Source organism: Oncorhynchus mykiss, chromosome 15 (genome assembly GCF_013265735.2).
Source record: "Oncorhynchus mykiss isolate Arlee chromosome 15, USDA_OmykA_1.1, whole genome shotgun sequence".
In the NCBI taxonomy this organism is placed as follows: Eukaryota; Metazoa; Chordata; class Actinopteri; order Salmoniformes; family Salmonidae; genus Oncorhynchus; species Oncorhynchus mykiss.
Window position 1 is genome coordinate 4,720,561 of NC_048579.1, and position 144,179 is coordinate 4,864,739.

The following is a 144,179-nucleotide window of genomic DNA, read 5'->3' on the forward strand; positions in this document are numbered from 1 at the left end:
TCAGCTTTGTTCAATTGTGTTCTTCATACTGTACAATAATATTAAATAATTCCACGGAATCATAAGCATATATTGTCTGCTAAATGAACTAGTGTAGCCCACAGCCATTTGGCATGGCCACATCAGGACTTAACATGAGGACAACGCAGAGTATGCTGTTCTATTCTTCTGAAATAGACTACGTACATTTTCTTCACATCATGCTTCTTTAGACATGTCTAAAAATAAATCATTGATTTATTGTGAAGGTGTCAGCTATATTATTATACTTTTTAAAATGTAGAGGTTCCAAAGGTCTGCATCAGTGGCTTGTTCGCTGTGTGTGGAAAGCCAAGAGATGCTAAATGTGTTTATGGTAATTAACGGTCAAATTACCATGAGACCGACAGTTATTTGCTTGACAATCACCAGCTGACAAAAATATGTGACCGCAACATCCCTAGTTCTGACTGTTTTATTTATTTAACAATCCCTTGAAAACGGCACTTAGTTGTCAATGGTTTTTAGCGCTCCTTATTGTGAAGGTGTCAGCTATATTATTATACTTTTTAAAATGTAGAGGTTCCAAAGGTCTGCATCAGTGGCTTGTTCGCTGTGTGTGGAAAGCCAAGAGATGCTAAATGTGTTTATGGTAATTAACGGTCAAATTACCATGAGACCGACAGTTATTTGCTTGACAATCACCAGCTGACAAAAATATGTGACCGCAACATCCCTAGTTCTGACTGTTTTATTTATTTAACAATCCCTTGAAAACGGCACTTAGTTGTCAATGGTTTTTAGCGCTCCTTGTTGCCCCCCCCCCCCCCCCCCCCCCCCCCCCCCCCCCCCCCCCCCCCCCCCCCCCAGCAGCCAAATCGAACACTGTTTCCCAACTGCCTTTCCCAGTGATGATGGTAGTGTAGGTATGAGGTAATTTGGGGGTAGGGTTAAGGTAGTTTAGGGGTGGTTTTGTGGCGGGGGATTGGATCTAGAGTTGGGGTGGGGGTAGTTTGGGGGGGGAACAATGGGACCTGGGTGTGTCATCTCAGCTGATTTATATCGTCCCTCTCCACCTCACTCTCTTTCCTCCTAGGAGAGAGGAGGAGGGGACACATCTGGACATTGTCTCAACCAAAGAGTCTGTCAGTGATCAGCAGCATGGTAGGATCAGATCAGCAGCATGGTAGGATCAGATCAGCAGCATGGTAGGATCAGATCAGCAGCATGGTAGGATCAGATCAGCAGCATGGTAGGATCAGATCAGCAGCATTGTAGGATCAGATCAGTCCAGTTTGGCCTGGTTAAACTCAGCTCAGTCCAGTCCAGTTTGGCCTGGTTAAACTGAGCTCAGTCCAGTCCAGTTTGGCCTGGTTAAACTCAGCTCAGCTCAGTCCAGTTTGGCCTGGTTAAACTCAGCTTAGTCCAGTCCAGTTTGGCCTGGTTAAACTCAGCTCAGCTCAGTCCAGTTTGGCCTGGTTAAACTCAGCTCAGTCCAGTCTAGTTTGGCCTGGTTAAACTCAGCTCTCATGTATTGTACTAAACAACAGTGTATTTTATAATCTATTTATTACACACAAAAAATGACTAAAAAGTGTAGTGTGTGTCTGTGTGTGTCTGTGTGTGTCTGTGTGTGTCTGTGTGTGTCTGTGTGTGTCCTGATGGGGTTTATTCTAACACAGCGGATGACAACAGTACATCATGATGTCATACGGTGCGTGTATGTCAATTCCTCTTCAATCAATCAGTCAATCAATTAGTCAATCAATCAATCAATCAGTCAATCAATCAATCAATCCCAGTTTATTATTACAGAGCCTCTTCTTTTCGTGATGCACTTCGGGACAGTTCAAGATCCGTTTAATTAAATTGAACTGAATGAAAGAGATTTTCACAAACGCATTTGTCCTAAGGTCCTTAAGAGCACCCCATCGTCCTGTGTTGTTGTGTTACTAAGCCAGTGTGTTGTTGTGTTACTAAGCCAGTGTGTTGTAGTGTTACTAAGCCAGTGTGTTGCGTTACTAAGCCAGTGTGTTGTAGTGTTACTAAGCCAGTGTGTTGTAGTGTTACTAAGCCAGTGTGTTGTTGTGTTACTAAGCCAGTGTGTTGTGTTACTAAGCCAGTGTGTTGTTGTGTTACTAAGCCAGTGTGTTGTAGTGTTACTAAGCCAGTGTGTTGTAGTGTTACTAAGCCAGTGTGTTGTTGTGTTACTAAGCCAGTGTGTTGTAGTGTTACTAAGCCAGTGTGTTGTTGTGTTACTAAGCCAGTGTGTTGTGTTACTAAGCCAGTGTGTTGTTGTGTTACTAAGCCAGTGTGTTGTTGTGTTACTAAGCCAGTGTATTGTTGTGTTACTAAGCCAGTGTGTTGTTGTGTTACTAAGCCAGTGTGTTGTTGTGTTACTAAGCCAGTGTATTGTTGTGTTACTAAGCCAGTGTGTTGTAGTGTTACTAAGCCAGTGTGTTGTGTTACTAAGCCAGTGTGTTGTAGTGTTACTAAGCCAGTGTGTTGTTGTGTTACTAAGCCAGTGTGTTGTGTTACTAAGCCAGTGTGTTGTTGTGTTACTAAGCCAGTGTGTTGTTGTGTTACTAAGCCAGTGTGTTGTTGTGTTACTAAGCCAGTGTGTTGTTGTGTTACTAAGCCAGTGTGTTGTGTTACTAAGCCAGTGTGTTGTTGTGTTACTAAGCCAGTGTGTTGTTGTGTTACTAAGCCGGCAGTGTTGTTGTGTTACTAAGCCAGTGTGTTGTTGTGTTACTAAGCCAGTGTGTTGTGTTACTAAGCCAGTGTGTTGTTGTGTTACTAAGCCAGTGTGTTGTTGTGTTACTAAGCCAGTGTGTTGTGTTACTAAGGCAGTGTGTTGTGTTACTAAGCCAGTGTGTTGTTGTGTTACTAAGGCAGTGTGTTGTGTTACTAAGGCAGTGTGTTGTGTTACTAAGCCAGTGTGTTGTTGTGTTACTAAGCCAGTGTGTTGTTGTGTTACTAAGGCAGTGTGTTGTGTTACTAAGCCAGTGTGTTGTTGTGTTACTAAGCCAGTGTGTTGTTGTGTTACTAAGCCAGTGTGTTGTTGTGTTACTAAGCCAGTGTGTTGTGTTACTAAGCCAGTGTGTTTTGTTACTAAGCCAGTGTGTTGTTGTGTTACTAAGCCAGTGTGTTGTTGTGTTACTAAGCCAGTGTGTTGTTGTGTTACTAAGCCAGTGTGTTGTTGTGTTACTAAGCCAGTGTGTTGTGTTACTAAGCCAGTGTGTTGTTGTGTTACTAAGCCAGTGTGTTGTTGTGTTACTAAGCCGGCGTGTTGTTGTGTTACTAAGCCAGTGTGTTGTTGTGTTACTAAGCCAGTGTGTTGTGTTACTAAGCCAGTGTGTTGTTGTGTTACTAAGCCAGTGTGTTGTTGTGTTACTAAGCCAGTGTGTTGTTGTGTTACTAAGCCAGTGTGTTGTTGTGTTACTAAGCCAGTGTGTTGTGTTACTAAGCCAGTGTGTTGTTGTGTTACTAAGCCAGTGTGTTGTTGTGTTACTAAGGCAGTGTGTTGTGTTACTAAGCCAGTGTGTTGTTGTGTTACTAAGGCAGTGCGTTGTGTTACTAAGGCAGTGTGTTGTGTTACTAAGCCAGTGTGTTGTTGTGTTACTAAGCCAGTGTGTTGTTGTGTTACGAAGGCAGTGTGTTGTGTTACTAAGCCAGTGTGTTGTTGTGTTACTAAGCCAGTGTGTTGTTGTGTTACTAAGCCAGTGTGTTGTTGTGTTACTAAGCCAGTGTGTTGTGTTACTAAGCCAGTGTGTTGTTGTGTTACTAAGCCAGTGTGTTGTTGTGTTACTAAGCCAGTGAGTTGTTGTGTTACTAGGCCAGTGTGTTGTGTTACTAAGCCAGTGTGTTGTTGTGTTACTAAGACAGGGTGATTGATAGGTATTGTAGACCTGTAGCTGTGTTGTGTTACTAAGCCAGTGTGTTGTGTTACTAAGCCAGTGTGTTGTGTTACTAAGCCAGTGTGTTGTGTTACTAAGCCAGTGTGTTGTGTTACTAAGGCAGTGTGTTGTTGTGTTACTAAGCCAGTGTGTTGTTGTGTTACTAAGCCAGTGTGTTGTGTTACTAAGCCAGTGTGTTGTTGTGTTACTAAGCCAGTGTGTTGTGTTACTAAGCCAGTGTGTTGTGTTACTAGGCCAGTGTGTTGTTGTGTTACTAAGCCAGTGTGTTGTGTTACTAAGCCAGTGTGTTGTTGTGTTACTAAGCCAGTGTGTTGTTGTGTTACTAAGCCAGTGTGTTGTGTTACTAAGGCAGTGTGTTGTGTTACTAAGCCAGTGTGTTGTTGTGTTACTAAGGCAGTGTGTTGTGTTACTAAGGCAGTGTGTTGTGTTACTAAGCCAGTGTGTTGTTGTGTTACTAAGCCAGTGTGTTGTTGTGTTACTAAGGCAGTGTGTTGTGTTACTAAGCCAGTGTGTTGTTGTGTTACTAAGCCAGTGTGTTGTTGTGTTACTAAGCCAGTGTGTTGTTGTGTTACTAAGCCAGTGTGTTGTGTTACTAAGCCAGTGTGTTTTGTTACTAAGCCAGTGTGTTGTTGTGTTACTAAGCCAGTGTGTTGTTGTGTTACTAAGCCAGTGTGTTGTTGTGTTACTAAGCCAGTGTGTTGTTGTGTTACTAAGCCAGTGTGTTGTGTTACTAAGCCAGTGTGTTGTTGTGTTACTAAGCCAGTGTGTTGTTGTGTTACTAAGCCGGCGTGTTGTTGTGTTACTAAGCCAGTGTGTTGTTGTGTTACTAAGCCAGTGTGTTGTGTTACTAAGCCAGTGTGTTGTTGTGTTACTAAGCCAGTGTGTTGTTGTGTTACTAAGCCAGTGTGTTGTTGTGTTACTAAGCCAGTGTGTTGTTGTGTTACTAAGCCAGTGTGTTGTGTTACTAAGCCAGTGTGTTGTTGTGTTACTAAGCCAGTGTGTTGTTGTGTTACTAAGGCAGTGTGTTGTGTTACTAAGCCAGTGTGTTGTTGTGTTACTAAGGCAGTGTGTTGTGTTACTAAGGCAGTGTGTTGTGTTACTAAGCCAGTGTGTTGTTGTGTTACTAAGCCAGTGTGTTGTTGTGTTACGAAGGCAGTGTGTTGTGTTACTAAGCCAGTGTGTTGTTGTGTTACTAAGCCAGTGTGTTGTTGTGTTACTAAGCCAGTGTGTTGTTGTGTTACTAAGCCAGTGTGTTGTGTTACTAAGCCAGTGTGTTGTTGTGTTACTAAGCCAGTGTGTTGTTGTGTTACTAAGCCAGTGAGTTGTTGTGTTACTAGGCCAGTGTGTTGTGTTACTAAGCCAGTGTGTTGTTGTGTTACTAAGACAGGGTGATTGATAGGTATTGTAGACCTGTAGCTGTGTTGTGTTACTAAGCCAGTGTGTTGTGTTACTAAGCCAGTGTGTTGTGTTACTAAGCCAGTGTGTTGTGTTACTAAGCCAGTGTGTTGTGTTACTAAGGCAGTGTGTTGTTGTGTTACTAAGCCAGTGTGTTGTTGTGTTACTAAGCCAGTGTGTTGTGTTACTAAGCCAGTGTGTTGTTGTGTTACTAAGCCAGTGTGTTGTGTTACTAAGCCAGTGTGTTGTGTTACTAGGCCAGTGTGTTGTTGTGTTACTAAGCCAGTGTGTTGTGTTACTAGGCCAGTGTGTTGTGTTACTAAGGCAGGGTGATTGATAGGTATTGTAGACCTGTAGCTGTGTTGTGTTACTAAGCCAGTGTGTTGTGTTACTAAGCCAGTGTGTTGTTGTGTTACTAAGCCAGTGTGTTGTGTTACTAAGCCAGTGTGTTGTGTTACTAGGCCAGTGTGTTGTTGTGTTACTAAGCCAGTGTGTTGTGTTACTAGGCCAGTGTGTTGTGTTACTAAGGCAGGGTGATTGATAGGTATTGTAGACCTGTAGCTGTGTTGTTTTACTAAGCCAGTGTGTTGTTGTGTTACTAAGCCAGTGTGTTGTGTTACTAAGCCAGTGTGTTGTTGTGTTACTAAGCCAGTGTTGTTGTGTTACTAAGCCAGTGTGTTGTTGTGTTACTAGGCCAGTGTGATTGATAGGTATTGTAGACCTGTAGCTGTTTTGTGTTAGTGGTCAGGAATGCAGACAGTGATTGACTTGCGGGCAGCCGAACACAGAGTGTAAATGATAACCCAGTAACATTAGATAAACACAGCCAAGAGGAAACACTCACTCACATATAGTACACACACACACACGCACGCACGCACACACGCACGCACACACACACACACACACACAGTCACACACACAGTCACACACACAGTCACACAGTCACTCACACACACACACACACACACACACACACACACACACACACACACACACACACACACACACACACAGACTCACACACACACACACACACACACACACACACACACACACACACACACACACACACAGAGACACACACACACAGACACACACACACACACACACACACACACACACACACACACACACACACACACACACACACACACACAATAACTGCTAGATAAACATTTAGGGGAACGGAGCTAAAGACAACGAAGGGAGAAGAGAGGAGGGTCCTGTTGGCATTTGGTTTCCTCAAAGTAAATGTTCATGTTATTTTTTATCTTTATTTAACTAGGCAAGTCAGTTAAAGAACAAACTCTTACTTACAATGACGGCCTACCCCGGCCAAACCGTAAACCCGGATGACGCTGGGCCAATTGTGCGCTGCCCTACGGGACTCCCAATGACGGTAGCCTGGAATCAAACCTCTATCACTGAGATGAAGTGTCTTAAACTGCTGTGCCACTCGGAAGTGTTAGAAGGGAGAAGGGTTAGTGTCCTGTTGGCATTGGGTTACTCAGAGTAAATGTTAGTGTTAGAAGGGAGAAGGGTTAGTGTCCTGTTGGCATTGGGTTACTCAGAGTAAATGTTAGTGTTAGAAGGGAGAAGGGTTAGTGTCCCGTTGGCATTGGGTTACTCAGAGTAAATGTTAGTGTTAGAAGGGAGAAGGGTTAGTGTCCTGTTGGCATTGGGTTTCTCAGAGTAAATGTTAGTGTTAGAAGGGAGAAGGGTTAGTGTCCTGTTGGCATTGGGTTTCTCAGAGTAAATGTTAGTGTTAGAAGGGAGAAGGGTTAGTGTCCCGTTGGCATTGGGTTACTCAGAGTAAATGTTAGTGTTAGAAGGGAGAAGGGTTAGTGTCCCGTTGGCATTGGGTTACTCAGAGTAAATGTTAGTGTTAGAAGGGAGAAGGGTTAGTGTCCTGTTGGCATTGGGTTTCTCAGAGTAAATGTTAGTGTTAGGAGGGAGAAGGGTTAGTGTCCTGTTGGCATTGGGTTACTCAGAGTAAATGTTAGTGTTAGAAGGGAGAAGGGTTAGTGTCCTGTTGGCATTGGGTTTCTCAGAGTAAATGTTAGTGTTAGGAGGGAGAAGGGTTAGTGTCCTGTTGGCATTGGGTTACTCAGAGTAAATGTTAGTGTTAGGAGGGAGAAGGGTTAGTGTCCTGTTGGCATTGGGTTTCTCAGAGTAAGTGTTATTTGAAAAGCAGCTGAAGGGTGACATACTGTCCCTCCCTCCCTGTCTCATTGGGCCATCTGTTCTCCGTCTCTCTGCAGCTCTAAGTGCCTTGAAACAGCTGTTGGAGCAGGGACGGGGTGGATGGGGTGGATGGACGGGGTGGACGGGGTGGACGGGGTGGACGTGGTGGACGGACGGGGTGGATGGGGTGGACGGGGTGGATGGACGGGGTGGATGGACGGGGTGGATGGACGGGGTGGACGGGGTGGATGGGGTGGACGGGGTGGATGGACGGGGTGGATGGACGGGGTGGACGGGGTGGATGGACGGGGTGGATGGACGGGGTGGATGTACGGGGTGCTGTTAGGAGAGATACTACATGCTGCTGTTAGGAGAGCTACTACATGCTGCTGTTAGGAGAGATACTACATGCTGCTGTTAGGAGAGCTACTACATGCTGCTGTTAGGAGAGATACTACATGCTGCTGTTAGGAGAGATACTACATGCTGCTGTTAGGAGAGCTACTACATGCTGCTGTTAGGAGAGATACTACATGCTGCTGTTAGGAGAGATACTACATGCTGCTGTTAGGAGAGATACTACATGCTGCTGTTAGGAGAGCTACTACATGCTGCTGTTAGGAGAGATACTTCATGCTGTTGTTAGGAGAGATACTTCATGCTGTTGTTAGGAGAGATACCACATGCTGCTGGTCGGAGAGATACTACATGCTGCTGTTAGGAGAGATACTACATGCTGCTGTTAGGAGAGATACTACATGCTGCTGTTAGGGGAGATACTTCATGCTGTTGTTAGGAGAGATACTACATGCTGCTGTTAGGAGAGATACTACATGCTGCTGTTAGGAGAGATACCACATGCTGCTGTTAGGAGAGATACCACATGCTGTTGTTAGGAGAGATACTACATGCTGCTGTTAGGAGAGCTACTACATGCTGCTGTTAGGAGAGATACTTCATGCTGTTGTTAGGAGAGATACGTCATGCTGCTGTTAGGAGAGATACTACATGCTGCTGGTCGGAGAGATACTACATGCTGCTGTTAGGAGAGATACTACATGCTGCTGTTAGGAGAGATACTACATGCTGCTGTTAGGAGAGATACTACATGCTGCTGTTAGGAGAGATACTACATGCTGCTGTTAGGAGAGATACTACATGCTGCTGTTAGGAGAGATACTACATGCTGCTGTTAGGAGAGATACTACATGCTGCTGTTAGGAGAGATACTACATGCTGCTGGTCGGAGAGATACTACATGCTGCTGTTAGGAGAGATACTACATGCTGCTGTTAGGAGAGATACTACATGCTGCTGTTAGGAGAGATACTACATGCTGCTGTTAGGAGAGATACTACATGCTGCTGGTAGGAGAGATACTACATGCTGCTGTTAGGAGAGATACTACATGCTGCTGTTAGGAGAGATACTACATGCTGTTGGTAGGAGAGATACTACATGCTGCTGGTAGGAGAGAAACTACTCTTTACCATGACATTTAGGATACATCATATGTATCTATCAGATAATATTCACACTGCGGGTTCTGCTTTGTTTGGTAGGAGATGGCCAGACCATTGCTAGTCATATTATTATTATATTGGGCAGCCTTGTAAAACACACATAATCATATAGCAACTGACCTCTGACCAGTGTTTTCATATAGCAACTGACCTCCGACCAGTGTTGTCATATAGCAACTGACCTCTGACCAGTGTTGTCATATAGCAACTGACCTCCGACCAGTGTTGTCATATAGCAACTGACCTCCGACCAGTCTTGTCATATAGCAACTGACCTCCGACCAGTCTTGTCATATAGCAACTGACCTCTGACCAGTGTTGTCATATAGCAACTGACCTCTGACCAGTGTTGTCATATAGCAACTGACCTCCGACCAGTGTTGTCATATAGCAACTGACCTCAGACCAGTGTTGTCATATAGCAACTGACCTCTGACCAGTGTTGTCACATAGCAACTGACCTCTGACCAGTGTTGTCATATAGCAACTGACCTCTGACCAGTGTTTTCATATAGCAACTGACCTCTGACCAGTGTTTTCATATAGCAACTGACCTCCGACCAGTGTTGTCATATAGCAACTGACCTCTGACCAGTGTTGTCATATAGCAACTGACCTCTGACCAGTGTTATCATATAGCAACTGACCTCTGACCAGTGTTGTCATATAGCAACTGACCTCTGACCAGTGTTTTCATATATCAACTGACCTCTGACCAGTGTTGTCATATAGCAACTGACCTCCGACCAGTGTAATCAAATAGCAATTGACCTCTGACCAAAGTTATCATATAGCAACTGACCTCTGACCAGTGTTGTCATATAGCAACTGACCTCTGACCAGTGTTATACTATAGCAACTGACCTCCGACCAGTGTAATCATATAGCAACTGACCTCTGACCAGTGTAATCATATTGCAACTGACCTCTGACCAGTGTTGTCATATAGACTAAGAAAAGGTTGGTGACCACTGATCTAGTCTATATGGACCATATCTGTCTATTGTGATTAGTGCTGTTATACCAGGACATTGTGCTCTAGTCTCATAGTCTATCAATATAGGCCTATGGGTTATTAGATCAATGTGAAGGTCTATGTGTAGGTCTATGTGTAGGTCTATGTGAGGTCTATGTGTAGGTCTATGTGTAGGTCTATGTGAGGTCTATGTGTAGGTCTATCTGTAGGTCTATGTGAGGTCTATGTGAGGAGGTCTATCTGTAGGTCTATGTGTAGGTCTATGTGAGGTCTGTGTGAGGTCTATGTGAGGTCTATGTGAGGTCTATGTGAGGTCTACGTGAGGTCTATGTGTAGTCTATGATTAGGTCTATGTGTAGGTCTATGTGAGGTCTATGTGTAGGTCTATGTTTAGGTCTATGATTAGGTTTATGTGAGGTCTATGTGTAGGTCTATGTGTAGGTCTATGTGAGGTCTGTGTGAGGTCTGTGTGAGGTCTATGTGAGGTCTATGTGAGGTCTATGTGAGGTCTACGTGAGGTCTATGTTTAGGTATATGTGAGGTATTTGTGAGGTCTATGTGCAGGTCTTATGTGTAGGTCTATGTGTAGGTCTATGTGAGGTCTGTGTGAGGTCTATGTGAGGTCTATGTGAGGTCTACGTGAGGTCTATGTGTAGTCTATGATTAGGTCTATGTGTAGGTCTATGTGTAGGTCTATGTGTAGGTCTACGTGAGGTCTACGTGAGGTCCACGTGAGGTCCACGTGAGGTCTACGTGAGGTCTATGTGTAGTCTATGATTAGGTCTATGTGTAGGTCTATGTGAGGTCTATGTGTAGGTCTATGTTTAGGTCTATGATTAGGTTTATGTGAGGTCTATGTGAGGTCTATGTGTAGGTCTATGTGTAGGTCTATGTGTAGGTTTATGTTTAGGTCTATGTGAGGTCTATGTTTAGGTCTATGATTAGGTTTATGTTTAGGTCTATGATTAGGTTTATGTGAGGTCTATGTGAGGTCTACGTGAGGTCTATATGTGGTCTATGATTAGGTCTATGATTAGGTTTATGTTTAGGTCTATGATTAGGTTTATGTGAGGTCTATGTGAGGTCTACGTGAGGTCTATGTGTGGTCTATGATTAGGTCTATGATTAGGTTTATGTGAGGTCTATGTGAGGTCTACGTGAGGTCCACGTGAGGTCTACGTGAGGTCTATGTGTAGTCTATGATTAGGTCTATGTGTAGGTCTATGTGAGGTCTATGTGAGGTCTATGTTTAGGTCTATGATTAGGTTTATGTTTAGGTCTATGATTAGGTTTATGTGAGGTCTATGTGAGGTCTACGTGAGGTCTATGTGTGGTCTATGATTAGGTCTGTGATTAGGTTTATGTTTAGGTCTATGATTAGGTTTATGTGAGGTCTATGTGAGGTCTACGTGAGGTCTATGTGTGGTCTATGATTAGGTCTATGATTAGGTCTATGTTTAGGTCTATGATTAGGTTTATGTGAGGTCTACGTGAGGTCTACGTGAGGTCTATGTGTAGGTCTATGTGTAGGTCTATGTGTAGGTTTATGTTTAGGTCTATGTGAGGTCTATGTTTAGGTCTATGATTAGGTTTATGTTTAGGTCTATGATTAGGTTTATGTGAGGTCTATGTGAGGTCTACGTGAGGTCTATGTGTGGTCTATGATTAGGTCTATGATTAGGTTTATGTTTAGGTCTATGATTAGGTTTATGTGAGGTCTATGTGAGGTCTACGTGAGGTCTATGTGTGGTCTATGATTAGGTCTATGATTAGGTTTATGTTTAGGTCTATGTGTAGGTCTATGTGTAGGTTTATGTGAGGTCTATGTGTAGGTCTATGTGTAGGTCTATGTGAGGTCTATGTGAGTCGCATGTTAAACGCAAGCTTCATTGATTTACATAGGCCTCCACGACTATTTGTTCTGTAATGTGATCACAGTAGGTTATAGGGTAGGCTACACCTTTACGATAATTTAATAATGATTTTAGTCCTGAACATTTGGCACAATTTAAATCTTTGCTGGCCCTGTCATTAATGGGTTAATGATTAATGATTCACCCCGGGCTGTGCTTACTTAACCAGTGACAGCCCGTCACATGACCCCTGAGTGGACACGCCCCCGTTATGAGAGTCACAAGTGTGAATCTGGCACTGAAGAAGGCAGTGTCACGGTGCGTTCGTAACCAAGTGGGAAGTGGGGATTTACCACTTGAATGGCCCTCCAACTAGTGGGAAACTAGTCTATCATCCAGTGCACCCACTTCTCCCACATGGTGACCTCTGACATCACCTACCAAGGAAATGGCCCCTATAACAGTATTTTCAGAAGCTAAATGCAACAACAAAATATTATTTACAAAAAGCAATATTTGTTTTTTACTGATCATTTATATGAGGAATTAAAATAAACAAATTAAGAACAATATATGAAGAACTAGCACTGATATAGGTGTGGCAGCGTAGCCTAGTGGTTAGAGTGTTTTTACTAGTAACCCAAAGGTTGCAAGATCATATCCCTGAGCTGACAAGATACACATCAGTTGTTCTGCCCCTGAACAAGGCAGTTAACCTGCTGTCAATGAAAATAAGAATTTGTTCTTAACTGACTTGCCTAGTTAAGTAAAGGTATAAATATATATTAAAATCTGTGAAAAATAAATTGAATGTGTTGTTTCACATTAAGGGAAGATGTGTTATGGTGTGGGTCAATCCCAATATGTTGGAGATATGGATCAATCCCAATATGTTGGATAGATGTGTTAATATATGGGTCAATCCCAATATGTTGGATAGATGTGTTAATATATGGGTCAATCCCAATATGTTGGATAAATGTGTTAATATATGGGTCAATCCCAATATGTTGGATAAATGTGTTAATATATGGGTCAATCCCAATAGGTTGGATAAATGTGTTAATATATGGGTCAATCCCAATATGTTGGATAGATGTGTTAATATATGGGTCAATCCCAATATGTTGGATAGATGTGTTAATATATGGGTCAATCCCAATATGTTGGATAAATGTGTTATGATATGGGTCAATCCCAATATGTTGGATAAATGTGTTATGATATGGATCAATCCCAATAGGTTGGATAGATGTGTTAATGTATGGGTCAATCCTAATAGGTTGGATAGATGTGTTAATATATGGGTCAATCCCAATAGGTTGGATAGATGTGTTGTCACAACCTGATCTGTTTCATCTGTCTTTGTGATTTGTCTCCACCCCTCTCCAGGTGTCACCCATTATCCCCTGTCCTCTTATAACAACACCTGACCCACTTCACCACAGACATACAGTAGCATCACTAGAATGGATTCTTCTCAACAGAGAGGTAGAGGAGAGTTTGGCAGCCATGTTGGTAAAGGACCTAAAAGCATAAGAGCCCCCCCCCCCCCTAAGTGTGTACTGTAACAACCATAGAGGCCTGCCATAGAGGCTGCCCACCGTTCTAGAATGTATAGTAGCGGAGTATTCTGGAATGGACGAGGTGTTCTAGAATACACCTACTGTAATCTAGAATGGACAGGATGTTGGTGATGATTGTTGATGATGTCATAGCATTTAGTGACTAGAACTGTCTACTAGTTCAGTGGAATCTGTTAATGAAAATATATCACCACCACCACAGTTTAGTCAATCACATCGGCACCCTTTGTGTGTGTGTGTGTGTTGTATTGAACCGCCCCGCAAAGGCATCAACCAGGTGCTTTTAATCTCTGCATTGTGAAGCATCTCTAAATGGGAGAAACCATTCAGCCGTTGATTAGCCCGGGTTTCACCCTTTTCAGAGATCGCTTGGATCTAGGGTTGCAAAATTTCCTCAAAATGTCCAGGTTTTCCTGAAAAGATTCCTGGAATTACAAGGGTGTTAATAGGGAGATCCAGAACCGAACAATCAAGATTTCTGGAAAATGTGGGATTTTTTGGGAAGAAAGCTACTGTACTTGTGCCACCCTACTTGTATCAGTTATTCACAGACATAATCCTATAACCCGCGATCAGATTGAATCTCGGGCCAAACACAATATTCTCTCAATTTTTAAAGGTTAAAGCTTCCTTTCTTGCCGCAACAGTTAAAATTGTAACATTAATGTGGACATTTAAAAAATTAAAAAATCTGGAATATATACTGTATATTTTTTTGTTTTAAACTGGCAGGTGCCATAAGGAACATATGCTGAGGATGTAATCTGATATTCCCAGCACACATTGACTACATCAAATTTGTGACTCTACAAACGTGTCGGATGCATTTGCATCTTTGTTTTTGGTTGTGTTTCAGATTATTTTGTGCCCAATAGAAATTAAATGTTAATGATGTATTGTGTCATTTTGGAGTCACTTTTATCTTAAATAAGAACAGAACATGTTTCTTAACACTTCTACATTCACATGGATGCTACCATGATTATGTATAATCACAAATGAATCGTGAATAATGATGAGTGAGAAAGAAGCACAAAACGACCCCCGCAAAACGCTAACCTTCCCTGTTATTGGTAATGGTGAGAGGTTAGCAACATTTGATCTCAAATCCAAAATGCTGGAGTATTGAGCCAAATGCAAAAGATTTTGCTTCACTGTCCAGATAACTATGTCAGGGACTGTATGTTCCACTCATAGAACTAGAATGATTGATCATAGTATTTACGGATCCACCCCCATATCTAAATACAGAACCTTATGTGGAAATCTCCACCCCCCCCCCAGAGCTATTTAAAGAATCTCATTGGTGAATCATTAATGAAGAGGTGAGTGTACATTCTGAAGTTCAGGGAACTCAAAAGGCAGTGAGACTAAATGATTTGCATATTATCTAGCATGGCATTCCTAAAGGGTTTCCTTTTCCTCAATGGGAATGTTCCCAGTTTGGGAAGGAAACTCAGTCTCCCTGCAATACAAGTCCCACATCCCAAATGGAACCCTATTCCCTATATAGTGCACTACTTTAGACCAGAGCCCTATGGCACCCTATTCCCTATATAATGTACTACTTTAGACCAGAGCCCTATGGCACCCTATTCCCTATATAATGTACTACTTTAGACCAGAGCCCTATGGCACCCTATTCCCTATATAGTGCACTACTTGAGACCAGAGCCCTATGGCACCCTATTCCCTATAAAGTGCACTACTTTAGACCAGAACCCTATGGCACCCTATTCCCTATATAGTGCACTACTATAGACCAGAGCCCTATGGGGCCCTATTCCCTATATAGTGCACTACTTTAGACCAGAGCCCTATGGCACCCTATTCCCTATATAATGTACTACTTTAGACCAGAGCCCTATGGCACCCTATTCCCTATATAGTGCACTACTTGAGACCAGAGCCCTATGGCACCCTATTCCCTATATAATGTACTACTTTAGACCAGAGCCCTATTCCCTATGTAGAGCACTACTTTAGACCAGAGCCCTATTCCCTATATAGTGTACTACTATAGACCAGAGCCCTATTCCCTATATAGTGTACTACTTTAGACCAGAGCCCTATTCCCTATATAGAGCACTACTTTAGACCAGAGCCCTATTCCCTATATAGTGTACTACTTTAGACCAGAGCCCTATTCCCTATATAGAGCACTACTTTAGACCAGAGCCCTATTCCCTATATAGTGTACTACTATAGACCAGAGCCCTATTCCCTATATAGAGCACTACTTTAGACCAGAGCCCTATTCCCTATATAGTGTGCTACTATAGACCAGAGCCCTATTCCCTAATAGTGCACTACTTTAGACCAGAGCCCTATGGCACCCTATTCCCTATATAGTACACTACTTTAGACCAGAGCCCTATGGCACCCTATTCCCTATATAGTACACTACTTTAGACCAGAGCCCTATGGCACCCTATTCCCTATAAAGTGCACTACTTTAGACCAGAACCCTATGGCACCCTATTCCCTATATAGTGCACTACTATAGACCAGAGCCCTATGGGGCCCTATTCCCTATATAGTGCACTACTTTAGACCAGAGCCCTATGACACCCTATTCCCTATATGTAGTGTACTACTTTTGAGGAGAGCCCATATGGAATAGGGTGCCATTTGCTGTGCCCTATTCATTCATGGTCATCAGATTCTCCTGCTGGGGTTTTGGAACAGCCTCTAGTCTGGTAGTTCAGTGTTTGACTCAGTACTAACAACCCCATATCACCAGGTCTGGTGACTCACTGTAAATGTGTCCCAAATGGCACCCTATTCCCTATTATCTAGTGCACTATCAAACATGTCTACGTTGATTAAAGTATCGGTTCACTGTGGCCCAGTGGGAGTTGTGATATCTGCCTGTCTCTTGTCTAGTAACATGGGAAAACTGTCATTGTGTGATTTAAATGCTAGGTTGGAGGAATGTTAGAGGAAGTTGTTTCTTCTTCTGGTTTTCATGTAGTGCAACACTCCACATGATGTGGGTCTACTTCCTGTCTAGTAACATGGGAAAACTGTCATTGTGTGATTTAAATGCTAGGTTGGAGGAATGTTAGAGGAAGTTGTTTCTTCTTCTGGTTTTCATGTAGTGTAACACTCCACATGATGTGGGTCTACTTCCTGTGTTTTTTTTATTTTACCTTTATTTAACTAGGCAAGTCTGTTAAGAACAAATTCCTATTTTCAATGAGGGCCTAGGAACAGTGGGTTAACTGCCTGTTCAGGGGCAGAACAACAGATTTGTACCTTGTCAGCTCGGGGGATTTGAACTTGCAATCTCTCCTCTCCTGTTCTCACACATTAGAGCCATCTAGTCCCATCTCTCCTCTCCTGTTCTCACACATTAGAGCCATCTAGTTCCATCTCTCCTCTCCTGTTCTCACAGAAGAGCCATCTTCTCTCTTCTATCTTTTCTCCCGTTTCTCCTCTTCTCGAGGGCCAGGGTAGTGAGTAGTGACAGCCAGAGTTAAAGGCCGACTCCTAGGACGAATTGCCCCGCTCCGTCCCTCCAACATGGGAAGCCAAGTAGGGAACATCCCCTGACGTAAATAGAATCAAATCATCGATACTGTTTGAGCCTGTCCGTGGCCATGTGGAAACAAATGCCAGCGCCATTGATTTTTCCATTTGAATGATGTGTTATCAACCTGCTCAATTAAAACCATCTAAATGACTTCCACGCTAACGGGGGTTAAAGATAGAAAAAGGAATCCTACAGACGTTGATGAATGAACGATTAGAGATTAGAATAGATATCAAGCCAATAGTTTGTTTAGGTTTTTTTTTAGTCCATGTGAATTCTCAGCAGATCTGTAACTTCCTCTCCTGGCCAGATAGTTTTGGCTCCAGGCGAGGGAGGAAGAACTTCCATTTGAAGTTTTAATCAAGTGTGTTAGTGCTGGGATGGAACAAAAGGCTGCGGTCACTGTGCTCCCGTTTTGCCCAGGTTTGTCTTTGGGCTGACTCTTTATTCACAGACCACAAACACACAGTAGTTAGCTAGGTGGAGATGGTGCAGGAGAAAGCTAGGTGGAGGTGGTGGAGGTGGTGCAGTAGCTAGCTAGGTGGAGGTGGTGCTGTAGCTAGCTAGGGGGAAGTGGTGCAGTAGCTAGCTAGGGGGAGGTGGTGCTGTAGCTAGCTAGGTGGAGGTGGTGCAGTAGCCAGCTAGGTGGAGATGGTGCAGGAGCTAGCTAGGTGGAGGTGGTGCAGTAGCTAGCTACGTGGAGGTGGTGGAGGTGGTGCAGTAGCTAGCTAGATGGTGGTGGTGCAGTAGCTAGCTAGGTGGTGGTGCTGCAGTAGCTAGCTAGGTGGTGGTGCTGTAGTAGCTAGCTAGGGGGTGCTGCTGCAGTAGCCAGCTAGATGGTGGTGCTGCAGTAGCTAGCTAGATGGTGGTGCTGCAGTAGTTAGCTAGGTGGAGGTGGTGCTGTAGATAGATGGTGGTGGTGCTGTAGTAGCTAGGTGGTGGTGGTGCTGTAGTAGCTAGCTAGGTGGTGCTGCTGCAGTAGCCAGCTAGATGGTGGTGCTGTAGTAGCTAGCTAGGTGGTGCTGCTGCAGTAGCCAGCTAGATGGTGGTGCTGCAGTAGCTAGCTAGATGGTGGTGCTGCAGTAGTTAGCTAGGTGGAGGTGGTGCTGTAGATAGATGGTGGTGGTGCTGTAGTAGCTAGGTGGTGGTGATGCTGCAGTAGCTAGCTACTAACCGCTACAGTACAGCTCTGAGGGAGGGGATGTCACGGCCGTTGAAAGAACTGGACCAAAGCTTAGCGTGGTGAGCGTACATATTCCTTTTATTTATTATGATGAGGGCAACAAAACAATAAATGATACACCACAACCGTGATGCTTAAGGGCTATGTGCATTAAACAAAAGTTAACTTTCCACACAGAGAGGAGGGGAAAAGGGCTACCTAAGTATGGTTCCCAATCAGAGACAACGATAGACAGCTGTCCCTGATTGAGAACCATACCAGGTCAAAACATAGAAATACAAAATCAAAGAAAAACAAAACATAGAATGCCCACCCCAAATCACACCCTGACCAAAGCAAATAGAGACATAAAAAGGCTCTCTGAGGTCAGGGCGTGACAGGGGATGAATAGGAAGGAGGGGAGAAAGAACAGAAGAATAGGAGTGGAGGACAGAAGAGGGGATGAATAGGAGGGTGCTAGTAAGAATGGAAGGAGTGTGTGAGTGAGTACATCAACAGTTTGAAAGGGATGCTTTGAATCAATAACGACATGGGGCTGGATCAGATCAGTCAGCAGTCACTCTGACTCACCCGAGGAGTAGGACTTGATTGTCTCGTACAGTCACATATACTGTATGGGGATGGGAGGTTACTGTATTAGGACACAAAGACACAACAGCGGATCGCGGCTCCTGTAGCCAACACCCATATCTATGTGTATGAGTCACGTGATGTGGCAACAACATGGGAGGACAATGACATCCATGAACACAACGGCCTTATGGAAGGAAGAGGGGATGGATACGAAGAAGGACCAGGGGAGTGATAGGGAGGGGAGGAAGAATAGGAGGGGAGATAGGAGAAGGGGAGGAAGGAGGAGGGGAGATAGGAGAAGGGGAGGAAGGAGGAGGGGAGATAGGAGAAGGGTATGAAGGAGGAGGGGAGGTAGGAGAAGGGTATGAAGGAGGAGGGGAGGTAGGAGAAGGGTATGAAGGAGGAGGGGAGGTAGGAGAAGGGGAGGAAGGAGGAGGGGAGGTAGAAGAAGGGTATGAAGGAGGAGGGGAGATAGGAGAAGGGTATGAAGGAGGAGGGGAGGTAGGAGAAGGGTATGAAGGAGGAGGGGAGGTAGGAGAAGGGGAGGAAGGAGGAGGGGAGGTAGAAGAAGGGTATGAAGGAGGAGGGGAGATAGGAGAAGGGTATGAAGGAGGAGGGGAGGTAGGAGAAGGGGAGGAAGGAGGAGGGGAGATAGGAGAAGGGTATGAAGGAGGAGGGGAGGTAGGAGAAGGGGAGGAAGAAGGAGGGGAGGTAGAAGAAGGGGAGGAAGAAGGAGGGGAGGTAGGAGAAGGGAGGAAGGAGGGGAGGTAGGAGAAGGGGAGGAAGGAGAAGGGGAGGAAGGAGGAGGGGAGATAGTAGAAGGGGAGGGAGGAGGTGGGGAGGTAGGAGAAGGGAGGAAGGAGGGGAGGTAGGAGAAGGGGAGGAAGGAGAAGGGGAGGAAGGAGGAGGGGAGATAGTAGAAGGGGAGGGAGGAGGTGGGGAGGTAGGAGAAGGGGAGGAATACGAGGGTGGTACATACTAAGAAAAGAAGAAGTGAGTGACAGTTTGAAAGGGAAACTTCCCCCTCAGTTTTTAGAAGCTACAATTTGTTAAGGCAGAGCTCCCTAATGCATGTAACGTCTGATACAGATGTTTTGATTATTAATGTAGGTTTTATTACACATTGTTTGCATCCCAACTGACACACTATTCCCTAATAGCGCACCTCCTTTGACCAGGTAGTGCACATTATAAGGAATAGAGCACAAATTGAGACACTACCATCATCTGCACTAATTTGTCAGAGCAGTTGACCTGCTGTTGTGTTCTGACATGTGGTGATATTCTATTGGTGGGGTCAGTAGATGGTGATATTCTATTGGTGGGTAGATGGTGATATTCTATTGGTGGGTAGATGGTGATATTCTATTGGTGGGTAGATGGTGATATTCTATTGGTGGGGTCAGTAGATGGTGATATTCTATTGGTGGGGTCAGTAGATGGTGATATTCTATTGGTGGGTAGATGGTGATATTCTATTGGTGGGTTGTTGACAGCTCGTGGTAACATTCTGAGTGATGTAATGGAATCAGGGTGAGACCCATGAGATCTGACAATACACACATCCATCCTGCAACGTATTGACAGTACACACACACACACACACACACACACACACACACACACACACACACACACACACACACACATTATGTTCAATCACATCCTTCTGGGCTTCATCACATCTCCCTTTTTGACCTGCTCTATCAGTCATTATGGAAGCAGACAGTGCTTTACAGCACAAGGTAATGTCATGTGAACTATCAATAGTATCTTGTGTGTGTGTAGAATCCATTGTGTTCACTGTCCCAGCTAAGAAATCAGGACAGGGCCTGTTTCAGTCTAGGAGTGCTTATCAGTCCTCGCCATCCCATGTTATATGTTATGATCTGAAAGACACAACTGATCCTAGATCAGCACTGTTTCAGTCTAGGAGTGCTTATCAGTCCCCGCCATCCCATGTTATATGTTGTGTTATGATCTGAAAGACACAACTGATCCTAGATCAGCACTGTTTCAGTCTAGGAGTGCTTATCAGTCCTCGCCATCCCATGTTATATGTTATGATCTGAAAGACACAACTGATCCTAGATCAGCACTGTTTCAGTCTAGGAGTGCTTATCAGTCCCCACCATCCCATGTTATATGTTGTGTTATGATCTGAAAGACACAACTGATCCTAGATCAGCACTGTTTCAGTCTAGGAGTGCTTATCAGTCCTCGCCATCCCATGTTATATGTTATGATCTGAAAGACACAACTGATCCTAGATCAGCACTGTTTCAGTCTAGGAGTGCTTATCAGTGCTTATGTTATATGTTGTGTTATGATCTGAAAGACACAACTGATCCTAGATCAGCACTCTGAGTCTCTTTTTGAATACCGGCTTAAAGAGGAGACAGACACGCCACGTAATAATCAAATAATCTAAAATCACTTTATTCATTTTTAAGTTAGTTAAAAGACAACAACAACAAAAAAAAACATCAGAACCACAATCTGCTTAAAAAAAAAAGAGCAGTTTTTTAAGAAAGAATTACAAAATGAGGCTTGTGTCATACCGTCAATGAATGGCAAATGAAGAGGTAGAGAATTTAGGCTCATCACTGGAGGACTGACGCCTATTGGAATGTATTTCAACGAGTCATAAAACTCTGCAGTCCTGCTCCTCCCGCCTAAAGTTTATCAAATATACAAGCAGCAAAACAAGTTGGACGATTCTGGTTTACCGTCTTTTTAAATCCGAAAATCTTTTAAAAACCAGAATTTCTTGAAACTCTTGGGATTTTAGGGAAAGTTACCAGAAATTTGCAAACCTGGCGGCAGTCAACGTTTTCCACGAAGGGCAACGTGGTACTCTATTCGCAAAACAGATCAACCAATGTTTTCATTTTCACTGTCACTTTATGCAAATGGTGGAGGACATTGGAGAGAGAGAGAGAGAGAGAGAGAGAGAGACAGAGAGAGAGACAGAGAGAGACAGAGAGAGAGACAGAGAGAGAGACAGAGAGAGAGACAGAGAGAGAGACAGAGAGAGAGACAGAGAGAGAGACAGAGAGAGAGACAGAGAGAGAGACAGAGAGAGACAGAGAGAGAGACAGAGAGAGACAGAGAGAGAGAGAGAGAGAGACACTACTGAACGTACTGAGCTAAGACGTGAAAACAGACCAGACATAGTTCCTCCTCACACACGTCACACACTGATAGATAAAAGGGCTGTTCATTGGTTTCATTCTACCGTTCAAAGGTTTGAGGTCACTGAGAAATGTCCTTGTTTTTGAAAGAAACACTTTTTTTCGTCCATTAAAATATCATCAAATTGATAAGAAATACAGTGTAGACATTGTTAATGTTGTAAATGACTATTGTAGCTGGAAACTGCTGATTTTTAATGGAATATCTACATAGGCGTACAGAGGCCCATTATCAGCAACCATCACTCCTATGTTCCAATGGCACATTGTGTTAGCTAAACCAAGTTTATCATTTTAAAAGGATAATTGATCATTAGAAATACATTAGAAATACCTAGATTAGTTGAGTATCTGGAGCATCAGCATTTGTGGGTTCGATTACAGGCTCAAAATGGCCAGAAACAAATAACTTTCTTCTGAATTTTTTTGTCTATTCTTGTTCTGTGAAATGAAGGCTATTCCATGTGAGAAATTGCCAAGAAACTGAAGATCTCGTACAACACTGTGTACTACTCCCTTCACAGAACTGTCTCTAACCAGAATAGAAAGAGGAGTGGGAGGCCCCGGTGCACAACTGAGCAAGAGGACAAGTACATTAGAGTGTCTAGTTTGAGAAACAGACGCCTCACAAGTCCTCAACTGGCAGCTTCATTAAATATTACCCACAAAACACTGCACCGCGACAGTGAAGAGGCGACTCTGGGATGCTGGCCTTCTAGGCAGAGTTGCAAAGAAAAAGCCATATCTCAGACTGGCCAATAAAAATAAAATATTAAGATGGGAAAAAGAACACAGACATTGGGCAGAGAAAGATTGGGGAGAAAAGTCTAAGTTATGTTATGGACAGACGAGTCTAAGTTTGAGGTGTTCGCTTCATAAAGAAGAACATTTATGAGATGGAGAAAAAATGAAAAGATGCTGGAGGAGTGCTTGACGCCATCTGTCAAGCATGGTGGAGGCAATGTGATGGTCTCGGGGTGCTTTGGTGGCGGTAAAGTGGGAGATTTGTCCAGAGTAAAGAAGATCTTGAAGAAGGAAGGATATCACTCCATTTTGCAACGCCATACCCTGTGGACGGCGCTTAAATGGAGCCAATTCCCTTCTACAACAGGACAATGACCCAAAGCACAGCGCCAAACTATGCAATAACTATTTAGGGAAGAAGCAGTCAGAATACCAGCTGTCTCTAATGGAGTGGCCAGCACAGTCACTGGATCTCAACCCTATTGAGCTGTTGTGGGAGCAGCTTGACCGTATGGTACGTAAGAAGTGCCCATCAAGCCAATCCAACTTGCTTCAGGAAGCATGGGGTGAAATCTCTTCAGATTACCTCAAAAAACTAGAGTGCCAAAAGTCTGCGAGGCTATAATTGCTGCAAACGGATGATTCTTCTGACAAAAGCAAAGTTTGTCAAAGAGGACACAATTATTATTTCAAGGAAAAAATACATTATTTATAACCTTGTTAACATTTTGACTATTTTTCCTATTTAATTTTTTTGCAACTCATTTCATGTATGTTTTTATGGAAAACAAGGACCTTTCTAAGTTAACCCTTTTGAACGGCGTTGTACGCCTTACGATGTGGTGATTGATACGGCCATCAATAAGTCAGAAGTGTGATAAAGATCGTAAGTCGACTGCTGAAAGCCAAGTCACATTAAATTAACGAGACATTTGGCTGATAGATTTACCCAAATCAATGGCCGGTAGGTACAACTAATATGAACTGTTTGAAATAGATGGAATAAATCGGAAGATCTTCATATGATCAGAAGGAATTAAAATACATAAACGCAAGCTCTGATCGCTACAGCATGATTGAATAACCATTTGGAGCATCATGGCATGATTGGTTAGACTGAGCCGCAGGGGTTGCTGGGTAGTGTTTCCCCAAAATCCCCAGGTTGTCCAGAAATTCTGGTTGGAGGGGACAGGATTTCCTGTCTCCCCCCCCCCCCCCCCCCCCCCCCATCTTGATTCTGGGAATCTTTTAACCAGAATTTTCTGAAAATTACCAGAAATATGCAACCCTAACATGTTGACCAGACTGCTTGCGTGCATGCTGACTTTGTCCACCCACACCTGACCAGTGAAAATATCAAAACAAACTCTGAACCAACTATATTAATTTGTGGACAGGTCAAAATCATTAAACATTTATGTCAATTTAGCTAGCTCGCTTTCTGTTGCTAGCTAATTTGTCCAGGGATATAAACATTGGGTTGTTGTTTTACCTGAAATGCAACAAGGTCCTTCTACTCCTACAATGAATCCACAGATAAAAGGGTTTGTTTCTAGTAATCTCTCCTCCTTCAGGCTTCTTCTTCTGTGGAGTTTACATGGGCGGATGGCAACCAACTTTAAGGTGCATTACCACCACCAACTGGACTGGAGTGTGTGCACCTCAGTTCATCTTTCAATCACCCATGTGGGTATATGCTCCTAACAACCAATGAGGAGATGGGAGAGGCGGGACTTGCAGTTCTAATTTCAGCACCTGGCTACCCAGACGCTCGCCGAGAAACGTGAGCTGTGTTGCGGCAATGATTGAATAACACGTACGTGTTTAAATTTATTTTGCATGTCGGTCCTGGTGATAAAATGCCTATTTTGAACCGTTTCTAACAGAGACTTGGCCGTGTAGAGAATTATTAATTAATATTACAGTGCATGTCTACAAATAAAAGAGAAAGTGAAAGTGATAAGATTTGACTGTACAGTAACATACTGTATATTTCCACAAAGATACTAAATAGAGAGTTGGTGACTACATTACGTAAATAGTTAATACCTTTTTTTCATATGATTTAAAAAAAAAACAAAAAAAAAAACAACTATTGACACAGTATATAGATGGTTGGTTTCTTTAAACAAACCTTAGAAGAAGAAAAACATTAAAAAAATAAAAAGACAATATGAAAAAAAAAAACTAAGAGAAATAAAATCCTTTGTTTAGTACACAGCTGGTATCGTTTCAGAGGACCTTTGTATCTGCTCAATGCAAGTTCACCAGTCTAGATTCAGTCTTTTTAAATCCTCCTCCTCCTCCTCCTCCTCCATGCACCCTCAGTGGTCTTATCCTTGTGCCTCTAGGGTTATGGGCCCCACCCCACCATGCGGCAACAGCGCCCCCTAGACGTCCCCCTTAGCCTCGTTGTTGTTCATCAGCTCCTTCCTCTGGGCAAGGAAGGGGTACATACACTTATCAGCACCGAGGAACCTGTACATACAAACGATGGCCTCGAAGGGCAGGAAGCTGTAGAGAGGAGAGAGAAAACAGAGGTCAGATACACAAAGCTCTTCATTTAGAGACATGAATTCATTCACAACACACTGTAGAAAGGAGAGAGGAGAGGTATGTGGAAAGAGAAGAGAGGCATGTGGAAAGAGAGGAGAGGGATGTGGAAAGAGAGGAGAGGGATGTGGAAAGAGAGGAGAGGGATGTGGAAAGAGAGGAGAGGGATGTGGAAAGAGAGGAGAGGGATGTGGAAAGAGAGGAGAGGGATGTGGAAAGAGAGGAGAGGGATGTGGAAAGAGAGGAGAGGGATGTGGAAAGAGAAGAGAGGAATGTGGAAGGAGAAGAGAGGGATGTGGAAAGAGAAGAGAGGAATGTGGAAAGAGAAGAGAGTAGAGTAGAGATGGCAACCACCCATTCATGCCAATAAAGCATGTATTTATTAATTGAATTGAGAGAGAGAAAGACAGAGAGAGAAAGACTGGACTGACCTTTTCATGAAGTTAACCATATACACTATGCGTGGGGTGCAGATCATAGCCTGATCGGTGAGAATGGCCCTCATAGACTGTGTTACACAGAACTCTGGCTTCAGGGGAGGCAGGAATGGCTCGATTTCTTTCCTGTACAGACAGGAAGTGTCATAACAGTTAGAGACAGCCAGAACGAGGGCAGAACACACACATAAACACAAGGGGAAAGTGCCCAGGGTGCTATTCAGCAACGTAGTGTTAGAGTCTGTACACAACAGACAACCAAGTCTGATCTTATCTAAACCATGTCTATCGATATCCACACCTAGAACAGGCCAGTTCAGATACAGAAACCCTTCCACTTCCACAGCGGGGGGGGAACCATTGTCACTAAAGAGGGGAACAGTATTCACGGTACACCTGTCAGGGGAGGTAGAGAGGGTGTCCCTTGGTTTGGTAGAGCTCTAGGTGAAACACTGACATCGACATACAGGTTAAGGCACTAGTCAACTCCGTAGAACAGTGCAGTACACTGAGTGTACAAAACATTAAGAACACCTTCCTAATATTGAGTTGCGCTCCCTTTTGCCCCACGGAACAGCCTCAATTTGTCGGGGCACGGACTCTACAAGGTGTGGAAAGGATGCTGGCCCTTGTAGACTCCAATGCTTCCCATAGTTGTGACAACTTGGCTGGATGACCTTTGGGTGGTGGACCGTTCTTGATGCACACAGGGAAACTGTTGAGCCTGAAAAACCCAGCAGCGTTGCAGTTCTTGACACACTCAAACCCATGCGCCTGGCACCTACTACCATACCCCGTTCAAAGGCACTTAAATATTTTGTCTTGCCCATTCACCCTCTGAATGGCCCACATACACAATCCATGTCTCAATTGTCTCAAGGCTTAAAAATCCTCCTTTAACCACCTGTCTCCTCCCCTTCATCTACACTGATTGGAGTGGATTTAACCATGTCTCCTCCCCTTCATCTACACTGATTGGAGTGGATTTAACCATGTCTCCTCCCCTTCATCTACACTGATTGGAGTGGATTTAACCATGTCTCCTCCCCTTCATCAACACTGATTGGAGTGGATTTAACCATGTCTCCTCCCCTTCATCTACACTGATTGGAGTGGATTTAACCATGTCTCCTCCCCTTCATCTACACTGATTGGAGTGGATTTAACCATGTCTCCTCCCCTTCATCTACACTGATTGGAGTGGATTTAACCATGTCTCCTCCCCTTCATCTACACTGATTGGAGTGGATTTAACCATGTCTCCTCCCCTTCATCTACACTGATTGGAGTGGATTTAACCATGTCTCCTCCCCTTCATCTACACTGATTGGAGTGGATTTAACCATGTCTCCTCCCCTTCATCTACACTGATTTGAAGTGGATTTAACAGGTGACATCAATAAGGGAACATAGATTTCACCTGGATTGACCTGGTCAGTCTACGTCATGGAAAGATCAGGTGTTCGTAATGTTTTGTACACTCAGTGTATAGTACAATACAGTACAGTGCATTGCAGTACATCACTAGCCCATTGCATGTAGCCATGTGTGTATATTTGTACATAATCTTTCTAGTTAGCGAGTTATTAGCCAAGTTATAGCTAATTTATAGTCAGCAATGGGGGAAGTGATTGCTTCCTACAAGAGCACATAAACCTGTATATTTCCAGACATCTCTGAAAAGCCAGTCAGGTAACGGAGAGCTTTTGTTCTGTCTTAAAGGGGCAGTGTTGTATTTTAAGAGAGGTTTGAATAAGATAAGTAGCCAATAGGCAGAGGGGTAGCATCATTTGACTGATTCTCCTGTAATAATGGTTTGGGAATAATTATGCATTTTATTTTGTAAAGTGGTTTCTTGCATTAAACACAAAATATTCAGTCACCTCCTTGTCTGAAGGACCAAGTGGATCAACAGGTTAAAGGTCAAGCCCTGGCGTGTGTTTTTATTCCAAAGTCTGATGGAATGTAGGTCTACATTGAACACCACACATTGTCTGCTCCTGTAGTCTGAATGACAGAACAGCTATTTCCATGTTAAAATATTATGGGATGCATTTTCTCCATAGTTTTTGATGGTAGGATATTATTATGGGATGCATTTTCTCCATAGTTTTTGATGATCGGGCACTCTGATAGATCTACATTATGATAAAATAGCCACAGTGACCTACTGGTCCAATGTTAAAACTGTAACTCAAAGTGGGTAGTGTCTCAGTGGTCACAATAAACGCGCGTCATAAGTAGAATTTTCACAACGTTGAAGTTTGCGTGCGCTCTCAGTAGACGGGAAATTTGCTCCGTGACTGAATTTGTTTTTAAGGAACATTGCTGTTAGCAGTAGGCTCCCTGGTTTCGTTTAATTTAATAATTTAAATAATTTAATTTAATTATTAACCTCCAACGTATATTTAAATAGCCATTTAAATGCTAAGTGACAAAGCACTACGAAAATGTTATGAATCACCTCATGATTAATTGATTTGAGTGGAATGACTGATTATTTGATTAATTGATTATTTGATTATTTGATTGATTGATTATTTGATTGATTATTTGATTTAATGATTGATTATTTGATTATTTGATTGATTATTTGATTTAATGATTGATTGATTATTTGATTATTTGATTGATTATTTGATTATTTGATTGATTGATTGATTGATTATTTGATTATTTGATTGATTGATTGATTGATTATTTGATTATTTGATTGATTATTTGATTTAATGATTGATTGATTATTTGATTGATTGATTGATTGATTATTTGATTATTTGATTGATTATTTGATTTAATGATTGATTGATTATTTGATTGATTGATTGATTGATTGATTATTTGATTGATTGATTGATTATTTGATTATTTGATTGAGTGATTGATTGATTGATTGATTGATTGATGGATGTCTCACCTTATCCTGCAGCCTTTGAACATGCCCGTGTCCACCAGGTAGGGACACACCAGGGTCATCTTAATGCCGTCCTTATCCGAAGCCTTGATCTCGTGGCTCAGCGACTCGTGGAAGCCGATGGCCCCGAACTTACTGGCGCAGTAATCCTATAGGGGGTCATGAGAGGAAAAGGTGTCCCTGTTAAATCCTGTGTAGCTATCACACCGGAGTAAAGACACAGTCGTAGAATTACACTGGAATAGAATGGGCGTTGGGATTGGGTTATGGGCTGGGATTGGGTTGGGGATGGGTTGGGTTATGGGTTGGGATTGGGTTATGGGCTGGGATTGGGTTATGGGCTGGGATTGGGTTATGGGCTGGGATTGGATTGGGTTATGGGCTGGGATTGGGTTGGGTTATGGGCTGGGATTGGATTGGGTTATGGGCTGGGATTGGGTTGGGGATGGGTTGGGTTATGGGTTGGGATTGGGTTATGGGCTGGGATTGGGTTGGGTTGGGGATGGGTTGGGTTATGGGTTGGGATTCGATTGGGTTATGGGCTGGGATTGGGTTGGGGATGGGTTGGGTTATGGGTTGGGGTTGGATAATGGGTTGGGATTGGGTTGGGGATGGGCTGGGATTGGATTGGGTTATGGGCTGGGATTGGGTTGGGTTGGGGTTGGATTGATTTATGGGGCGGGGAGGGTTTGATGGTTTGCCGGGGGCCTAATCTTCAAAAGCAGCTTGGGCAAACCCAGAGAGGATAAAGGAGATGAGACTGTGCCCACGTGACATGCCTGCCAAACTATGGTTCCTAAAATGAATAGTCCCTCCTGCCTTAAAATCACATTCAATTTCTATGAAGTATTATAGGTTAAAACCTTGACTGTGCTCCAGTCCCTTTGAAGAGAGACTTAATGGTTATGGATGAGTTCCCGCCTGTGCAACAACAGCTAGGAAAACAAAAGGCAATGGGGTAGCGGTGCCTAAAGACAGAATGAAAATGACACCACTCTGGAATGGAGAGAGGGAGTGAAAGGGAGTCCATGTGTGTTCTAGAATATTAAAGAAGCATTCTAGAAGGCTTCTCTGGAACACACAACAGAGAGTGACAGCTACAGCCACTCTTCTTATTGTCCCCGGGACAAATGACCACATCAAATCCTTTTAACACTGACTCAGATAACACACAAAAAGACACAGTGAGGGGCCTGGACGAAAGATGACCCCCCCCCCACACACAAAAAAAATGTGAAAACAAAGTCCCCTCCATTTAGAGTGAATTGGCTGTGATGTGAATACTGAGAGAGCTGCGATGGTTTCACAAAGAACCTGATGAAGATGTCTCCCTCCCACGGAGACATGTCAGCCTGTTCTTCACTCAGGGCCAAGGGCCCTATGGGCCCAGCCCCAGACCCCCCCCAGCTGCAAACAGAGGGGCCCGTAAGAGGACCCCCCCCCCCCCAGCTACAGACAGAGGGCCTTGTAACCCGCAAGAGGGCCCCGTAACAGGCGCCCACGCCCAGACCCCCCCCCAAGCTATAGACAGAGGGCGCCGTAACAGGCCCCCCAGACCCCCCCCAAGCTATAGACAGAGGGCCCCGTAACAGGCCCCCTAGACCCCCCGAACTACAGACAGAGGGCCCCGTAACAGGCCCCCCAGACCCCCCCCCCCTACTATAGACAGAGGGCCCCGTAACAGGCCCCCCAGACCCCCCCAAGCTATAGACAGAGGGCCCCGTAACAGGCCCCCTAGACCCCCGAACTACAGACAGAGGGCCCCGTAACAGGCCCCCCAGACCCCCCCAAGCTATAGACAGAGGGCCCCGTAACAGGCCCCCTAGACCCCCCGAACTACAGACAGAGGGCCCCGTAACAGGCCCCCAGACCCCAACCCTACTATAGACAGAGGGCCCCGTAACAAGCCCCCAGATCCCCGAACTACAGACAGAGGGCCCCGTAACAGGCGCCCACGCCCAGACCCCCCCAAGCTATAGACAGAGGACCCCGTAACAGGCCCCCAGACCCCCCTACAATAGACAGAGGGCCCCGTAACAGGCCCCCAGACCCCCCTACAATAGACAGAGGGCCCCGTAACAGGCCCCCAGACCCCCCCTACAATAGACAGAGGGCCCCGTAACAGACCCCCAGACCCCCCCCCCCCCCCCCCCATACTATAGACAGAGGACCCCGTAACAGGCCCCCAGACCCCCCCTACAATAGACAGAGGGCCCCATAACAGGCCCCCAGACCCCCCCTACAATAGACAGAGGGCCCCGTAACAGGCCCCCAGACCCCCCCTACTATAGACAGAGGGCCCCGTAACAGACCCCCAGACCCCCCCCCCCCCCTACAATAGACAGAGGGCCCCGTAACAGACCCCCAGACCCCCCCTACAATAGACAGAGGGCCCCGTAACAGGCCCCCAGACCCCCCCCCCCACCCTACAATAGACAGAGGGCCCCGTAACAGACCCCCAGACCCCCCCTACAATAGACAGAGGGCCCCGTAACAGACCCCCAGACCCCCCCTACTATAGACAGAGGGCCCACAAAGCTCATCTCTGTTCTTTAAATTTCCAGAGTTGGGGGGAATAATATGAGAAAGGCGAATATCTGTCTCTGTGTCGCTGTCTCTGTGTCGCTGTCTCTGTGTCGCTGTCTCTGTGTCGCTGTCTCTGTGTCGCTGTCTCTGTGTCGCTGTCTCTGTGTCGCTGTCTCTGTGTCGCTGTCTCTGTGTCGCTGTCTCTGTGTCTGTGTCTGTGTGTACTACATAGTACTTACTACTAACTAACCAACCGCAGAGAGAGAGTGTCTCATTCATGTGAAGTAACTCACCTCCACACCAGCTGTGCTGAATAGCCCCAGAGAGCTGGCAACCGTCACAATGTGGCCGTGGTTCAGCTCCAACATCTTGGGAAGGAATGCCTTGGTGGTCTATAGGAAAGAGAGAAGAGGGGGAAGGAGGGAAAAAAAGAGAGGAAGGTTAGTTTACTGGTGCAGTTTGTCTCTGCCAAAACCCTTTGATCCTCTTTCTGTTTCTCTCTCTCCCTCCCGCTCTCTCCCTCCCTTTCTCTACATCACCATGGAGAAGAGAGGGAGACTTTTTGACAGACAAACAGAGGGAAAAACAGGAGAGAACGAGGGAGAGAGAGCACACCACAGAGAAGAGAGATGGTTTACTGTATGAGTCTGTTCTTTCCCACACAGATCCAGTACCCAGCGCTGTGCCCAGCTCTAAAGACCCGCTGACAGAACCAATCACAGGTCCCCGTTCACTCACCATGGACCACAATGCAATTCAACCGCTGTCCACTGACTGCCCTCTGTGCTGCCCAAGTGGAACAATACTCAAAGTGATAGGAGAGAGAGAGTGAGAGAGAGAAAGTGATAGGAGAGAGAGAGAATGAGAGAGAGAGAGAGGGAGAAAGAGAGAGAGATAGTGATAGGAGAGAGAAAGAGTGAGAGGTTGTGTATCCCAAATTGCACATTATTTCCTACATAGTGCCCTACTTTTGACCAGAGCCCTTTGGCCTTCCCTCTAATGGTTAACATAAAAATGTAAGAAGGATTAAGCTGATTCTAGATCTGTGCCTTACTGAAACTTCTATTTACCGGGATCGGTGAGAAACATAACACTGAGGGAGATGGAAGACCAACACTGGGGGAGATTGAAGACTAACACTGGGGGAGATTGAAGACCAACACTGAGGGAGACTGAAGACTAACACTGAGGGAGATGGAAGACTAACACTGAGGGAGATGGAAGACCAACACTGGGGGAGATGGAAGACCAACACTGGGGGAGATTGAAGACCAACACTGAGGGAGATTGAAGACCAACACTGGGGGAGATTGAAGACCAACACTGAGGGAGATGGAAGACCAACACTGGGGGAGATTGAAGACCAACACTGAGGGAGATTGAAGACTAACACTGAGGGAGATGGAAGACTAACACTGGGGGAGATTGAAGACCAACACTGGGGGAGATTGAAGACTAACACTGAGGGAGATGGAAGACCAACACTGGGGGAGATTGAAGACCAACACTGGGGGAGATTGAAGACCAACACTGAGGGAGATTGAAGACTAACACTGAGGGAGATGGAAGACTAACACTGAGGGAGATTGAAGACCAACAATGAGGGAGATTGAAGACCAACACTGAGGGAGATTGAAGACCAACACTGAGGGAGATTGAAGACCAACACTGAGGGAGATTGAAGACCAACACTGAGGGAGAATGAAGACTAACACTGAGGGAGATTGAAGACTAACACTGAGGGAGAATGAAGACTAGGGAGGGCCTAACAGTGCTAACTTCACTTAGACCTGAGGTGTTGGTGTCGAGGAGGAATAACAACAACAGAACAACTTTCTGCTATGCTTTATCTTTGCCAGGTCGCAGTTGTAAATGAGAACTTGTTCTCAACTGGCCTCACCTGGTGAAATAAAGGTGTTCTCAACTGGCCTCACCTGGTTAAATAAAGGTGAAACATTTTTTAAAAAAATAACGTGTTATGGTGTTAAATTGCATCTGCCCCATTTATAAATATATTTATAAATATATATATAAATATATATATTTATATATATATATATATATATATATATATATATATATGTTTTATTATCACATTAGGTGTTGTATTACAGAGTCAACCATAGTAGTACTTTGTTGGTTGAGGATTGTCCATACTGTAGAACTTGATGAAACAGAGAAGCCAAGAGAAACACACAGAGTTCTAGATTATATCACTGAGTTCTAAACATACCCTGAAGGAGTTCAGTTCACAGAGCCAGAGAGAGCCAGAGCCAGAGAGAGCCAGGGAGAGCCAGGGAGAGCCAGGGAGAGCCAGGGAAGGACAGGGAGAGACAGAGAAAAGAGAGAGAGACAGGGAGAGACAGGGAGAGACAGAGAAAAGAGAGAGACAGAGAGAGCCAGAGAAAAGAGAGAGACAGAGAGAGCCAGAGCCAGAGAGAGCCAGGGAGAGCCAGGGAGAGCCAGGGAGAGCCAGGGAGAGACAGGGAGAGACAGGGAGAGACAGGGAGAGACAGAGAAAAGAGAGAGAGACAGGGAGAGACAGAGAAAGGAGAGAGACAGAGAGAGCCAGAGAAAAGAGAGAGACAGAGAGAGCCAGAGAGCGAGACAGAGAAAAGAGAGAGAGAGAGAGAGTCAGAGAAAAAAGAGAGATGGCACCCTATGGCCTATATAGAGCACTACCCTCTGGACAAATGTAGTGCACTATATATAGGGAATAGGGTGCCATAGGGCTCTGGTCTAAAGTAGTGCACTATATAGGGAATAGGGCCCCATAGGACTCTGGTCTAAAGTAGTGCAGTATATAGGGAATAGGGTGCCAAGGCCCTGGTCTAAAGTAGTGCACTATATAGGGAATAGGGTGCCATAGGACTCTGGTCTAAAGTAGTGCACTATAATAGGGAATAGGGTGCCATTTGGGACACAGGCACACACTTTTATGGTACCGTGATCTCTCTGTGTCTGTCTGATAACCAGACTGGTGTAGATATCTCTCTGTGTCTGTCTGATAACCAGACTGGTGTAGGTATCTCTCTGTGTCTGTCGGATAACCAGACTGGTGTAGATATCGCTCTGTGTCTGTCTGATAACCAGACTGGTGTAGATATCTCTCTGTGTCTGTCTGATAACCAGACTGGTGTAGATATCGCTCTGTGTCTGTCTGATAACCAGACTGGTGTAGGTATCTCTCTGTGTCTGTCGGATAACCAGACTGGTGTAGATATCTCTTCTCTCTCTGTCTGTTATGTGTGAAGCTAGAAGGCGCATTAATCACTTCCAGACAATCTTCCTTTATGATCTACGGAATAGCGGGATTTAAAGAGCTGGCAGGCAGATCATGGTAATGTAAGGTGGTGGTGTACTCTGTTCTGCAACAGTAAGCTAGGTAGATTACTGCAATAAGATCTGACGCAGAACCAAACATCACTTTTCCAGGACATTAAAATCTGAAATTGCTGCAATATTGAATTTATTGAGGGATGGGGCATTGGGTGAGAGGAGGGGAAAAGAGCAGAGACAGGCTTCTCCGTGCCAAGATGGAGGTGGGTGTGTGGGGTCGTGTGTGCAAACGGAGCATTAGCAGAGATATGCCCGTACCTGGTCCAGCCAACTCACTCAACCCGGAACCCACTCCCACACTGCATCATTATGTACAGGGGGAAAGGAGGGAGGGAGGGAGGCTTGGTTGTGATTTGATCCAGCAGCACAATGACTGGGCCTGCCTGCCATCAGGACAGGAAAACAATTCATTTCTGTGAGGTCAGAGATTGAGGGAAGACAGAGTTTCTGTCTCTAGTTAGGTCACCTCCGCCTACATATAGCAAGCGAACAGGGACCACTCCGCTCTCTGCCCAAACCCCCAGGCCTCCCATGATTCCCTGCTTCTCGTGGCATCTCTGGCGTGTCGGCCGGTAACCTCTGGCGACCTCTCAGACACGAAACCTGTGAAAATCGACCAGGGGTTCATGTCTTACATCAGAACGGTCCGTAATTGGGCCTCAAGGATCCCAGTTCCGCTGAATTACACCCCCCCACCCACCCACCCCCCCAACGAAAGCCGCCCTGCCCCCACGGGCCCCCCGCCGGGATGTCCTACCCGCTGCTTGCCTCTAATTGCTGCAAGAGAATCTGGCCCACACAAAGCTGCTCACAGCTGGGGTGTCAGAGCATATTACTGCCTGTGTCTGACCAACAGGAGCAGTATAATAATATATATATATATAAATATAATATAACAATATGACCAAATATGAACAAATACTGGAGACACAGAAGGACCAGATGGTAATTTAATTAGAACAAACCCAACACTGACCGGAGGCCGGAGAGAGAGAGAGAACTGACACTGACTGGAGGCCGGAGAGAGAGAGAGAACTGACACTGACTGGAGGCCGGAGAGAGAGAGAGAGAGAGAACTGACACTGACTGGAGGCCGGAGAGAGAGAGAGATAGAGAGAACTGACACTGACTGGAGGCCGGAGAGAGAGAGAGAGAGAGAACTGACACTGACTGGAGGCCGGAGAGAGAGAGAGAACTGACACTGACTGGAGGCTGGAGAGAGAGAGAGAGAGAGAGAGAGAGAGAAAGAGAGAGAGAGAGAGAACTGACACTGACTGGAGGCCAGAGAGAGAGAGAGAGAGAACTGACACTGACTGGAGGCCGGAGAGAGAGAGAGAGAGAGAGAGAGAGAGAGAGAACTGACACTGACCGGAGGCCGGAGAGAGAGAGAGAGAGAGAACTGACACTGACTGGAGGCCGGAGAGAGAGAGAGAGAGAACTGACACTGACTGGAGGCCGGAGAGAGAGAGAGAGAGAGAGGACTGACACTGAGTGGAGGCCGGAGAGAGAGAGAGAGAGAGAGAGAGAGAGAGAGAGAACTGACACTGACTGGAGGCCGGAGAGAGAGAGAGAACTGACACTGACTGGAGGCCGGAGAGAGAGAGAGAGAGAGAGAGAGAGAGAGAGAGAGAGAGAGAGAGAGAGTGTGTCGTCATAGCGACATAAGGGAATCGTTGTGGTGGAGAGAGTGGAGAGAGTCAGGTGTGTGATTGTAAATGATCGAAAGGTTAATCCTTTCATTTGCAACAAAGCAAAAACACTTGATGCATAGAAAACATTCTAGTACTGAACTCAAACATCCATACTATTCTGAAATCTCTTTCCTCTGAGACCTCAAGACTACCTTCCTTCAGGTTTACACACGCACGCACGCACACACACACACGCACACACACACACAGGCCATCAAGGGCAACAGTGGTCAGACATTTCCCAGACTCATTAAAGAGAAAGACTTGGTTGTGAGTAGCAGCAGTGCTCACACAGACACCCCCCTACTCTGTCACACAGACACCCCCCTACTCTGTCACACAGACACCCTCTACTCTGTCACACAGACACCCTCTACTCTGTCACACAGACACCCTCTACTCTGTCACACAGACACCCTCTACTTTGTCACACAGACACCCTCTACTCTGTCACACAGACACCCCCCTACTCTGTCACACAGACACCCTCTACTCTGTCACACAGACACCCTCTACTCTGTCACACAGACACCCTGTACTCTGTCACACAGACACCCTGTACTCTGTCACACAGACACCCTGTACTCTGTCACACAGACACCATCTACTCTGTCACACAGACACCCTCTACTCTGTCACACGCAGACTCGCACACACACACACAATACCCTAATCGCTAACTCCCTCCAACCACATCCAGCCAGCCCAGCCCAGCCAGCCCAGCCCAGCCAGCCCAGACTAGTCCAGCTCAGCCCAGTCCAGTCAGCCCAGTCCAGCCCAGCTCAGCCCAATCCAGCCTAGCCAGCCCAGTCCAGCCCAGCTCAGCCCAGTCCAGCCCAGCTCAGCCCAGTCCAGCCTAGCCAGCCCAGACTAGCCCAGTCAAGACTAGCCCAGTCCAGCCCAGTCCAGCCCAGCTCAGCCCAGTCCAGCCCAGGTCAGCCCAGTCCAGCCTAGCCAGCCCAGACTAGCCCAGCCCAGACTAGCCCAGTCCAGCCAGCCTACAGGTGCACTGAGTCCAAGGGGGGCTCATATAAAACCAGTCAAGTACGACCCTTCTGCCTGGCTGCCTCCTTTCTCTGGGCCGGGCAGGAATGCAGGGAGGGGAACTTATCTCCTGTCGCTTGGCATCACGTCAAGCCCAAGATCCGCAGACAAGAAACCAATTGTCACATAAGTGGGTCAGACAGCAACTCACCATGACCCTTTCGTCTAATCTAGCCTGTAGGGAGTGACAGGACAGGAAGTGACGGGACAGGAAGTGACGGGACAGGAAGTGAAGGGACTGGAAGTGACAGGACAGGAAGTGACGGCCTTCCTTCTTTTCCTCTCTCTCTCTCTCTCTCTCTCTCTCTCTCTCTCTCTCTCTCTCTTTTCTTGCCACCCTCCAGATGAACTTCCACTACATGAGCACGGTGAGATCGAGGGACACTGCATCTCTCTCCTGTTGAATACCCTATCCATGGTTATCTCCACTACTTAAAACCACAATTCAGAAGAGGGACTCTGTAAATGCCTCTTAAATTGTAAACTGTGAATGAGTCACGGCTGAAACCACTGTACCTCCTCTCTGTACACCAGACAGAACTTCCCATGTCCATTATCCTGATGCTCACAACCAGGCCAATACCGGGCTCATCAGGACAGCTGACTGATCCGAATCCATTAGTTTCCACATTCTACTCTCAGCTGTGCGACACACGTCGTCCATTCGGGCACCAGGCGTGTCCGTATATAGCCCCTCCTCTTCCTCAAACGCAAGAATAAAGGGAAGTGACGTCTGATCCGTGACGCGGGACCAGCTGGGCGGGGTGGTTCCCATACAGCTGCATCCATGCTGGGCCGGGCCGGGCCCTCTGAATCAGGCCTTGGGACCATCAGGGACCAATCAGGAACCCATGCTGGGCCGGGCTGGGACCTCTGAATCAGGCCTTGGGACCATCAGGGACCAATCAGAGACCCATGATGGAGACAGGGGAGGGCACTGTATGTATGTGTGTGTGTGTGTGTGTGTTGCCTGGCAGAATCATGCTTAGATAACCACCTACTTCCTGCTCACATCTCCATCGTGGCTCCATTCAAACCGTGCTATCCAAAAACACGTGCACCACACACACACACTCTCCATCTCTCTCAGCCCCCCTCTCTCCTCCTCCCATCTGGACTCTGCCCTTCCCGTCTCTCCCTTCGTCGTGTTTCCACACTCGTTGGACCATTTCAGATGGAGTCAGTGCAGTGAACCCACTGCCAGGTCACGTTGGAGCAGAGAGGAGGAGGGGAAGAGAGGAGGAGAAGAAGAGAAGGGAGGGGAGGAAGACAGGAGGAGAAGAAGAGAAGGGAGGGGAGGAAGAGAGGAGGAGAAGAAGAGAAGGGAGGGGAGGAAGAGAGGAGGAGAAGAAGAGAGGGAGGGGAGGAAGAGAGGAGGAGAAGAAGAGAAGGGAGGGGAGGAAACGTCTGGTGTTGCTGGAGAGGCCAGAGAGGGAAGGGGAACACTTCAAACTTCACTGTAAAAGGTCCAGACTTGTAGACGCGATAGTCTGGCCTCCCAATGGTATGCGGCTCTGAGATCACCGTCCGTGGGGGGGAGCTCAGCCCGAACGTGCACCTCCCCAAAATTCCCAACCACCCCCCCTGCTCCGCGTACGCATCCTCTACTCATTTGAATGTGTTGACAGTTGGAGAAATTAGTTTTGAGCCGTGCTGAGAATTAGAAAAGGTATGAAAATCAACGGTCCCAAGAATCTGCTGCACGTACACGTTGTGGACTCTGATAGACTTTTTAGAGGAGGAAAGGAGGAGTTTATGATAATTATCTGTAACTGTTACCCTGGGTAACAGCCGAGCTGCGGCCAGCCTGCAGGATAGTCGTTGGTTACGGGACAGTCTTGGTTACGGGACAGTCGTTGGTTACGGGACAGTCGTTGGTTACGGGACAGTCGTTGGTTACGGGACAGTCGATGGTTACGGGACAGTCGTTGGTTACGGGATAGTCGTTGGTTACGGGATAGTCGTTGGTTACGGGATAGTCGTTGGTTACAGGATAGTTGTTGGTTACGGGATAGTTGTTGGTTACAGGATAGTCGTTGGTTACGGGATAGTCGTTGGTTACAGGATAGTCATTGGTTACAGGATAGTTGTTGGTTACGGGATAGTTGTTGGTTACAGGATAGTCGTTGGTTACGGGATAGTCGTTGGTTACAGGATAGTCATTGGTTACAGGATAGTTGTTGGTTACGGGATAGTTGTTGGTTACAGGATAGTCGTTGGTTACGGGATAGTCATTGGTTACAGGATAGTCGTTGGTTACGGGATAGTCATTGGTTACGGGATAGTCATTGGTTACAGGATAGTTGTTGGTTACGGGATAGTCGTAGGTTACGGGATAGTCGTTGGTTACAGGATAGTCATTGGTTACAGGATAGTTGTTGGTTACGGGATAGTTGTTGGTTACAGGATAGTCGTTGGTTACGGGATAGTCGTTGGTTACAGGATAGTCATTGGTTACAGGATAGTTGTTGGTTACGGGATAGTTGTTGGTTACGGGATAGTTGTTGGTTATGGGAGTCGTTGGTTACGGGATAGTTGTTGGTTACAGGATAGTCGTTGATTATGGGATACGGGATAGTTGTTGGTTACGGGATAGTCATTGGTTACGGGATAGTCATTGGTTACGGGATAGTCGTTGGTTACGGGATAGTCGTTGGTTACAGGATAGTCGTTGGTTATGGGATACGGGATAGTCGTTGGTTACGGGATAGTCGTTGGTTACGGGATAGTCGTTGGTTACAGGATAGTCGTTGGTTATGGGATACGGGATAGTCATTGGTTACGGGATAGTCGTTGATTACGGGATAGTCGTTGGTTACGGGATAGTCGTTGGTTACGGGATAGTCGTTGGTTACGGGATAGTCATTGGTTACGGGATAGTCGTTGGTTACGGGATAGTCGTTGGTTGCAGGATAGTCGTTGATTACGGGATAGTCATTGGTTATGGGATACGGGATAGTCATTGGTTACGGGATAGTCGTTGGTTACGGGATAGTCGTTGATTACGGGATAGTCATTGGAATAATAATCTGTAAATGCTAGACATACAAAGAAAACCGAATTAAGGTTTAATTAAGGTTAATATAATATATATTCTTACTTTTCCCTCATTAAAAATGAACCTCGAACAGACATGGAGGAGAAATGTGCTTTAGGCTGTTTATGTCCAAACAGAGAGATGACAGGCTTGAGAAAGCAGCAGAGCTGGGAAGGAACCACCTCCCTCCCTTCCTGTATAAACTAAAACAGAAGAACAGGACCACTCTCTCCCCCTGATTTTAATCCCTTCTTTTGGCAAATAAAAATGTCCTGTTTAGTAATACCCACAAAAGCTGTTTTAAAGCTTTAAAAAGCATCATTTCCTCTAAACTTGTTTGAATGTCCCAATCAATTATATATATATATATATATCCCATATGTGGTTAGTTGTTGAGTCATAATATGGAATTGTAGTTGTGTACGACCTGCTATGGCCTACCGGCACAACACATATCAAAGCTCTGTGTGATAGGACCATCTGCATGTAGTGAGCTACGACACCGGCTTGCATGTGTTTGTGTAAGAGCAAAGAGGAAGTCCCAAGTGGCACCCTATTCCCTACATAGTGCACTACTTTTAACCAGAGCCCTATGGCACCCTATTCCCTATATAGTGCACTACTTTTAGCCAGAGCCTTACGTGGGCATACATTACCATATTATTAGCTAAGGCAACAACAAACCCCCCCCCAAAAAAATCCCAAAACCGCAGCAAACTCTGGTGTCTTTAATGGACCACAATCCTCCATTCTGACATGCTGGTCTGTCCCCATTCATTAGAACCTGCTTTCATCTACCCACACTTCCCTCCCTCCCTCCCTCCGTCCGTCCCCTCCCTGCCTCCCTCTCTCCGTCCCCTCCCTGCCTCCCTCTCTCCGTCCCCTCCCTGCCTCCCTCTCTCCGTCCCCTCCCTCTCTCCGTCTCCTCCCTGCCTCCGTCCCCTCCCTGCCTCCCTCTCTCCGTCCCCTCCCTGCCTCCCTCTCTCTTTCCGTCCCCTCCCTGCCTCCCTCTCTCCATCCCCTCCCTCTCTCCGTCTCCTCCCTGCCTCCGTCCCCTCCCTGCCTCCCTCTCTCCGTCCCCTCCCTGCCTCCCTCTCTCCGTCCGTCCCCTCCCTGCCTCTCTCCGTCCCCTCCCTGCCTCCCTCTCTCTGTCCCCTCCCTGCCTCCCTCTCTCCGTCCCCTCCCTGCCTCCCTCTCTCCGTCCCCTCCCTCTCTCCGTCCCCTCCCTGCCTCCCTCTCTCCGTCCCCTCCCTGCCTCCCTCTCTCCGTCCGTCCCCTCCCTGCCTCCCTCTCTCCATCCGTCCCCTCCCTGCCTCTCTCCGTCCCCTCCCTGCCTCCCTCTCTCTGTCCCCTCCCTCCCTGCCTCCCTCCGTCCCCTCCCTCCCTGCCTCCCTCCGTCCATCCCCTCCCTGCCTCCCTCCGTCCGTCCCCTCCCTGCCTCCGTCCGTCCCCTCCCTGCCTCCCTCCGTCCGTCCCCTCCCTGCCTCCCTCCGTCCGTCCCCTCCCTGCCTCCCTTCCCTGCCTCCCTACGTCCGTCCCTTCGCAAAGAACAAGACAGAAAAAAAAAATCAGGAGCAGCCCTAATGAGAATCCAGACTACTGCTGTATCACTGACTAAGGGGGCGTTCCAAATGGCTCCCTATTACAAAATATAGCGCACTATTTTAAACTACTCCTAAGGGAACTGGGGACCGTTAAAAATCTATTACAGATAGGAAATAGGCTGCAATTAATAAATCCTACACGGTCGAGGGAATCGTCACTAAGTCGAGGGAATCTTCGCTAAGTCGAGGGAATCTTCACTAAGTCGAGGGAATCTTCACTAAGACGAGGGAATCTTCACTAAGACGAGGGAATCTTCGCTAAGTTTGAGGGAATCTTCGCTAAGTCGAGGGAATCTTTACTAACTTAATAGATCAGTCATATATAACCTGTCTCCTACACGGCCCATTGAACTGACAAGAGATTGCGCAAGCTCATTTTCAAGAATCAATTCACAGCCTCTCCACTCAAATCCCTGAGAATGAAACAGACAGCTTCTCCACTCAAATCCCTGCGGCATCAGAGAAAGGCAAACAAACACGCACTCCGATCAATCAACGCATCATTCATCACCACCACATGTAAACAAAAACTAATAAATATGTCCGATTGTAAAGCAACCTGTGTTATAAAAATCCCCCTGGTTCTTCAGAGCTAGTCGGCTCTCACTGCAGGTTTCTAAACAAAGTGCCCCCCCCCCCCCCCCCCCCCCCCCCACCCCGTCACAACTGCCTCACCACAGGGGGGGGGGGGGGTAAATCTCCTGAACAATGCTCTAAGCAGCCCTCAGAATGGACTCGTTTACTAACACCCCCCCCCCCCCAGACAGGATGTGCACTTTCAATGGGCTTTTAATTAACTACTCTGGCCAAGCAGATTGAGTCTGTCTGTCTGACTCTCTGACTGTCTGACTGCCTGCCTGCCTGCCTGCCTGTCTGTCTGTCTGCGTCTGTCTGTCTGTCTGTCTGTCTGCCTGCCTGCCTGCCTGTCTGTCGGCAAGCAAGAAAGGGGTAAAACAAATAGAGAACACAAACCTGTCCCAAATTATACGTTATTCCCTATATAGTGTACCACTGTTGACCAGGGCCCTATAGAACCCTATTCCCTATATAGTGCACTACTGTTGACCAGGGCCCTATGGCACCCTATTCCCTATATAGTGCACTACTGTTGACCAGGGCCCTATGGCACCCTATTCCCTATATAGTGCACTACTATCACTCTCTCGCTGGGCTTCACGCCCATCACTCTCTCGCTGTGTGTCATGGCGGAAGTGGGGGATATGTTAGTGGGCTCAGGGCAGTGCAGAGGGGATTGACATACCAATGGGATCATCAGTCTATGTCTGCCTCCCAAATGGCACTCTATTCCCTATGCAGTGCACTACTTTTGACCCATACCCACAGGGAATAGGGTGCCATTTGGGAGGCAATTTATCTTTGCCTGCCTGCCTGCCAAACAGCTGGCTTCAGTTGTTACAACATTCAACCCAGCACACCCCTCTCTCTTTCTGAGGCTGGTAGGAGAGGAGAGGAGAGGAGAGGAGCGTATGTTGACTGGATGAGACTACAGATGCAGCCAGGGAAACTATTTATGGTCAGCATTTACTTTCCAGACACAGAGAAAGGCACACATACAGACATGCACACACACACAAACCAAAATAAACCATAGTTTGGCACACACATAGAGTAGGATGAGAGAGAGAGAGACAGAGCGAGCGAGAGAGCGAGCGAGAGAGCGAGCGAGAGAGCGAGCGAGAGAGAGACAGAGAGAGAGAGACAGAGACAGAGAGAGACAGAGAGAGACAGAGACAGAGAGAGACAAAGAGAGAGACAGAGAGAGACAGACAGAGACAGAGAGACAGAGAGACCGAGAGACCAGGACATTCAGCAATGATGTGTTAAGATGTGCTGCTGAGAGAGCAGATACTGTAGGATACAGTAAACACCAGACCAGTATCAGGATGGACAGTAAACACCAGACCAGTATCAGGATGGACAGTAAACACCAGACCAGTATCAGGATGGACTGTAAACACCAGACCAGTATCAGGATGGACTGTAAACACCAGATCAGTATCAGGATGGACAGTAAACACCAGACCAGTATCAGGATGGACTGTAAACACCAGACCAGTATCAGGATGGACAGTAAACACCAGACCAGTATCAGGAGGTGATGTAAACACCGGACCAGTATCAGGATGGACAGTAAACACCAGACCAGTATCAGGATGGACTGTAAACACCAGACCAGTATCAGGATGGACAGTAAACACCAGACCAGTATCAGGAGGTGATGTAAACACCGGACCAGTATCAAGATGGACTGTAAACACCAGACCAGTATCAGGATGGACAGTAAACACCAGACCAGTATCAGGATGGACTGTAAACACCAGACCAGTATCAGGATGGACAGTAAACACCAGACCAGTATCAGGATGGACTGTAAACACCAGACCAGTATCAGGATGGACTGTAAACACCAGACCAGTATCAGGAGGTGATGTAAACACCAGACCAGTATCAGGATGGACAGTAAACACCAGACCAGTATCAGGATGGACTGTAAACACCGGACCAGTATCAGGATGGACAGTAAACACCAGACCAGTATCAGGATGGACAGTAAACACCAGACCAGTATCAGCATGGACTGTAAACACCAGACCAGTATCAGGAGGTGATGTAAACACCAGACCAGTATCAAGATGGACTGTAAACACCAGACCAGTATCAGGAGGTGATGTAAACACCAGACCAGTATCAGGATGGACAGTAAACACCAGACCAGTATCAGGAGGTGATGTAAACACCAGACCAGTATCAGGATGGACTGTAAACACCAGACCAGTATCAGGATGGACAGTAAACACCAGACCAGTATCAGGATGGACTGTAAACACCAGACCAGTATCAGGAGGTGATGTAAACACCAGACCAGTATCAGGATGGACAGTAAACACCAGACCAGTATCAGGAGGTGATGTAAACACCGGACCAGTATCAGGATGGACAGTAAACACCAGACCAGTATCAGGATGGACTGTAAACACCAGACCAGTATCAGGATGGACAGTAAACACCAGACCAGTATCAGGATGGACAGTAAACACCGGACCAGTATCAGGATGGACAGTAAACACCAGACCAGTATCAGGATGGACAGTAAACACCAGACCAGTATCAGGATGGACAGTAAACACCAGACCAGTATCAGGATGAGCTGTAAACACCAGACCAGTATCAGGATGGACTGTAAACACCAGACTAGTATCAGGATGGACTGTAAACATTTACTGTATATAGATTTTTTTCTACTGTATTATTGACTGTGTGTTTGTTTTACTCCATGTGTAACTCTGTGTCGAACTGCTTTGCTTTATCTTGGTCAGGGTCGCAGTTATAAATGAGAACTTGTTCTCAACTATCCTACCTGGTTAAATAAAGGTGTTCTCTACTAGCCTACCTGGTTAAATAAAGGTGAAATTAAATAAAAAATAAAAATGACAGGGGACAGGGATAGGGGACAGGGATAGGTGAATAAAGGTGATTTAGATGATAGTAGGTATGGGAGACAGGGATGCCAGTACAGTAGGGGTGGGGGACAGGGGACAGAGATGACAGTGCAGTAGGCGTGGGGGACAGGGGACAGGGATGACTGTGCAGTAGGCATGGGGGACAAGGAACAGGGATGACAGTGCAGTAGGCGTGGGGGACAGGGATGACAGTGCAGTAGGCGTGGGGGACAGGGATGACAGTGCAGTAGGCGTGGGGGACAGGAGACAGGGATGTCAGTACAGTAGGCGTGGGGGACAGGGGACAGGGATGACAGTACAGTAGGTGTGGGGGCCAGGGGACAGGGATGACAGTACAGTAGGCGTGGGGGACAGGGGACAGGGATGACAGTACAGTAGGTGTGGGGGACAGGGATGATACTACAGTAGGAGTGGGGTACAGGGCTGACAGTGCAGTAGGCGTGGGGGACAGGGGACAGGGATGACAGTACAGTAGAGATGGAAGACAGGGATGACAGTGCAGTAGGCGTGGGGGACAGGGATGACAGTACAGTAGGCATGGAGGACAGGGGTGACAGTGCAGTAGGCGTGGGGGACAGGGATGACACTACAGTAGGCATGGGGGAAAGGGATGACATGGACTGTCATGGGGGACAGGGGACAGGGATGACAGTGCAATAGGCATGGGGGACAGGGGACAGGGATGACAGTGCAATAGGCGTGGGGGACAGGGATGACACTACAGTAGGCATGGGGGACAGGGGACAGGGATGACACTACAGTAGGCGTGGGGGACAGGGGACAGGGATGACAGTAAGCATGGGGGACAGGGGACAGGGATGACACTACAGTAGGCGTGGGGGACAGGGGACAGGGATGGCACTACAGTAGGCACAGGGGACAGGGATGACAGTGCAGTAGGCATGGGGGACAGGGATGACACTACAGTAGGCATGGGGACAGGGGACAGGGATGACAGTACAGTAGGCATGGGGGACAGGGGACAGGGATGACAGTGCAGTAGGCGTGGGGGACAGGGGACAGGGATGACAGTACAGTAGGGATGGGGACAGGGGACAGGGATGACACTACAGTAGGCACAGGGGACAGGGATGACAGTGCAGTAGGCATGGGGGACAGGGATGACACTACAGTAGGCATGGGGACAGGGGACAGGGATGACAGTACAGTAGGCATGGGGGACAGGGGACAGGGATGACAGTGCAGTAGGCGTGGGGGACAGGGGACAGGGATGGCACTACAGTAGGGATGGGGGACAGGGGACAGGGATGACACTACAGTAGGCACAGGGGACAGGGATGACAGTGCAGTAGGCATGGGGGACAGGGATGACACTACAGTAGGCATGGGGACAGGGGACAGGGATGACAGTACAGTAGGCATGGGGGACAGGGGACAGGGATGACAGTGCAGTAGGCGTGGGGGACAGGGGACAGGGATGACAGTACAGTAGGCGTGGGGGACAGGGGACAGGGATGACACTACAGTAGGCATGGGGGACAGGGGACAGGGATGACAGTAAGCGTGGGGGACAGGGGACAGGGATGACAGTAGGCATGGGGGACAGGGGACAGGGATGACAGTAGGCGTGGGGGACAGGGGACAGGGATGACAGTAGGCGTGGGGGACAGGGGACAGGGATGACACTACAGTAGGCATGGGGGACAGGGGACAGGGATGACAGTAGGCCTGGGGGAAAGGGGGCAGGGATGACAGTAGGCATGGGGGACAGGGGACAGGGATGACAGTAGGCGTGGGGGACAGGGGACAGAGATGACAGTAGGCGTGGGGGACAGGGGACAGGGATGACAGTAGGCGTGGGGGACTCACCCAGAAGTGTGCGTGGCAGTTGACCACCATGGTGCGTTCGATCAGCTCGTCAGGACACTCCAGGAGATGGTGACCAGAGACCACGCCAGCGTTGTTTATCAACATGTCCACGTTGCCCACCTCCCGACGCACCTTCTCCGCCGTGGAGTACACACTCTCCCGCTTGCCCACGTCACAAACGTACGTGTACACCTGAGGCTTGAACGGAAGCACCTCCTCTAGCCCTCCTATTGCTCCTGGATAGAGGGAGGGAGGAAGAGACAGGGAGTGAGAATAAACCACAGTACATCACTGGAAGCCAAGACAGTCAAATCATAAATAGACAGTCCAAATCAGAATAAGGTAATAACACATTTAAAATTCAAGCCATGGAATAAATAACTTTTCTTTTCAAGTTTATGGACAAGTCAGACCCTTTAACTGCCATGCAACAGTTCTGAAACATTATTTTATAGCTCGTGAGCACTTTGTGTGTGTGGTGGTGGCGGGTCAAACATGAGCCTGTACACTTTCGCCCCTATAGGCAATGACCGGGTAGGCTACTAGCACAGACAAACCGCGAAGGGACCGAGAGTGAGGACTTTAACAGGGAGCTGCCCCGAGGCGAGCGCACCGTACCCACGCCTAGTTTACCGACTGAAGTTCTCCTCGGAATGATGCTCATCGAGGCTGCAGCAAATGTGCTCTTATATTCTAATACACGGAGTCGACAGTAGATAGGCTAGTTGGCTTTTTAAAAAAACACCCTCATTATTAAAAAAGCTTGTTATTACGATTTTGCGATCAATAGAATAACACCTAGGTTGACCCGTCTGACCAGACAATATTTGATCGTATATTTGATCAAGTATAATGAGCCTAAAGAATCGCGTTGCAAAAAAAAATCGGATGAGAGATATTTTCAGGCAACTCACCTTCTTTGGCCATCGGAGATTCACTGTCCAGCTCCCGGTAGATTTCCCTCACCAACTCCGCGGTCTCCTCGTTGCTTTTGCTGTTGATGTCCCATAGCACCAGTACAGCCCGTCTTCTAGCGAACTCCTTGGCGAACAGCCGACCCAGACCGCTTCCAGCCCCGGTGATCACACACACCTGTCCCGCTACACTCTTCTCCTTCGGCCGCACCACCCATTTCGCCCCGGCGGTAACAAAAGCCCAGAGCACTTTCAAGATGACCACGAAAAATTCCGCAAAAATGACCATAGTGTTCATCATCTTGAACGCGATGGCAATGAGCAAGATAATGAGAGAACCGAGATAATATTGTATAGAAAGCGCACACCGTTGTGCTTTACTGTGGTTTAAATTAGTTATTGCAGCCAAAGTTGTGATAAATAAGTAAACTAATATTGTTCGTGTTGTTTATGAAACAAACGGTCTGAATAGAATAGAGGTCTACTAGACTGATTTCCTTATTTTTTAAAAATAAATTACTCTACTCCAAGACAGCAAAAGAATGCAGAAATTGACTGAATCAATGAATGCTAGGCTCAACAAATGATTTTTTTTAAACTTGTTGCTGATTTTGTCAAGTTGCTTCCCGATTCTCGCAAACAGTCCCAGTTGTCGCAAGTGCGCATAGAAATAAGTAAGTACGGAGTTGCGTGTAGACACTGCCACTGTGTTGCGCCCTTCCGTCCGTTGCAGTGACAGTCCTGCAGTGCTCTCATAACAGAACAGCGGCTCGTGCGCTTTTTAACCACTGCCTATCAATGGACCCCAATAGGACGAGGGCGGCTGCGCCTGACAGAAATAGAAGAGTGGCTTATCTTTAGTAAAATGAAAGGCGCGTAGTGGAAACCGGAGACTGAATGGAACAGTAGCTCTCTTGTGCCACCTGTAGGACTTTAGGAAGTGTTGTCAGAGGAATTAAAACCGAGGGAAAATGTATTACGAAATTGTCTTCCTTTTTCTTTAGTAATTAAATAAAACAACATTCCGACTTTGGAAAGATAACCGAACTGTAAACGTCACACCTTTACAAAAGAGGTTATCACTGATGACGATTTTCCGTTTTTTTGTTTATTACATGAGTAGATTTAAAGTTATGAAACTTTATACATTAAATTAACATGTCATCCAATGTCTTGTAAAACCAGTCAACGTGTACATATCAATTGTAATTATATTCAATAAACATAGCCTATATATTTAAAAAAAATATAGCTACAGTATATACAGGGTCAGTAGTTATATACAGGGTCAGTAGTTATATACAGGGTCAGTAGTTATATACAGTGTCAGTAGCTATATACAGGGACAGTTCCAGGATCAGTAGTTATATACAGGGTCAGTAGTTATATACAGGGTCAGTAGTTATATACAGGGACAGTAGTTATATACAGGGACAGTAGTTATATACAGGGTCAGTAGTTATATACAGGGTCGTAGTTATATACAGGGTCAGTAGTTATATACAGGGTCAGTAGTTATATACAGGGTCTGTAGTTATATACAGGGTCAGTAGTTATATACAGGGTCAGTAGTTATATACAGGGTCAGTAGTTATATACAGGGTCAGTAGTTATATACAGGGACAGTTCCAGGGTCAGTAGTTATATACAGGGTCAGTAGTTATATACAGGGTCAGTAGTTATATACAGGGACAGTAGTTATATACAGGGTCAGTAGTTATATACAGGGTCAATAGTTATATACAGGGTCAGTAGTTATATACAGGGTCAGTAGTTATATACAGGGACAGTTCCAGGGTCAGTAGTTATATACAGGGTCAGTAGTTATATACAGGGTCAGTAGTTATATACAGGGTCAGTAGTTATATACAGGGTCAGTAGTTATATACAGGGTCAGTAGTTATATACAGGGACAGTTCCAGGGTCAGTAGTTATATACAGGGTCAGTAGTTATATACAGGGTCAGTAGTTATATACAGGGTCAGTTGCTATATACAGGGTCAGTAGCTATATACAGGGACAGTTCCAGGGTCAGTTGCTATATACAGGGTCAGTAGCTATATACAGGGTCTGTAGTTATATACAGGGACAGTTCCAGGGTCAGTTGTTATATACAGGGACAGTTCCAGGGTCAGTAGCGATATACAGGGTCAGTAGTTATATACAGGGTCAGTAGCTATATACAGGGACAGTTCCAGGGTCAGTTGTTATATACAGGGTCAGTAGTTATATACAGGGTCTGTAGTTATATACAGGGACAGTTCCAGGGTCAGTAGTTATATACAGGGACAGTTCCAGGGTCAGTAGTTATATACAGGGACAGTTCCAGGGTCAGTAGTTATATGCAGGGACAGTTCCAGGGTCAGTAGTTATATACAGGGACAGTTCCAGGGTCAGTAGTTATATACAGGGACAGTTCCAGGGTCTGTAGTTATATACAGGGACAGTTCCAGGGTCAGTAGTTATATACAGGGACAGTTCCAGGGACAGTAGTTATATACAGGGACAGTAGTTATATACAGGGTCAGTAGTTATATACAGGGTCGTAGTTATATACAGGGTCAGTAGTTATATACAGGGTCAGTAGTTATATACAGGGTCTGTAGTTATATACAGGGTCAGTAGTTATATACAGGGTCAGTAGTTATATACAGGGTCAGTAGTTATATACAGGGTCAGTAGTTATATACAGGGACAGTTCCAGGGTCAGTAGTTATATACAGGGTCAGTAGTTATATACAGGGTCAGTAGTTATATACAGGGACAGTAGTTATATACAGGGTCAGTAGTTATATACAGGGTCAATAGTTATATACAGGGTCAGTAGTTATATACAGGGTCAGTAGTTATATACAGGGACAGTTCCAGGGTCAGTAGTTATATACAGGGTCAGTAGTTATATACAGGGTCAGTAGTTATATACAGGGTCAGTAGTTATATACAGGGTCAGTAGTTATATACAGGGTCAGTAGTTATATACAGGGACAGTTCCAGGGTCAGTAGTTATATACAGGGTCAGTAGTTATATACAGGGTCAGTAGTTATATACAGGGTCAGTTGCTATATACAGGGTCAGTAGCTATATACAGGGACAGTTCCAGGGTCAGTTGCTATATACAGGGTCAGTAGCTATATACAGGGTCTGTAGTTATATACAGGGACAGTTCCAGGGTCAGTTGTTATATACAGGGACAGTTCCAGGGTCAGTAGCGATATACAGGGTCAGTAGTTATATACAGGGTCAGTAGCTATATACAGGGACAGTTCCAGGGTCAGTTGTTATATACAGGGTCAGTAGTTATATACAGGGTCTGTAGTTATATACAGGGACAGTTCCAGGGTCAGTAGTTATATACAGGGACAGTTCCAGGGTCAGTAGTTATATACAGGGACAGTTCCAGGGTCAGTAGTTATATGCAGGGACAGTTCCAGGGTCAGTAGTTATATACAGGGACAGTTCCAGGGTCAGTAGTTATATACAGGGACAGTTCCAGGGTCTGTAGTTATATACAGGGACAGTTCCAGGGTCAGTAGTTATATACAGGGACAGTTCCAGGGTCAGTAGTTATATACAGGGACAGTTCCAGGGTCTGTAGTTATATACAGGGACAGTTCCAGGGTCTGTAGATATATACAGGGACAGTTCCAGGGTCAGTAGTTATATACAGGGACAGTTCCAGGGTCTGTAGTTATATACAGGGACAGTTCCAGGGTCTGTAGTTATATACAGGGACAGTTCCAGGGTCTGTAGATATATACAGGGACAGTTCCAGGGTCTGTAGTTATATACAGGGACAGTTCCAGGGTCAGTAGTTATATACAGGGACAGTTCCAGGGTCTGTAGATATATACAGGGACAGTTCCAGGGTCAGTAGTTATATACAAGGACAGTTCCAGGGTCTGTAGTTATATACAGGGACAGTTCCAGGGTCAGTAGCTCTTATTTATTTATTTATTTTTATTCTTGGGCCTCTATAACTATATCTATTGTTTTTATTTTTGTTGTTGTTGTGTGATTTGGATTCATCCCCTCTACCACACGGAAACCCACTAATCTACTGACGGAACGCAAGAGTTGGCTAATAACAGACCTCCATCCTATGCTAGCTTGCTCCTATGCTAGCTTGCTCCCGATTTAGCTGTCTAAATCGCTGTGACCCCCAACCAACCTCTCCACTCACTGGACCCTTTTGATCACTCAACTGAGCATGCCTCTCCTTAATGTCAATATGCCTTGTCCATTGCTGTTCTGGTTAGTGTTTATTGGCTTATTTCACTGTAGAGCCTCTAGTCCTGCTCATTATACCTTATCCAACCTATTAGTTCCACCACCCACACATGCAATGACATCTCCTGGTTTCAATGATGTTTCTAGAGACAATATCTCTCTCTTCATCACTCAATACCTAGGTTTACCTCCACTGTATTCACATCCTACCTTACCTTTGTCTGTACATTATACCTTGATGCTATTTTATCGCCCCCAGAAACCTCCTTTTACTCTCTGTTCCAGACGTTCTAAACAACCAATTCTTATTGCTTTTAGCCGCACCCTAATTCTACTCCTACTCTGTTCCTCTGGCGATGTAGAGGTGAATCCAGGCCCTGCAGTGCCTAGCTCCACTCCTATTCCCCAGGCGCTCTCTTTTGACGACTTCTGTAACCGTAATAGCCTTGGTTTCATGCATGTTAACATTAGAAGCCTCCTCCCTAAGTTTGTTCTATTCACTGCTTTAGCACACTCTGCCAACCCGGATGTTCTAGCTGTGTCTGAATCCTGGCTTAGGAAGACCACCAAAAATTCAGACATTTTAATTCCAAACTACAACATTTTCAGACAAGATAGAACTGCCAAAGGGGGCGGTGTTGCAATCTACTGCAAAGATAGCCTGCAGAGTTCTGTCCTACTATCCAGGTCTGTACCCAAACAATTTGAACTTCTACTTTTAAAAATCCACCTCTCTAAAAACAAGTCTCTCACCGTTGCCGCCTGCTATAGACCACCCTCTGCCCCCAGCTGTGCTCTGGACACCATATGTGAACTGATTACCCCCCATCTATCTTCAGAGCTCGTGCTGCTAGGCGACCTAAACTGGAACATGCTTAACACCCCAGCCATCCTACAATCTAAACTTGATGCCCTCAATCTCACACAAATTATCAATGAACCTACCAGGTACCTCCCCAAAGCCTTAAACATGGGCACCCTCATAGATATCATCCTAACCAACTTCCCCTCTAAATACACCTCTGCTGTCTTCAACCAAGATCTCAGCGATTCACTGCCTCATTGCCTGCATCCGTAATAGGTCAGCGGTCAAACAACCTCCTCTCATCACTGTAAAACGCTCCCTGAAACACTTCAGCGAGCAGGCCTTTCTAATCGACCTGGCCGGGGTATCCTGGAAGGATATTGATCTCATCCCGTCAGTAGAGGATGCCTGGATATTTTTTTTAAATGCCTTCCTAACCATCTTCAATAAACATGCCCCATTCAAGAAATTTAGAACCAGGAACAGATATAGCCCTTGGTTCTCCCCAGACCTGACTGCCCTTAACCAACACAAAAACATCCTATGGCGTTCTGCATTAGCATCGAACAGCCCCCGTGATATGCAGCTGTTCAGGGAAGCTAGAAACCATTATACACAGGCAGTTAGAAAAGCCAAGGCTAGCTTTTTCAAGCAGAAATTTGCTTCTTGCAACACTAACTCAAAAAAGTTCTGGGACACTGTAAAGTCCATGGAGAATAAGAACACCTCCTCCCAGCTGCCCACTGCACTGAAGATAGGAAACACTGTCACCACTGATAAATCCACCATAATTGAGAATTTCAATAAGCATTTTTCTACGGCTGGCCATGCTTTCCACCTGGCCACTCCTACCCCGGTCAACAGGACTGCACCCCCCACAAAAAAAATAAAAAATAAAATAAATAAATACAGGGACAGTTCCAGGGTCAGTAGCTATATACAGGGTCAGTAGTTATATACAGGGTCAGTAGTTATATACAGGGTCAGTAGTTATATACAGGGTCAGTAGTTATATACAGGGTCACTAGCTATATACAGGGTCAGTAGTTATATACAGGGTCAGTAGTTATATACAGGGTCAGTAGCTATATACAGGGTCAGTAGTTATATACAGGGTCAGTAGTTATATACAGGGTCAGTAGCTATATACAGGGAGAGTAGTTATATACAGGGACAGTAGTTATATACAGGGACAGTAGTTATATACAGGGACAGTTCCAGGGTCAGTAGTTATATACAGGGACAGTTCCAGGGTCAGTAGTTATATACAGGGTCAGTAGCTATATACAGGGTCAGTAGCTATATACAGGGTCAGTAGTTATATACAGGGTCAGTAGCTATATACAGGGTCAGTAGTTATATACAGAGTCAGTAGTTATATACAGGGTCAGTAGTTATATACAGGGTCAGTAGTTATATACAGGGTCAGTAGCTATATACAGGGTCAGTAGCTATATACAGTGTAAGTAGTTATATACAGGGACAGTTCCAGGGTCAGTAGTTATATACAGGGTCTGTAGTTATATACAGGGTCAGTAGTTATATACAGGGTCAGTAGTTATATACAGGGTCAGTAGTTATATACAGGGTCAGTAGCTATATACAGGGTCAGTAGCTATATACAGGGTCAGTAGTTATATACAGGGACAGTTCCAGGGTCAGTAGTTATATACAGGGTCAGTAGCTATATACAGGGTCAGTAGCTATATACAGGGTCAGTAGTTATATACAGGGTCAGTAGTTATATACAGGGTCAGTAGCTATATACAGGGTCAGTAGTTATATACAGGGTCAGTAGTTATATACAGGGTCTGTAGTTATATACAGGGTCAGTAGTTATATACAGGGTCAGTAGTTATATACAGGGTCAGTAGTTATATACAGGGTCTGTAGTTATATACAGGGTCAGTAGTTATATACAGGGACAGTTCCAGGGTCTGTAGTTATATACAGGGTCAGTAGTTATATACAGGGTCAGTACTTATATACAGGGTCAGTAGTTATATACAGGGACAGTTCCAGGGTCTGTAGTTATATACAGGGTCAGTAGTTATATACAGGGTCAGTAGTTATATACAGGGTCAGTAGTTATATACAGGGTCAGTAGTTATATACAGGGACAGTTCCAGGGTCTGTAGTTATATACAGGGACAGTTCCAGGGTCAGTTGTTATATACAGGGTCAGTTCCAGGGTCAGTAGCTATATACAGGGTCAGTAGCTATATACAGGGTCAGTAGCTATATACAGGGTCTGTTGTTATATACAGGGTCAGTAGTTATATACAGGGACATTACCAGGGTCAGTAGCTGTATACAGGGTCAGTAGTTATATACAGGGTCAGTAGTTATATACAGGGACAGTTCCAGGGTCAGTAGTTATATACAGGGTCAGTAGTTATATACAGGGTCAGTAGTTATATACAGGGTCAGTAGTTATATACAGGGTCAGTAGTTATATACAGGGTCTGTAGTTATATACAGGGACAGTTCCAGGGTCAGTTCCAGGGTCAGTTGTTATATACAGGGACAGTTCCAGGGTCAGTAGCTATATACAGGGTCAGTAGTTATATACAGGATCTGTAGTTATTTACAGGGTCAGTAGCTATATAGAGGGTCAGTAGTTATATACAGGGTCAGTAGTTATATACAGGGTCTGTGGTTATTTTCAGGGTCAGTAGTTATATACAGGGTCAGTAGATATATACAGGGTCAGTAGCTATATACAGGTACTGTAGTTATTTACAGGGTCAGTAGTTATATACAGGGTCAGTAGTTATATACAGGGTCTGTAGTTATTTACAGGGTCAGTAGTTATATACAGGGTCTGTAGTTATATACAGGGACAGTTCCAGGGTCAGTTGTTATATACAGGGACAGTTCCAGGGTCAGTAGCTATATACAGGGTCAGTAGTTATATACATGGTCAGTAGTTATATACAGGGTATGTGGTTATTTTCAGGGTCAGTAGTTATATACAGGGTCAGTAGCTATATACAGGGTCAGTAGCTATATACAGTGTCAGTAGTTATATACAGGGTCAGTAGCTATATACAGGTACTGTAGTTATTTACAGGGTCAGTAATTATATACAGGGTCAGTAGTTATATACAGGGTCAGTTCCAGGGTCTGTAGTTATATACAGGGTCAGTAGTTATATACAGGGACAGTTCCAGGGTCAGTAGCTATGTACAGGGTCAGTAGTTATATACAGGGTCAGTTCCAGGGTCTGTAGTTATATACAGGGTCAGTAGTTATATACAGGGTCAGTAGTTATATACAGGGTCAGTAGTTATATACAGGGTCAGTAGTTATATACAGGGTCAGTAGTTATATACAGGGTCAGTAGTTATATACAGGGTCAGTTCCAGGGTCTGTAGTTATATACAGGGTCAGTAGTTATATACAGGGTCAGTTCCAGGGTCTGTATTTATATACAGGGTCAGTAGTTATATACAGGGTCAGTAGTTATATACAGGGTCAGTAGTTATATACAGGGTCAGTAGTTATATACAGGGTCAGTAGTTATATACAGGGTCAGTTCCAGGGTCTGTAGTTATATACAGGGTCAGTAGTTATATACAGGGTCAGTTCCAGGGTCTGTATTTATATACAGGGTCAGTAGTTATATACAGGGTCAGTAGTTATATACAGGGTCAGTAGTTATATACAGGGTCAGTAGCTATATACAGGGTCAGTAGTTATATCCAGGGTCAGTAGTTATATACAGGGTCAGTAGCTATATACAGGGTCAGTAGTTATATCCAGGGTCAGTAGTTATATACAGGGTCCGTAGTTATATACAGGGACAGTAGTTATATACAGGGTCAGTAGTTATATACAGGGACAGTTCCAGGGTCAGTAGTTATATACAGGGACAGCTCCAGGGTCAGTAGCTTTATACAGGGTCAGTAGCTATATACAGGGTCAGTAGTTATATACAGGGTCAGTTCCAGGGTCTGTAGTTATATACAGGGTCAGTAGTTATATACAGGGTCAGTAGTTATATACAGGGTCAGTAGTTATATACAGGGTCAGTAGTTATATACAGGGTCTGTAGTTATATACAGGGTCAGTAGTTATATACAGGGTCAGTAGTTATATACAGGGTCTGTGGTTATTTTCAGGGTCAGTAGTTATATACAGGGTCAGTAGCTATATACAGGGTCAGTAGCTATATACAGTGTCAGTAGTTATATACAGGGTCAGTAGCTATATACAGGTACTGTAGTTATTTACAGGGTCAGTAGTTATATACAGGGTCAGTAGTTATATACAGGGTCAGTAGTTATATACAGGGTCAGTTCCAGGGTCTGTAGTTATATACAGGGTCAGTAGTTATATACAGGGACAGTTCCAGGGTCAGTAGCTATATACAGGGTCAGTAGTTATATACAGGGTCAGTTCCAGGGTCTGTATTTATATACAGGGTCAGTAGTTATATACAGGGTCAGTAGTTATATACAGGGTCAGTAGCTATATACAGGGTCAGTAGTTATATCCAGGGTCAGTAGTTATATACAGGGTCAGTAGTTATATACAGGGACAGTAGTTATATACAGGGTCAGTAGTTATATACAGGGACAGTTCCAGGGTCAGTAGTTATATACAGGGACAGCTCCAGGGTCAGTAGCTTTATACAGGGTCAGTAGCTATATACAGGGTCAGTAGTTATATACAGGGTCAGTTCCAGGGTCTGTAGTTATATACAGGGTCAGTAGTTATATACAGGGTCAGTAGTTATATACAGGGTCATATACAGGGTCAGTAGTTATATACAGGGTCAGTAGTTATATACAGGGTCAGTAGTTATATACAGGGTCTGTAGTTATACACAGGGTCAGTAGTTATATACAGGGTCAGTAGTTATATACAGGGACAGTTCCAGGGTCAGTAGCTATATACAGGGTCAGTAGTTATATACAGGGTCAGTTGTTATATACAGGGTCAGTAGTTATATACAGGGACAGTTCCAGGGTCAGTAGTTATATACAGGGTCAGTAGTTATATACAGGGTCAGTAGCTATATACAGGGTCAGTAGTTATATACAGGGTCTGTAGTTATATACAGGGTCAGTAGTTATATACAGGGTCAGTAGTTATATACAGGGTCAGTAGTTATATACAGGGTCTGTAGTTATATACAGGGTCAGTAGTTATATACAGGGTCAGTAGTTATATACAGGGACAGTTCCAAGGTCAGTAGCTATATACAGGGTCAGTAGTTATATACAGGGTCAGTAGTTATATACAGGGTCAGTAGTTATATACAGGGACAGTTCCAGGGTCAGTAGTTATATACAGGGTCAGTAGTTATATACAGGGTCAGTAGCTATATACAGGGTCAGTAGTTATATACAGGGTCAGTAGTTATATACAGGGTCAGTAGTTATATACAGGGTCAGTAGTTATATACAGGGTCAGTAGTTATATACAGGGTCAGTAGTTATATACAGGGTCAGTAGTTATATACAGGGACAGTTCCAGGGTCTGTAGTTATATACAGGGTCAGTAGTTATATACAGGGTCAGTAGTTATATACAGGGTCAGTAGTTATATACAGTGTCAGTAGTTATATACAGTGTCAGTAGTTATATACAGGGTCAGTTCCAGGGTACAGTAGCTAAATACAGGGACAGTTCCCGGGTCAGTGTCAATACTATATTTACAATGAGCAGGGATACTGGAGTGGTAGGGGTAGATCTGTAAAGGCAAAACGTGACTATGCATCAGGATGTATAATCAACGGAGTAGCAGCAGTTTATTCAATGATTGTATGTGAGTGTAAATGTATAGAAATGTCAATGCAGATAGTCTGTGTAGCCATTTTGTCATCTATTTAGCAGTCTTATGACTTGGGGGTAGAAGCTGTTCAGGAGACTGTTGGTGTCAGTCTTGTTGCTCCGGTACCACTTTCCGTGCAAAAAGCAGAGAGAACAGTCTGTGGCATGGAAGGCTGGAGTCTTTAATGATTTTCCGGGCCTTTCCTTTCACGTCTCCTGGTATAGAGGTCCTGGATGGCCGGGAGCTCGTTCCCCAGCGGTGTGCTGGGCTGTTCGCACCACCCTCTGTAGTGTCATGCGATTGGTTGCCCTCAATGTTTTTTTGTACGGAAAAAAAAAAAAGAATGTTTCGGTAATGTAACTTTTTTGTTGTACTGTCAAATCTCAGAAACACAGCGAAACATCAAAGATACGTTTAACGTAGAAGGGGGGGGGGGGGGGGTTCACAGTTGAAGTGTACCTATGGTAAAAATTACAGACCTCTACATGCTTTGTAAGTAGGAAAACCTGCAAAATCGGCAGTGTATCAAATACTTGTTCTCCCCACTGTATATATAGTGGTGGAAAAACTACCCAATTGTCATTATTTGAGTACAATTAAAGAAATAGAAAATGACTTATGTGAAAGTCACCCAGTAAAATACTACTTGAGTAAAAGTCTGAATGTATTTGGTTTGAAATACACGTAAGTATCAGTAGTAAAAGTAAACATTTTTTAGGTTACCAGGGGCCACTTCCACACTCGTACTCATTTAGGCTTGCCAAAACAAAGTGGGTGGATTACTTATTGACTCAAGACATTTTTTTTTTTTTTTTTTTACATTTCTACAAACAAAATTCCACTTCGACATTATGGACTATTATGCGTAGATCAGTGACACACAATCTACGTTTAATCAATTTAAGCCGTAACACAAGAAAATGTGGAAAAAGTAAAGGGGTTTGAATACTTTCTGAAGGCACTGTAGCTCGCTAGCTCCCAGACTGAAATGAGATAAATATCTGTTTTCGAGTGCACTTGAAATACGCAGCAAAATAGCACCACCCAATGGTGGGCATGTGTAATGTGGATGCATTGGGATATCAGATATGGAGAATGATAAATAGCCCGTAGAATTATAGAAAACTGTGTAGGGAAATCGTTTGAGTTTCGAATACTAAATGTTTAGTGCATGTGCGTATATTTAGGTGGTTTAAACTTTCCCACTAACCTTCTACAAGTTGACGGTGCCAAAATATTGCCAATCCGTTCAAGAACACCCATCACAAATTGACTGCGGTCAAGTGAGCCAAACACTCGCAAAACGCGGTCAAGCCATCCGCTCTTCAGGGTCCTCCTGATTTTTTTTTTTTTTTGCGCGAATACACAGCACTTTACGGTATTGGTTGTTTTCTGGTCGGAAAATGGATACACGCAAACGCACTGACAGAGAAATCATTCGAAACAGTTTGAAGCACACTAATGTAATATTCCGTAATCAAAATTATACCAAATCGTTAATTTTTATTTTATGTGCGGGGTACAGTGATGGATTGTTTATGTGATGGATTGTTAGTACTACATTGATATTGATTACTGCAGTACAAAAAATAATGAAATAACTATATTTGGGGGGGGGGGGGGGGGGGGGGGGGGGGGGGCGATCTATCCACACATTCTTTATCTTTAATTATTATTTTTTAAAGATGTTATATAACAGTGAACTTTGAGGACCACTATGTAAAAAAAAAAAGAAGAAAGAAGAAAAAAGAACTGGACAAATGTGTAAGTATTTTGTTTGTTATATATATATGTGCAGCTAGTGGATCATGAATCCAGTGTGATGGTCATTGTTTACCATGCGATGTCCATATTATGCCAGCTCCATAATGGGGAAAGTAATTGTTCTGCTAGAGGCGTCACTACAGACCCTGGTTTGATTCCAGGCTGTATCACAGCGGTCTAAGGCTCTGCATCTCAGTTCTAGAGGCGTCACTACAGTTGCCAAACGGACCCTGATTCAGATGACCATCCTACCATGCTAGATTACAGAGACGTAATTTATAGATCGGCAGGTCAGGGTGCTCTCGAGTGGATAGATGTTCTTTACCATTCGGACATCAGATTTGCCACCAATGCTCCTTATAGGACACATCACTGCACTCTGTATTCTTCTGTAAACTGGTCATCTCTGTTTACCCGTCACAAGACCCACTGGTTGATGCTTATTTATGAAACCCTCTTAGGCCTCACTCTCCCCTATCTGAGATACCTACTGCAGCCCTCATCCTCCACATACAACACCTGTTCACTCCCCCTTAATGAGATACCTACTGCAGCCCTCATCCTCCACATACAACACCTGTTCACTCCCCCCTATCTGAGATACCTACTGCAGCCCTCATCCTCCACATACAACACCCCTTCACTCCCCCCTATCTGAGATACCTACTGCTGCCCTCATCCTCCACATACAACACCTGTTCACTCCCCCCTATCTGAGGTACCTACTGCAGCCCTCATCCTCCACATACAACACCCCTTCTGCCAGTCACATTCTGTTAAAGATCCCCAAAGCACAAACATCCCTGGGTCGCTCCTCTTTTCAGTTCACTGCAGCTAGCGACTGGAACAAGCTGCAACAAACACTCAAACTGGACAGTTTTTATCTCAATCTCTTCCTTCAAAGACTCGATCACTCTTGCTGACAGTTGTGGCGGCTGCTTTGCGTGATGTATTGTTGTCTCTACCTTCTTGACCTTTGTGCTGTTGTCTGTGCCCATTAATGTTTGTACCCTGATTTGTGCTTCTACCATGTTGTGCTGCTGGCATGTTGTGTTGCTACCATGCTGTGTTGTCATGTGTTGCTGCCATGCTATGTTGTCGTTGTCTCTCTTGTCGTGATGTGTGTTTTGTCCTATATTTTTATTTTATTGATTTGTATTTTTAATCCTAGCCCCCACAGGAGGCCTTTTGCATTTCGGTAGACCGTCATTGTAAATAAGAATTTGTTCTTAACTAACTTGTCAAGTTAAATAAAGGTAAAATAAAAAATATATATTTTAAAAAATGAAGGCCCTAACAGTTCGTATGCACCGTTTCTCATGTTGAGTTTGCCCCACCAAGATTTACGTGCTAAAATCGCCACTTTATGGTAGACACTGTGAGATTAGCTGCAAAAGCAAATTCTTCTCAGGCAGTTTAATAGACAGCGACTGGGGTCCTACAAGCTTTTAACTCACGCATGCGCATGAAAGAAAGTCTCTTTCTCGGTGGACACAATGGCGGACGCAGAGTAAGTGATTTCTGCTCTGCAAGAATCTATGTCCATCTACTAATTTCACAAATATCCAACGTTATTTGACATTTAGTTAGTTATCGTCAACTATAGAACATATTTGTCGTGTCGGTAGTGTGGAGTGGCGTTTTTTACTTTACGATATTTTTGTTGATTTTGTTGACTCGGGACTGGATGCGGTCAGAAACATGCCCGTCTTGCGAATCGATGTGCGCATGTTTTTACTTCTATGCGATGCGTGGCTCGTAGTATTACTTGCATATTGCCAATGAGGTACATAGTATATTTTCTGAGTATTTCGCAGTTTGAGCTCCACAATATCACAAAGTAGACTTTGCGTCTGTCTTCGCCCGGCGAAGACAAACAGGCCAGTTTCGCAACAATGTTTGGTCCGTTAAATTACTATTCCTCAGTCAGTCACTTCCATTCATCTTAAACTATTTTCTCCCTTACTCTAAACAAAGTGTCGCATCTGTTGCAGAAAGAAGGTTCCGGCGGTCCCTGAGAGCCTTTTGAAAAGGCGGAAGGCCTTCGCCACCATGAAGACCATGCGCATCAAGAAGATGCTTGCCGAAAAAAAAGTAAGTTTGAACTAACCAAAGTACTAACCTAACTAGCAGGCTTCCCTGTTTAATTTTACAATGCATATAATCTCCCCTTAAAATGTAGTTGATGTACTGCTAAGAACTGTCTGGTTGTTGGGGGGGGGGGGGGGGTGTATAATATCCACCCATTGTCATTCAAACCGTATAACTGCAACGTGGTTAATGATGCTCAATTTTTTCCCCATCTTATCGACTCTGGTGAAACCAGTCTGAAAAATAAGCCAATTTGTCTGAAACCACATAGAAATGTCCTAAATAATCATTGCCGGCTGTAACATTGAAACTGCATTGTTGGTTAACGGCTTGTAAATATACATTCCACTGTAAAGTCTCCTCCTGTTGTATTTGATGCATGTGACAAATAAAATGTATTTGATCTGTTTTAAACATAGCATCCTTATGTACAGTGCTGGGTGAATGCCCTACAACCAGCTAAAAAAATGTTTTTGTTCATACTGTGAAGTTAACTAGAGGTGTTCCCCAGCTGTGATGTTCTGCTCTGAATCATAGTTGATGCTTTGTATCTATCCCCAGACTCGTAAGGTGACCAGGAAACTGATCTACAAGAGGGCTGAGAAGTACCACAAGGAGTACAGGGAGATGTACCGTCGTGAGATCCGCATGGGGCGGACAGCCCGCAAGGTCGGGAACTTCTACGTCCCAGCTGAGCCCAAGTTGGCCTTCGTCATCAGGATCAGGGGGTATGTTTCCGTGGATTAGACTGCTAAATGTGTATTTTATCCCTGTTTTTGTCCGATTTCCATGTCTGTCTCGTACACCGTTACTCGGGTGCTGGGTAAAACATGGATGTGTTTAAGTCGTTACCTGGACATTGATTTTATTTGTTACATGGTGACCATGTCTTCTTCCTGTCATTTGAACTTCTACACCATGTGGTTAATGATGCTGATTTTTTTCCCCATCTTATCGACTCTGGTGAAACCAGTCTGAAAAAATAAGCCAATTTGTCTGAAACCACATTGAATGTAAACTAAAAGCTAACTGGAAAATTAAGACAAGTGATGTTGTGCTGAACATGCCTAACACCGTACCCCCTCGACTCTTTTCTTACCCCCCCCCCCCCCCCCCCCCCCCTTTAGTATCAACGGTGTCAGCCCCAAGGTGCGCAAGGTCCTCCAGCTCATGCGTCTGCGTCAGATCTTCAACGGAGTGTTCGTCAAACTGAACAAGGCTTCCATCAACATGCTGAGGATCGCCGAGCCCTACATCGCTTGGGGGTAAGACTGACATCACTACCACAGTGTGTGTATTCACTAGGAAGCCAACGATCCGATGTAGGGAAGAGACTAGTCTGAATTGGCCAACAAGAAATGCTCGTTTTCGTAGCAGAACTTTTTGTGTTGCAAACAGGTTTGTACTAATGAATACACCCCGTGCTTTGATGTGGACAGCCCTGTTGAATTGGACAGTTGTGGTTTTGTGTTACTTGGCATTGATTTACGGTAGTGGTACAACCTGAATTCTGCTGCAGTGATTGTCTGGTATTTTTTTTTACACAATGTGGTTAATGATGCTCAACGTTTTTTCCCCATCTTATCGACTCTGGTGAATCCAGTCTGAAAAAATAAGCCAATTTTTATCTGAAACCACATTGATATTACTAAAGACGTGCCCAGTATGAAATGAACCAAATGCATTTGTTTTGGTTGGGTGCAGTAATTCTCACTGTTTCGTTGCCTGTTTCCCAGGTACCCCAACCTGAAGTCTGTGCGCGAGCTGATCTACAAGCGTGGCCATGGCAGGATGACCAAGCAGCGCATCGCCCTCACGGACAACGCCCTGGTCGAGAAGGCCCTGGGTACGCATTTAATTATATGGGACTGAATCGCTTCATAATGTTGAAAGTCAAAAGCCTTTCCCACATGTATTCTTTTAACGTAGACTAGATAGTTAAAGACAATCCCTTTTTTGATGGGACAAATCTGCACTGTAATGATTGTCCTGTCGTTTCAAACGTCACAATGTGGTTAATGATGCTCAATTTTTTTCCCCATCTTATCGACTCTGGTGAATCCAGTCTGAAAAAGTATAAGCCAATTTGTCTGAAACCACATTGAGAAAACGACTGCGATCTGAAATGGCAGAATAGGCGACCGCATTTCGTGATTTGGGACATGGATTTTCCATTACTGTACACGAACCTGTTAGCCGTACACTTTTCTCTACAATAATATCTGCTAAATTCACTGCATTTGGCAAGTATTCAGACCTCTTGACGTTTCCTTATTTTGTTACTTTACAGCCTTATTCTAAAATTGATTAAATATTTTTTTCCCTTGGCAATCTACACACACTACACCACAATGAGAAAGTTTACAATTTTTTTTTATTGAAATTGCATTTTACGTAAGTATTCAGACCCTTTACTCAGTACTTTGTTGAAGCACCTTTGGCCTAGATTACAGCCTCAAGTCGTCTTGGGTATGACGCTACAATCTTGGCACACCTGTATTTGGGGAGTTTCTCTAATTTTTCTCTGCAGATCCTCTCAAGCTCTGTCAGGTTGGATGGGGAGCGTCACTGCTCAGCTATTTTCAGGTCTCTCCAGAGATGTTAATCTGTGTTCAAATCCTGGTTTTGGATGGGGCTCTCAAAGATATTCAGAGGCATGTCCCAAAGCCACTACTACGTTGTCTTGGCTGTGTGCTTAGGGTCGTTGTCCTGTTGGAAGGTGAACCTTCACCTCAGTCTGAGGTCCTGAGCGCTCTGGAGCAGGTTTTCCATTAAGGATCTCTCTGTACTTTGCTCCGTTCATCTTTCTCTCCATCCTGACTAGTCTCCCCAGTCCCCATCGCTGAAAAACATCCCCACATCATAATTGTACCACCACTATTGGTGGTAGAATTACATGGGATGGTGCCAGGTTTCCTCCAGACGCGATGCTTGGCATTCAGGCCGAAGAGTTCAATCTTGCTTTCATCACACCAGAGAATCTTGTTTCTCATGGTCTGAGTCCTTCAGATGACTTTTGGGAAACTCCCAAGTAGGCTGTCGTGTGCCTCTTACTGAGGAGTGGCTTCCGTCTGGCCACTCTACCATAAAGGCCTGATTCCTGGAGTACTTCAGAGATGGTTGTCCTTCTGGAAGTTTCTCCTATCCCTACAGAGAAGCTATGTCGGGTTCTAGCTCTTCTCTTTGACGAAGGCCCTTCTCCCCCGATTGCTCCGCTTGGTCGGACGGCCAGCCCTAGTTAGTCTGGTTCGATGATTTTTTTTTCTCCCATTTCCCAGTTATGCCTGTACTCTTAAACATTCAACACTCTAGAAAGAGTTGCGATGAACAAAACTACTTCTCGGAGACCTACAGACAGATGATCTGACATGCACTGTCAACTGTGGGACCTTTTTTATAGACTGGTGTGGCCTTTTCCAAATCATGTCCAGTAAATAACTTTTACCACAGGTGGACTGGGAGGAAGTTATAGAAAATGTCTTCAGGGTGATCAATGGAAACAGGATGCACTTGAGCTCATAGCAAAGGTTCTGAATACTTATGAAAATAAGCTTATTTATTTTGTATTAAAATTGCGAATTTGCTTAACCTGTTTTCGCTTTGTCATTATGGGGCATTGTGTGTGTAGATTGCTGAGGATTTAAAAAAAAATCTAAATGTTTTTATCCATTTTAGAATAAGGCTGTAATGTAACACAATGTGGAATAAGTCAAGAGGTCTGAATACTTTCCGGAGCCACTGAATGTGATTTAATGGATAATCTCCTCACTCGAAAGGAAAGGGTTGGTCCATTATGTCTTTATCAATTTGAGTTTTTTGTTGTCATCCCTCAGCTCTTTGAATTGCAGATTGCCCTTTTAAACACACGTCCTCACTCTGTCCTCTGTCCTTGTCCCTCAGGTAAATACAGCATCATCTGTGTGGAAGACCTGATCCACGAGATCTACACAGTCGGGAAGAACTTCAAGCCTGCCAACAACTTCCTGTGGCCCTTCAAACTGTCCACACCCCGCGGCGGCATGAACAAGAAGACGACTCACTTTGTGGAGGGAGGCGACGCTGGAAACAGGGAGGACCAGATCAACAGACTCGTCAGGAGGATGAACTAGAGGTGACTCGTGATTTTTTTTTTTAAAGCAGTGTTTCCAACACTCGGTCCTCAGGGAACCCAGCCCCCATAGCGCTACACAGCTGATTCAAATAATCAACAAGCTTTGTATTGTCGGGGCTAACACCCAAAATGTTCACACGTTGGGAGTCCCAAGGACTGAGTTTGGGGGAAACGCCGGGGGACAGGGGTAGAGTTAAGGTGAGATGGGGAAACCTGTAGGTTTGTATCCCCCTATTCCTTATATAGTGCACTAGTTCAACCCATAAATAGTTCACTATATAGGGAATTGGAGTGCCATTTGGGACTTCTGGGGATGTGTGTGTCAGAGTAGGTGTGCTGATCTAGGATCGGTTGTCACTTTTACATGACGACCTGGTATTCGATCAATTCCTTCCACAAATATATAAGCATTGGATTGGAGGCTGTGGGTTAGATTAACGGCCATTTTTCCTTTCGCGTGAGGAGGGGAAGTGAACGTGGGTGCACTTTGGGACGAAGGAAAGATTATTGGGGCATACGACTGATGTCTGACAGGTGTTTTGGGATTTTGTTTGTGCCTTTTCGGTCCCTGATCTTGATTAGATGAAATGGTGCTGTCAAGGTTGGTGGTGACCACGGCCTTATCGGGTTTATGCCGGGGTTTTGTTCTCGATCACAACAATCTGAACGTTGTTTATGGGTATCTTTTTCAAGTCCCTAAGTGTCCAGTTTCTGTTTTTACACAACGTGGTTAATGATGCTGAACTTTTTTTTCCCCGTCTTATCGACTCTGGTGAAACCAGTCTGAAAAATGTAAGCCAATTTGTCTGAAACCACATTAAACTACTGGCACTTCGAGGATGTTCTCCCATCCACTTACTGAAATAAATGATTTTTTTTTTTTTAGATGCTCAGTTCTAGTTTTGCTCAGTGCTGGAAAACATTAAAACATTGGTGACAATGGATCTCAAACTAAACCTTGGAAATGTGTTCGCTGTGAGGAAGAAATGTGTTTTCTGATATTCAAATTTCTTGTCTTCCAGGTTTTTCCCCAGAGGATGCTGTTGTCTGTTCAATAAACGTCAAAAGGAATTTATTGGTGTTGTCTCATTACTCTGGTGTCTATAATCTGTTTTTGTGTCGTATGTTGAACCTTCCCAAGTGGTTTCCTATTTTTTTTTTTTAAACACTGAACTCTACAGCAGTGCTCTCCAAGCTTGTTGCTGGAGAGCTACGGTCCTATGTGGTTTTTACTCCATCCCCATTTGTACCTAACCTGAACCTGTAGGGCGCTAGGAACAAGCTTTGGAGAGCTTTGCTTCTGGTCCACACTAATTTTGTCACATCAGTAATGACTTGAGTCACTTCTTTGAGGCATTTTTAACAACAAATAAATGTATCTTCTATACAAGCACTTCATTAACTAAGCAATGCAATGCTGTCACAAACTTGTGCGCATATCACTTTATATTATATGAACTTGTTTGGTTAGGCGAGTTGTAGTATATGAGGTGTATGTTACTATGTAAATTATTTGGACTGGGGCATGGTGATTGGGGCGACAGCATTGGGCCAGTAACCAAAATGTTGCCAGTTCAAACCCCCGAGCTGACAAGGTACAAATCTGTCGTTCTGCCCCTGAACAGGCAGTTAACCCACTGTTCCTAGGCCGTCATTGAAAATAAGGATTTGTTCTTAACTGACTTGCCTAGTTAAATAAAGGTCAAATAAAATGTCGGGGCTTGCTGCTTGGCCATCCACAGCCCGTAGCCATGGAAACCACATGATTCAATACGCCACGTAGCCTCTAGTGGGCTTTCTCAAGCTCTCCGCTGCTTAGTTTTTAATTCGTCTTTTTTGTTAACATGGCTAATTATTTAGTTGGTTTATGAGTTTGGGATATCGGTGCGTCGTATTAGCGTGATGCACCCCACAGCCAGCCCGAAGGTGATAACACTAGCGGCTTCTCTCAGCACCGCCGGGGACTTGACGCAGTTGGGCCAAGGCCGCTGTGGACCGCTCTCACAAATACCAGGAGGAAGGCTGGCCGGAGTCAAGCCGATTCATGTCCATACATTAAGGAGAAAATGCCCTCTGAGCGGTAAGGAGGAATGCTTGTTTTTTACAGAACGCATTAAATCTGTTTCTGGTTTGGGTGCTGTGAATAAACTGGCGTCGGATTTGTATATGTCTAAAGTGGATGCAAGTAGAGTATACAAGTGGTTAGGTGTTTAAAGCAAATATTTCTTAGACTATACAAGTAGTCCATTTCTTCTCAATCCTGACATTGTCATGCATGCTGTTCATGATCCGTGTGCAGTTTAAATTTAATAATCATCCAAATTCCTTTTTGTAACGCATGTGTCAGGAAGCAATTTATGATAATTTACCGAGTTCAAATCGACTACAAAACCCACAATGCAATGCGACCGCTAGAAAAATGACAGTCGATATCCGAATGAGAAGTAGTTTTAATGCAGTTTGTTTCGGGGATTATTTTACAACTAGCTATCGATGTAAACGTTGCATTCTCAACATATTGAACCTGGTAGAAATCGCGTTTCTAGCGCAAAACTACAGGAGTCGGGTTGCTATGGCAACGCGCAGTGGCCTCTTTGGCCTGCAGGGAGACTAGGAAAACCGCTTTGCGCGATGGGAGTTGTAGTCAAAAATAAGGATATTAATCTGACGACGCATTGAGGATTTTTATTTTTTATCTGAAATAATAATACTTTGTCGTGAGGATATAGACAGTTGTGTATGTTCTAGACAACTATAACTTTATCATGATCACATTTCAACTATAGGGTGGCATATCCCGTTAAGGGCAAGGCATGCTTATTTTGAGCCCTCTAACCGGTGTACTTTCTGACTGTCCATTATACATATGGGACGAAGTGATATAACCCGGCTCTGGACAATGTTCCCCTTTCCCAGTGTGGTGCCAATAGAGAGCATACCACTGCTGGCTTGCTTCTGAAGCTAAGCAGGGTTGGTCCTGGTCAGTCCCTGGATGGGAGACCAGATGCTGCTGGAAGTGTTGGTGGCCCAGTAGGAGGCACTCTTTCCTCTGGTCTAAAAAAAATATCCCAATGCCCCAGGGCGGTGATTGGGGACACTGCCCTGTGTAGGGTGCCGTCTTTCGGATGGGACATTAAACGGGTGTCCTGACTCTGAGGTCATTAAAGATCCCATGGCACTTATTGTAAGAGTAGGGGTGTTTAACCCCGGTGTCCTGGCTAAATTCCAAATCTGGCCCTCAAACCATCACAGTCACCTAATCCCCAGTTTACAATTGTCTCATTCGTCTCCTCTCCCCTGTAACTATTCCCCAGGTTGTTGCTGTAAATGAGAACGTGTTTTCAGTCAATTTACCTGGTAAAATAACGGATAAATAAAATAAATAGGCTTCTGATGATAGGTTTCCCTGTATAGTGCACTAATCACTCATGAACAGGATCTTGTTGCCCCTTGGAGTCTCCTGTAGAGCGCTGACCTCCTTTCATTAGCCAGCAGCTAGATAGCCAGCCTACCCATTACACACCGGTAATGTTACACGGTGAGACTGGGTACACAGCACTTTAATGCTTGGCCTCAGCTGACTGAGCCGTGCATCTTGGAATGTTCAGCCACCTGACAAAAAAAAGTTTAGCCTTAAAAAACAAATAGAAAGACATATCACAGCGGCAGGGTAGCCTAGTGGTTAGAGCGTTGGACTAGTAACCGGAAGGTTGCAAGTTCAAATCCCCGAGCTGACAAGGTACAAATCTGTCATTCTGCCCCTGAACAGGCAGTTAACCCACTGTTCCTAGGCCGTCATTGAAAATAAGATTTTGTTCTTAACTGACTTGCCTGGTTAAATAAAGGTAAAAAAAAAAAAATATGAATAGTGTGTAAATAGTATTTTTGTCGTCTATCCAGTAACACTTATTTTTTATTTTATTAATGTAATCTAATGTTCTTACTTTCGTGTATTTGTACGTTTTAATGTGGACCCCAGTGTAACCGATTTTTGAAATGGTTAGCTAGTTAGCGGGGTGCGCACTAATAGCGTTCCAATTTGGTGACGTCACTCGTGCTGACACCTTGAGGTAGTTGTTCCCCCCGACGCTTAGAGGGTGGCTGTTGTCTGTGTGTGCAGAGGGTCCCTGTTTCAAGCCCAGGTAGGGGCGAGGCGGAAGTTAAACTTTTAATTTTTTTTATAATTTTTTATTTCACCTTTATTTAACCAAGTAGGCCAGTTGAGAACAAGTTCTCATTTACAACTGCGACCTGGAAAAGATAAAGCAAAGCAGTACGACAGAAACAGAGTTACACATGGAATAAACAAGCATACAGTCAATAACACAATAGAAAAAATAAAGTCTCTATACAGTGTGTGCAAATGGAGTGAGGAGGTAAGGCAATAAATAGGCCATACTAGCGATGTAATTACAATTTAGCAGATTAACACTGGAGTGATAGATGAGCAGATGATGATGTGCAAGTAGAGATACTGGTGTGCAAAAGAGCAGCGAAGTAAATAAATATAAACAGTATGGGGATGAGGTAGGTAGATTGGGTAGGCTATTTACAGATGGACTATGTACGGCTGCAGTGATTGGTTAGCTGCTCAGATAGCTGATGTTTAAAGTTAGTGAGGGAAATGTAAGTCTCCAACTTCAGTGATTTTTGAAATTCGTTCCAGTCACTGGCAGCAGAGAACTGGAAGGAAAGGCGGCCAAAGGAGGTGTTGGCTTTGGGGATGATCAGTGAGATATACCTGTTGGAGCACGTGCTACGGGTGGGTGTTGTTATGGTGACCAGTGAACTGAGAAGGCGGAGCTTTACATAGAATAGATGACCTGGAGCCAGTGGGTCTGGCGACATATGTAGCAAGGGCCAGCCGACTAGAGCATACAGGATGCAGTGGTGGGTGGTATAAGGCGCTTTGGTAACAAAACGGATGCCACTGTGATAGACTACATCCAATTTGCTTGAGTAGAGTATTGGAAGCTATTTTGTAGATGACATCATCGAGGATCGATAGGATAGTCAGTTTTACTAGGGTAAGTTTGGTGGCGTGAGTGAAGGAGGCTTTGTTGGGCAATAGAACGCCGATTCTAGATTTGATTGGAGATGTTTGATATGATGGTTACACCAGGAAGAGTAGCTGCTGCATGTGCAGTATCTAATCCTAATATATTAGATTATAGTGTGACTGATTCTACTATGCTGGTTCCACTTCCTTCACATTTTATAGCTGAATACCACAACATGTTTTTTTTTATTTTGTTTTTCTAGACTCCAGGGACCGAAAGGATTCCACCTGGAATGTAGAGGGGTAAGTAACGTTAAGTGTACAAGAGAATTTCTATGTCCCAAATGGCACCCTATCCCCTATATAGTGCACTACATTTGATGGGCCCTGGTCGAAAGTTTAAGGTGTTAATTTCATATGCACAAGTACAGTGAAATGCCTTTCTTGCAAACTCAACCAACAATGCAATAATTAATGCAATGTGAACGCAGCAAAAAAAAGAAACAGCCCTTTTTCAGGACTCTGCCTTTCAAAGATAATTTGTAAAAATCAAAACAACTTCACAGATCTACATTGTAAAGGATTTAAACACTGTTTCCTATGCTTGTTCAATGAAACATACACAATAATGAACATGCACCTGTGGGACAGTCGTTAAGACACTAACAGCTTACAGACGGTAGGCAATTAAGGTCACAGTTATGAAAACTTAGTACACTAAAGAGGCCTTTCTACTGACTCTGGAAAAACACCGAAAGAAAGATGCCCAGGGTCTCCTTCTCATCTGTGTGAACATGCCTTAGGCATGCTGCAAGGAGGCATGAGGACTGCAGATGTGGCCAGGGCAATAAATTGCAATGTCCGTACTGTGAGACGCCTAAGACGGCGCTACAGGGAGACAGGATGGACAGCTGATCGTCCTCGCAGTGGCAGAACACGTGTAACAACATCTGCACAGGATCGGTACATCCCAACATCACACCTGCGGGACAGGTACAGGATGGCAACAACAACTGCCCGAGTTACACCAGGAACGCACGATCCCTCCATCAGTGTTCAGACTGCCCGCAATAGGATGAGAGAGGCTGGACTGAGTGCTTGTTGGCCTGTTGGAAGGCAGGTCCTCACCAGACATCACCGGCAACAACGTCGCCTATGGGCACAAACCCACCGTCGCTGGACCAGACAGGACTGGCAAAAAATGCTCTTCAATGACGAGTTGCGGTTTTGTCTCACCAGGGGTGATGGTTGGATTCGTGTTTATCGTCGAAGTCGTGTTTATCGTCATGGTTTGAGGCGGTGTGTCACAGCATCATCGGACTGAGCTTGTCATTGTGCAGGCAATCTCAACGCTGTGCGTTACAGGGAAGATATCCTCCGTCGTGGTATCCTTCCTGCAGGCTCATCCTGACATCACCCTCCAGCATGACAATGCCAACAGCCATACTGGTCGTTCTGTGTGTGATTTCCTGCAAGACAGGAATGTCAAGTGTTCTGCCATGGCCAGCAAAGAGCCCGGATCTCAACGTGCTCCCATTGAGCACGTCTGGGACCTGTTGGATCGGAGTGTCTGGGAACTGTGGGATAACCTCTCACAGCAAGAACTGGCAAATCTGGTGCAGTCCATGAGGAGGAGATGCACTGCAGTACTTAATGCAGCTGGTGGCCACACCAGATACTGACTGTTACTGAACCCCCCTTTGTTCAGGGACACATTATTCAATTTCTGTTAGTCACATGTCTGTGGAACTTGTTCAGTTTGGGGTGTAGGGTACCATTTGAGATGCTGAGTCAGGTTAGCTATATTATTAATATATTATAATTATTATTAGACACTACTCCATTCAGTTGAATGGATTTTTAATATGTGGCCTACTATTGAAATGTTATTTTCGTGTTCAGGTCTACTTCCTCCTTCCTGGGCAGAGAGGTGTCTCCGTTGTCCCGGCTGGGCACCTCGGATAATAACTACCCAGAGAAAGACATCTCTGAGAGACACTTTCCGTTTGATAAGACATGGAAGAATGACAGCAGGATGTATCCCAAGTATGATTTCCCAGGTATTCGTTTCATTTTTTTCCCCCCAGGTGATTATTACTGTAACATCCACAGCCTTTTCTCCCACAGCCACGTGACGGGGCGGCAGGTAGGTTAGTGTTGGGCCAGTAACCAGAAGGTTTGCTAGATCGAATCCCAGAGCTGACGAGGTAAAAATCTGTTCTGCCCCCTGAACAAGGCTGTTAACTTAATGTTCCTAGGCCGTCATTGTAAATAGGAATGTGTTCTTAACTGACTTGCCTGGTTAAATAAAGAGATGTCCTTATCGTGAGAGTAGGGTTGTTTAACCCCGGTGTCCTGGCTAAAGTCTCAATCTGACCCTCAAACCATCACGGTCACCTAATAATCCCCAGTTTACAATGCACTCATTCATCCCCCTCTCTTCTCCCCTGTAACTCTTCCCCAGGTCGTTGCTGTAAATGAGAATCTGTTCTCAGTCAACTAACCTGGTTAAATAACAGATAAAATAAAAAAAAAGGCTCAGTTTGATTGACGTTGGACATGTGTGTCTCCAGACTCACCAGTAGATGGCGACCTCAGCATTTGTATTTTCCAATGGTCCAAGCTATTGACATTGTCAGGCTTGGTTGCAGCAGTCCTTTGTGTCTGTGTGTGTGTGTGTGTGTGTGTGTGTGTGTGTGTGTGTGGTGTCTGTGTGGTGTGTGTGTGTGTGGTGTCTGTGTGGTGTGTGTGTGTGTGGTGTCTGTGTGTGTGTGTGTGTGTGTGTGTGTGAACCCTTCTAGGCAGGTTTTGGACCAGCGACATCCACGTCAAACTGTGGCTTCACCTTCTATTTGAGCCAATGTTGTTTTTCCCCATTTCCACTCTATCTTGTTGACATTCTCTTAGTAAAGCTTATTTTAGAATGAATTTTCCCCACTCAGATGAGCGTCCCATGAAGCCTAGCGGCTCCATCCCTCCCCTGCCCAGAGACTACCAGATCCACCGGTCGGGCCACCTCCACCACTATACCCTCCACAAGGAGCTTTCCCAGGCCCCTGCTCGCCCCTGCGCCTTTGGGTAAGCAGACCCCGCTTGGCCTTCGGGGTAACTAAGCAGCCCATCCGGAATAAATTAATCCATCACTGTGCTCTGTGTCTCTACTGTCTGTAAATGCCAGTCTGACTCAGCCATGTTTCAAATGAAACAGGCCCCAGCTGCCCCGTGGGGGGGGTGGGGTATATTTTGAACGCTTAGCAGGTCAGGATAATAGTCAAATTCACGCACTTATCAAGAGAACGCGTGCTCATCCATGCTGCCTCTGGCTTGGCGGACTCACTAAGCACAAACACATCTTCTGTAAATAATCTGAGTGTTGGAGCGTTCCCCTGGCTATCTGTAAATAATCTGAGTGTTGGAGCGTTCCCCTGGCTATCTGTAAATAATCTGAGTGTTGGAGCGTTCCCCTGGCTATCTGTAAATAATCTGAGTGTTGGAGCGTTCCCCTGGCTATCTGTAAATAATCTGAGTGTTGGAGCGTACCCCTGGCTATCTGTAAATAATCTGAGTGTTGGAGCGTACCCCTGGCTATCTGTAAATAATCTGAGTGTTGGAGCGTACCCCTGGCTATCTGTAAATAATCTGAGTGTTGGAGCGTTCCCCTGGCTATCTGTAAATAATCTGAGTGTTGGAGCGTTCCCCTGGCTATCTGTAAATAATCTGAGTGTTGGAGCGTTCCCCTGGCTATCTGTAAATAATCTGAGTGTTGGAGCGTTCCCCTGGCTATCTGTAAATAATCTGAGTGTTGGAGTGTACCCCTGGCTATCTGTAAATAATCTGAGTGTTGGAGCGTTCCCCTGGCTATCTGTAAATAATCTGAGTGTTGGAGCGTTCCCCTGGCTATCTGTAAATAATCTGAGTGTTGGAGCGTACCCCTGGCTATCTGTAAATAATCTGAGTGTTGGAGCGTACCCCTGGCTATCTGTAAATAATCTGAGTGTTGGAGTGTTCCCCTGGCTATCTGTAAATGTTAACAACAAAAAAATGGTGCCATCTGCTTTGCATAATATAAAGACATTTTAAGTGATTTTATATATTTGTAATTTTACTTTTGATACTTAAGTATATTTTAGCAATTACATGTTATTTTAATACTTAAGTATATTTAAAAACCAAATACTTTTACTCAAGTAGTATTTTACTGGCTTTCACTTTTACTTGAGTAACTTCCTATTAAGGTATCTGTACTTTCACTCAAGTATGACAATTGGGTGCTTTTTCCACCGCTGTTACACTGAGGGCTGGTAGGTTACAATGTGTCAGACAGTAGAGAGGAGCCGGCCAAACCCCTTCTGATTCAAAGTCATAGTCTGTTGACTCTAATCTGACAGTCATTGGAGTTTAAACAATAAAATAAAAAACTTTATTAGTGTGTGTTGGGGTTGACGGTGTGCTAGGGTGTTGATGCTGTGCACCTCCGCCCTCCAGCTCTTATGACCTGACGTCAGTTCCTGCCATCCTGCTGCCAGCTGCAGCCTCGCTCAATGGAAGAAACCCCTTCTCTACAGAAGGCTACAAGAACAGGTACCAGAGTGTTATTAAAGTACCATTACAGTATTAAATATACAGTACGTCTACATCCCATCCCTATGACCTATGACCTACAGCAAGTAGTAGTATTGAGATTTTGTGTCACTGGCCTACACACAATAGCCCATAATGTGGGGGCGGCAGGTAGCCTAGTGGTTAGAGCGTTGGACTTGTAACCGAAAGGTTGCAAGATCGAATCCTCCGAGCTGCCCCTGAACAAGGCCCACTGTTCCCTGGTAGGCCGTCATTGAAAATAAGAATTTGTTCTTAACTGACTTTCCTAGTTATATAATAAAATTAAAAAAAATTAAAATTAAAAAATGAGATTTTGAGAAATAATAAAAATTAAAAAAAATTACTTAACAAAAATATAAACACAACATGTACAGTTTTGGTCCCATGTTTCATGAGCTGAAATAAATGATCCCAGAAATGTCCCATTACAAAAAGCTTTTTTCTCTACAAATGTTAATGCTACAAATGCACAAATTTGTTGACATCCCTGTTAGTGAGCATTTCTCCTTTGCCAAGATAATCCATCCACATGACAGGTGTGGCATGTCAACAATCTGATTCAACAGCATGATCATTACACAGGTGCACCTTGTGCTGGGGGGGGGCAATAAAAGACCATTCTAAAACGTGCAGTTTTGTCACACTACACAAAACCACAGATGTCTCAAGTTTTGAGGGAACGTGGATTTGAAATGCTGACTGCAGGAATGTCCCGCAGAACTGAGAATTTAAAGTATAAGCCGCCTCCAATGTAATTTTAGAGAATTTGGCAGTATATCCAGCCGGCCTCAAAACCGCAGACCAGGACCTCCACATCCGACCTCACCTGCGGGATCGTCTGAGACCAGCCACCCGAACAACTGATGAATCTGAGGATAGTTTTCTTTCTAATAAAGCCCTTTTGTGGGGCTAAACTCATTCTGATTGGCTGGGCCTGGCTCCTATTCCCTCCCAGGTCCACCCATGGTTTCGCCTCTGCCCAGTCATGTACAAGCCATAGATTCGGGCCTAATTTATTTATTTAAATTGTCTGATGTCCTTATCAAATCAAATGCATTTGTCACATATACGTGTTTAGCAGATGTTATTGCAGGAGTAGCGAAATGCTTGTGTTTTTAGCTCCAACAGTGCAGTAGTAATATCTAACAATCCCCATCTAAACTAAAGGAATGGAATTCAGAGTATATAAATATTAGGACGAGCGATGTCAGAGCTGCATAGATATAGTAGAATAGTATAGAATACAGTAGTATAGTATAGAATACAGTAGTATAGTATAGAATACAGTAGTATAGTATAGAATACAGTAGTATAGTATAGAATACAGTAGTATAGTATAGAATACAGTAGTATAGTATAGAATACAGTAGTATAGAATACAGTAGTATAGAATACAGTAGTATAGTATAGAATACAGTAGTATAGTATAGAATACAGTAGTATAGTATAGAATACAGTAGTATAGTATAGAATACAGTAGTATAGTATAGAATACAGTAGTATAGTATAGAATACAGTAGTATAGTATAGAATACAGTAGTATAGTATAGAATACAGTAGTATAGTATAGAATACAGTAGTATAGTATAGAATACAGTAGTATAGTATAGAATACAGTAGTATAGTATAGAATACAGTAGTATAGTATAGAATACAGTATATACATATGAGATGAGTAATACATAGACTAAGATACAGTAGAATAGTATAGAATACAGTATATACATATGAGATGAGTAATACATAGACTAAGATACAGTAGAATAGTATAGAATACAGTATATACATATGAGATCAGTAATACATAGACTAAGATACAGTAGTATAGTATAGAATACAGTATATACATATGAGATGAGTAATACATAGACTGAGATACAGTAGAATAGTATAGAATACAGTTTATACATATGAGATGAGTAATACATAGACTAAGATACAGTAGTATAGTATAGAATACAGTATATACATATGAGATGAGTAATACATAGACTAAGATACAGTAGAATAGTATAGAATACAGTATATACATATGAGATGAGTAATACATAGACTAAGATACAGTAGAATAGTATAGAATACAGTATATACATAGATGAGTAATGCAAAATATGTAAACATTATTAGTGACATTATTAAAATGACTAGTGTTCCATTATTAAAGTGGCCAGTGATTTCAAGTCTATGTACAGTGCCTTGCGAAAGTATTCGGCCCCCTTGAACTCTGCGACCTTTTGCCACATTTCAGGCTTCAAACATAAAGATATAAAACTGTATTTTTTTGTGAAGAATCAACAACAAGTGGGACACAATCATGAAGTGGAACGACATTTATTGGATATTTCAAACTTTTTTAACAAATCAAAAACTGAAAAATTGGGCGTGCAAAATTATTCAGCCCCTTTACTTTCAGTGCAGCAAACTCTCTCCAGAAGTTCAGTGAGGATCTCTGAATGATCCAAAGTTGACCTAAATGACTAATGATGATAAATACAATCCACCTGTGTGTAATCAAGTCTCCGTATAAATGCACCTGCACTGTGATAGTCTCAGAGGTCCGTTAAAAGCGCAGAGAGCATCATGAAGAACAAGGAACACACCAGGCAGGTCCGAGATACTGTTATGAAGAAGTTTAAAGCCGGATTTGGATACAAAAATATTTCCCAAGCTTTAAACATCCCAAGGAGCACTGTGCAAGCGATAATATTGAAATGGAAGGAGTATCAGACCACTGCAAATCTACCAAGACCTGGCCGTCCCTCTAAACTTTCAGCTCATACAAGGAGAAGACTGATCAGAGATGCAGCCACGAGGCCCATGATCACTCTGGATGAACTGCAGAGATCTACAGCTGAGGTGGGAGACTCTGTCCATAGGACAACAATCAGTTGTGTATTGCACAAATCTGGCCTTTATGGAAGAGTGGCAAGAAGAAAGCCATTTCTTAAAGATATCCATAAAAAGTGTTGTTTAAAGTTTGCCACAAGCCACCTGGGAGACGCACCAAACATGTGGAAGAAGGTGCTCTGGTCAGATGAAACCAAAATGTAACTTTTTGGCAACAATGCAAGACGTTATGTTTGGCGTAAAAGCAACACAGCCCATCACCCTGAACACACCATCCCCACTGTCAAACATGGTGGTGGCAGCATTATGGTTTGGGCCTGCTTTTCTTCAGCAGGGACAGGGAAGATGGTTAAAATTGATGGGAAGATGGATGGAGCCAAATACAGGACCATTCTGGAAGAAAACCTGATGGAGTCTGCAAAAGACCTGAGACTGGGACGGAGATTTGTCTTCCAACAAGACAATGATCCAAAACATAAAGCAAAATCTACAATGGAATGGTTCAAAAATAAACATATCCAGGTGTTAGAATGGCCAAGTCAAAGTCCAGACCTGAATCCAATCGAGAATCTGTGGAAAGAACTGAAAACTGCTGTTCACAAATGCTCTCCATCCAACCTCACTGAGCTCGAGCTGTTTTGCAAGGAGGAATGGGAAAAAATGTCAGTCTCTCGATGTGCAAAACTGATAGAGACATACCCCAAGCGACTTACAGCTGTAATCGCAGCAAAAGGTGGCGCTACAAAGTATTAACTTAAGGGGGCTGAATAATTTTGCACGCCCAATATTTCAGTTTTTGATTTGTTAAAAAAGTTTGAAATATCCAATAAATGTCGTTCCACTTCATGATTGTGTCCCACCTGTTGTTGATTCTTCACAAAAAAATACAGTTTTATATCTTTATGTTTGAAGCCTGAAATGTGGCAAAAGGTCGCAAAGTTCAAGGGGGGCGAATACTTTCGCAAGGCACTGTATATACGGTAGCAGCATCTAATGTGCTAGTGATGGCTATTTAACAGTTTGATGGCCTTGGGATAGAAGCTGTTTTTCAGTCTCTGAGGCCAATGTAACTGTTTTAAAAGTTCCCCTTTAGTTGAATTAGATATTTTGGTGTTTAATTTTCAATACATTTGCAAACATAAAAAAAAAAAAAAAAATCACTGTCATTATGGGGTATTGTGTGTAGATGGATGACATTTAAAAAAAATATATATATATATATTTTAAATTCATTTTGAATTTAATACAACAAGAATAAGTCAAAGGGGATGAACACTTCTTAAAGGCCCATAGGGTCAAACGGCACTCCATAGGGTATTGGTCAAATGTGCTGCACGATATAGGGCCCTCCTACTCAAATCTGGACCTCGAAGCCAGTTCCACTGTTCCCCCTCTAATCAGGGACTGATTTAGACCTGGGACACCAGGTGGGTGATTCCCCCTCTGATCAGGGACTGATTTAGACCTGGGACACCAGGTGGGTGATTCCCCTCTAATCAGGGACTGATTTAGACCTGGGACACCAGGGGTGTTTCCCCTCTAATCAGGGACTAAGTCAGACCTGGGACACCAGGTGGGTGATTCCCCTCTAATCAGGGACTGATTTAGACCTGGGACACCAGGTGGGTGATTCCCCTCTAATCAGGGACTGAGTTAGACCTGGGACACCAGGTGGGTGATTCCCCTCTAATCAGGGACTGATTTAGACCTGGGACACCAGGTGGGTGATTCCCCTCTAATCAGGGACTGATTTAGACCTGGGACACCAGGTGGGTGATTCCCCTCTAATCAGGGACTGATTTAGACCTGGGACACCAGGTGGGTGTAATTATCAGTTAGAACAGAAAACCGTCTGGTTCTGGTCTTCGTAGGGAAAGAGTTGAATTACTCTGACATATAGAGAATAGGTTGCCGTTTGGGATGCATATCTACACTATATAGAGTATGCTAGGACCATATGTAGCATGACATCACAAGTTTTGGTGGTAACTTGTCTTGTTGCCCATTCTGTTCTCAGACCAAGAGTAAATAACAGAACCTGCAGTCTTTTCACAATAGGAGCTAATCAGAAATGTAAGTATGATTCAAATCTAAAAACGAAGTATTAAAGTGAGAAGTAGGTATTGGTCTGAAGCGGACAAAGAAAGTGAATTCACATGAGCACCACAATGCTTATTTCACCCATGCTATACCAAGGTTTTCCAGCACACGGCTTTGTCCTACTACAGTAGCAATGTTTGTCTATTGTACTTCAATGTGAATGCAGGTTTCTTAGGATTACAACCTTCTCAAACAGCCTATTTCATACCCTTAAGAGGTTCTTCCACAATAATGTGATTAGTACGGCATAAAAGTTCAAGTATTGGATTCTTCACTCACCACACTAATCCCATTCCACTGTTTTCAAGCGTTTTTGTATTATATGAAAACAAGCTTTTGCTTTTAAACTTACAAGATCACCTTGATTGAGCAAACTGTTTTGTCTTGTAGTTATGTGGTGCCTGTCTGTATTTCCTTGTACTGCTAAATATAAAGGTTTATGTCAGTATATATCATAAAATATTTTGGGGGGTCAGTAGATGCCCAACATAAAACCTGATTGTGTGTAGTACACAGTCACTCATATACAGGGCCTTCAGAATGTATTCATACCTCTTGACCTTTACACATTTTGTTGTTAGAGCATTTTGTTGTTATTTAAAAAAAAATTGATGAAATATATATATTTCTCTCACACTCTTACACAATACTCCATAAGGACAAATTGAAAACATGTTTTATTTATTTTTATTTTTAGCAAATGTATTGAAAATACAGAAAGACCTCATTTTAAATAAGTATTCACTCCCCTGAGTCAATACTTAGTTAGAAGCAACTTTTGGTGATGATTACAACTTTGAGTCGTTTTGGATATGTCTGTATCAGCTTTGAGTCATCATGGATGTGTCTGTCAGCTTTGCACATCTGGATTTGGGGATTTTCTCCCATTCTTCCTTGCAGATTTTTTTTTAAAGCTCTCTTAAGTTAGATGGATGAGTGGTGGTGAACAACAATCTTCAAGTCTTTCCACAGATTTTCAACGGGATTCAAGTCTGGGCTTTGGCTGGGCCACTCAAGGACTTTAAGATTCTTGTTCTGAAACCAATCCAGTCTTACTTTGGCTGTATACTTTGGGCCATTGTCCTGTTGGAACATAAATCTTTGCCCCCAGTCTAAGGTCATTTGAAGCAGGTTCTCATCAAGGATTTGTATGTGTTTGGCGCTATTCATTTTTCACTCTATCCTTACCAGTTTCCCAGTCCCTACGCTGTAAAGCATCCCCATATGCTGCCACCGCCATGCTTCACGGTAGGTGTTAGACGGGTGATGAGCTGTGCCTGGTTTTCTCCAGACATAGCGTTTTGCATTCAGGCTAAAGAGTTACATTTTTGTCTCATTATACCATAGAATCGTTTGCCTTTATGATGTGGCTTTTTCCAAACTCCAGGCGTGCTGTCATGTGCCTGTTTCTCAGGAGTGGCATCCGTCTGGCCACTCTCTCATCAAGCCCAGATTGGTGAAGCACCGTACAGAATGTTGTCCATCTGGCAGTTTCTCCCATCTCAGCCAAGGGAACTCTGTAGTTCTGTCAGAGTGGTCAATGGAAGAGTAGCTGCTGATTTGGCAGCAGCTAATGGGAATCCATAATAAATACAAAATGGGTTCTTGGTTTTCTTTCTGACCAAGATCCTTCTGGCCCGGTTGTTCAGTTTGGTCGGACGGCTCTAAGCAGTCTGTGTAGTGTCATGTTTTTTCCATTTCCCCTAATTATGGCTGTGCTCTTAGAAACATTCAACACTCTAGAAATATAATTTTGATGAGGTGAATAAAACTATCTATGGTTTAGTTCCTGCTCTGACATGTCGACTGTGGCACCTTATATATATATAGACAGGTGTTTCTTTCCAAATCATGTCCAATCAACTGAATTGGCCACAGGTGAACTCCAATCGAGTCGTAATGACATCTCAAGGATGATCAAAGGGTTATTTGGATTGTCAATAGCAAAGTGGTGTGAATACTTGCTGTATGTAAATGAGATTTCTGTATTACATTTTCCAAACATTTGCAAAAAATGTTTAAAAAAAAAAAATGTTTTCACTTTGTCATTATGTTGTATTGTGTGTAGATGGGGTGGGGGAAAAAAAACATCTATTGAATGCATTTGGCATTCAGGCTGTAACACAGCAAAATGTGGAATAAGGTGGACATTCTGAAGGTCTATAGAAGCCTGTCTGCGTTCCTGATGACCTGTGTCAAGCTCAGAAACACTTGTTTTGCAAACATGATCCTGTTTTATCATTTACTGTATACCGTGGCCAGTTTTATGACCTTTTGTCAAATTAATATGTAGCTTAAAGTTGCGTCTATTTGTATTCATTTTTTGCAATAAAGATGGAAACTCTACAATAGTAAAAACGTACAATAGGCCTAGTAAAAGCTAAACCGTTAACCAGAGGGTACAATATATTTTTTTTGAATTGGCTAACTAGTTATTATTCTGTTCTCTATCATGTTTTATAGGCCTACCTGCTACCTGCAATGTCCGACTGTCGATAGCCCACTCATCTCAAACACACGCAGGTGATGCTCGTTCAAAGTGTCATTCTCATCCTGGCTGATATGTTGATTTTTTTTATTTGATTCCAATATTTTTTTTAATTAAAACTGTGCCTCAATAAATAACATAAATTATGAAATGAATTTCCATCTCCGTTGTCAGTTAGCATTGATGCTACCAAAAGGTAGCACATCGTTGGTTCTTAACGGACGGAAATGAACGAGAGTGATTCAATTATACATGTAATAAAAACTGTTGCACCTACAAGCCTATTCAGTCCAAATTGATCCAAAGTATAATTGTCTTGCGGTGTCCTTGTTTTCATTCAACGTCTCGGTATGGGCAAAATAATTCTCTGATGATAAAATCCAGTTTACTTGGATTTGAGAATTTTCCTCAACATTGGTGTCATATTGGCTTAGATATGTTGGTAGGGCGATTTGAATTTAACGTAGTTACATACACTTATGTTGGAGTCATTTAAAACTTGTTCTTCAACCCCCCCCCCTCCCCCAAATTTATTGATAACTAACTATAGTTTTGGCAAGTCAGTTAGGACATCTACTTTGTGCATGACACACGTAATTTTTCCAACAATTGTTTACAGACAGATTATTTCACTTATAATTCACTGTATCACAATTCCAGTGGGTCAGAAGTTTACATACTCTAAGTTGATGGTGCCTTTAAACAGCTTGGAAAATGCCAGAAAATGTTGTCATGGCTTTAGAAGCTTCTGATAGGCTAATTGACATCATTTGAGTAAATTGGAGGTTCACCTGTGGATGTATGTCAAGGCCTACCTTCAAACTCAGTGCCTCTTTGCTTGACATCATGGGAAAATCAAAAGACATCAGCCAAGACCTCAGAAAAAAAATGTGTAGACCTTCACAAGTCTGGTTCATCCTTGGGAGCATTTTCCAAACGCCTGAAGGTACCACATTCATCTGTACAAACAATAGTATGCAAGTATAAACACCATGGGACCACTCAGCCGGCATACCGCTCAGGAAGGAGACGCGTTCTGTCTCCTAGAGATGAACGTACTTTGGTGCGAAAAGTGCAAATCAATCCCAGAACAACAGCAAAGAACCCTGTGAAGATGCTGGAGGAAACAGGTACACAAATGTCTATATCCACAGTAAAACGAGTCCTATATCGGCATAACCTGAAAGGCCGCTCAGCAAGGAAGAAGCCACTGCTCCAAAACCACCATAAAAAAGCCAGATTACGGTTTGCAAGTGCACATAAGGATAAAGATCGTACTTTTTGGAGAAATGTCCTCTGGTATGATGAAACAAAAATAGAACTGTTTGGCCATAATGAGGAATGAGGAAAAAGGGAGAGGCTTGCAAGCTAAGGAACACCATCCCAACCATGAAGCAAGGGGGTGGCAGCGTCATGTTTGGGTTTGCTTTGCTGCAGGAGGGATTGGTGCACTTCACAAAAGAGTATCAAGAGAGAGGAAAATTATGTTGCTTCAATATATACACATCTCAAGACATCAATCAGGAAGTTAAAGCTTGGTCGCAAATGGGTCTTCCAAATGGACAATGACCCCAAGCATACTTCCAATGTTGTGACAAAATGGCTTAACTTCTTTGGGGGCAGTATTTTCACGTCCGAATGAAAAGCGTGCCCAGAGTAAACTGACTGCTATCAGGCCCAGATGCTAGGATATGCATATTATTAGTAGATGTGGATAGAAAACACTCTGACGTTTCTAAAACTGTTTGAATGATGTCTGTGAGTATAACAGAACTCAAATGGCAGAAGAAAATCCAACCAGGAAGTGGGAAATCTGAGGTTTGTAGGTTTTTAAGTCTTAGCCTATCCAATATACAGTGTCTGTGGGGTCATATTATACTTCATAAGGCTTCCACTAGATGTCAACAGTCTTTAGAACCTTGTGTCCGGCTTCTACTGTGAAGTGGGAGAGAATGAGAGCTGATTGAGTCATGGGTCTGCCAGAAGGCCATGTGCTCAGTCAGGGCGTGCGCCCGTAAGAGTTAGCTCCGTTCCCTTTTATTTCTAAAGACAAAGGAATTCTCAGATTTAAATTTTTTTGAAAATTTATAATAAAAACATCGTAAAGATCGTTTGACATGTTTCTATGAACTGTAATGTGACTTTCGTCTGAACTTTCGCCTGGACTTGCCCGCGCTTCGTGTGTTTGGATTGTGAACTATGTTTCTATGAACTGTAATGTAACTTTTTTGATTTTGTCTGGACCTAGTGCCTGTGCATTTGGATTACTGTACTAAATGCGTGAACAAAAAGGAGGTATTTGGACATAAATGATGCACTTTATCGAACAAAACTAACAGTTTTGTGGAACTGGGATTCCTGGGAGTGCATTCCAATGAAGATCATCAAAGGTAAGTGAATATTTATAATGTTATTTCTGACTTTTGTTGACTCCATAACATGGCGGGTATCTGTATTGCTTGTTTTGGTCTCTGAGCGCTGTACTCAGATTATTCCATGGTGTGCTTTTTTGAAATCTGCGGTTGCAGAACACAGCGGTTGCATTAAGGATAAGTATTTATTTAATTCCATGCATAACAGTTGTATTTTCATCAACATTTATGATGAGTATTTCTGTAAATTGACGTGGATCTGCACTTTCACCGGATGTTTTGGAGGCAAAACAACGCGCCAATGTAAACAGAGATTTTTGGCTATAAATATGAACTTTATCGAACAAAACATACATGTATTGTGTAACATGAAGTCCTATGAGTGTCATCTGATGAAGATCATCAAAGGTTAGTGATTCATTTGATCTCTATTTCTGCTTTTTGTGACTCCTCTCTTTGGCTGGAAAAATGGCTGTTTTTGTGACTAGGTGCAGACCTAACATAATCGCATGGTGTGCTTTTGTCGTAAAGCCTTTTTGAAATCGGACACTGTGGTGGGATTAACAAGAAGTTTATCTTTATGTTCATAGACCGTCCGCTCTGTTCCTCCTCCTTTAGACTGTCCTCTCTGTTCCTCCCTCCTTTAGACTGTCCTCTCTGTACCTCCCCCTTTAGACTGTCCTCTCTGTTCCTCCTCCTTTAGACTGTCCTCTCTGTTCCTCCTCCTTTAGACTGTCCTCTCTGTTCCCCCCCCTTTAGACTGTCCTCTCTGTTCCTCCTCTTTTAGACTGTCCTCTCTGTTCCTCCCTCCTTTAGACTGTCCTCTCTCTTCCTCCTCCTTTAGACTGTCCTCTCTGTTCCTCCTCCTTTAGACTGTCCTCTCTCTTCCTCCTCCTTTAGACTGTCCTCTCTGTTCCTCCTTGTTCATAGACCGTCCTCTCTGTTCCTCCTCCTTTAGACTGTCCTCTCTGTTCCTCCTCCTTTAGACTGTCCTCTCTGTTCCTCCTCCTTTAGACTGTCCTCTCTGTTCCTCCTCCTTTACTGTCCTCTCTGTTCCTCCTCCTTTAGACTGTCCTCTCTCTTCCTCCTCCTTTAGACTGTCCTCTCTGTTCCTCCTCCTTTAGACTGTCCTCTCTGTTCCTCCTCCAGGACAGTCGGATCCTGATGCTTGGATCAGACACTGTTTTGTTTCTAGTCCAGTGTTCCCCATATCACACATGACCTGCTCAATATTTTAGCCCTCTCATCCACGAAGGAGTCTTTGGAGTGTACATACCACTCTCCTCTCTGCTCCTCCTCCAGCCCAGTCGTACCCAGACCCGGTAAGCGGAGCCCCGTCAGCCTCAATCATCCAGAGGCTGTCTGAGATCGCTTCTCTGGAGGGAGAGACGGTCAGGCAGGAGAAGATCAAGAAGATTAAGAAGAACAGGAGACAGGACTCCTGACACAACCTGTCTATCAGCCAATCAGAGAGCAGAGGTCACAGTTTAAGGCTGTGACCCCATACGCTGTGCCAATGCCGCCCGAACAAATAAAACATTTAGGGAAATATAAACCTTTTTCTTGTTTAAATATAATCTAACTTTGTAAAAGCTTGTTGGTGCTATGTAATAGCAAAGTGTAATTCAATCCTGTGACTTATACTACTGTTCAAAATTTGGAGGTCACTTTAGACTTGTCCTTGTTTTTGAAATTATTATTTTTTTTAAAATTTTGTCCATTTAAAATAACATCGTATTGATCAGAAATACGGTTTAGACGTTGTTAATGTTGTAAATGACTATTGTAGATGGAAACGGCTGATTTTTTAAAATGGAAAATCTACAGAACCACATTATCAGCAACCATCACTCCTGTGTTCCAATGGCACGCTGTGTTAGCCTTCTAAAATTATAAACTTGGATTAGCTAACTGATAATTACATATATATAGAGCACTACTTTAGACCAGAGCCCTATTCCCTATATAATGTGCTACTATAGACCAGGGCCCTATTCCCTATATAGTGCACTACTTTAGACCAGAGCCCTATTCCCTATATAATGAGAGCCCTATTCCCTAGACCAAGGCCCTATTCCCTATATAGAGCACTACTTTAGACCAGGGCCCTATTCCCTATATAATGTGCTACTATAGACCAGGGCCCTATTCCCTATATAGTGCACTACTTTAGACCAGAGCCTTATTCCCTATATAATGTGCTACTATAGACCAGGGCCCTATTCCCTATATAGTGCACTACTTTAGACCAGAGCCCTATTCCCTATATAATGTGCTACTATAGACCAGGGCCCTATTCCCTATATAGTGCACTACTTTAGACCAGAGCCCTATTCCCAAAATAGTCCACTACTTTTTGACCAAGGCCCTATTCCCTATATAGTGCACCACTGTTGACCAAGGTCCATAGGGACACTATATAGTGAAAAGTGTGCAAATTGGGACATAGACAGAGTGCATTCCATATCACCAATATAGAGACCAAGTCAGTCCCACAGGACTGGGGAATGTGGCCTTTCTTCACTAAAGTAGGCTTCATTGTGGCGCTGCAGTACTGTACAGACACCAACTTTACCGGTGAATAGACCTCATTGTGTTCAATAACGAGGCCCCTCACACACACACGTCTATTGTGTCTTGTTTTGTGTCAGGGTGAGATGAGGAGAGAATCGGTTGCGTGGAGGGAGATTCGACGAGCAGTTGCATTGACCAGGGAGGGACACGACAGGGCTGAAACGGCCTCGAGAAGGCGTTAATGCGCACATGTACGAAACGGATAGCAGGAACCGCTACCCCTCCATTACCCCAGTGAATTGACTCGCTGCAGGGAGAGTGTGCGCAGTAAAACTCCATTTGATCACAAACGTTGTGCTAACGACTGACGACACAGAGCCTGGAGGAGAGAAGCCAATGTCTGACAACACACTGACAACACAGAGACAACTTACTGACAACACACTGATAATACACTGACAACACAGAGACAACTTACTGACAACACACTGACAACACAGAGACAACTTACTGACAACATACTGACAACACAGAGACAACTTACTGATAATACACTGACAACACGCTGACAACACAGAGACAACTTACTGATAATACACTGACAACACGCTGACAACACACTGATAACATACTGCCAACACAGAGACAACTTACTGCCAACACAGAGACAACTTACTGCCAACACAGAGACAACTTACTGCCAACACAGAGACAACTTACTGCCAACACAGAGACAACTTACTGCCAACACAGAGACAACTTACTGCCAACACAGAGACAACTTACTGCCAACACAGAGACAACTTACTGCCAACACAGAGACAACTTACTGCCAACACAGAGACAACTTACTGCCAACACAGAGACAACTTACTGCCAATACACTGACAACATGCTGCCAACACAGAGACAACTTACTGCCAACACACTGACAACATGCTGCCAACACAGAGACAACTTACTGCCAACTTACTGACAACACACTGACAACACAGAGACAACTTACTGACAATACGCTGACAACTTACTGACAATTTACTGACAACTTACTGACAACACACTGACAACACACTGACAACTTACTGACAACATACTGATAACATACTGACAACACACTGATAACACGCTGACAACTTACTGAAAACATGCTTACCAAACACTCAACACAACCATGGAGGGGCTTTTGGAGAGAAGCTAACGACTGACAACACGCTGACAACTCACGGCAGGCATGCAGGCGCGCGCGCGCACACAAGCCCTGTTTATACCTGATTCCAACATGCGTCCTTTGTCCTGATCTTGTCCTCATTATTATTAAGACGTGTTGGGATCTGACTGTGATCAGATCCTACGTGTAAACAGACAACATCAGGACAGAACCAATAGGGAAGGAGTCTGTTAGAAAACAGTGATCTCTGGGGTCAGAGGTGATTCACTAATGAGAACATCAGATTCATGATAATCTAATGAAAAGATCAGATTCATGAAAATGTAGTTGAAAACATCAGATTCAAGACAATGTCATTGAAAACATCAGATGTATGATAATGTACTGAAAATAGGATACGATCTTCGTTGCAGTAAGTGATTCCATTGACATCATCCTCTTCTTGTAGAATCTGTCCCAAATGGAACCATATTCCCTTTATAGTGCACTTCCTTTAACCAGGGTCCATAGCGCTTCTTGTCAAAAGTAGTGCGCGATGTAGGGAATAGGGTGCCATTTGGGACTCAAGCTCTATTGTCCTAGTGTGAAGTAGAATCTGAAGTCCGAATGGCTGAATAGCATCCAATGACAGCGTGGTGTGACAAGAGAAGATGGTTCCAATACCAGGGCGAGAGAGAGCCCATAGTTACAGCCCCAACAAATACAGTCACATCTCCATCTTTATCATCTTCCTATGGTTCTGCCCTGCGGCTAGTTCAATGTTTTAAAAACTTCCAAGTCCTTCACGTCGCCCTTGGATTGAGATCAGCGAGTCTCCGGAGAGAAAAGGTAGACCCAACAAAGGATTACTGTTCGATGTTCAGGGTGATGCCAACTGTTTTGCCCCACTGACCTCTCATGGGCATCAAGTCTTCAAAAAAAGTCACTTAGTTTCACTCAATGCCTGTTATTACTGCTTAGGCATTTGTTAAACCGAGCCAAAATGGAGTCAGCCACTCTCAGTTTTACTCACTGCCTGTCATCACTGCTTAGGCATGGGGAAACCGAGCCAAAATGGAGTCAGCCACTCTCAGTTTTACTCAGTGCCTGTTATTACTGCTTAGGCATTTGTTAAACCGAGCCAAAATGGAGTCAGCCACTCTCAGTTTTACTCAATGCCTGTCATCACTGCTTAGGCATTTGCTAAACCGAGCCAAAATGGAGTCAGCCACTCTGTTTTACTCACTGCCTGTCTGCTTAGGCATGGGGAAACCGAGCCAAAATGGAGTCAGCCACTCTCAGTTTTACTCAATGCCTGTTATTACTGCTTAGGCATGGGGGAACCGAGCCAAGATGGAGCCCCATGACTGGCTTGGATTTAGATGGGCAGGCTGATACTGTACAGTCACTGAGGTAACTATCAAGGCTTTTGACAGGCTTTCTGATAATGTGACAAAGATACTGTGTGATGAAGCCTCTTACACTGAGCTCAATAGATATACACAACCAAACTTTTTTAGAGTCCAATAGCAAAACCAAACAAGGTAAGAGATGTATTTTTGCCTCAACTACAACTACCTCTCTCTAGTGTGTTATCCTCTCTCTAGTGTGTTATCCTCTCTCTAGTGTGAGTTATCCTCTCTCTAGTGTGAGTTATCCTCTCTCTAGTGTGAGTTATCCTCTCTCTAGTGTGTGTTATCTTCTCTCTAGTGTGTGTTATCCTCTCTCTAGTGTGAGTTATCCTCTCTCTAGTGTGTTATCCTCTCTAGTGTGTGCTATCCTCTCTCTAGTGTGTGCTATCATCTCTCTAGTGTGTGTTATCCTCTCTCTAGTGTGTGTTATCCTCTCTCTAGTGTGTGTTATCCTCTCTCTAGTGTGTGCTATCCTCTCTCTAGTGTGTGCTATCCTCTCTCTAGTGTGTGCTATCCTCTCTCTAGTGTGTGCTATCCTCTCTCTAGTGTGTGCTATCCTCTCTCTAGTGTGTGTTATCCTCTCTCTAGTGTGAGTTATCCTCTCTCTAGTGTGAGTTACCCTCTCTCTAGTGTGAGTTATCCTCTCTCTAGTGTGTGTTATCCTCTCTCTAGTGTGAGTTATCCTCTCTAGTGTGTGTTATCCTCTCTCTAGTGTGTGTTATCCTCTCTCTAGTGTGTGTTATCCTCTCTCTAGTGTGTGTTATCCTCTCTCTAGTGTGTGTTATCCTCTCTCTAGTGTGTGTTATCCTCTCTCTAGAGTGTGTTATCCTCTCTCTAAACTCTGCTAAGTAGGTAGAATTTATATAGCCCCTTCGTACATCAGCTGATATCTCAAAGTGCTGTACAGAAACCCAGACTGAAACCCCAAACAGCAAGCAACTCAGGTGTAAAGCATGCTTTCTGTTACAGTTACCAGTTGCCTGTCTAAAATTGTATTCAGTAATGTCATTTTTGGATGACCTAAACTCAGCAATGGTATCTGATTACTTCCCAGTTACTTTTGGTATACTTTCCCTTTAAAAGTAGTTAAAAGTAGACAAAAAAGGAAATGTCATTTCTGAAATGTAATCTAAGAAGTAATCATCTATCTTTTCAAAAAGTATCTAATCTGATTTCAATATTATTACAGTTATTCCCCAACCCTGTCTGTGTGTCTGGCATAAAGGGAGCATGTCTGTGCTCTCTTTTCCTGAAATGACTAATCTAATGGAGTCTCAAAGCCCTGAGTTCCAAAGATGTTTTACTCAAAAGGCTCCTACCATCTAGGCGGGCCGCCACTCGTGTCTCACTGGGCCATGACTCCGGAGGCCCTGCCTCTCACTTGGGGCCGAAGCCAGGCCACTGGCACTTCTCAGCTGGCATTTCAATAACAATGGCTAACTGTGACCTTTAACACCTTCTCACACACAGCAACTGTCTTGATTATGCAGAGGTTGTTGTTTCTGCTCTTCACAAGTTTTCACCGTCAGCCCTAGATATGGAAACACACTTTCCCTAGTAGAACGTAAGGGTGGAAGAGTCGAAAATTAGCACATGTAAGGGAATAGTATCCCGTTTGGGACGCAGCCAAGCAAATCAATTATCCTCAAGTCAAACCAAGTTAGATAAAATCGTTATCCCTGATCCGATGTGCCTCTCTATGACAACAGCATAGAATCTGTTGTCTTGTACTTCTTCACCAAGACTACATGTCAAGACTACATGTCAAGACTACATGTCAAGACTACATGTCAAGACTACATGTCAAGACTACATGTCAAGACTACATGTCAAGACTACACGTCAAGACTACATGTCAAGACTACATGTCAAGACTACATGTCAAGACTACATGTCAAGACTACACGTCAAGACTACACGTCAAGACTACACGTCAAGACTACATGTCAAGACTACATGTCAAGACTACATGTCAAGACTACATGTCAAGACTACATGTCAAGACTACATGTCAACACATCAAGCAAAAGGAGATGATTGTGGACGACAGGAAAAGGAGGACGGAGCACGCCCCCATTCTCATCGCCGGGGCCTGTAGTGGAGCAGGTTGGGAGCTTCAAGTTCCTTGGTGTCCACATCACCAACAAACTAACACGGTCGAAGCACACCAAGACAGTCGTGAAGAGGGAACGACAAAGCCTATTCCCCCTCAGGAGACTGAAAAGGTTTGGCATGGGTCCTCAGATCCTCATAAAAGTTCAACAGCTGCACCATCGAGAGCATCCTGACCGGTTGAATCACCGTCTGGTAGGGCAACTGCTCGGCCTCCGACCGCATTACAGAGGGTAATGCGTACTGCCCAGTACATCACTAGGGCCAAGCTTCCTGCCACCCAGGACCTCTATACCAGGCGGTGTCAGAGGAAGGCCCTAAAAATTGCCCGAGACTCCAGCCACCCCCAGTCATAGACTATTCTCTCTACTACCGCATGGCAAGAGGTCAAAGACTTCTTAACATTTTCTACACCCATAAGACTCCTGAACAGCTAATCAAGTGGCTATTTGCATTTTTTGTTACTTAAGTTGATTTTAGTAAATACTTTATCGACACTTATTTTTTCTTAAAACGTCATTGTTGGTTAAGGGCTTGTAAATTAAGCATTTCCCTGTAAAGTTTACACCTATTTGTATTCGGCGCTTGTGACAAATACAATTTGATTTGACATGTCAACTGTGGATATGTGGATGTCAAACTGTGATTGTATAGATAACTTAACGTTAACAGGTAAACCACACAGGGTGCCACTTCAGACGCAGACCCTGTACTCTAGCCCCCTAGGCATTTAGGCCTGGACTCCAGTTAATCATTCACATTCCTGCTTCTGCCCCTGAGGCTCCTGGATACGGAGCTGAGACCGGCTGGGCATGACTGGTATTACACTGGCTGAGAGAGAGAGAGAGAGAGAGAGAGAGAGAGAGCACAAAACAAAACACAAACTGGGTTAAGAGCCCGTAAAATGACAGCCATCTCCTCCACCGGCATTCTAACAGCAGACTTGTACATTTTCTCGCCGAAAACTTGGTACTGAGCAAATGTCAATTTGACTTTTTACCAAATTACCGTACGACAGACCATGTGTCTTCTCATGCTTTGTTGAGCTTTGAGCTCTCAACTCAATTTGGCATGAGGGTCTGCTATACACATTGATGGAAAGTGGTATTTTGGGGAAAACATACATCATAAATCCATGTACACAAACAACAAGTGTGCGGTTAAAATTGGCAAAAAAAACACACATTTCTTCCCACAGAGCCGTGGGGTGAGACAGGGATGCAGCTTCAGCCCCACCCTATTCAACATATATATCAACTAGATCAGTCTGCAGCACCCTCACCCTACCAGAATCTGAAGTCAAATTTCTACTGTTTGCTGATGATCTGGTGCCTTCAATTCGACACACCAATTAGGGTCTGGCTAAAAATACTTGAATCAGTTATAGAACCCGTTGCCCTTAATGGTTGTGAGGTCTGGGGTCCGTTCACCAACCAAGAATTAAGAAAACACCAAAATATCCTCTGCGTACAACGTAGAACACCAAATAATGCATGCAGAGCAGAATTAAGCAGATACCCACTAATTATCAAAATCCAGAAAGGAGCCGTTAAATTATAAAACCACCTAAAAGGAAGGGATTCCCAAACCTTCCATAACAAAGACATCACCTACAGAGAAACGAACCTGGAGAAGAGTCCCCTAAGGAAGCTGGTCCTGGGGCTCTGTTCACAAACACAAACAGACCCCACAGAGCCCCAGGACAGCAGCACAAGGAAAAACCAAAAAACAGAGCAAACTAGAATGCTATTTGTCCCTAAACAAAGAGTACACAGTGGCAGAATACCTGACCACTGTGACTGGCCCAAAATTAAGGAACTCTTTGACTATGTACAGACTCAGTGAGCGTAGCCTTGCTATTGAGAAAGGCCGCCGTAGGCAGACATGGCTCTCAAGAGAAAACAGGCTGTGTGCTCACTGCACACAAAATGAGGTGGAAACTGAGCTTCACTTCCTAACCTCCTGCCCAATGTATGATCATATTAGAGACACATGTTTCCCTCAGATTACACAGACACACAAGGAATTTGAAAACCAATTACATTTTGATAAACTCCCATATCTACTGTGTGAAATTCCACATTGTGCCGTCACAGCAGCAAGATTTGTGACCTGTTGCCACGAGAAAAGGTCAACCAGTGAAGAACAAACACCATTGTAAATTAAACCTATATTTATGTTTACTTATTTTCCCTTTTGTACTTTAACCATGTGCACATCATTACAACACTGTATATAGATATAATATTACATTTGAAATGTGTTTATTCCTTTGGAACTTCTGTGAGTGTAATGTTTACTGTTAATTTTTTATTTTCTATTTCACTTGCTTTGTTAACATATGTTTCTCATGCCAATAAAGCCCATTGAATAGAGAGAGAGAGAGAGAGAGAGAAACTCAGTGGGTGAGAAAGGGAGGAACTCTGGGTGAGAAAGGGAGGAACTCAGTAGGTGAGAGGGAGAGAGAGAGAGAGAGAGAGAAAAAGGGAGGAACTCAGTAGGTGAGAGAGAGAGAGAGAGAGAGAGAGAGGGAGGAACTCAGTGGGTGAGAGAGAGAGGGAGGGAGGGAGGAACTCAGTGGGAGAGAGAGAGGGAGGGAGGAACTCAGTGGGAGAGAGAGAGAATCTCAGGTTTGGTGTGTGGTTAGTCTACAAGCAGTCGGGGGCGGAAACACTAGACAGACAGACACACTGACAGAGTGACTGATCTGTGTGTGAACAGTGGAGCTGAGCTGTGTTCGTGGATTGACGCTTTTCTTCAGCTCAACCTGCTGGTAAACAGAAGGGCTGTGTGGACGCAGGAATTTCAGGTCACGAGGGCTCCAGCAGCGGACCAGTGTTGTAGTTAATCTGAGCTGGGGTAGGGAGTATGTCTACTGTGTCCTGCTTGATTGAAGATTGTCCCTGTCCTTCTTACTCTGACAGTATGGGAGATCTGAAAACACACTGAGTAGAAGACACACTCACACAGAGAGACGCGGAGACGACACACACACACACACACACACACATTGTAATTTTGGAGAGACTATTTCAGCCTCTTGTGGAATCCTTGGAGGTCCCAACTTGGCCCCCCCTCCCCTGTATTTTTGTCCCTGACGATGGCGTCAGCCGTGGATTATGTGTTGTTGCTGGTAGCTGCCGTGCTGGGACCGTACCACGTTGGGGTGGAAGGAGGGTGCGCTGGGAAGTGCTGCCGGGGTTCAGACATCACCTGTGCAACGGCAGACTGGCGGATGGACCGTGTGTATGGCACCTGCTACTGCGACGAGGGCTGCCTCAGGACCAAAGACTGTTGCTATGACTACCCCAACGAGTGCCCAGGTAAGGAGGATGGGTGGAGTCTCTACAGTAACGGTTGTCATGAATTGCCCCAAATGTTGCCCTATTCCCTATGTAGTGCACTACTTTTGACCAGGGTCTATAGCACTATCTGTGACGTTTGTTTAACTAGGCAAGTCAGTTAAGAACAAATATTTATTTACAATGACGGCCTACCGGAGAACAGTGGGTTTAACTGCCTTGTTCAGGGGCAGAACGACAGACTTTTACCTCGTCGTGCTTGGAGATTCGATCTAGCAACCTTTCGGTTACTGGCCCAACGCTCCAACCACTAGGCTACCTGGAGCCACAATAGTGTAATGATGATGGAGAATCGTGGGCCGTCTATGTTATTATGAAAGCCTGGAAATGGTATATACAGTGAAGTATTCAGACCCCTTGGATGCCATTTGAATTAGTGAACCATATAGTATATGGAAAATATTGCCATTTTGGATGCATTCTACAGTATCTGGCCAGAGAAACAATGGATGCATTCTACAGTCTCTGGCCAGAGAAACAATAGGTGCATTCTACAGTATCTGGCCAGAGAAACAATGGATGCATTCTACAGTCTCTGGCCAGAGAAACAATGGGTGCATTCTACAGTCTCTGGCCAGAGAAACAATGGGTGCATTCTACAGTCTCTGGCCAGAGAAACAATGGGTGCATTCTACAGTCTCTGGCCAGAGAAACAATGGATGCATTCTACAGTATCTGTCCAGAGAAACAATGGATGCATTCTACAGTCTCTGGCCAGAGAAACAATGGATGCATTCTACAGTATCTGGCCAGAGAAACAATGGATGCATTCTACAGTATCTGTCCAGAGAAACAATGGATGCATTCTACAGTATCTGGCCAGGGAAACAATGGATGCATTCTACAGTCTCTGGCCAGAGAAACAATGGATGCATTCTACAGTATCTGGCCAGAGAAACAATGGATGCATTCTACAGTCTCTGGCCAGAGAAACAATGGATGCATTCTACAGTATCTGGCCAGAGAAACAATGGATGCTTTCTACAGTATCTGGCCAGAGAAACAATGGATGCATTCTACAGTCTCTGGCCAGAGAAACAATGGATGCATTCTACAGTCTCTGGCCAGAGAAACAATGGATGCATTCTACAGTATCTGGCCAGAGAAACAATGGATGCATTCTACAGTATCTGGTCAGAGAAACAATGGATGCATTCTACAGTATCTGGCCAGAGAAACAATGGGTGCATTCTACAGTCTCTGGCCAGAGAAACAATGGATGCATTCTACAGTATCTGGCCAGAGAAACAATGGATGCATTCTACAGTATCTGGCCAGGGAAACAATGAATGCATTCTACAGTCTCTGGCCAGAGAAACAATGGATGCATTCTACAGTATCTGGCCAGAGAAACAATGGATGCATTCTACAGTCTCTGGCCAGAGAAACAATGGATGCATTCTACAGTATCTGGCCAGAGAAACAATGGATGCATTCTACAGTCTCTGGCCAGAGAAACAATGGATGCATTCTACAGTATCTGGCCAGAGAAACAATGGATGCATTCTACAGTCTCTGGCCAGAGAAACAATGGATGCATTCTACAGTATCTGGCCAGAGAAACAATGGATGCATTCTACAGTATCTGGCCAGAGAAACAATGGATGCATTCTACAGTATCTGGTCAGAGAAACAATGGATGCATTCTACAGTATCTGGCCAGAGAAACAATGGGTGCATTCTACAGTCTCTGGCCAGAGAAACAATGGATGCATTCTACAGTATCTGGCCAGAGAAACAATGGATGCATTCTACAGTATCTGGCCAGGGAAACAATGGATGCATTCTACAGTCTCTGGCCAGAGAAACAATGGATGCATTCTACAGTATCTGGCCAGAGAAACAATGGATGCATTCCACAGTCTCTGGCCAGGGAAACAATGGATGCATTCTACAGTATCTGGCCAGAGAAACAATGGATGCATTCTACAGTCTCTGGCCAGAGAAACAATAGGTGCATTCTACAGTCTCTGGCCAGAGAAACAATGGATGCATTCTACAGTATCTGGCCAGAGAAACAATGGATGCATTCTACAGTCTCTGGCCAGAGAAACAATGGGTGCATTCTACAGTCTCTGGCCAGAGAAACAATGGATGCATTCTACAGTCTCTGGCCAGAGAAACAATGGATGCATTCTACAGTCTCTGGCCAGAGAAACAATGGATGCATTCTACAGTATCTGGCCAGAGAAACAATGGATGCATTCTACAGTATCTGGCCAGAGAAAACAATGGATGCATTCTACAGTATCTGGCCAGAGAAACAATGGACGCCTTCTACAGTCTCTGGCCAGAGAAACAATGGGTGCATTCCACAGTATCTGGCCAGAGAAACAATGGGTGCATTCTATAGTGTCTCGCTAGAGAAACAATGGGTGCATTCTACAGTATCTGGCCAGAGAAACAATGGGTGCATTCTACAGTATCTGTCCAGAGAAACAATGGGTGCATTCTACAGTCTCTGGCCAGAGAAACAATGGGTGCATTCTACAGTATCTGGCCAGAGAAACAATGGATGCATTCTACAGTATCTGGCCAGAGAAAACAATGGATGCATTCTACAGTATCTGTCCAGAGAAACAATGGACGCATTCTACAGTATCTGTCCAGAGAAACAATGGGTGCATTCTACAGTCTCTGGCCAGAGAAACAATGGGTGCATTCTACAGTATCTGGCCAGAGAAACAATGGATGCATTCTACAGTATCTGGCCAGAGAAAACAATGGATGCATTCTACAGTATCTGTCCAGAGAAACAATGGACGCATTCTACAGTATCTGTCCAGAGAAACAATGGATGCATTCTACAGTATCTGGCCAGAGAAACAATGGGTGCATTCTACAGTATCTGGCCAGAGAAACAATGGGTGCATTCTACAGTATCTGTCCAGAGAAACAATGGGTGCATTCTACAGTCTCTGGCCAGAGAAACAATGGATGCATTCTACAGTATCTGGCCAGAGAAACAATGGATGCATTCTACAGTATCTGGCCAGAGAAACAATGGATGCATTCTAGAGTATCTGGCCAGAGAAACAATGGGACTTAAACCCTTATCTAATTTTACCACTCGACTGTTTTACACTTTACCTCTGTCCTCTAACCCAGGGATTTTCAAACTTTTCTTGCCCAGGGACCCCCGCAAACCGGCAATGGCAAGCTGAAGTAATCAACCTTTCAACATCAATAGATTTGGTCGACAGTGCTATTATGTTGACCTTTCAGTCCCCACAGGTCATTGGAGGAGGAAGTGTGAACTCTAACACAGTCTATTAGCTAGAACGGTATCTTTGCGGCGTAGTGAAAAAGTTGCGGTTGTAAAGCTGATTTTCTGCAATTCTTCACATTTCTACACATTTCTTCATTGAGTTGACAAAACTTATATTCATCAATTTCTGACATTTTTTATTTTGAATTTCCTGCATAAGTAAAATCAGAATTAAGCCTCTTCTGCCATTCGTTCCATTTAGACTGGTTTGGACTTCTCCCTGACCAAGATGGCTGCCGTTTTCAAACCACTCTGGAGCTTTAAGGGTTTATGACATCATAGCCCCTCTAGTAATGGAATCTGATCTCTATGGTTAGGTTACTCTGACTGATCTGATATAAAACTATGCTGTCTAGTTTCAATCGTAACTCATTTACTTTGTATGAATGTGCGGACAGGATGGAATTATGGACAAATATGTCAGGAATGCACTTCTATTAATCATTATCTGTGTCCCGGATAGCACCTTATTTACAATGTAGTGTACTACATCCGTAATTGAATAGGATCTCTGTGGTAATTACTGTAGGAGTTAGCCAAGCAGAGTGTACCTAATACCCGACACATCAAAGACCAGGTACTCAGAGAGCGTGTGGAGAGCATTGAAAAGAGAACAACAGGATTAAATGGGTCAGTGACTGGATCCAATTCATTCAGCTTTACAGTTACATTGAGATCACTCAACGCTGTACAGAAACACTAATCCTTCAAATCCAAGGGTGTGTCCCAAATGGCACCCTATTATTTTAGGGCTCTGGCCTAAAGTAGCGCACTATATCGTGAATAGGGTGCCATAGGGTTCTGGTCAAAAGTAGTGCACTATAGAGGGAATAGGGTGCCATAGGGCTCTGGTCAAAATTAGTGCACTTTATATAGAGAATAGGGTGCCATAGGGTTCTGGTCAAAATGAGTGCACTTTATAGGGAATAGGGTGAATATTGAGCAGGCAGCTGAGCGAACTGTACACACCCTTGACTTGTTCCGTCTTCAGTGTTACAGGGATGGCTTAAAATGTCACAGAACTTCAGTCGTCAAACTAACATCACCTCAGGGGTTTTCTCTCCTGGCACAGAGGACTCACAGGGCGTGCAGGCTTTAGTTCCAACCCAGCGCTAACTAATTTGATTCAGCTAATCAAAGCCTTGATGATTTGGTAGGTGCGTTTATCCTAGGCTGGAACAAAAGCATGTACATCCACCAACCAGGAGTGAAGGACATGGCAAGTGTATGAATATTAGGTAACGATTCCCTGAATGTTCCATTAAAGATGCATGTGTGTCATAGACAGTGTTATGTAGCAATGCTACTAATGCACCGTCAATGAAGCGTTAATGATACTCTATATAGCTTTGATCTCACACACGTGTGTGTGTGTGTTTATAGGTGTTTATGAAGATACTCAATGCAAATTATTACACTGTTGTCTCTCGTCCAGCCCAGTCGTGTGTGGTGACTGACTGGAGTCACTGGAGCGGTTGTGCCCAGCCCTGCCAGCGGTCCAGGAGGGTCCGGTGAGCCCTGTGTGTTATTTATTAGTCCTGTTGACAGCCCAATTAGTGGGAATATATCTGATTTGTCAAAAGACCAATTAGTGGCAAAAGATCAGAATTGGGCTTCTTGTGTAAACCGGTCTTTTGTCCAACACTGAAGAATCACATTAGATATAATAAGTGGGCTTAACACGAGTGTTATCTTCTGGGATTGATTTATTTGTACTTTTAAAATGCTTTAAAACCCAATAATCTATGAATCATCAATGGATTGTAGGCAGCGCCACATTGAGCAGGAGCCCAGGAATAGTGCAGATCCATGTCCCAGTCTGGAGGAGCAGGCTGGCTGCATGGACTACCAGTCAAACCATGGAGAGATCTGCACTCACAACACAGGTACATTAAACTAAACCAACTGAGTCACACTGTTGCATGGTTTTAACCTGGGGACTGTGTTGGTCCCTCTCCAGGTCCTGGTTATAACCAGGGGACTGTGTTGGTCTCTCTCCAGGTCCTGGTTATAACCAGGTGACTGTGTTGGTCTCTCTCCAGGTCCTGGTTATAACCAGGGGACTGTGTTGGTCTCTCTCCAGGTCCTGGTTATAACCAGGGGACTGTGTTGGTCTCTCTCCAGGTCCTGGTTATAACCAGGGGACTGTGTTGGTCTCTCTCCAGGTCCTGGTTATAACCAGGGGACTGTGTTGGTCTCTCTCCAGGTCTTGGTTATAACCAGGGGACTGTGTTGGTGTCTCTCCAGGTCTTGGTTATAACATGGGGACTGTGTTGGTCTCTCTCCAGGTCCTGGTTATAACCAGGGGACTGTGTTGGTCTCTCTCCAGGTCCTGGTTATAACCAGGGGACTGTGTTTGTCCCTCTCCAGGTCCTGGTTATAACCAGGGGACTGTGTTGGTCTCTCTCCAGGTCTTGGTTATAACATGGGGACTGTGTTTGTCCCTCTCCAGGTCCTGGTTATAACCAGGGGACTGTGTTGGTCTGTCTCCAAGTCCTGGTTATAACATGGGGACTGTGTTGGTCTCTCTCCAGGTCCTGGTTATAACCAGGGGACTGTGTTGGTCTGTCTCCAAGTCCTGGTTATAACATGGGGACTGTGTTGGTCTCTTTTCAGGTCTTGGTTATAACATGGGGACTGTGTTGGTCTCTCTCCAGGTCCTGGTTATAACATGGGGACTGTGTTGGTCTCTCTCCAGGTCCTGGTTATAACCAGGGGACTGTGTTGGTCTGTCTTCAAGTCCTGGTTATAACCAGGGGACTGTGTTGGTCTCTCTCCAGGTCCAGCTTTCATCACCACCAGGGAGTTTGGTAAAGGAAGAACAAAGCCTGACATCTACGGAGCACCTCTGTACCCTGGGTATGCTGCGTTATGCATGTTTTATGACTGTTCTTAAGGAGAAATGAACAGTTATGAAGGCTTACAGCAAGTTGTACAATGCTCTATTACACTCACATAGGGAAGGGGACGAATCAGATTCAAGGATCCTGTGGTACACACAGTGCCATCAGAAATGTTTCAGACCTCTTGACCTTTTTCCACATTTTGTTGTTATAGCCTGAATTTAAAATTTATACAAGTCTAGATTTTTTTTTTGGTCCACTGGCCTACACACAATACTCTATAACGTTTGACATTTTTACAAATTAATTAAAAATGAAAAGCTTAAAATGTTTAGAGTCGATAAGTTTTCAACTCCTTTGTTATGGCACACCTAAATAAGTTCAGGAGTAACAACGTGGTCTAATAAGTTACATATAAAGATATGACTCACTCTGTGTGCAATAATACTGTTTAACTTGAGTTTTGAATGACTCCCTCATCTTTGTACCCCACACATATTACTATCTGTAAGGTCCCTCAGTCGATCAGTGATTTACAAACACAGATTCAACCACAAAGACCAGGGAGGTTTTCCAATGCCTCGCAAAGAAGGGCACCTATTGGTAGATGGGTAAAAACTAAAAAACAGACCTTAAATATCCCTTTGAGCATGGTGAAGTTAATAATTACACTTTGGATGGTGACACCCAGTCACTAAAAAGATACAGGCGTCCTTCCTAACTCAGTTGCCGGGAAAGGAAGGAAACCGCTCAGGGATTTCACCAGAAACCACTGGTGACTGTAAAACAGGTTGGAGTTTATCGGCTGTGATAGGAGAACACTGAGGATGGATCAACAACATTGTAGTTACTCCACAATACTAACATAATTGACAGAGTGAAAAGAAGGAAGCCTGTACAGAATAATAATATTCCAAAACATGCATCCGGTTTGCAACAAGAAACCAAAGTAATACTGCAAGGAAAATTGACAAAACAATATATTTTTGGTCCTTAATACGAAGTGTTCTTTTTGGGACAATCCAATACATCACATTACTGATACCACTCTCCATATTTTCAAACATAGTGGTGGCTGCATCATGTTATGGGTATGCTTACAAGGATAAAAAAAGGATAACAAATAAATGGACAAGCACAGACAAAATCCTAGAGGAAAATATGGTTCAGTCTGCTTTCCACCAAACACTGGAAGATACATTTTCTTTTCAGCAGGACGATAACCTAAAATACAAGGCCAAATATACTCTGGGGTTGCTTACCAAAAAGGCAGTGAATGTTCCTGACTGGCTGAGTTACAGTTGTATCTTAAATCTACGGCAAGACCTGAAAATGGTTATCAAGCTACGATCAACAACCAATATGACAGAGTTTGAAGAATTTAGAAAACAATAAATGGGCAAATATTGTAGAAACCAGGTGTGGAACGCTATTAGAGACCTACCCAGGAAGACTCACAGCTCTTAGGGACTTACCCAGAAAGACTCACAGCTCCTTTGAGACTAACCCAGAAAGACTCACAGCTCTTAGGGACGTACCCAGAAAGACTCACAGCTCTTAGGGACGTACCCAGAAAGACTCACAGCTCCTTTGAGACTAACCCAGAAAGACTCACAGATATTAGAGACTTACCCAGAAACATTCACAGCTCTTAGAGACTTACCCAGAAAGACCCACAGCTTTTAGAGACTTACCCAGAAATACTCACAGATATTAGAGACTTACCCAGAAACATTCACAGCTCTTAGAGACTTACCCAGAAAGACCCACAGCTTTTAGAGACTTACCCAGAAATACTCACAGATATTAGAGACTTACCCAGAAAGACTCACAGCTCTTAGAGAGTCACCCCGAAAGACCCACAGATATTAGAGACTTATCCAGAGAGACTCACATCTCCTAGAGACTAACCCAGAAAGACTCACAGATATTAGAGACTTACCCAGAAAGACACACAGCTGTAATCGCTGCCAAAGGGGCTCCTGCAAAGTATTGACTGTGTGTGAATACTTATGTAAATGAGATATTTCTGTATATAATTTTTAATAAAGGTGCAAACATTTCTAAAAACATGTTACACTTTGTCATTATGGTTTGTCGTGTGTAGATTAGTTTATAATTTTATATATTTTTTTTGCCCATTTTGAATTCGAGCTGTAACACAACAAAATGTGGAATTAAGTCAAATTCAGTGTATTCAGACCCCTTGAGTTTGTGCACATTTAGTTAAATTAGAGCCCTATTCTAAAATACAAATAAAACATCCTCATCAATCTACACACAATACCCCATAATGACATCACAATACCCCATAATGACATCACAATACCCCATAATGGCATCACAATAACCCATAATGACATCACAATACCCCATAATGACATCACAATACCCCATAATGACATCACAATACCCCATAATGGCATCACAATAACCCATAATGACATCACAATACCCCATAATGACATCACAATACCCCATAGTGACATCACAATACCCCATAATGGCATCACAATACCCCATAATGGCATCACAATAACCCATAATGACATCACAATACCCCATAATGACATCACAATACCCCATAATGACAAAGCAAAAAGAGGTTATTAGACATTTTTGCAAATGTATTAAAAATAAAAAAAAGGAAATATCACATTTACATAAGTATTCAAACCCTTTACTCAGTACTTTGTTGAAGCACCTTTGGCCTAGATTACAGTCTCGAGTCTTCTTGGGTATGACGCTACAAGCTTGGCACATTGTATTTGGGGAGTTTCTCCCATTCTTCTCTGCAGATCCTCTCAAGCTCTGTCAGGTTGTATTCACTTTGTCATAATGGTGTAGATTGATGAGGAAACACACGATTGAATCCATTTTAGAATAAGGCTGTATCGTAACAAAATGTAGAACAAGTGAAGGGGTCTGAATTCTTTCTGTTCCTCTTTAGTTCAAGGGGGCCTGTGGTACGTACTTCCTTAGTTCATACGATTTCAACAATCATTCTGGTTTGAAATGTGAGGCACGCCATCGTCACAGCAAAAAGCAACTAGGGATTTTCTACCAAATGAAGTGTTTTCTCACCAGGATATCTAGATCACGCGTGCGCACACACACTGGTTTTCATCAGGTATGAAACATGATTAACTTCACATGTACAAAGAATCTGGACTAACAATTGGCAAAGTTTCTCTGAACGCACACACACACACACACACACACACACACACACACACACACACACACACACACACACACACACACACACACACACACACACACACACACACACACCATCTGAAATGTGAAGTCCAAGCTCCCTCCTGCAACCCTGTAATTCAAACTGTCATTATTCAAACCAATTACTTTTGTTGGCATGGCACCCTATAGGCCCTGGTCTAAATTAGTGCACTATACTCCCTATAGGCCCTGGTCTAAATTAGTGCACTATACTCCCTATAGGCCCTGGTCTAAAGTAGTGCACTATACACCCTATAGGCCCTGGTCTAAAGTAGTGCACTATACTCCCTATAGGCCCTGGTCTAAATTAGTGCACTATACTCCCTATAGGCATTGGTCTAAAGTAGTGCACTATACTCCTTATAGGCCCTGGTCTAAAGTAGTGCACTATACTCCCTATAGGCCCTGGTCTAAAGTAGTGCACTATACTCCCTATAGGCCCTGGTCTAAAGGAGTGCACTATACTCCCTATAGTTCCTGGTCTAAAGTAGTGCACTATACTCCCTATAGGGCCTGGTCTAAAGTAGTGCACTATACTCCCTATAGGCCCTGGTCTAAAGTAGTGCACTATACTCCCTATTGGTCCTGGTCTAAAGTAGTGCACTATACTCTCTATAGGCCCTGGTCTAAAGTAGTGCACTATACTTCCTATAGGCCCTGGTCTAAAGGAGTGCACTATACTCCCTATAGTTCCTGGTCTAAAGTAGTGCACTATACTCCATATAGGTCCTGGTCTAAAGTAGTGCACTACATAGGGAATTAGGGTGCCATAGGGCCCTGGTCTAAAGTAGTGCACGATATAGGGAATAGGGTGCCATTTAGGATGTACACTGTGTGGAATGGTAGGTATGATATTTCAAACCCCTCCTCCGTCAGGTTCTGTATGGAGTATAAGATGGAGTCTCTGACTACCCACTGTACGGTGGAGAACAGACCACACACCCTCTGGATGCAGTACCTACGTGAGGGCTACACGGTGTGTGTGGCGTGCCAACCCCCCGCCATGCGTAACCATAGCGGCAGCTGCCAGGGAGACGGACAAGAATCCAACAGGTACGGAGTCACGGACGGATCATTTTTTAAAGACGTTTGGTATTATAAAGAAAGTCATGTAAGCCTTGTTCGAGTCAGTGCAGCTATGTAGTTGTATGTTGTATGTTGTATGTTGTATGTTGTATGTTGTAGTTGTATGTAGGCTTTGATGTCCAAGCCCCTGGAAATGGCACTAGTTGATTGATCATACGTTATTACATGTGTCAATGTGTAGACTATATGAGATCGTATATTCTTAGTTTGTATAATCTATATCTGTATTCTTAGTTTGTGGTAACATTTGACTGGTGTACGAGTTTATCCAAACAGTTGCATAGATGAAGACTAGTCTAGTCAGGATACATGTATTATTATTGTATATTTTTTTTAACTGAAAGGTGAAAAATGTTTTCACACACAGTAGTTGTGTTGTCGTCAGCGTGATCTTTGTGCTGCAGTAGATTTGACCCCTCACCACTCCTGTTAGAATGACCTTTCCGAACATGTATATGTAAATATACAGTGCCTTGCGAAAGTATTCGGCCCCCTTGAACTTTGCGACCTTTTGCCACATTTCAGGCTTCAAACATAAAGATATAAAACTGTATTTTTTTGTGAAGAATCAACAACAAGTGGGACACAATCACGAAGTGGAACAACATTTATTGGATATTTCAAACTTTTTTAACAAATCAAAAACTGAAAAATTGGGCGTGCAAAATTATTCAGCCCCTTTACTTTCAGTGCAGCAAACTCTCTCCAGAAGTTCAGCGAGGATCTCTGAATGATCCAATGTTGACCTAAATGACTAATGATGATAAATACAATCCACCTGTGTGTAATCAAGTCTCCGTATAAATGCACCTGCACTGTGATAGTCTCAGAGGTCCGTTAAAAGCGCAGAGAGCATCATGAAGAACAAGGAACACACCAGGCAGGTCCGAGATACTGTTGTGAAGAAGTTTAAAGCCGGATTTGGATACAAAAAGATTTCCCAAGCTTTAAACATCCCAAGGAGCACTGTGCAAGCGATAATATTGAAATGGAAGGAGTATCAGATCACTGCAAATCTACCAAGACCTGGCCGTCCCTCTAAACTTTCAGCTCATACAAGGAGAAGACTGATCAGAGATGCAGCCAAGAGACCCATGATCACTCTGGATGAACTGCAGAGATCTACAGCTGACGTGGGAGACTCTGTCCATAGGACAACAATCAGTCGTATATTGCACAAATCTGGCCTTTATGGAAGAGTGGCAAGAAGAAAGCCATTTCTTAAAGATGTCCATAAAAAGTGTCGTTTAAAGTTTGCCACAAGCCACCTGGGAGACACACCAAACATGTGGAAGAAGGTGTTCTGGTCAGATGAAACCAAAATTGAACTTTTTGGCAACAATGCAAAACGTTATGTTTGGCGTAAAAGCAACACAGCTGAACACACCATCCCCACTGTCAAACATGGTGGTGGCAGCATCATGGTTTGGGCCTGCTTTTCTTCAGCAGGGACAGGGAAGATGGTTAAAATTGATGGGAAGATGGATGGAGCCAAATACAGGACCATTCTGGAAGAAAACCTGATGGAGTCTGCAAAAGACCTGAGACTGGGACGGAGATTTTGTCTTCCAACAAGACAATGATCCAAAACATAATGCAAAATCTACAATGGAATGGTTCAAAAATAAACATATCCAGGTGTTAGAATGGCCAAGTCAAAGTCCAGACCTGAATCCAATCGAGAATTTGTGGAAAGAACTGAAAACTGCTGTTCACAAATGCTCTCCATCCAACCTCACTGAGCTCGAGCTGTTTTGCAAGGAGGAATGGGAAAAAATTTCAGTCTCTCGATGTGCAAAACTGATAGAGACATACCCCAAGCGACTTACAGCTGTAATCGCAGCAAAAGGTGGCGCTACAAAGTATTAACTTAAGGGGGCTGAATAATTTTGCACGCCCAATTTTTCAGTTTTTGATTTGTTAAAAAAGTTTGAAATATCCAAAAAATGTCGTTCCACTTCATGATTGTGTCCCACTTGTTGTTGATTCTTCACAAAAAAATACAGTTTTATATCTTTATGTTTGAAGCCTGAAATGTGGCAAAAGGTCGCAAAGTTCAAGGGGGCCGAATACTTTCGCAAGGCACTGTATATGTAGATATGTAAATATATATGTGTATATATGTAAATATATATGTAGATATGTAAATATATATGTGTATATATGTAAATATATATGTAGATATGTAAATATATATGTGTATATATGTATATATGTGTATATATGTATGTATTTCCCCTGGTATCTCCAGGTCCTTTAACCCTGTGTATCATGGACTGCCTCCACCAGTCCAGTATTATTGGTTTTGTCAGAAGTATTGAACGACTATAGAGGAAAATAAAAACAGGTGTTCTTAGTGGAAAAGTGTCTATTGTTCTGTGAGGAGCTGCTCCATTGGCTGGCTGTCAGCCATATTAACCAATGACCTGTGAGGAGCTGCTCCATTGGCTGGCTGTCAGCCATATTAACCAATGTCCTGTGAGGAGCTGCTCCATTGGCTGGCTGTCAGCCATATTAACCAATGTCCTGTGAGGAGCTGCTCCATTGGCTGGCTGTCAGCCATATTAACCAAACCAATGACCTGTGAGGAGCTGCTCCATTGGCTGGCTGTCAGCCATATTAACCAATGACCTGTGAGGAGCTGCTCCATTGGCTGGCTGTCAGCCATATTAACCAATGACGTGTGAGGAGCTGCTCCATTGGCTGGCTGTCAGCCATATTAACCAATGACCTGTGAGGAGCTGCTCCATTGGCTGGTTGTCAGCCATATTAACCAATGTCCTGTGAGGAGCTGCTCCATTGGCTGGCTGTCAGCCATATTAACCAATGACCTGTGAGGAGCTGCTCCATTGGCTGCCTGTCAGCCATATTAACCAATGACCTGTGAGGAGCTGCTCCATTGGCTGCCTGTCAGCCATATTAACCAATGACCTGTGAGGAGCTGCTCCATTGGCTGGCTGTCAGCCATATTAACCAATGACCTGTGAGGAGCTGCTCTATTGGCTGGCTGTGAGCCATACTAACCTGTGATGAGCTGCTCCATAGGCTGGCTGTGGGCCATACTAAACTATGTTCTGTGAGGAGCTGCTCCATAGGCTGGCTGTGGGCCATACTAACCTATATCCTGTGAGGAGCTACTCCATTGGCTGGCTGTGGGCCATACTAACCTGTGTCCTGTGTGTTTTACAGTGAGGAGCTGCTCCATAGGCAGGCTATGGGCCATACTAACCTATGTCCTGTGAGGAGCTACTCCATTGGCAGGCTGTGGGCCATACTAACCTGCGTCCTGTGTGTTTTACAGTGAGGAGCTGCTCCATTGGCAGGCTGTGGGGAACTCTGGTTGTCGAGGAACGTGGAAGAAGGTCCAGAGAACAGCATACTGCTCCTGTCCTCACGTCCACAGCTTCCTCTTCATATAAACACACAGGAAGTCTTACTTGCGGTCCTACTTGCAACCTTATTCCCTATATGGTGCACTGCTTTAGACCAGAACCCTATGTCACCCTATTCCCTATATAGTGCACTACTTTAGACCAGAGCCCTATGGCACCCTATTCCCTATATAGTGCACTACTTTAGACCAGAGCCCTATGGCACCCTATTCCCTACATAGTGCACTACTTTAGACCAGAGCCCTATGGCACCCTATTCCCTATATAGTGCACTACTTTAGACCAGAGCCCTATGGCACCCTATTCCCTATTATAGTGCACTACTTTAGACCAGAGCCCTATGGCACCCTATTCCCTATATATAGTGCACTACTTTAGACCAGAGCCCAATGGCACCCTATTCCCTATATAGTGCACTACTTTAGACCAGAGCCCTATGGCACCCTATTCCCTATGTAGTGCACTACTTTAGACCAGTCAAACAGTATCCTTGTCCTAGAGAGACGTACATGGTTGACACAGCGTCACCCCAGGGTAAGGCCAACACGAAACACAGCCCTTCTTCTACGGGCTTCTAAAATCCCCCATGGGGAAAAATTAATGGGGGGAAAAAATGATTGGATCCATTTTTGACGCTAGGTTTTTATGATAATTATAGGGCTCTGGTCAACAGTAGGGAATAGGGTGACTGGTACTCCATAGGGCTCTGGTCAACAGTAGGGAATAGGGTGACTGGTAATCTATAGGGCTCTGGTCAACAGTAGGGAATAGGGTGACTGGTACTCCATAGGGCTCTGGTCAACAGTAGGGAATAGGGTGACTGGTAGTCTATAGGGCTCTGGTCAATAGTAGGGAATAGGGTGACTGGTAGTCTATGGGCCTCTGGTCAACAGTAGGGAAGAGGGTGACTGGTAATATATAGGGCTCTGGTCAACAGTAGGGAAGAGGGAGACTGGTACTCTATAGGGCTCTGGTCAACAGTAGGGAAGAGGGTGACTGGTACTCTATAGGGCTCTGGTCAACAGTAGGGAAGAGGGTGACTGGTAGTCTATAGGGCTCTGGTCAACAGTAGGGAATAGGGTGACTGGTAGTCTATGGGCCTCTGGTCAACAGTAGGGAAGAGGGTGACTGGTAATATATAGGGCTCTGGTCAACAGTAGGGAAGAGGGAGACTGGTACTCTATAGGGCTCTGGTCAACAGTAGGGAAGAGGGTGACTGGTACTCCATAGGGCTCTGGTCAACAGTAGGGAATAGGGTGACTGGTACTCCATAGGGCTCTGGTCAACAGTAGGGAATAGGGTGACTGGTACTCCATAGGGCTCTGGTCAACAGTAGGGAATAGGGAGACTGGTACTCTATAGGGCTCTGGTCAACAGTAGGGAATAGGGTGACTGGTACTCCATAGGGCTGTGGTCAACAGTAGGGAATAGGGTGACTGGTACTCCATAGGGCTGTGGTCAACAGTAGGGAATAGGGTGACTGGTAGTCCATAGGGCTCTGGTCAACAGTAGGGAATAGGGTGACTGGTAGTCCATAGGGCTGTGGTCAACAGTAGGGAATAGGGTGACTGGTACTCTATAGGGCTGTGGTCAACAGTAGGGAATAGGGTGACTGGTACTCCATAGGGCTCTGGTCAACAGTAGGGAATAGGGTGACTGGTACTCCATAGGGCTCTGGTCAACAGTAGGGAATAGGGTGACTGGTAGTCCATAGGGCTGTGGTCAACAGTAGGGAATAGGGTGACTGGTACTCCATAGGGCTCTGGTCAACAGTAGGGAATAGGGTGACTGGTACTCTATAGGGCTCTGGTCAACAGTAGGGAATAGGGTGACTGGTACTCCATAGGGCTCTGGTCAACAGTAGGGAAGAGGGTGACTGGTACTCCATAGGGCTCTGGTCAACAGTAGGGAATAGGGTGACTGGTAGTCTATAGGGCTCTGGTCAACAGTAGGGAAGAGGGTGACTGGTACTCCATAGGGCTCTGGTCAACAGTAGGGAATAGGGTGACTGGTAGTCTATAGGGCTCTGGTCAACAGTAGGGAATAGGGTGACTGGTACTCCATAGGGCTCTGGTCAACAGTAGGGAAGAGGGTGACTGGTAGTCTATAGGGCTCTGGTCAACAGTAGGGAAGAGGGTGACTGGTAATATATAGGGCTCTGGTCAACAGTAGGGAAGAGGGTGACTGGTAATATATAGGGCTCTGGATAGGGTGACTGGTAATATATAGGGCTCTGGTCAACAGTAGGGAATAGGGTGACTGGTACTCCATAGGGCTCTGGTCAACAGTAGGGAATAGGGTGACTGGTAATCTATAGGGCTCTGGTCAACAGTAGGGAATAGGGTGACTGGTAGTCCATAGGGCTGTGGTCAACAGTAGGGAATAGGGTGACTGGTACTCCATAGGGCTCTGGTCAACAGCAGGGAGTAGGGTGACTGGTAATCTATAGGGCTCTGGTCAACAGCAGGGAATAGGGTGACTGGTACTCTATAGGGCTCTGGTCAACAGTAGGGAATAGGGTGACTGGTACTCCATAGGGCTCTGGTCAACAGTAGGGAATAGGGTGACTGGTACTCCAGATTTGATTTTGATTTGGGTGACTGGTAATATATAGGGCTCTGGATAGGGTGACTGGTAATCTATAGGGCTCTGGTCAACAGTAGGGAATAGGGTGACTGGTAATCTATAGGGCTGTGGTCAACAGTAGGGAATAGGGTGACTGGTACTCCAGATTTGATTTTGATTTGGGTGACTGGTAATATATAGGGCTCTGGATAGGGTGACTGGTAATCTATAGGGCTCTGGTCAACAGTAGGGAATAGGGTGACTGGTAATCTATAGGGCTCTGGTCAACAGTAGGGAATAGGGTGACTGGTAATCTATAGGGCTCTGGTCAACAGTAGGGGATAGGGTGACTGGTACTCCATAGGGCTCTGGTCAACAGTAGGGAATAGGGTGACTGGTAATCTATAGGGCTGTGGTCAACAGTAGGGAATAGGGTGACTGGTACTCCATAGGGCTCTGGTCAACAGTAGGGAATAGGGTGACTGGTACTCTATAGGGCTCTGGTCAACAGTAGGGAATAGGGTGACTGGTACTCCATAGGGCTCTGGTCAACAGTAGGGAATAGGGTGACTGGTACTCCATAGGGCTCTGGTCAACAGTAGGGAATAGGGTGACTGGTACTCCATAGGGCTCTGGTCAACAGTAGGGAATAGGGTGACTGGTACTCTATAGGGCTCTGGTCAACAGTAGGGAATAGGGTGACTGGTACTCTATAGGGCTCTGGTCAACAGTAGGGAATAGGGTGACTGGTAGTCTATAGGGCTCTGGTCAACAGTAGGGAATAGGGTGACTGGTAATCTATAGGGCTCTGGTCAACAGTAGGGAATAGGGTGACTGGTAATCTATAGGGCTCTGGATAGGGTGACTGGTAATCTATAGGGCTCTGGATAGGGTGACTGGTAATCTATAGGGCTCTGGTCAACAGTAGGGAATAGGGTGACTGGTAATCTATAGGGCTCTGGATAGGGTGACTGGTAATCTATAGGCCTCTGGTCAACAGTAGGGAATAGGGTGACTGGTACTCCATAGGGCTCTGGTCAACAGTAGGGAATAGGGTGACTGGTAATCTATAGGGCTCTGGATAGGGTGACTGGTAATCTATAGGGCTCTGGATAGGGTGACTTGTAATCTATAGGCCTCTGGTCAACAGTAGGGAATAGGGTGACTGGTAATCTATAGGGCTGTGGTCAACAGTAGGGGATAGGGTGACTGGTAATCTATAGGGCTGTGGTCAACAGTAGGGAATAGGGTGACTGGTACTCCATAGGGCTGTGGTCAACAGTAGGGAATAGGGTGACTGGTACTCCATAGGGCTCTGGTCAACAGTAGGGGATAGGGGGACTGGTACTCCATAGGGCTGTGGTCAACAGTAGGGAATAGGGTGACTGGTAATCTATAGGGCTCTGGTCAACAGTAGGGGATAGGGGGACTGGTACTCCATAGGGCTGTGGTCAACAGTAGGGAATAGGGTGACTGGTACTCCATAGGGCTCTGGTCAACAGTAGGGAATAGGGTGACTGGTAATCTATAGGGCTCTGGTCAACAGTAGGGAATAGGGTGACTGGTAATCTATAGGGCTCCGGTCAACAGTAAGGGATAGGGTGACTGGTAAGCTATAGGGCTCTGGATAGGGTGACTGGTACTCTATAGGGCTCTGGTCAACAGTAGGGAATAGGGTGACTGACTGGCAATATATAGGGAGGGCTCTGGTCAACAGTAGGGAATAGGGTGACTGGTACTCCATAGGGCTCTGGTCAGCAGTAGGGAATAGGGAGACTGGTACTCTATAGGGCTCTGGTCAACAGTAGGGAATAGGGTGACTGGTACTCTATAGGGCTCTGGTCAACAGTAGGGAATAGGGTGACTGGTAATCTATAGGGCTCCGGTCAACAGTAGGGAATAGGGTGACTGGTAATCTATAGGGCTCCATTCAACAGTAGGGAATAGGGTGACTGGTAATCTATAGGGCTCTGGTCAACAATAGGGAATAGGGTGACTGGTACTCTATAGGGCTCTGGTCAACAGTAGGGAATAAGGTGACTGGTACTCCATAGGGCTCTGGTCAACAGTAGGGAATAGGGTGACTGGTAGTCTATAGGGCTCCGTTCAACAGTAGGGAATAGGGTGACTGGTAATCTATAGGGCTCTGGATAGGGTGACTGGTACTCTATAGGGCTCCGGTCAACAGTAGGGAATAGGGTGACTGTTAATCTATAGGGCTCTGGATAGGGTGACTGGTAATCTATAGGGCTCTGGATAGGGTGACTGGTACTCCATAGGGCTCTGGTCAACAGTAGGGAATAGAGTGACTGGTACTCTATAGGGCTCTGGTCAACAGTAGGGAATAGGGTGACTGGTAATATATAGGGCTCTGGTCAACAGTAGGGAATAGGGTGACTGGTACTATATAGGGCTCTGGATAGGGTGACTGGTAATCTATAGGGCTTTGGTCAGCAGTAGGGAATAGGGTGACTGGTAATCTATAGGGCTCTGGTCAACAGTAGGGAAGAGGGTGACTGGTAATCTATAGGGCTCTGGTCAACAGTAGGGAATAGGGTGACTGGTAATATATAGGGCTCTGGTCAACAGTAGGGAAGAGGGTGACTGGTAATCTATAGGGCTCTGGTCAACAGTAGGGAATAGGGTGACTGGTAATATATAGGGCTCTGGTCAACAGTAGGGAAGAGGGTGACTGGTAATCTATAGGGCTCTGGTCAACAGTAGGGAATAGGGTGACTGGTAATCTATAGGGCTCTGGTCAACAGTAGGGAAGAGGGTGACTGGTAATCTATAGGGCTCTGGATAGGGTGACTGGTACTCTATAGGGCTCTGGTCAACAGTAGGGAATAGGGTGACTGGTAATCTATAGGGCTCTGGTCAACAGTAGGGAAGAGGGTGACTGGTACTCTATAGGGCTCTGGTCAACAGTAGGGAATAGGGTGACTGGTACTACATAGAGCTCTGGTCAACAGTAGGGAATAGGGTGACTGGTAATCTATAGGGCTCTGGTCAACAGTAGGGAATAGGTTGACTGGTACTCCATAGGGCTCTGGTCAACAGTAGGGAATAGGGTGACTGGTAGTCTATAGGGCTCTGGTCAACAGTAGGGAATAGGGTGACTGGTAATCTATAGGGCTCTGGTCAACAGTAGGGCATAGGGTGACTGGTAATCTATAGGGCTCTGGTCAACAGTAGGGAATAGGGTGACTGGTAATCTATAGGGCTCTGGTCAACAGTAGGGAATAGGGTGACTGGTAATCTATAGGGCTCTGGTCAACAGTAGGGAATAGGGTGACTGGTAATCTATAGGGCTCTGGTCAACAGTAGGGAATAGGGTGACTGGTAATCTATAGGGCTCTGGTCAACAGTAGGGAATAGGGTGACTGGTAGTCTATGGGGCTCTGGTCAACAGTAGGGAATAGGGTGACTGGTAGTCTATAGGGCTCTGGTCAACAGTAGGGAATAGGGTGACTGGTAATCTATAGGGCTCTGGTCAACAGTAGGGAATAGGGTGACTGGTACTCCATAGGGCTCTGGTCAACAGTAGGGAATAGGGTGACTGGTAATCTATAGGGCTCTGGATAGGGTGACTGGTAATCTATAGGGCTCTGGTCAGCAGTAGGGAATAGGGTGACTGGTAATCTATAGGGCTCTGGTCAACAGTAGGGAATAGGGTGACTGGTACTCCATAGGGCTCTGGTCAACAGTAGGGAATAGGGTGACTGGTAGTCTATAGGGCTCTGGTCAACAGTAGGGAATAGGGTGACTGGTAATCTATAGGGCTCTGGTCAACAGTAGGGAATAGGGTGACTGGTAATCTATAGGGCTCTGGTCAACAGTAAGGAATAGGGTGACTGGTAATCTATAGGGCTCTGGTCAACAGTAGGGAATAGGGTGACTGGTACTCCATAGGGCTCTGGTCAACAGTAGGGAATAGGGTGACTGGTAGTCTATGGGGCTCTGGTCAACAGTAGGGAATTGGGTGACTGGTAGTCTATGGGGCTCTGGTCAACAGTAGGGAATAGGGTGACTGGTACTCCATAGGGCTCTGGATAGGGTGACTGGTAATCTATAGGGCTCTGGTCAACAGTAGGGAATAGGGTGACTGGTAGTCTATGGGGCTCTGGTCAACAGTAGGGAATAGGGTGACTGGTACTCCATAGGGCTCTGGTCAACAGTAGGGAATAGGGTGACTGGTAGTCTATGGGGCTCTGGTCAACAGTAGGGAATAGGGTGACTGGTACTCCATAGGGCTCTGGTCAACAGTAGGGAATAGGGTAACTGGTAATCTATAGGGCTCTGGTCAACAGTAGGGAATAGGGTGACTGGTAGTCTATAGGGCTCTGGTCAACAGTAGGGAATAGGGTGACTGGTACTCCATAGGGCTCTGGTCAACAGTAGGGAATAGGGTGGCATTTTGGACACAAGTCATACCCACACCAAAACAACACACAATCAAAGTTATGCATCTTCATTTAATGAAATCAGTTTGTTAAAACTATTGTTGTAAGAACATTTGAGTAACTTTTCTATGTACAGACAACCGCATGACATTCCACAATGATAGATTGAACTAATTTACTATACACAATGCTGCTTTTCTATTGTCACTCTTAATATTGCAGAAATAAAACACACTATTTAAAAGAAATTTTAAAAAATGATGCAAGACATTTAACAATGTTTTTTTTTCTTCTCATTTTTATTAAACATTTAGTTTGATGGTTTTAAGCTTTGTGTCTTTTAGTTATTGACAGTTAGAAGCTATTGATCAGTTAACTAGAGGTTATAAATGGTTTTGCAAAAATGGTAATCTACTGGACAAGTTTTCAAGCTGTGCTTGTCCACAGCAGGATAAACAGCTCCCTCTGCTGGTTACTGGTAGTAATAACACAATCACAACAGCATCTTCCTCAACAATACTCATTTGCATTGAAGCAGCATGCTAACAAAAGCCCGGGATTCAATCCGATCGCTGGTTGTAGACAATGCAGCTTTTAAAGGCAAGATTCTCGCGTTTGTGGAGATCAAATTCATGGTAAACTGTGCATATGTCAGCTAAATTGGAAAATGACCTTAAATCGGATTGAATCCCAGCCTTAGTCACACTCAAAGTGACAACTCTGGAAATACAAAGACCCAGAAGCGTAAAGTACAATTCCTTCTGTAACCGTGAGTGACTAATGGTCTGGCTTAAACATAGCTTTACAGTTAGACTCAGCTAAGTGAAGAGCAGCACCGCAGATATTAAGATGAGCGATATGCAACCGTCCGCTCTTAACACAGCCACAAATCTGTACAGGTGCATGGGTTCCCTTCGCGTGGAAGCCAGGACACCAAAACAGCGGAGAAGTTGAGCCTCGCGCTTCAACGCTCTTAGTTGTTGCGGAAATTGACCCCCCAATGCGGTTTACTTTCTGCATGTACGTCATATTGCTGAGTTTACATTTAAGAGGAATCCAGGGGATAGAACAACACCACTAACAGTAGGTTATATAAACACCAGAACAGTCCAGAACAGACCAGAAGACCCAGTCAACACCACTAACAGTAGGTTATGTAAACACCTGAGTCCAGAACAGACCAGAAGACCCAGTCAATAAAACTTGGCATTGCCGTGTGGTAGCAGAGAGAACAGTCTTTGACTAGGGTGACTGGAGTCTTTGACAACTTTTAGGGCCTTCCTCAAACACTGCCTGGTGTAGAGGTCCTGGATGGCAGGAAGCTTGGCCCCGGTGATGTACTGGGCCGTACGCACTACCCTCTATAGTGCCTTGCGGTCGGAGGCTGAGCAGTTGCCATACCAGGCAGTGACGCAACCGGTCAGGATGCTCTCGATGGTGCAGCTGTGGAACCTTTTGTCTTGGTGCGCTTGGACCATGATAGTTTGTTGATGTGGACGTCAAGGAACTTGAAGCTCTCAACCTGCTCCCCACTACAGCCCCGTCGATGAGAATGGGTGTGTGCTCGGTCCTCCTTTTCCTGTAGTCCACAATCATCTCCTTTGTCCTTTGTCCTGGCACCACACGGTCAGGTCTCTGACCTCCTCCTTATAGGCTGTCTCATCATCGTTGGTAATCAGGTCTACCACTGTTGTGTCATCTGCAAACGTAATGATGGTGTTGGAGTCTTGCAGTCACTAGTGAACAGGGAGTACAGGATGGGGCTTAGCACGCACCCCTGAGGGTCCCCTGTGTTGAGGATCAGCATGGCGGATTTGTTGTTACCTACCCTTACCACCTGGGGGCGGCCCGTCAGCAAGTCCAGGATCCATTTGTAGAGGGAGGTGTTTAGTCCTAGGGTCCTTAACTTAGTGATGAGCTTTGAGGGCACTATGGTGTTAAATGCTAGGCTGTAGTCAATGAACAGCATTCTCACATAGGTGTTCCTTTTGTCCAGGTGGGAAAGGGCAGTGTGGAGTGCAATAGAGATTGCATCATCTGTGGATCTGTGGTGTGGTATGCAAATTGGAGTGGGTCTAGGGTTTCTGGGATAATGGTGCTGATGTGAGCCATGACCAGCCTTTCAAAGCATTTCATGGCTACAGACGTGAGTGCTACGGGTCGGGAGCCATATAGGCAGGTTACCTTAGTGTTCTTGGGCACAGGGACTATGGTGGTCTGCTTGAAACATGTTGGTATTACAGACTCAGACAGGGAGAGATTGAAAATGGCAGTGAAGACACTTGCCAGTTGGTCATCGCATGCTCGGAGTACACGTCCTGGTAATCCGTCTGGCCCTGCGGCCTTGTGAATGCTGACCTGTTTAAAAATGAACTATAGCCATTGATACTTGAAGAATTCAACATAAAAATGTCTTACGCCATCAGAACCATAAATATAAACGTGTTTTACTCCATTGTTTGTAAACATTTCATTTAATTGGATAATGACTAAGTTGGACTCCCATCAGTGAAACTGTCAGTGTGCTAGTTGATATACCCCTGTGGGTCTTCCTGGTTGTAGGGCTGTCAGTGGTGTTCAGAGTTGTGTTGGATAGGAGTCATGGTGTCCCGCGTCGTCTCAGATGAGGTGGCACCTCAGTAGGTCAACCTCATGACACTGCACGGACAAACAGCATGAGAGACAGAGTCAACTTTACATGGACAACATGTAGCTAACTAGTTCTTCCTCTTGGTAACACAACTATGTTCTTTCTCAAGAGCAATAGAGATCTGTGTTCATTGGAACAAAGATAATTCAAATCCCCCAAGATCTTAAATAGATATTGTTTGTACTGGCAGTGAAAGAGAGACAGAGTGGTACATCACATCACTTTGTCTCCAAAACATGGACACAGGCTTCTTTTCAGACTCTGGTTTCCAGGACTGAATATACCTTGTTGATAGCAGCTTCTTCTTGGGTCTGAGGAGAAACTCAATAGATCATCAGACAATGCTGCGTCCCAGATAGCACCCTATGTCCTTTAAGTAGTGCAGGTCTTTTGACCAAACCCTATGGGGAACAGGGTGCCTTTTGGACTTACACTAGCAGCTAGCTTAACGACCACATGTACAGGCTTAATGACTACATGTACAGGCTTAATGACTACATGTACAGGCTTAATGACTACAGGCTTAATGACTACAGGCTTAATGACGACATGTACAGGCTTAATGACGACATGTACAGGCTTAATGACCACATGTACAGGCTTAATGACTACAGGCTTAATGACTACTTGTACAGGCTTAATGACCACATGTACAGGCTTAATGACTACAGGCTTAATGACTACATGTACAGGCTTAATGACTACAGGCTTAATGACTACATGTACAGGCTTAATGACGACATGTACAGTCTTAATGACTATATGTACAGGCTTAATGACTACAGGCTTAATGACTACAGGCTTAATGACGACATGTACAGGCTTAATGACGACATGTACAGGCTTAATGACCACATGTACAGGCTTAATGACTACAGGCTTAATGACTACATGTACAGGCTTAATGACCACATGTACAAGCTTAATGACTACAGGCTTAATGACTACAGGCTTAATGACTACATGTACAGGCTTAATGACCACATTTACAGGCTTAATGACTACATGTACAGGCTTAATGACTACAGGCTTAATGACTACATGTACAGGCTTAATGACGACATGTACAGGCTTAATGACCACATGTACAGGCTTAATGACTACATGTACAGGCTTAATGACTACATGTACAGGCTTAATGACTACAGTCTTAATGACTACATGTACAGGCTTATTGACTACATGTACAGGCTTAAGTTCATGACTACATGTACAGCCTTAAGGACTACAGTGTTAATGACTACATGTACATGCTTAATGACTACATGTACAGGCTTAATGACTACATGTACAGGCTTAATGACTACAGGCTTAATGACTACATGTACAGGCTTAATGACTACATGTACAGGCTTAATGACTACATGTACAGGCTTAATGACTACATGTACAGGCTTAATGACTACATGTACAGGCTTAATGACTACATGTACAGGCTTAATGACTACAAGTCCATCTCCTGTTTCTATAGTGTGAGGCAGCTTGATGTACCAGTACACACCTGGAGAGGACACTAGTCTATCTCCTGTTGCCTCTCTGATGGCGCCGACAGAGATGGTTGCCTCGCTTCGAGTCCTTAGGAAACTATGCAGTATTTTTTTGAATGTATTATTTCTTGCATTGTTACCCCAGGAAATGTTAAGTCTTATTACATACAGCCGGGAAGAACTATTGGATATAAGAGCGATGTCAACTTACCAACATTACATCCAGGAATATGACTTTCCCAAAGTGGAATCTCTGTTTGGACCACCACCCAGGACAATGGATCTAATCCCAGTAGCCGAACCAAAACAACGGCGCTGCAGAAGGGGCAAACGGAGCGGCCTCCTGGTCAGGCTCCATAGAAGTCTACATCACCCACCACTCCAGAGTATACTACTCGCCAATGGCCAGTCTCTTGACAACAAGGTAGATGAAATTCGAGCAAGGGTTGCCTTCCAGAGAGACATCAGAGATTGTAACATTCTCTTTTTCACGGAAACATGGCTCTCTCGGGATATGTTGTCGGAATCGGTTCAGCCACCGGGCTTCTCCATGCATCGCGCCGACAGAGATAAACACCTCTCTGGGAAGAGGAAGGGCGGGTGTAACGATAACATCATACAGGATCTCTAGTCATTCTGCTCACCCAACCTAGAATTCCTTACAATCAAATGCCGGCCATATTACCTCCCAAGAGAATTCTTGTCAGTTATTGTCACAGCTGTGTACATTCCCCCTCAAGCAGACACCACGACAGCACTCAAGGAACTTCCCTGGACTCTATGTAAACTGGAAACTGTAAATCCTGAGGCGGCATTTATTATAGCTGGGGATTTTAACAAAGAAAATTTGAGAACAAGGCTACCTAAATTCTATCAGCATATTGATTGCAGTACTAGCGGCGGTAATACACTCAATCACTGCTACTCTAACTTCCGCAATGCATACAAAGCCCTCCGCCACCCTCCCTTCGGAAAATCCGACCACGACGCCATCTTGCTCCTACCATCTTATAGGCAGAAACTCAAACAGGATGTACCAGTGACTAGAACCATTCAATGCTGTTCTGACCAATCGGAATCCGCGCCTCAAGGTTGTTTTGATCATGCGGACTGAAAAATGTTCCCGGTCAGCCTCCGAGAACAACATCGGTCTACACACTGGCTCTGTGAGTGAGTTTATAAGGAAGTGCATTGGAGATGTTGTTCCCACTGTAACTATTAAAACCTACCCTAACCAGAAACCATGGATGGATGGCTGCATTCGCGCAAAAATGAATGCGCGAACCATGGAAAGAGGTCTAGGAATATGGCAGTACATTTATTCCGTCCGCAAGGCAATCAAACAAGCGAAATTCCAGTACAGGGACAAAGTGGAGTCGCAATTCAACAGCTTAGACACAAGACATATGTGGCAGGGTCTAAAGGAAATCCTGGACTACAAAAAGAAAACCAGCCACGCCACGGACACCGACGACACACTTTCAGACAAACTAAACACCTTCTTTGTCGGCTTTGAGGATATTACAGTGCCACCGTCACGTCCTGATATCAAAGACAGCGTCCCCCCCCCCTCCTCTGTGGCCGACGTGAGTAAAACATTTAAACATGTTAACCCTCGCAGGGATGCTGGCCCAGACGGCATCCCCAGCCGCGTCCTCAGAGCATGCACAGACCAGCTGGCTGGTGTATTTACGGACATATTCAATTGCTCCTATCCTAGTCTGCTGTCCCCACATGCTTCAAGAGGGCCACCATTGTTCCTGTTCCCAAGAAAGCTAAGGTAACTGAGCTAAATGACTACCGCCCCGTAGCACTCACTTCCGTCATCATGAAGTGCTTTGAGAGACTAGTCAAGGACCATTTCACCTCTACCCTACCTGACACCCTAGACCCACTCCAATTTGCTTACCCCCCCCCAATAGGACCCTGGGTCTCGACCCCGCCCTGTGCAACTGGGTCCTGGACTTCCTGACGGGCCGCCCCCAGGTGGTGAGGGTAGGTAACAACATCTCCATCCCACTGATCCTCAACACTGGGGCCCCACTAGGGTGCGTTCTCAGCCCTCTCCTGTACTCCCTGTTCACCCATGACTGCGTGGCCATGCACGCCTCCAACTCAATCATCAAGTTTGCAGACGACACTACAGTGGTAGGCTTGATTATCAACAACGACGAGACGGCCTTCGGGGAGAAGATGAGGGCCCTGGGAGTGTGGTGTCAGGAAAATAACCTCACACCCAATGTCAACAAAACATAGGGGATGAACGTGGACTTCAGAAAACAGCAGAGGGAGCACCCCCCTATCCACATCGATGGGACAATAGTGGAGAGGGTAGTACGTTTTAAGTTCCTCGGTGTACACATCAGGGACAAACTAAAATAGTCCACCCACACAGACAGCGTTGTGAAGAAGGCGCAGCAGCGCCTCTTCAACCTCAGGAGGTTGCCCTCCAGGACACCTACACCACACGATGTCACAGGAAGGCCAAGAAGATTGTTAAGGACAACAAACACCTGAGCCACTGCCTGTTCACCCCGCTATTATCCAGAAGGCGAGGTCAGTACAGGTGCATCAAAGCTGGGACCGAGACACTGAAAAACAGCTTATATCTCAAGGCCATCAGACTGTTAAACTGCCATTACTAACATTGAGTGGCTGCTGCCAACATACTGACTCAACTCCAGCCACTTTAATAATGGAAAATTGATGTAATAAATGTATCACTAGCCACTTTAAACAATGCCACTTTATATAATGTTTACATATCCTACATTACTCATCTCATATGTATATACTGTACTCTATACCATCTACTGCATCTTGCCTATGCCATTCGGCCATCACTCATTCATATATTTTTAGGTATATATTCTTATTAATTCCTTTACACTTGTGTGTATAAGGTAGTTGTTGTGAAATTGTTAGGTTAGATTACTTGTTAGATATTACTGCACGGTCGGAACTAGAAGCACAAGCATTTCGTTACACTCGCATTAACATCTGCTAACCATGTGTATGTGATCATTTCAATTTGATTTGATTTGATTTGTTTCAGTTGTGTGATTCAGCTTGATGTATCGACACCTACTGTAGGCAGCTTGATGTATCGACACCCCCTGGAGGTAGATTTATGTATTGACACCTACTGTAGGCAGCTTGATGTATCGACACCCCCTGGAGGTAGATTTATGTATTGACACCTACTGTAGGCAGCTTGATGTATCGACACCTACTGCAGGCAGCTTGATGTATCGACACCTACTGCAGGCAGCTTGATGTATCGACACCTACTGCAGGCAGCTTGATGTATCGACACCTACTGCAGGCAGCTTGATGTATCGACACCTACTGTAGGCAGCTCTATGTACTGACACCCCCTGAAGGGAGATTGATGTACTGACACCCCTTGCAGGCAGATTTATGTATATATGCAAATACATACTAGAACGTGGCCAATAGGATCTTGGTAGCTCGTGCTTGGCTCTGCCCACCTCCTTGCTTGTACTGCCCACTACAATTCATTTGCTCGCATTGGAAACGCCAGGCAATGGTCTATATTGTGTTAGCTATACAAATCTTTGTCTTTACCGCATCTATGCAAATGCTTTAATTTCTTCACATTCACAACAGTAATTCAGCAGCTCGCCATACTTCTAAATAATGACCTTGTAATGTGTTAATTTTCCTGTTATGGCGAATCAAAGTTGGCTACAGTTAAACTCAATACGATGACAGATACACTATATATACAAAAGTATGTGGACACCCTTTCAAATGAGTGGATTTGGGTATTTCAGCCACACCCGTTGTTGCTGACAGGTGCATAAAGAGCTCAGTGACTTTCAACGTGGCACCATGATAGTGTGCCACTGTTCCAACAAGTCAGTTTGTCACATGTCTGCCCAGCTAGAGCTGCCAAGGCCAACTGTAAGTGCTGTTATTGTGAAGTGGAAAAGTCTAGGAGCTTCATGAAATGGTTTTCCATGGCCAAATAGCTGCACAAAATCCTAAGATCACCATGCACAATGCCAAGTGTCGGCTGGAATGGTATAAAGCTCACCGCCATTGGACTCTGGAGCCGTGGAAACACTGTTCTCTGGAGTGATGAATCACGCTTCACCATCTAGTAGTCCGACGGACATATCTGGGCTTGGCAGATGCCGGCCCCAATGCATAGTGCCAACTGCACAGTTTGGTGGAGGGCGGCTGTTTTTCATGTTTCGGGACAGACCCTTAGTTTCAGTGAAGGGAAATCTTAACGCTACAGCATACAATGTCATTGCGAGGTGCATACAGAAATGGTTTGTCTCGGTTGGTGTGCAAGAACTTGACTGGCCAGCACAGAGCCCTGGTCTCAATCTCAGTGAACACCTCTTTGGGATGAGTTGGAACGCCGACTGCAAGCCAGGCCTAATCGCTCAACATCAGCACCCGACCTCACTAATGCTCGTCGCTGAATGGAAGCAAATCCCAACAGCAATGTTCAAACATCTACTGGAATGCCTTCACAGAAGAGTGGAGGCTGTTATAGCAGCAAAGCGGGGACCAAGTCCATTTTAAAGCCTTCACAGAAGAGTGGAGGCTGTTATAGCAGCAAAAGGGGGGGCCAACTCCATGTTAATGCTCATGATTTTAAAATGAGATGTTCGACTAGCAGGTGTCCACATACTTTTGGTCATGTAGTGTGTGTTCTGGTAATTTTGAGCTGGCTAGCAAGCTAGATACTGTAGTAAAAGTAGCTAACAGGCTAGCAAAAAAAACAAAACATTGTCTAGATAGTTGATTTTATTTGCCTGGCTTTTAAGATTTACATATTTTCTAAATACATTTTAAATGGATGTTATACAGACTGTTGGACCAGACTGATGAGATGTCATGCAGACTGTTGGACCAGACTGATGAGATGTCATGCCGACTGTTGGACCAGACTGATGAGATGTCATACAGACTGTTGGACCAGACTGATGAGATGTCATGCCGACTGTTGGACCAGACTGATGAGATGTCATGCAGACTGTTGGACCAGACTGATGAGATGTCATGCAGACTGTTGGACCAGACTGATGAGATGTCATGCAGACTGTTGGACCAGACTGATGAGATGTCATGCAGACTGTTGGACCAGACTGATGAGATGTCATACAGACTGTTGGACCAGACTGATGAGATGTCATGCAGACTGTTGGACCAGACTGATGAGATGTCATACAGACTGTTGGACCAGACTGATGAGATGTCATGCCGACTGTTGGACCAGACTGATGAGATGTCATGCAGACTGTTCGACCAGACTGATGAGATGTCATACAGACTGTTGGACCAGACTGATGAGATGTCATGCAGACTGTTGGACCAGACTGATGAGATGTCATGCAGACTGTTCGACCAGACTGATGAGATGTCATACAGACTGTTGGACCAGACTGATGAGATGTCATGCAGACTGTTGGACCAGACTGATGAGATGTCATGCCGACTGTTGGACCAGACTGATTAGATGTCATACAGACTGTTGGACCAGACTGATGAGATGTCATGCCGACTGTTGGACCAGACTGATGAGATGTCATACAGAGTGTTGGACCAGACGGATATTCCAATTAAATCATATCAAGCTTTATTTATACAGCACATTTCAGAAATGGAATGCAACGCAATGTGCCTTACATTCTGAAAATAAAAGCTGAAATAGTTACTACACAACATACATAAGACAAAAAAACTAAAGACTGACACAAACTGAATGACCAAAAAGCACCCCAAGGAAAAGCAAAGTTAAAAATATGTTTTAAGATATGTTTTGCCCCCAGACTCTTTTAAAGATGTCCACAGTTTCGGCCCCCCCTCAGGTTCTCTGGCTGTTCCAGAGTCTGGGGGCTTAGTAACTAAAGGCTGGGGACATAGTAACTAAAGACTGGGGGCATAGTAACTAAAGGCTGGGGGCATAGTAACTAAAGGCTGGGGGCATAGTAACTAACGGCTGGGGGCATAGTAACTAAAGGCTGGGGGCATAGTAACTAAAGGCTGGGGGCATAGTAACTAAAGGCTGGGGGGCATAGTAACTAAAGGCTGGGGGGCATAGTAACTAAAGGCTGGGGGCATAGTAACTAAAGTCTGGGGGCATAGTAACTAAAGGCTGGGGGCATAGTAACTAAAGGCTGGGGGCATAGTAACTAAAGGCTGGGGGCATAGTAACTAAAGGCTGCCTCTCCATGCCTCTTGGTCCTGGGCTTTGGGATATTTAAAAGGCCAGAGGACCTGATGGACCTACTGGGTACATAACTTAAAAGCACGTCTGACATGTATTGAGGTGCACCATCGTGGATTGATTTAAAAACCAATAGAAGAATCTTAAAATGAATTCTGTAACTCACAGGCAGACAGTGCAGGGACCATTAAACCGGTGTAATGTGTGCTCTCCGTCTGGTCCTGGTCAGTACCCGTGCTGCAGAAATCTGTATGTTTTGCAGTTGACCAATGTTTTGCTTTTGACCAGACAGGAGAGCATTACGGTAGTCATGCCTGTTTGTAAGAAAAACATGTATGAGTCTCTCTGTATCAGCCTGAGAGAGAAATGGCCACACCTTGGCAATGTGGTAAAAAGCTATTTTGGTCACATTCCTAATGATTAAACATTTAGTTCAGAATCTAAAGTAAAATCTAAGTTTTTTTTTTTTTACCTGGTGTTTTATCTTTATTACCTGTGAATTAAAATGTGCGGCCAGATTCTCTCTCTGTGTGCTTTGGTTACAACAGTAAGTCTCTCAGTCCTGGCTCGATTTAGCTGGAGGAAGTTGTGAGCCATCCAAGTACTTAAATCACTACAGTGTAGTACTTTATCCGTGGAGCTAAAATCCTCTGGTGAAAGAGAAATGTAGGGTTACCAGTGAAAAATAAATGACAAAAATTCGGACATCAAAAAATGAACTCTTCTTCCGGTTAAGTCCAAAACCAATTTAGAACTGGACCGGAGAGGCCACCTCTCCATTCTGTTCAGAAGAACATCGTGGACAACCATGTTGAATGTAGCACTTAAATCTAAGGGTACAAGGACAGAGAGCTGTTTGGCATCTCTGTTGGCTCTAAGATCATTTACCACTTTAACCAAGGCTGTCTCTGTGATGTGGTGTGCACGAAAACCAAAATACAGTTGGCACTTAAAAAATAATTTAGCTGTTTGAACACCAATTTCTCCAGAACATTGCTTAGGAATGGAAGGTTGGATATTGGCTGAAAATTGCTAAGAGCTGAAGAATATAGATTACTTTTCTTCAGAAGAGGTTTCACCATAGCAGTTTTTAGTGCCGTGGGGAAAGTGCCTGTAGATAGGGAGTGATTAACAATAGCTTGCACTTCTTCAGATATATAATTGAAAACTGTTTTGAAGAGGGTGCTGGGGATAGGACCTAGAAGACTAGTAGAAGACTTAAATTGTTATATCACTTTCCTGAGCATGTCTGTGTCAACCAGGGAAAATAAATCCATAGTGCCTTTGCGTGGTAGGCTAGAGGGCACATATCGAACTTCTCATCAGCTCTTGCTTTGCTGATACACAGCCTAAACTTATCTCTGAAACTGCCACAAACTCATCACATTTAGATATGGAGGAAAGTTCACATCGGTTTGAGAGGGTAGGATTTATCAGGCCATCATTGGTTGAGAAGAGTAATCTACCCCGCCTGGCATTTCTAATTGCCTTCTTACGCTTAAAAATACGATTGTAACGCAACAAACTGTAGAAAAAAGTCAAAGGGTCTGAATACTTTCCTGAAGGAAAGTTGTTCTCTCACAATATCATAATGGATCTACAACTTTGACTTTGTACACTTCTGCTCTGCCTTCCTACAATTTCTCTTTCATTGATTAGTTTCCTCACTCATCCAAGAGGTTCTCTGTTTGGATGTGGCCGTTCTTATCTTTACTGGAGCCACGGCATCAATAGTTGCCATTCATTTTCTATTATAGTTAACTAAATTGTCACAAGAGGAAGGCAGAATAAGTGATGGTAATAACCAGGCCCAGTAGAAAGCCCCCTGGTAATAACTAGGCCCAGTGGTTGTAGAGGGTGCAACAGGTCAGTATCTCAGGAGTATTGTCAGTTGGCTTTTGAGAGGAGAGGAGAGGAGAGGAGAGAGAGAGAGAGTGTATCCCAAATTGCACATTATTTCCTACATAGTGCCCTACTTTTGACAAGAGCCCTTTGGCCTTCCCTCTAATGGCTAACATTAAAATTTAAGAAGGATTAGGCTGATCCTAGATCTGTGCCCTACTGAAACTTCTATCTGCCGGGATCGGTGTGAAACATAACACTGAGGGAGATTGAAGAGAGAGATGAAAACAGCAGGTCAGGGACATGGTAGCACATCTGGTGAACAGGTCAGTGTTGAAAACAGTTGAAACCGGAGCAGCAGCACGAACAGGTGGACTGGGGACAGCTAGGAGTCATCAGGCCAGGTAGTCCTCAGGCATGATCCTAGGGCTCAGGTCCTCCGGGAGGGGAGGGAGAGAGAATTAGAGGGAGCATACTTACATTCACACAGGACACCAGATAGGACAGGAGAATTACACCAAATATATCAGACTGACCCGGCACATAGACTATTGCACAATAGATACCGGAGACAAGAGGGGTCGGGGGACACTGTGGCCCCATCCCACGATACCCCCAGACAGGGCCAACCAGGCAGGATATAACCCCACCCATTTTGCCAAAGCACAGCCCCTACACCACTAGAGGGATGTCAACAGATCACCAACTTACTACCCTGAGACAAGGCCATGAAGATATTCTCCACCGCACAAGCCTGAGGGGACGCAAAACCAGACAGGAAGATCCCGTCTGTGACTCAACCCACTCAAGTGACACACCCCTACTAGGGACTGCATGGAAGAACACTAGTAAACCAGTGATCCAGCCCCTGTAATATGGTCAGAGGCTGAGAATCTCAGTGGAGAGAGGGGAGCCGGCAAGGCAGAAACGGCAAGGGCGGTTCTTCACTCCAGTGCATTGACGTTCACCTTTGCCCCCCCCTCGGCCAGACTACACTCAATCATAGGAACTACTGTAGAGATTTAGTCTTCAGTAAAGACTCGGTCCAGACCGAGTCTGCGTCTCTCACATGGGTAGGCAGACCATTCCATAAAAATTGAGCTCTATAGGAGAGAGCCCTGCCTCCAGCTGTTTGCTTAGAAATTCTAGGGGCAATAAGGAGGCCTGCGTCTTGTTACCGTAGCGTGCGTGTAGGTATGTACGGCAGGACCAAATCGGAAAGATAGGTAGTATATGCTTTGTAGGTTAGCAGTAAAACCTTGACATCAGCCCTTGCCTTAACAGGAAACCAGTGTAGAGAGGCTAGCAGTGGAGTAACATGATCACATTTTTTGGTTCTAGTCAGGATTCTAGCAGCCGTGTTTAGCACTAACTGAAGTTTATTTAGTGCTTTATCCGGGTAGCCGGAAAGTAGAGCGTTGCAGTAGTCTAACCTAGAAGTGACAAAAGCATGGATGAATTTTTCTGCCTAATTTTTGAACAGAAAGTTTCTGATTTTTACAATGTTACATAGATGGAAAAAAACGTCCTTGAAACAGTCCTGATATGTTCGTCAAAAGAGAGATCAGGGTCCAGAGTAACGCCGATGTCCTTCACAGTTTTATTTGAGACGACTGTACAACCATTAAGATTCATTGTCAGATCCAACTGCAGACCCTTATGCTTCTTGGGACCTAGAACTAGAATCTCTGTTTTGTCCGAGTTTAAAAGAAAACTTTTGCCGCCATCCACTTCCTTATGTCTGAAACACAGGCTTCCAGGGCAGGCAATTTTGGGGCTTCACCATGTTTCATCAAAATGTACAGCTGTGTGTCATCCACATAGCAGTGAAAGTTGACATTGTGTTTCCCGAATGACATCACCAAGAGGTAGAATATATAGTGAAAACAATAGTGGTCCTAAAACCAAACCTTGAGGAACGCCGAAACTTACAACTGATTTGTCAGAGGACAAACCATCCACAGAGACAAACTGATATCTTTCCAACAAATATGCTCTAAACCAGCCAAGAAGTTGTCCGTGTAGACCAATTAAGGTTTCCAATCTCTCCAAAAGAATGTGTGTGATTGATGGTGTCAAAAGCAGCACTAAGGTCTAGGAGCACGAGGGAAGGTCTGACCCCGTTAAAAGGTCAGTTACCACCTTAATAAATGTAATTTGCTGGTGCTGTAATAGCGAGCCGAGCCAGTTGAACATATTGATACCAGGGATATTGTTGGCTTCTGCGTGCTCCTGAAGTGCTCTGGCCCTGTGTGCTCTTTTCACAAGTTTTTTTGTTTTTATTCATTTATTTCTGGCACCTACTTGAGAGGCATGAGGCCTGTGTGGCGTTGTACTGTTACATTCATCCAAGTGTTGAAATGAAACACCTGTGTGTTGCAAAGCTGTCAGTTCTCTCCGCTCTACCTACGCTTTTTTTAAATGCTCTGATGTTGGTGATACTCATACATTTGTAAATTCATTTTCCTTGAATCTGTAGTTTGAAGCATAAATAACACATTTTGTTTCACTGTATTACATATTAAACAATAAACACATCACCCAACACTTTACAAGGGTATGTATGATTCTTGCCATCAAATCATGTCTGTCAGCTTCTATCCTGGTTAATAACATTTAATAAAATGTAGGTTTTCAGCACTCGAGTCCACTTTACACGCATAATTAATACACATCCGAGGTTGACGAGTGCTGATTTCACTCAACTTTTTAATAAAGGAACCATTTCCAGATCATAGTCAAATCAAATCAAATGTTATTTATAAAGCCCTTCGTACATCAGCTGATATCTCAAAGTGCTGTACAGAAACGCAGCCTAAAACCCCGAACAGCAAGCAATGCAGGTGTAGAAGCACGGTGGCTAGGAAAAACTCCCTAGATAGGCCAGAACCTAGGAAGAAACCTAGAGAGGAACCATGCGGGGTGGCCAGTCCTCTTCTGGCTGTGCCGGGTGGAGAGGAACCAGGCTATGAGGGGTGGGCCAGTCCTCTTCTGGCTGTGCGGGGTGGAGAGGAACCAGGCTATGAGGGGTGGGCCAGTCCTCTTCTGGCTGTGCCGGGTGGAGAGGAACCAGGCTATGAGGGGTGGGCCAGTCCTCTTCTGGCTGTGCCGGGTGGAGAGGAACCAGGCTATGAGGGGTGGGCCAGTCAGTCCTCTTCTGGCTGTGCCGGGTGGAGAGGAACCAGGCTATGAGGGGTGGGCCAGTCAGTCCTCTTCTGGCTGTGCCGGGTGGAGAGGAACCAGGCTATGAGGGGTGGGCCAGTCCTCTTCTGACTGTGCCGGGTGGAGATTATAACAGAACATGACCAAGATTAGTCCAAACAAATGATAACAATACATACATCATTTTAGCAAACATTTAAAAAGGAAACATAAAATAATCCAAATGATTATATTTTAGACATATTGAAAAACAAAAGATTATACTATAGAACTGCTAATTTACTCGCATGAAAATACTATGGATTTATTTGAGAAGATTCAACATCATGAAGCAACATTGGATGACATGATGAAGGGGTGGTAGAGAATATGTCAGTTCTCCTCTCCTCCTTCATCAGTGGTGTTGGTTTTCCTCTTCATCAGTGGTGTTGGTTCTCCTCTCCTCCTCCATCAGTGGTGTTGGTTCTCCTCTCCTCCTTCATCAGTGGTGTTGGTTTTCCTCTCCTCCATCAGTGGTGTTGGTTCTCCTCTCCTCCATCAGTGGTGTTGGTTCTCCTCTCCCCCATCAGTGGTGTTGGTTCTCCTCTCCTCCTCCATCAGTGGTGTTGGTTCTCCTCTCCTCCTTCATCAGTGGTGTTGGTTCTCCTCTCCTTCATCAGTGGTGTTGGTTCTCCTCTCCTCCATCAGTGGTGTTGGTTCTCCTCTCCTCCATCAGTGGTGTTGGTTCTCCTCTCCTCCATCAGTGGTGTTGGTTCTCCTCTCCTCCTCCATCAGTGGTGTTGGTTCTCCTCTCCTCCATCAGTGGTGTTGGTTCTCCTCTCCTCCTCCATCAGTGGTGTTGGTTCTCCTCTCCTTCATCAGTGGTGTTGGTTCTCCTCTCCTCCTTCATCAGTGGTGTTGGTTCTCCTCTCCTCCTCCATCAGTGGTGTTGGTTTTCCTCTCCTCCTTCATCAGTGTTGCTGGTTCTCCTCTCCTCCTTCATCAGTGGTGTTGGTTCTCCTCTCCTCCTTCATCAGTGTTGTTGGTTTTCATCTCCTCCTTCATCAGTGGTGTTGGTTCTCCTCTCCTCCTTCATCAGTGGTGTTGGTTCTCCTCTCCTCCTTCATCAGTGGTGTTGGTTCTCCTCTCCTCCATCAGTGGTGTTGGTTCTCCTCTCCTCCATCAGTGGTGTTGGTTCTCCTCTCCTCCATCAGTGGTGTTGGTTCTCCTCTCCTCCTTCATCAGTGGTGTTGGTTCTCCTCTCCTCCATCAGTGGTGTTGGTTCTCCTCTCCTCCTTCATCAGTGGTGTTGGTTCTCCTCTCCTCCATCAGTGGTGTTGGTTCTCCTCTCCTCCTTCATCAGTGGTGTTGGTTCTCCTCTCCTCCTTCATCAGTGGTGTTGGTTCTCCTCCCCTCCTTCATCAGTGGTGTTGGTTTTCCTCCCCTCCATCAGTGGTGTTGGTTCTCCTCTCCTCCATCAGTGGTGTTGGTTCTCCTCTCCTCCATCAGTGGTGTTGGTTCTCCTCTCCTCCTCCATCAGTGGTGTTGGTTCTCCTCTCCTCCTTCATCAGTGGTGTTGGTTCTCCTCTCCTCCATCAGTGGTGTTGGTTCTCCTCTCCTCCATCAGTGGTGTTGGTTCTCCTCTCCTCCATCAGTGGTGTTGGTTCTCCTCTCCTCCATCAGTGGTGTTGTTCTCCTCTCCTCCTCCATCAGTGGTGTTGGTTCTCCTCCCCTCCTTCATCAGTGGTGTTGGTTTTCCTCTCCTCCATCAGTGGTGTTGGTTCTCCTCCCCTCCTTCATCAGTGGTGTTGGTTCTCCTCTCCTCCTTCATCAGTGGTGTTGGTTCTCCTCTCCTTCATCAGTGGTGTTGGTTCTCCTCTCCTCCTTCATCAGTGGTGTTGGTTCTCCTCTCCTTCATCAGTGGTGTTGGTTTTCCTCTCCTCCATCAGTGGTGTTGGTTCTCCTCCCCTCCTTCATCAGTGGTGTTGGTTCTCCTCTCCTTCATCAGTGGTGTTGGTTCTCCTCTCCTCCTCCATCAGTGGTGTTGGTTCTCCTCTCCTCCTCCATCAGTGGTGTTGGTTCTCCTCTCCTCCATCAGTGGTGTTGGTTCTCCTCTCCTCCTCCATCAGTGGTGTTGGTTCTCCTCTCCTCCTCCATCAGTGGTGTTGGTTCTCCTCTCCTCCTCCATCAGTGGTGTTGGTTCTCCTCTCCTCCATCAGTGGTGTTGGTTCTCCTCTCCTCCTCCATCAGTGGTGTTGTTCTCCTCTCCTCCTCCATCAGTGGTGTTGGTTCTCCTCTCCTCCTTCATCAGTGGTGTTGGTTCTCCTCTCCTTCATCAGTGGTGTTGGTTCTTCTCTCCTCCATCAGTGGTGTTGGTTCTCCTCTCCTCCATCAGTGGTGTTGGTTCTCCTCTCCTCCATCAGTGGTGTTGGTTCTCCTCTCCTTCATCAGTGGTGTTGGTTCTCCTCCTCTCCTTCATCAGTGGTGTTGGTTCTCCTCTCCTCCTTCATCAGTGGTGTTGGTTCTCCTCTCCTCCATCAGTGGTGTTGGTTCTCCTCTCCTCCTCCATCAGTGGTGTTGGTTCTCCTCTCCTCCTTCATCAGTGGTGTTGGTTCTCCTCTCCTCCATCAGTGGTGTTGGTTCTCCTCTCCTCCATCAGTGGTGTTGGTTCTCCTCTCCTCCTTCATCAGTGGTGTTGGTTCTCCTCTCCTCCTTCATCAGTGGTGTTGGTTCTCCTCTCCTCCTCCATCAGTGGTGTTGGTTCTCCTCTCCTCCATCAGTGGTGTTGGTTCTCCTCTCCTCCTCCATCAGTGGTGTTGGTTTTCCTCTCCTCTCCTCCATCAGTGGTGTTGGTTCTCCTCTCCTCCATCAGTGGTGTTGGTTCTCCTCTCCTCCTCCATCAGTGGTGTTGGTTCTCCTCTCCTCCTCCATCAGTGGTGTTGGTTTTCCTCTCCTCCATCAGTGGTGTTGTTCTCCTCTCCTCCATCAGTGGTGTTGGTTCTCCTCTCCTCCATCAGTGGTGTTGGTTCTCCTCTCCTCCATCAGTGGTGTTGGTTCTCCTCTCCTCCATCAGTGGTGTTGTTCTCCTCTCCTCCATCAGTGGTGTTGGTTCTCCTCTCCTCCTCCATCAGTGGTGTTGGTTTTCCTCTCCTCCCCTTCATTAGTGGTGTTGGTTCTCCTCTCCTCCATCAGTGGTGTTGGTTCTCCTCTCCTCCTCCATCAGTGGTGTTGGTTCTCCTCTCCTCCTTCATCAGTGGTGTTGGTTCTCCTCTCCTCCTCCATCAGTGGTGTTGGTTCTCCTCTCCTCCTTCATCAGTGGTGTTGGTTCTCCTCTCCTCCTTCATCAGTGGTGTTGGTTCTCCTCTCCTTCATCAGTGGTGTTGGTTCTCCTCTCCTCCTCCATCAGTGGTGTTGGTTCTCCTCTCCTCCATCAGTGGTGTTGTTCTCCTCTCCTCCATCAGTGGTGTTGGTTCTCCTCTCCTCCTCCATCAGTGGTGTTGTTCTCCTCTCCTCCATCAGTGGTGTTGGTTCTCCTCTCCTTCTTCATCAGTGGTGTTGGTTCTCCTCTCCTTCATCAGTGGTGTTGGTTCTCCTCTCCTTCATCAGTGGTGTTGGTTCTCCTCCCCTCCTCCATCAGTGGTGTTGGTTCTCCTCTCCTCCTCCATCAGTGGTGTTGGTTCTCCTCTCCTCCATCAGTGGTGTTGGTTCTCCTCTCCTCCTCCATCAGTGGTGTTGGTTCTCCTCTCCTCCATCAGTGGTGTTGGTTCTCCTCTCCTCCTTCATCAGTGGTGTTGGTTCTCCTCTCCTTCATCAGTGGTGTTGGTTTTCCTCTCCTCCTCCATCAGTGGTGTTGGTTCTCCTCTCCTCCTCCATCAGTGGTGTTGGTTCTCCTCTCCTCCTCCATCAGTGGTGTTGGTTCTCCTCTCCTCCATCAGTGGTGTTGGTTCTCCTCTCCTCCTCCATCAGTGGTGTTGTTCTCCTCTCCTCCTCCATCAGTGGTGTTGGTTCTCCTCTCCTCCTTCATCAGTGGTGTTGGTTCTCCTCTCCTTCATCAGTGGTGTTGGTTCTCCTCTCCTCCATCAGTGGTGTTGGTTCTCCTCTCCTCCATCAGTGGTGTTGGTTCTCCTCTCCTCCATCAGTGGTGTTGGTTCTCCTCTCCTTCATCAGTGGTGTTGGTTCTCCTCCCCTCCTTCATCAGTGGTGTTGGTTCTCCTCTCCTCCTTCATCAGTGGTGTTGGTTCTCCTCTCCTCCATCAGTGGTGTTGGTTCTCCTCTCCTCCTTCATCAGTGGTGTTGGTTCTCCTCTCCTCCTTCATCAGTGGTGTTGGTTCTCCTCTCCTCCATCAGTGGTGTTGGTTCTCCTCTCCTCCATCAGTGGTGTTGGTTCTCCTCTCCTCCATCAGTGGTGTTGGTTTTCCTCTCCTCCATCAGTGGTGTTGGTTCTCCTCTCCTCCTTCATCATTGGTGTTGGTTCTCCTCTCCTCCTTCATCAGTGGTGTTGGTTCTCCTCTCCTCCTCCATCAGTGGTGTTGGTTCTCCTCTCCTCCTTCATCAGTGGTGTTGGTTCTCCTCTCCTCCTCCATCAGTGGTGTTGGTTCTCCTCTCCTTCATCAGTGGTGTTGGTTCTCCTCTCCTCCATCAGTGGTGTTGTTCTCCTCTCCTTCATCAGTGGTGTTGGTTCTCCTCTCCTCCTTCATCAGTGGTGTTGGTTCTCCTCTCCTCCTCCATCAGTGGTGTTGGTTTTCCTCTCCTCCTTCATCAGTGTTGCTGGTTCTCCTCTCCTCCTTCATCAGTGGTGTTGGTTCTCCTCTCCTCCTTCATCAGTGTTGTTGGTTTTCCTCTCCTCCTTCATCAGTGGTGTTGGTTCTCCTCTCCTCCTTCATCAGTGGTGTTGGTTCTCCTCTCCTCCTTCATCAGTGGTGTTGGTTCTCCTCTCCTCCATCAGTGGTGTTGGTTCTCCTCTCCTCCATCAGTGGTGTTGGTTCTCCTCTCCTCCATCAGTGGTGCTGGTTCTCCTCTCCTCCTTCATCAGTGGTGTTGGTTCTCCTCTCCTCCATCAGTGGTGTTGGTTCTCCTCTCCTCCTTCATCAGTGGTGTTGGTTCACCTCTCCTCCATCAGTGGTGTTGGTTCTCCTCTCCTCCTTCATCAGTGGTGTTGGTTCTCCTCTCCTCCTTCATCAGTGGGGTTGGTTCTCCTCCCCTCCTTCATCAGTGGTGTTGGTTTTCCTCCCCTCCATCAGTGGTGTTGGTTCTCCTCTCCTCCATCAGTGGTGTTGGTTCTCCTCCCCTCCTTCATCAGTGGTGTTGGTTCTCCTCTCCTCCATCAGTGGTGTTGGTTCTCCTCTCCTCCTTCATCAGTGGTGTTGGTTCTCCTCCCCTCCTTCATCAGTGGTGTTGGTTTTCCTCTCCTCCATCAGTGGTGTTGGTTCTCCTCCCCTCCTTCATCAGTGGTGTTGGTTCTCCTCTCCTCCTCCATCAGTGGTGTTGGTTCTCCTCTCCTCCTCCATCAGTGGTGTTGGTTCTCCTCTCCTCCATCAGTGGTGTTGGTTCTCCTCTCCTCCTCCATCAGTGGTGTTGGTTCTCCTCTCCTCCTCCATCAGTGGTGTTGGTTCTCCTCTCCTCCTCCATCAGTGGTGTTGGTTCTCCTCTCCTCCATCAGTGGTGTTGGTTCTCCTCTCCTCCTCCATCAGTGGTGTTGTTCTCCTCTCCTCCTCCATCAGTGGTGTTGGTTCTCCTCTCCTCCTTCATCAGTGGTGTTGGTTCTCCTCTCCTTCATCAGTGGTGTTGGTTCTCCTCTCCTCCAACAGTGGTGTTGGTTCTCCTCTCCTCCAACAGTGGTGTTGGTTCTCCTCTCCTCCATCAGTGGTGTTGGTTCTCCTCTCCTCCATCAGTGGTGTTGGTTCTCCTCTCCTTCATCAGTGGTGTTGGTTCTCCTCCCCTCCTTCATCAGTGGTGTTGGTTCTCCTCTCCTCCTTCATCAGTGGTGTTGGTTCTCCTCTCCTCCATCAGTGGTGTTGGTTCTCCTCTCCTCCTTCATCAGTGGTGTTGGTTCTCCTCTCCTCCTTCATCAGTGGTGTTGGTTCTCCTCTCCTCCTTCATCAGTGGTGTTGGTTCTCCTCTCCTCCATCAGTGGTGTTGGTTCTCCTCTCCTCCTCCATCAGTGGTGTTGGTTCTCCTCTCCTCCTTCATCAGTGGTGTTGGTTCTCCTCTCCTCCTTCATCAGTGGTGTTGGTTCTCCTCTCCTCCTCCATCAGTGGTGTTGGTTCTCCTCTCCTCCTTCATCAGTGGTGTTGGTTTTCCTCTCCTCCATCAGTGGTGTTGGTTCTCCTCTCCTCCATCAGTGGTGTTGGTTCTCCTCTCCTCCTTCATCAGTGGTGTTGGTTCTCCTCTCCTCCTTCATCAGTGGTGTTGGTTCTCCTCTCCTCCTCCATCAGTGGTGTTGGTTCTCCTCTCCTCCATCAGTGGTGTTGGTTCTCCTCTCCTCCTCCATCAGTGGTGTTGTTCTCCTCTCCTCCTCCATCAGTGGTGTTGGTTCTCCTCTCCTCCTTCATCAGTGGTGTTGGTTCTCCTCTCCTTCATCAGTGGTGTTGGTTCTCCTCTCCTCCATCAGTGGTGTTGGTTCTCCTCTCCTCCATCAGTGGTGTTGGTTCTCCTCTCCTCCATCAGTGGTGTTGGTTCTCCTCTCCTTCATCAGTGGTGTTGGTTCTCCTCCCCTCCTTCATCAGTGGTGTTGGTTCTCCTCTCCTCCTTCATCAGTGGTGTTGGTTCTCCTCTCCTCCATCAGTGGTGTTGGTTCTCCTCTCCTCCTTCATCAGTGGTGTTGGTTCTCCTCTCCTCCTTCATCAGTGGTGTTGGTTCTCCTCTCCTCCATCAGTGGTGTTGGTTCTCCTCTCCTCCATCAGTGGTGTTGGTTCTCCTCTCCTCCTCCATCAGTGGTGTTGGTTCTCCTCTCCTCCTCCATCAGTGGTGTTGTTCTCCTCTCCTCCATCAGTGGTGTTGGTTCTCCTCTCCTCCTTCATCAGTGGTGTTGGTTTTCCTCTCCTCCTTCATCAGTGGTGTTGGTTCTCCTCTCCTCCTTCATCAGTGGTGTTGGTTCTCCTCTCCTCCATCAGTGGTGTTGGTTCTCCTCTCCTCCTTCATCAGTGGTGTTGGTTCTCCTCTCCTCCATCAGTGGTGTTGGTTCTCCTCTCCTCCTCCATCAGTGGTGTTGGTTCTCCTCTCCTCCATCAGTGGTGTTGGTTCTCCTCTCCTCCTTCATCAGTGGTGTTGGTTCTCCTCTCCTCCTCCATCAGTGGTGTTGGTTCTCCTCTCCTCCATCAGTGGTGTTGGTTCTCCTCTCCTCCTTCATCAGTGGTGTTGGTTCTCCTCTCCTCCATCAGTTGTGCTGGTTCTCCTCTCCTCCTTCATCAGTGGTGTTGGTGCTCCTCTCCTCCTTCATCAATGGTGTTGGTTCTCCTCTCCTCCATCAGTGGTGTTGGTTCTCCTCTCCTCCTCCATCAGTGGTGTTGGTTCTCCTCTCCTCCTTCATCAGTTGTGCTGGTTCTCCTCTCCTCCATCAGTGGTGTTGGTTTTCCTCTCCTCCTTCATCAGTGGTGTTGGTTCTCCTCTCCTCCATCATCAGTTGTGCTGGTTCTCCTCTCCTCCTCCATCAGTTGTGCTGGTTCTCCTCTCCTCCTCCATCAGTGGTGTTGGTTCTCCTCTCCTCCATCAGTGGTGTTGGTTCTCCTCTCCTCCATCAGTGGTGTTGGTTCTCCTCTCCTCCTTCATCAGTGGTGTTGGTTCTCCTCTCCTCCTCCATCAGTTGTGCTGGTTCTCCTCTCCTCCTTCATCAGTGGTGTTGGTTCTCCTCTCCTCCATCAGTGGTGTTGGTTCTCCTCTCCTCCTCCATCAGTTGTGCTGGTTCTCCTCTCCTCCTTCATCAGTGGTGTTGGTTTTCCTCTCCTCCATCAGTGGTGTTGGTTCTCCTCTCCTCCATCAGTGGTGTTGGTTCTCCTCTCCTCCATCATCAGTTGTGCTGGTTCTCCTCTCCTCCTCCATCAGTTGTGCTGGTTTTCCTCTCCTCCTCCATCAGTTGTGCTGGTTCTCCTCTCCTCCATCAGTGGTGTTGGTTCTCCTCTCCTCCATCAGTGGTGTTGGTTCTCCTCTCCTTCATCAGTGGTGTTGGTTCTCCTCTCCTCCTCCATCAGTGGTGTTGGTTCTCCTCTCCTCCTCCATCAGTGGTGTTGGTTCTCCTCTCCTCCATCAGTGGTGTTGGTTCTCCTCTCCTCCATCAGTGGTGTTGGTTCTCCTCCCCTCCTCCATCAGTGGTGTTGGTTCTCCTCTCCTCCATCAGTGGTGTTGGTTCTCCTCTCCTCCTCCATCAGTGGTGTTGGTTCTCCTCTCCTCCATCAGTGGTGTTGGTTCTCCTCTCCTCCTCCATCAGTGGTGTTGGTTTTCCTATCCTCCTCCATCAGTGGTGTTGGTTCTCCTCTCCTTCATCAGTGGTGTTGGTTCTCCTCTCCTTCATCAGTGGTGTTGGTTCTCCTCTCCTCCATCAGTGGTGTTGGTTCTCCTCTCCTCCTCCATCAGTTGTGCTGGTTCTCCTCTCCTCCTCCATCAGTTGTGCTGGTTCTCCTCTCCTCCTTCATCAGTGGTGTTGGTTCTCCTCTCCTCCATCAGTGGTGTTGGTTCTCCTCTCCTCCATCATCAGTTGTGCTGGTTCTCCTCTCCTCCTTCATCAGTGGTGCTGGTTTTCCTCTCCTCCTCCATCAGTTGTGCTGGTTCTCCTCTCCTCCTCCATCAGTTGTGCTGGTTCTCCTCTCCTCCTTCATCAGTGGTGTTGGTTCTCCTCTCCTCCATCAGTGGTGTTGGTTCTCCTCTCCTCCTCCATCAGTGGTGTTGGTTCTCCTCTCCTCCATCATCAGTTGTGCTGGTTCTCCTCTCCTCCTCCATCAGTTGTGCTGGTTTTCCTCTCCTCCTCCATCAGTTGTGTTGGTTCTCCTCTCCTCCATGATCAGTTGTGCTGGTTCTCCTCTCCTCCTCCATCAGTTGTGCTGGTTCTCCTCTCCTCCTCCATCAGTGGTGTTGTTCTCCTCTCCTCCATCAGTGGTGTTGGTTCTCCTCTCCTCCATCAGTGGTGTTGGTTCTCCTCTCCTTCATCAGTGGTGTTGTTCTCCTCTCCTCCATCAGTGGTGTTGGTTCTCCTCTCCTCCTCCATCAGTGGTGTTGGTTCTCCTCTCCTTCTTCATCAGTGGTGTTGGTTTTCCTCTCCTCCTTCATCAGTGGTGTTGGTTTTCCTCTCCTCTTCATCAGTGGTGTTGTTCTCCTCTCCTCCTTCATCAGTGGTGTTGGTTCTCCTCTCCTCCTTCATCAGTGGTGTTGGTTTTCCTCTCCTCCATCAGTGGTGTTGGTTCTCCTCTCCTCCTTCATCAGTGGTGTTGGTTCTCCTCTCCTCCTTCATCAGTGGTGTTGGTTCTCCTCTCCTCCTCCATCAGTGGTGTTGGTTCTCCTCTCCTCCTCCATCAGTGGTGTTGGTTCTCCTCTCCTCCTTCATCAGTGGTGTTGGTTCTCCTCTCCTCCTCCATCAGTGGTGTTGGTTCTCCTCTCCTCCATCAGTGGTGTTGGTTCTCCTCTCCTCCTCCATCAGTGGTGTTGGTTCTCCTCTCCTCCTCCATCAGTGGTGTTGGTTCTCCTCTCCTCCATCAGTGGTGTTGGTTCTCCTCTCCTCCTTCATCAGTGGTGTTGGTTCTCCTCTCCTCCTCCATCAGTGGTGTTGGTTCTCCTCTCCTCCATCAGTGGTGTTGGTTCTCCTCTCCTCCTTCATCAGTGGTGTTGGTTCTCCTCTCCTCCTCCATCAGTGGTGTTGGTTCTCCTCTCCTCCTTCATCAGTGGTGTTGGTTCTCCTCTCCTCCTTCATCAGTGGTGTTGGTTCTCCTCTCCTCCATCAGTGGTGTTGGTTCTCCTCTCCTCCATCAGTGGTGTTGGTTCTCCTCTCCTCCTCCATCAGTGGTGTTGGTTCTCCTCTCCTCCTTCATCAGTGGTGTTGGTTCTCCTCTCCTTCATCAGTTGTGCTGGTTCTCCTCTCCTCCATCATCAGTTGTGCTGGTTCTCCTCTCCTCCTCCATCAGTTGTGCTGGTTTTCCTCTCCTCCTCCATCAGTTGTGCTGGTTTCCTCCTTCATCCGTGGTGCTGTTTCAACATAGCATTAGGAGAGTCCTGTGAACATCAGTGATGAACAGCACCATCTTTCTAATTGATAATTTTGACAAATTAGCATGAAATGAAATCTATTGGATGACAGCATCACCCCCATGAACTCTATTAAAAAAAATCTGTCAAACATGTGGCCATGATGTGTAGAAGCTGTTATTGACTAAAGGGAATATTTTAATCATGAATACATAGAAAACATTGTTCCCATGTACAATAGATTGAGGAGATGTGTTAATTAGGAAAAGTTTGGTGTATTGTATTGGGATGATAGTCATGGATAATGACAGATGGTAGTTATCCTAGAGAATAATTAAAATTGAAATGTAATCAGCTTCAGACCAGCTAAATATTCACACTGGGAAAAGGAGGATGAACAACTCCGACACAACACTTAGTGTTCTTATTACAAATTCATGACTATTGGTCTCACATTAAATCAGGCTCCCTGATCAACAGACACAAAGTGGTTTACAGATACCCAGCCTAAAAACCCTAAAGAGCAAGCAATGCAGAGGGCAGAAGCACAGCGACTAGCTGAGCTTGATCAGCTAAGGGGGGGGGGGGGGCATGCCAAGGTTAAATCAAATCAAGTCATCAAATTTGTCACATACAGTGGGGCAAAAAAGTATTTAGTCAGCCACCAATTGTGCAAGTTCTCCCACTTAAAAAGTCAGTGGGGGCATGCCAAGGTTAAATCAAATCAAGTCATCAAATTTGTCACATACAGTGGGGCAAAAAAGTATTTAGTCAGCCACCAATTGTGCAAGTTCTCCCACTTAAAAAGATGAGAGAGGCCTGTAATTTTCATCATAGGTACACTTCAACTATGACAGACAAAATGAGAAAACAAAATCCAGAAAATCACATTGTAGGATTTTTGATGAATTTATTTGCAAATTATGGTGGAAAATAAGTATTTGGTCAATAACAAAAGTTTATCTCAATACTTTGTTATATACCCTTTGTTGGCAATGACAGAGGTCAAACATTTTCTGTAAGTCTTCACAAGGTTTTCACACACTGTTGCTCGTATTTTGGCCCATTCCTCCATGCAGATCTCCTCTAGAGCAGTGATGTTTTGGGGCTGTTGCTGGGCAACACGGACTTTCAAC

At 45.0% G+C, this 144,179-nt stretch overlaps 4 protein-coding genes and 5 non-coding genes across 12 annotated transcripts; 8 read left to right on the forward strand and 1 right to left on the reverse strand.

Moving 5' to 3' along the window:
• Positions 1-21,119: 21,119 nt before the first annotated feature.
• On the reverse strand, positions 21,120-48,783 carry LOC110490881 (retinol dehydrogenase 10-A). Its single transcript, XM_036945671.1, has 6 exons — positions 48,017-48,783; positions 47,103-47,338; positions 31,369-31,467; positions 28,553-28,698; positions 25,630-25,761; positions 21,120-25,159 (listed from the first exon to the last, which is right to left on the reverse strand). Exons 1-6 carry the CDS (start codon positions 48,315-48,317, stop codon positions 25,036-25,038), a joined length of 1,038 nt encoding a protein of 345 aa, XP_036801566.1. The 5' UTR covers positions 48,318-48,783; the 3' UTR covers positions 21,120-25,035.
• A 13,187-nt stretch (positions 48,784-61,970) lies between these two features.
• rl7 (60S ribosomal protein L7) lies at positions 61,971-67,867 on the forward strand. 2 transcript variants are annotated; one of them, NM_001165156.1, is given in 8 exon segments: positions 62,072-62,104; positions 62,589-62,689; positions 62,691-62,692; positions 63,247-63,413; positions 63,813-63,950; positions 64,422-64,531; positions 66,586-66,798; positions 67,820-67,859. In NM_001165156.1, coding segments are annotated over 7 exon segments (741 nt in total). In that variant the 5' UTR covers positions 62,072-62,090; the 3' UTR covers positions 66,795-66,798; positions 67,820-67,859.
• On the forward strand, positions 62,865-62,955 carry LOC118938976. The gene has a single exon (XR_005036370.1). It is a non-coding gene; the product is annotated as a small nucleolar SNORD12/SNORD106 (small nucleolar RNA).
• Positions 63,603-63,694, forward strand: LOC118938975. Its single transcript, XR_005036369.1, has one exon. It is a non-coding gene; the product is annotated as a small nucleolar SNORD12/SNORD106 (small nucleolar RNA).
• LOC118938973 lies at positions 64,231-64,326 on the forward strand. Its single transcript, XR_005036367.1, has one exon. It is a non-coding gene; the product is annotated as a small nucleolar SNORD12/SNORD106 (small nucleolar RNA).
• Positions 64,694-64,788, forward strand: LOC118938974. Its single transcript, XR_005036368.1, has one exon. It is a non-coding gene; the product is annotated as a small nucleolar SNORD12/SNORD106 (small nucleolar RNA).
• On the forward strand, positions 67,520-67,615 carry LOC118938977. Its single transcript, XR_005036371.1, has one exon. It is a non-coding gene; the product is annotated as a small nucleolar SNORD12/SNORD106 (small nucleolar RNA).
• Positions 67,868-67,981: 114 nt separating the features above from the next.
• si:ch211-171b20.3 lies at positions 67,982-87,900 on the forward strand. 3 transcript variants are annotated; one of them, XM_021562247.2, is made up of 8 exons: positions 67,982-68,876; positions 72,059-72,098; positions 73,698-73,855; positions 74,738-74,873; positions 76,281-76,376; positions 81,262-81,317; positions 83,808-83,867; positions 87,507-87,900. In XM_021562247.2, the coding sequence occupies exons 1-8, from the start codon at positions 68,699-68,701 to the stop codon at positions 87,647-87,649; spliced, it is 867 nt and encodes a 288-aa protein (XP_021417922.2). In that variant the 5' UTR covers positions 67,982-68,698; the 3' UTR covers positions 87,650-87,900. The 3 variants fall into 3 exon arrangements, with proteins under 3 accessions (XP_021417922.2, XP_021417923.2, XP_021417924.2); XM_021562248.2 differs by lacking the exon at positions 83,808-83,867; XM_021562249.2 differs by lacking the exon at positions 81,262-81,317.
• Positions 87,901-95,976: 8,076 nt separating this feature from the next.
• LOC110489529 (somatomedin-B and thrombospondin type-1 domain-containing protein) lies at positions 95,977-110,814 on the forward strand. Its single transcript, XM_036945672.1, has 6 exons — positions 95,977-96,712; positions 101,455-101,530; positions 101,787-101,905; positions 102,800-102,878; positions 106,979-107,155; positions 110,490-110,814. Exons 1-6 carry the CDS (start codon positions 96,490-96,492, stop codon positions 110,605-110,607), a joined length of 792 nt encoding a protein of 263 aa, XP_036801567.1. The 5' UTR covers positions 95,977-96,489; the 3' UTR covers positions 110,608-110,814.
• Positions 110,815-144,179: the final 33,365 nt, after the last annotated feature.

Excerpts from the sequence above, each read along its gene's own strand:
- si:ch211-171b20.3 (XM_021562247.2), top strand. The coding sequence starts at position 68,699 with ATGCACCCCACAGCCAGCCCGAAGGTGATAACACTAGCGGCTTCTCTC. Across the intron at positions 81,318-83,807 it reads AATAGGAGCTAATCAGAAAT|GCCTACCTGCTACCTGCAAT; the intron begins GTAAGTATGATT and ends CATGTTTTATAG. Across the intron at positions 83,868-87,506 it reads CTCATCTCAAACACACGCAG|CCCAGTCGTACCCAGACCCG; the intron begins GTGATGCTCGTT and ends CTCCTCCTCCAG.
- rl7 (XM_021562213.2), top strand. Across the intron at positions 62,689-63,246 it reads AGATGCTTGCCGAAAAAAAA|ACTCGTAAGGTGACCAGGAA; the intron begins GTAAGTTTGAAC and ends ATCTATCCCCAG. Across the intron at positions 63,951-64,421 it reads GAGCCCTACATCGCTTGGGG|GTACCCCAACCTGAAGTCTG; the intron begins GTAAGACTGACA and ends CCTGTTTCCCAG.
- LOC110489529 (XM_036945672.1), top strand. The coding sequence starts at position 96,490 with ATGGCGTCAGCCGTGGATTATGTGTTGTTGCTGGTAGCTGCCGTGCTG. Across the intron at positions 96,713-101,454 it reads CTACCCCAACGAGTGCCCAG|CCCAGTCGTGTGTGGTGACT; the intron begins GTAAGGAGGATG and ends TCTCTCGTCCAG. Across the intron at positions 101,531-101,786 it reads CAGCGGTCCAGGAGGGTCCG|GCAGCGCCACATTGAGCAGG; the intron begins GTGAGCCCTGTG and ends AATGGATTGTAG.
- LOC110490881 (XM_036945671.1), bottom strand. The coding sequence starts at position 48,317 with ATGATGAACACTATGGTCATTTTTGCGGAATTTTTCGTGGTCATCTTG. Across the intron at positions 47,339-48,016 it reads ATCTCCGATGGCCAAAGAAG|GAGCAATAGGAGGGCTAGAG; the intron begins GTGAGTTGCCTG and ends CCCTCTATCCAG. Across the intron at positions 25,160-25,629 it reads ATGGTTAACTTCATGAAAAG|CTTCCTGCCCTTCGAGGCCA; the intron begins GTCAGTCCAGTC and ends TCCTCTCTACAG.